Below are 144,179 nucleotides of genomic sequence, written 5' to 3' on the forward strand. Positions count from 1 at the left end.
GCACCCAACTTCACCTTAGCTAGGTATTACCTTCATCTTAGGAGTTGGGTGTTAATCTCATTCATAATGGCCTGTCTTTAGAATGTAAGTTCATTGAGGACAGTGACCATGCCTTGTCACCTCTATATCCCTAGTGATTGCTATAGTGATGAGCACATGGTAGACAGTCCAACCAATATCTGTTGAATAAATTATTGAATGTGCACTCTTTGCACATCCTTTTAATTACCTACACCTAGAATTTTTTTTTACACCTAGAATTTAAAATGCTATACCCAACTAATGATGTCACCAGTTTATATGGCCCTTTAATGTGGAAGGGATCTCGTTATATCCTATGAAAGGAATAATCTAAATACAGATACACATTTTGTAAAATACAAGTAAACTTAAGTAAGATTAACTCGACTGCCATGTTTTATAAAAAGTTTAAAAGATTACATTCAGGAAAATTCTAACACATAGTGAAAAGAGACAATAAAAGGAGGTATTTTTATTCAAAGGTGTAACTGGATAAGTAGATTTGTTTACATCCATTCTTGTGAAATACTTTTTAAAAAAATACAACCAACTTCTTTGCAGATAGCAGACACATACCTCAACTACGATGATCTAATTTTTGGTGAATAATGTACATGATTAGGCAGAAACAGGTAAGCTCACACTGGTAATTATCAAATTCTCAGTCAAAACTCCGTTTGTGGCCCCCACTTCTTGAGCGATTTCTATTCCCACTTCGTCTTCTACCATCTTGTCGACTTGCTGACCGACTCCCCTGTCGACTCTGTCTGCCTGACCGGCCACCAGATCGACCACCTGACCGACCTGACCGGCCCGACCGGCCACTTGACCAGCCACTCCTCTGTCTGGAATTAGTTGATGTGTTTCCATCATAATATTCTTCAATTTCAGGTAACTTGGATGGCACTGAGAGTATCCAGTCTGAATCATGCCACTCTGCCTGTTAAGAGGAATTTGCAGGATTAATATAAATACAGAACAGAAACTATAAGCAAGCACATGAATACCGGACACTTTTTTCATACCTATTCTCTATTATCTAAAGGCCATTAAATTCAAGGTATATGGAACAAAATTTAAAACCAAGGAAAAAACCCACTGAAAGCACATTCACTAAGGTTTCTAAGTTTCAATCTTGGGTGAAACTCTCAGGTCTATTTTGAGACTCTCAATTCATATTCAATTTATACATTCTAGGGTATAAGGGGGATAAATGGTAATGAAAGAAAAATACAATAAAAAATAAACTATTAAAAATTGTATACATTCTAAAAGAGAGCACTGATTTCTCTGTATAAAACAAATAAGCTATTAATAAGTAGTGCCTGGCTTTCAGCAGGTACATTGGCAGAAGCAAGGAGTGAGAGCTGATAATGGAGCTTAAAACCTGTAAACACCAGCTGGGGACTAAAAAAAATGTAGCTATTGGAAACAATTTGGTATTGGGATAAACAACTCAACATAGACAAATCAGCAGCTCATTAGAGCATCACTGTGGTATATCCTGCAACCCTAACTGTTCTTCATTGTGACCATGAGTTGCCAAGCTAAGTTAATATTAAAATACCTTTCTGGTAAGAGTGAGCAGAGGCAAACACCCACATACACTATTGGTGGCAGTATTTGACCAAAGCCTTAAAAATGTGCAAACCATGTGGCTATGCAGTCATCTTTAAAAATTCATCTTAAAAAGGCCTGACCAGTGTGGCTCAATTGGTTGGGTGTCATCCCACAAAGCAAAAGGTTGCAGGTTCAATTCCTAGTTGCGGGTTCTGTCCCCAGTCAGGGCGTATGTGAGAAGCAGCCAACCAATGTTTCTATCACATTGATGTTTCTCTCTCTACCTCTACCTCCTTCCCTTCCCCTCTCTAAAAATAAATAAATAAAATCTTAAAAACTTTCATCTTAAAGAGATTAAACATGGCAATGTATAAAGAGTTAGCAATAATAACTTCCAGTGCTGACCTGCTTATAACAGTGGATTAGTGAAAATAATCTAAATGTCAGAAAATAGGACATTAAGGAAAGATAGACACCCATAAGGCCAAATGTCAGGGAGCCATTAAAAATAAGTAACTATACAGTTGACACAGAAATATATTCACAGTATGTTCTGAATTTTTAAAAAGACTTAAAAAACAGAACAATCCCCCTTGTTTCAAATTATGTAGATAAATATGCACAGGAATACAACAGACAAATTCTACACTGTAGGAACCTGGTGGACAATCTTTCTTCAACAGATAAAAGATAAGGAAGTTTTTCAAAGAGAGAGAGAAAAGAGGGAGAACCTATAGATTAAAAGAGACTTAAGAAACATCAAATTATAATGTATGAACTTTACAGACCTCATATTAAAAACTACTTAAGAGACAATGGGAAATAAAGTGTCCTCAACATTTTAAGTATATGGAAATATTTGTGGTTGAAATGATAGAATACCTAGCAGTTGATTCAAAAGTATAATACAGGAGAGTGCGGAAGTGGGTGGAAGTGGACATGAAGAGCTGATAACTGCTGCGGCTGAAGGACGGGTACATAAGAATTTTTATGCAGTTCTATTTTTTCTATGTTTGAAATCAGTTGTTAAAATGTTTTACCTATGACACAGGGTGGGTTTTTTATACTAAGGAATTGTTAAATGACTTAGGCATGATAATGATGTTGTGACTATGTTCTTAATTCCTATCTTATAGAGAAACATGCTCAACTCTTTAACAGATAAAAAATTTTAAATACCTGTAACCTTTCAGATTCAGTTGTGGGAACATCAAAGCAAACACCCTAAAGGCAAAATGAAAACGTTTTTATTTAGATGCATGAGTTCATTTTTTTTTTTTTACTACTAATATGCTAACACTCGCTGGTAATCTTTTTATTCAATACAAAGGGAAAAAAAAAGATTAGGTGTGTTCCATGATTGCTTATAGGATTAAAATAGCTAATATACAATAATGCATGACAGAGAGTGGCTGCTTATTGTATTTACTAAACTTATAAAGTAACTAAATGCAATATCTAACAAGAATCTCCTACTACTAAGAATCCAGAGTTTTTGAAGATACCCTAATGTCATTCCATGTCCCTGATAAAATGATCTAATGAAGTTATTTAAAAATTAAGTGCCAGAAAGTTTTGCTCCTAAAGAGTTATAGTGCTTAGCAGATAAAGAGGGGATATAATACAAGATGTTTCCTCTTTGGTTTTGATTGCCAGTTAAGTTGAAGGTTAACTTAATACTCAAGTACAGCAACTAGCTTAGCCTTAAGGATCTTGTTATATTTCCCCTCCTCTCCACATTTTTCCTGACTATATAAAATATACATTTGTCTCATACTTGCCACAAATCTTTTTGAGTGTAAATAATATTAAATTCCGACATAATTATTTTCAATAACCAATCAAGTTATTAAATTCTAAGCTAAAATGAACCTCTGTAGTAAAATTAGGTGAATATATGTAATATCTTTTCTCAAAACCATTAGAAGACCTCTGTCACTAAGATTACAGATTATTTTAACTTTGCTATTTCATAAATGTATTAAAATACTTAGTTTACTTCATTACGCTCATTAACAACCAATAGCAGGCCACTCAAAAATCAATACTGTATATTCCCTAAATAACAGAAGTTAGTTGTTGCAATCATAAGTTATTGGGTTGGCCAAAAAGTCTATTATGTCTTTCCCATATGATGGCTCTAGTAGTGCTTAGTTGTCTTTAACTTTATTTGAAACAATGTTGTTAGATTACATTGTGAGAGCTGTTATATCAGCATGCATTTAAAAAAACATCAAAATTGGTGAATTTTTGTGCAGCCATTTTAATACTGAAGATGGAAGAAGATATGCAACATTTTTGGCATATTATGCTTTATTATTTCAAGAAAGGTAAAAACCCAACTAAGACTTCTGGTCAAGATGGAGGTGTAGGTAGACATGCTTCGCCTCCTCGTGCAACCATAGAAAGAACTACAACCAGATCTCAAAACTAGTAACACCCAGAACCATCAGAAAATCAAGCTATATGGAAATCTGATAACCAAGGATTTAAAGAAGATACATTCGTCCAGACAGGTAAGAGGGACAGAGTCGCAGAGATAGGCAGAGAGGTGGTATGGAGTAGAAAGGCTTTGGTAGCAGCAGCGGCAGAATGGATGGGAGGGTATCTTGAAGAGAGTGATCCCAGCCCCAGGCCAGACAGCACAGCTCAGGGTTCCAGCACAGGGAAGACAGATCCCCATTACCTCAGGCTATAAAAGCCAGTGGACGGTTAAGGCAGCAGAAGAAACTGCCCGATTTTCGCTGTTTAAAGGACCAGCATGGTCTTACAATGTATGCAAACCCACCCATTTTGGGATTCGTCGCTGGTGCAGCAGCTGGAAGGGTGCCAGTTGCACTCAGGAAAAGGGTGAAGTGACTGGAAATGGGGCAAGTGCTGGGTGAACTGCCAGAAGCCAAGCGGGGGCACTGTCCTCTCTTGGAACCCTCTTAACAGCCACAGAGAAGTGAGGAGGATTGCCCTGCCCTGGTGATTACCTAAGGCTCTGCCCCAAACAATTTACAGGTGCCTTTCTACACAGGCCATGCTACTAAGACAGGGAGTAAAATCAGCTCTACTGAATACACAGAAACAAACACAGGGAGGCTGCCAAGTTGAGGAGACAGGGAAGAATGGCCTAAATGGAAGAACAGAACAAAACCCCAGAAAAAGAACTAAGTGAAAAGGGGACAGACAGCCTATCAGATGCAGAGCACAAAACACTGGTTATCAGGATGCTCAGAGAACTCCGAGTACAGCAAAAAAATAAGGGAAGAAATTAAGTTCACATTAAGTGAAATAAAGAATAATCCACAGGAAACCAACAGAGAAGGGAAGTAAGCTGGGATTCAAACCAACGATTTGGAACAGAAGGAAGAGATAAACATTCAACCAGAACAAAAAGAAGAAACAAGAATCCAAAAAAATGAGGATAGGCTGAGGAACCTCAGGGACATCTCCAAAGGTGTCATCACCCAAATCATTGGGATGCCAGAAGGAGAAGAGGAAGAGGAAGAAATTGAAAACTCATTTGAAAAAGTAATGAAAAATTTTCCTAATTTGGCAAAGGAAATAGACATACAAGTCCAGGAAGTAGACAGAGTCCCAAACAAGTTGGACCCAAAGAGAACCACACCAAGACACATCATAATTAAAATGCCGAAGATAAAGAGAGAATCAAGCAGCAAGGGAAAAGCAGAGAGTTACCTACAAAGGAGATCCCATAAGACTATCAGCGGATTTCTCAAAAGAAACTTTGCAGGCAAGAAGGGACTGGCAAGAAGTATTCAAAGTGATGAAAAACAAGAACCTATAACCTAGATTACTCTATCCAGCAAAGCTATCATTTAGAATGGAAGGGCAGATAAAGTGCTCCCCAGAGAAGGTATAGCTAAAGGAGTTCATCATCACCAAGCCATTATTACATGAAATGTTAAAGGGGGGGTTACCAGGTGGAGGGGGGAAATGGAGAAATTGGAACAACTGTAATAGTATTATCAATAAAATGTACTTAAAAAAACACAACTGAAATGCAAAAAATGATTTGTGCAGTGTTGGAGAAGGTGCTGTGTCTGATTGAACATGTCTACAGTGGTTTGTGAAGTTTCTTGGTACTACTGACATTTTGGCCAAATAATTCTTTGCTGTGGGGCTATCTTATGCACTTAAAGATGTTTAGCAGCACCCTTGGCCTCTACTCACTAGAATCCAATAGCAGGAGGTAGCTGACATACTCAAAATATCCAAATCAATAAAGTTATTGATGAAAATGAAAAATGTGTCTTTATTTTACAGAAATAATCTAATGGGCTTTTTGGCCAACCTAACACTTAGTCTTACAGAATAAATACATACACTACATAATAAATATATAAGAGCAGAAACTTAAATAACTTGGATAATCGATAGTCAAACTAAGTAGAACAACTTAGTTTTATACAGTAATGGGTTACTTAAATAACTCCCCAAAAATTTACAACTGGAAACAAACTAACATATGGAGAAAACAATATTACTCATCCCATTTTAGACTTAAGAAAGAAAGAAAGAAGACCAAAATCTGCTCATCTTTGTAAACATTTACAGTAGTTTATTAAAAAGCTTTTACTTGTCTAGAAAAGCCTACCATATTTCCTTTTAGGAGGCACATTCTGGTAATTTGGGACACAGCATTACTACTCAGCTTTCTGTTAAGTTCTTTCCAAGCACAGCTAACATCCTGTATTTCTTCTGGGCTTTCCAGAGTTACGGTCACAAACCCCTTAAGGAATAAAAGTCACATTATGTTTGGGGAAAAAAGCAGCAGTAGCAGCAATGAAGTTCTAATTCTATTGCCCTTCATGAAAAACATGCCAACTTATGAGCCAACAATGTAACATGACTGCTAAAAAAATAACTTCTTTAAAACTATATCAATAGAAGGTGAATGTTTATAGATCACTGAAAGTACCATTTAAAAAAATTTTTATTCATTTTAGAGAGAGAAATATGGAATTTTATTGTTCCACTTCCTAATACATTCATCAGTTGATTCTTAAATGTGCCCTGACCAGGGACTGAACATGCAACCTTGGTGCTTCAGGACATTGCTCTAACCAATCGAGTTACCCAGCCAGGGCAAAAGTACCACTCTTTTATGCATTGTTGTAAAGACTATATTTATTTCTAACCACCATGCTTTAAGAGATTAGAGGATCAGAGGAAAAGAGAGGTAGTGAAGAATTAAGGAAGGCACTTCTGAAAGAGTCCAAGTTAGCTTAGAGTGGAAAAACAAGAGGACATAAACCTCTTCAAACTTTTTAGTGATTATTATATAAGCAAAAATTACTTGTTCTGTAAAACTTCACTGTACAGGAACAAGATCAGTGTGAAGAAGATATATGGAGGTATTCATTTAACAAATATTTTGGTGCCTTCTTATGTATGTTCCGGAGACTCTACTAGATGCTAGAGATTCAACAGCAAATAGTCCTTCCTTTCATGGAGGTTATATTCTAGTGTATGGGGGAGGGGGATGGAGGTGGTGGAGTGGGGTAGACGGTAAACAAATAAGAAAATATATAGAATGTCAGTTTAAGCATCGTGAAGAAAAGAAAAGCAGAGAAAGGGAACGGAGAGTAAACAAAGAGATAAACTATTTTAGGATGATCAGGAAAGACCTCTCTGATGTCGTCTGTGATGATATTTGAGGAGAGACCAGAATGAAGTGAAGGACAAGACATGTGGTTATTAAAAGGAAAGAACATTTGGAACAGTGCAAGTACGTACAATGGCCTTGTGTAGGAGCAGGTTTGTATTTGAGTAACAGCAAGCAGGTTAGGGTAGCTGAAACAAGCAAGGGGAGAGTGACAAGAGATGAGACCAAAGACGTAGCAAGGGGAAGACGTCCTGTAGGACATGCATAGTAAAGATTTTGGATTTTATTTAAACCATAAAGAAATTTCAAACCACTAACACTCTAAGATACTCTAGAGTCTTATCTAGACAACATAGACTCTTCACACACCCACAAAAAAAATCAATAAAAAAGATGGGCAAACAGTCCCAAATTAAAAGAAAGACATTAATAACCAAATATAACATAAACTTTAATTGGATCCTAATTTTTATAAAAGATGTATATGGGGAGAAGGAGAGGAAGAGAGAGGGGAAGGGAGGGATAGAGTTGGACATTAAGTCACTCTCAGCCCTGGCTGGGTAGCTCAATTGGTTAGAGTACCTCCAATACATCAAGGTTGTGGGTTTGATCGCCAGTCAGGGAACAGACAAGAATCGACCAATTAAAAAGAGAGAGAGAGAGAGAGAGAGAGAGAGAGAATGAATCAACCAATGAATACATAAATAAGTGGGACAACAAATAGATGTTTCTCTCTCTCTCTCTCTCCCCCTCCTCCTTCTTGCTCTAAAATCAGTTTTTAAAAAATATTTTTAATTAAAAAAATTAAAAACTAAGTTATCTCATTAAATAAAAATTCCTATTAAAAAAAAAGTCACTCTCAGCAAAATGACATTTGTCTAAACCATTAACACCTGCCAAGTGGAAACCATCAGATGACCCAGCTGTACTCATTTATGCTACACTACATAGGTCATACGCAGTTACCTCTCCTGTTCCTTTTGTTCCCCTCTCCCACCAACTCTCTCTCACAATCTCTCTCTGACTCTCTCTCCATCCAGACATCAGAGACCTCTTTTTCTGATGGGGCCCCTCACCCAGTGATTCCCCTCACTTATACCACAGTGAGTAATACATCTTTGAACTACTTGTAAGCAATGGCTGTGGTGTGGTTTGACATCTGACACTGACATGGCAGGGGACCAGGTCAGATGATGTTACACACACACACACACACCCCCTCCACATATACAGGCAATCCTTACTTTGCATGGTGCTGTTAACTTCACAGTTTATATCTTGATTGGTATGGTTCCAAGGCAACTTAAAAAATGAAGAATAGGTTTTGGTTTGTAAGTTCCAGTAAACACAGAGCTGTGCAAAGTGAAGGTTTCCTGTATTTCTCTCCAGATACACAGATAGCTATGATTCAATTTTAATCTTTATTTCAAGCACATGCAATTTTCTCACAGATTTCTACCTTATCAGAGGTGATCAAAGATCGTGGTTCAAAATTTGATGCACCAGAGATATGGGCTAATGCTGCAGCCAATGCATCCACTGCCCCTTTCTCTTCTATCAGTTTCTGAGCTGATGGTCGGAAAAAATCAACAGCAGCATAAGAAACAGAAGCCAGAGACCTATGGTTTAAAAATAGCAAATTTTCTTGGTCAAGGCAATGGAAAATATTTGAAGAGAATGAATGGGAAAAGAAAGAGCAACATTTTTATATTTCAATATAACTAAGTATCTGCTGGTAAAACTGGTGATTAAATTTTCTGATATTTGAACTAGAAGAGCTTAAAGATGAATAGCCTAATACAAAAGAAAAATTATTCAGGCAAGGTCAGAAAGCATACCTGATGGCATCCATGCTTTTAGATTTAACTAAATCCATTGTAGAAGGAACACCTACACGTTTAAAAGTAATTCCCTGAAAATGAAAGAATTACATTAAAGAAAAATGGAAGTCTTTACAATTAATTCCTAAATTAATATAGTTTGTTGAATTTCCAGTTCTTGGACTTAGAGATTTCCAAGCCCTAGCAGATCAAAACATCTGCTTTGTCTAATGAATCACCAATTACAAAATCTAGAAAGAAAAAAGATTTTTTTTTGAATTGCCCCTTAGTTAGAAACATGGAATTTCATTTGCAAAATAAAGCTGATTCAAAAAAGAGAAAATAATGCCGTTTAACACTATCAATTTTTTTCTTATTACCCTATCTCATTTTACAAAGTACATGAAAAAGTATATAAAAGCATACCATAAAAATAAAAAATGTGAAATACCACACAAAATCCATACCACAAAAAAAGTGTAATTTCTTACAGAAACTGGCTATTGTACCATTACTCTATATAATCTTCACTGCTACACCAAGACAATATGACAGTCACCATTACAATGCTGGACACTAAGAGTTACTGAAATCACAATGAACCTCTGATTTTAGTATCAAGGGAGAAATTCAGGGGAAAAGTGAGAAAGTCAGCTCTTCTCTCTTCACAATAAAAGCTATATTAAAACAAAGTCTTGCAGCTAATATAAATGTAGCTTTCCACATGCCTCACATCCAAATGCAGTTTAAACTGAGAATAAAGATCTATTTGTGAGAACAAATAATACAAAGAACTCTTTTTTAAGGCATCACTTAGATAATAAGCCTGAAATAATTTAACTCTACTTACTGCTTTTTGTTCCACGTATCTTAGTTGACCTCTTTCTCTTGGTTGATAAAAGCATATGCAAATCCCTGTCCGGCCAGCTCTACCTGTGCGTCCAGAGCGATGAATATAGGACTCAACATCCTAAAAATATAAGAGGAAATATTTTATAAAAAATCTATCAAGTTGCAGTCATTCCAGCATCCAAATAATTATGCTAATAACAAAACTAATGCTACCAGTAATAATATTATTTCAGTCCTATTGCTTTTTTCAACATTCCAAAGAATTCCTATGCAGAATTTGGGACAAAGGGGATATGATTTAAAACCTTGGTATATACCTCATCCCAGGACTCTGTATATGGCAACTTTTTATAATCCCCTTGCACGAATGTATGCTTCAAATCCAAGTAATGAAGTTAGTATTTGCAAAAGGCAACAGATTCTTATCAATTTAAATACCACAGTGACCAAAAAAAAAAGGCTACAAGCAAGAACATTTAACATTTTTCATATCCAGACCAGTATCTTGTAAATAAAATGGAAATTATACAGCTGTTCCTATTTCCCGCAAATCAAATCTCATCTCCTACCTGTGGAGGAGAACTCTGAATCACCAGGTCAACCTCAGGAATGTCCAAACCACGGGCAGCCACATTGGTTGCAACCAAAACTTTAAAACTACCTTCTCTGAAGCCTTTCAGTGTAATTTCTCTTTGTGACTGTGCAATGTCCCCATGTAAACACTGGGCATTCTATTGGAAAAAGGGGAGAAGTAGGTATACAGCTCAAATTAAAATTGATAGCACCCTAACACCACACATTGTGTTCTTTTTTAAATCTTATTTTCTGATAATTATAATACATACTTATTGTTCAAAAAAATCAAACATTACAAAAAAGCTTCCCTTAAAATCAGTCTCCTAGTAATTCACTGCTAGCAGTCTGGTGAATATTACTCCAGATATTTTTTTTCCCAGATTTTTTTTTAAAATACACGCACACACATACTTCTCATGTATACTGTAAGTTTATGTATTTACTTAAATCATCTTAGCCATTTCCCTACATCTATAACACTACTTAATTTTTAAACACCATATATATATATATATATATATATGATTTCTTTATATGGATGCAGTATCATTTCTTTTAGCAATATCCTAGTGATGAACATTTGGGTCATAGCCATATCTTCACCTTCAGAAACAATACTACAGTGAACAATACTGTACTTATATATCTGGACACCTCACTGTATTTCAATACAATACATAATCTAGATGATGAATTTCTGAGTTGAAAATTATAAACATTTAACAAACAAGGTTATACCCATTTACTCTTCAAAATTCTGAGGATTTATTTCCTCATACCCTACCTACCCTGTATATTATGAATCATACTTCTTGTGACTCTAATTAGGCAAAAATGATCTCTCAATGTTATTTCAATTTACATTTCTATAAGTTTTACTAAAGTTGAACCTATTTATACTATTTATATTAATTTATCTACCAGTTGGCTGCAAATAATTTTCCCAGTATTATAAACTAGTATTCTGAGCCACTATTAAAATTTAAAAGCTTTAACAATGATTTAACCCCAACAGTGTCTAAACCTTAGTATTTAAGCTTAATGCATTCATGAGTTAATTCACTGAGTACTTACTATGCACCAGACACTATGCCAAGTTCTGAGACAGACATAAAGGAACAGTCCAGGAACAGACAAGTTTGCAGGCATTTTCAATACAGTGTGACATGTGCTATATAACCAAGTGCAGGATGCTATAGAAATACCAAACAGGGAAACCTAATTCAATCTTACTGGAGAAGAAGGCAGCACTGAAGCTAAGATATGACACATATCAAGGAAATAGTAGTCAGGTAAAAGCGGGAGCAGGAGGCCAGAGAGCTCCAGGCAGAAAAAATATACATGGTGTGTCTGGGGAACTACAAATATTTGAGTATTGCTAAAGCACAGAGTGAAAAGGTGAGAGATGAGGCTGAAAGGAATACGAATTTTATCCTGAGGACAATATGGAACAATTGAATGTTTGTACAGATTATCATTAACATATTTGCATTGCAGAAGGAACACTTCAGCGACAGTGTATAGAATGTATTTGAAAAGGTCAAAGCAAAAGCTAGGGGAACCTAGGCAGCAGGCTCTTATGGAAAATCAAAAGAGAAACCGTTTTTGCTGTGCATAATGTGCTGATTTTTTGCCCAGATTTTTGAGGGAAAAATAAGAATGTGCATTATACATAGGTAGTACAAATTCCGTATCTACATAATGTTTTTAATTCTTTTATTTATGTGTATGCATTAAAAGGGTGATTCTAGGTGGCGCTTGACCCCACAGAGCAACATCTCAGACATGTTGAAAAAGATGTTCTTATCCCTAAAATAATGAGGGAAAAGGCACTAGAGAGATGTTCGGAACAAGTTCAAGGAGATACACGAGATTGGAAGTGGCAAAGCCTGGAACCAGAGCAGCCAGAAGGTCATAAGGAAGGACTGGAATAATTCAGGAGAGTTGGTGTACCTGATTTTAACAATTGTTGTAAGGAATCTGGAATCCTTATGGTAGTAAAATGCCAGAAAGAAAATTCTGCATTAAAAGAATGTCTAACCTCTCATTACAATGATCCTGCCTTTTATGAAGAATGCAAAATGGAATACCTGAAGGAGGGAAGAATTCAGAAAAACTGGGCTTCCTGCCAAGAAAAGGATACAGAAGCTTCCAACAAGCATGTGGGCAAACATTCAAATGATACTCAAACTCTATTCCTGGAAATCACAATTACCAAAAAATGATGGATTCAAGGAAATATTTGCTTTATTCTGAATTATGGAAATATTAATCTTATCTGAAATAAAGATTTTTTTTTAAACGTATAATTCTAGAAAACAATAATGATATCTGTATGCAAAGTAGTACCCTGGAATACAATAATTGGTTTTGTTTCTAAATATAAGTAACTAAAAAATTGAATTAAAAAATTTGGGCTGAAAGTTTGGGCCAAAAACGTGGGTGCACATTATACATGGCAAAATACAGTATCCCTGGCCTCCCCAAGGCAGTGACAATGACCATCTATTCACTCAACAAATATTTAGTAATATACAGCAGCTTGGGCACTATGAGTAAAATGGCTAACAAAAATGTAAGGCTGCCTTGGTCATCATGGTCTTTATTCTCTGGTGGGGAACATTAATCAAATGATTAGGCACACAAATAAATTTAGCTAATAAGTCTAACAGATGATTCACAGGTCTTAGAGCCAAAGACCACTTCATTGATAACAGGAAACCTGACCTAGTTTGGAGCAAGGAAAAGGTCCCTGAAAGGAGGTTCTCTGGACTGGTATCTGAAGGATGAGTAGGAGTTGCTAGCCAAGAGCCCTGTGGTGACAGAAAATATGGCATATATGGAGAGAGAGCAGAAATTAGGAAAAAATGTAATAATAAGATGAGGGCGGAAAGGTAAGTAGAAGATAGGGTATAAATGAATTCAAGAACTATTAGTAGATGAAACTGGGAGGACTTGGTTAAGGGAGTGAAAATGAGTACATGGGAAATAAACATTATACATGACTCCTAAATTTTGAGTTTCTACAGTAATAGTAAGAGAGAACCCCAAAATACACTTTGTAGTTCACTAGATGGCAAATAGTAAGAAAGAAAAGTCAAGGGTGAGCCCTGGCCGGTGCTCAGTGGACTGAGCACTGGACTGCGAAGCAAAGGGTCGCTGGTTCCATTCCTAGTCAGGGAACAATGCCTGGGTTCTAGGCCAGGTCCCCCACATGAGGTACATGAGAGGCAACCACACACTGATGTTTCTCTCCTTCTCTTTCTCCCTCTTTTCCCTTCTCTCTAAAAATAAATAAAATCTTTAAAAAAAAAAAAGTCAAGGGTGATACGTTTCTGGCTTATGGATAGATCTATCATTCAATAGTAAGGAATATTGGAAAGAGAGCAGTTATGAATATAGAAGAGAATGAATTCAATTTTAGGTACATAATAGACTGGGGTGTCTGTAGCCAGTATAATAAACACAGCTCTGGATACTAGAGACAGAACTAACCTGGAAAAAGATTTGGACATCATCAGCTTATAGACAATATTACAGGAGTAATCTGATACATGCATCTATACATATAGCTATACTTCTGTATTTCTATACTTACTGACTGCTTGCTATACATATTGTGCTAAACAATCCTTAAATGATTTTATTTAAATCTTAAAAGTGTAAAAAAATATTTTTAATACCACTTTTAAAAAAGGGAACATGCCCCTGGGAGGTGTGGCTCAGTGGACTGAGCGCCAGCCTGTAAACCAGGGGGTTGCCTGTTCAATTCCTAGCCAGGGCTAGTGCCTGGGTTGCGGGCCAGGTCCCCCAGTGGGGGGGGGGGGGGGGTGGGCCATGCCAAAGGCAGTCATGCATTGATGTTCTCCCTCCCTTCCCCTCTCTAAAAATAAATAAATAAAATCTTTAAAAAAAAAAGGAAACATGCGCACAAACATATAAAGTGACTTGCTCAAGGTTACACAGCTAGTAAGTTACACAACTGGGATTTAAACCCTGATCTGTTTGACTCTGAAGTCTGTGTTATTAATCACTATGCTCAGGAAGAATATTTTGACTGAGAAGAAACAAGTACAGAGGTTAGAAACGTGAGGAATGCCAGTATATAAATCACAGCAAGAATGCAGAAAGACCTTAACAAAACTGGGAAAGATTAGCCACAGGGACAAAACCCTGTATGACATCATGGAACCAAAGTTAAATGAGTTTTTTCCTTACTCATAATAAAAAAAAAAAAATCACTTAAAAAAAGATTTTATTTATTTTTAGAGAGGAGGATGGAGGGAGAAAGAGAGGGAGAAAAACATCAATGTGTGGTTGCCTCTCAAGTGCCCCCTACTGGGGACTTGGCCAGCAACATAGGCATGTGCCCTGCCTGGGAGTTGAACCAGTGACCCTTTGCTTTGCAGGCTGGCTGCTGAATCCACTGAGCCACACCAGCCAGGGAAAAATACCACTTAATTATTTAGTTCTAAAAATTACTTGTAAATGTTTTAAGGAAGGAAGCATTATTTTATTTTTTAAAAAGCCATAAGCAAACATCGTTTAAGTTGAACAGTTCTTCATAGTGGATTTTTTAAATTCACTTTTAAAAATCTGATACAACACTAATTTTTCACTTGATAACTAGTCCTAAGTGGGACATAATACAGTCATGGTATTAGTGATGGTTACCAGGTCTCCAATTTATGAATAAATTATTGACCAAAAGTTTGTCCTCATGTGTATATGCGCACACGTGTGCATGTGTGTGTAATTGTTTAGAATTCAGAAGACATTTTTCTGGTGAAAAGTGACTCAAAAATTAATTTAAATTTTTAAAATAAAAATATAAAAACTAATCCTTAAGCTCCTTCAGTAGTCCATAAAATTTTGAATCACCCATTATGATATGCTACTACTACTTTTTATCTACATAGCAAACCAATGGAGGAAAAACCTGCATTATTCTCAACCACAGAAAATGATTATCATCCAGTAAGAGGGGATCGCACCCAACCTTTGCAACAAGGTAATTCCTCCCTAAAAGATAAAGCAATAGTTTCTGCAAGACAGCTGCTGCTGAGTGTTCTTAAGCAATAACAGGGAAGGTAAGTCAACTATGCTCCAACACTATTCAGCATCTCTCTCTTTACACTGGATACAAACCTAAAACTATACGATTACTTTAATTAAATACACTGGGAAAGATGGTGAGAGTGTAGCCTTTGAATTGCCAGTTTCCACATAAAAACAAAGAGAGCTAAAAGGATAACAAAATTAAAAATCCACAGACAACATCTATGACAAAACTAAGTGACAAGGTATTTTAATGATTTCCAAAATATGAGCAGATAAGGATAACACCTAGAAATGTGCTAGTCCTAAGAACAGATACTCCTTTGAGCATAACAGGCCAATTTGAGACTAACAGCTGAGACTAGGAAAGAGTTTTTACCTATTCAAGGGTGACTGTGAGGAGCCAGAGGTAAGGTCTGAAAGAGGCTGGAGTAGCCTGGACCCCCCCATAAGGAAAAAGCCAATGCTTCCTTGCCAGGACAGGGCCCCACACTGAGGAGAAACTGTTGGAAACTGCTGCAGAATCCAAACTGAGGATGCCAGAGATTACAGAAGCAAACGAGAGAGAAAGAAAGAGGGAGAGAAAAGGAGGGAGTGTGAGGGGAAGAGAGAAGGAGGGAGGGAGGGCGGGCGGGAGGAGGGGGGGAGGGGTGGGAGAGAGAGAGAGAGAGAGAGAGAAAGAAAATCCAGATAAAAGCAAGGGAAAAGACAGCCAGAACTGAGAAAGTGGGAGACCTTTTCTTTTTAAACTCCTAATTACAATACAATTTATAGACCAAATTCTTAAACACTAACAAAAATAACAGAAACAGCAGCTCTAGAGCTGTGAAGTAGAAAACATACACCTGCCCATCTAAAATTCAGAAAGATTAATTTCATCTAAAAACGGATCAGAAAAGATAACGGTTAAATTCCAAGAAGTTAACTGGGAGTGGGGGTGGGGGAAGAGTAAGCAGACCAGTATCACCACAAATAATGAAAGCGCTCTAGAAAGGCATGTACACAACACAGATGAAAAGTATAGCCTATTTCTGAATGAGCTAACATTTTCAAAAAATGATATACGAAAGAACAAGAAATACCAAAACGAGAAGAACTGAGGTAAAATGACTCAAGTCACAGCAGAAAATAAAGATAAACACTTTACACAAATGAAGACTATACTGGAAGAAATACAAGATTGAGTAAGCATAATAAATAATACCTTAAAAATGGTAAGTTTTGAAAACTTAAGAAAAAAATGAAAAGGATTTGAGATAAAGTGAAGGATAGAGAAAAGAAGAGCCAACATACTTATAAGGAGAGTCTGTAAAGAAAAACCTCAAAGCAATCAAACTAAGTATCAAAAAATTATAATTCAAGAAAATTTTGCTGAAATAAAAAACATATATATTTAATACTAGAAATTGCACGTGTTCACTGTGTACCCAGAAAAAAATGACCAACACCATCGAAATATACTCTAGTATAAATATTTTTATTTTTTTTAAAGATTTTATTTATTCATTTCTAGAGAGAGGGAAAGGGAAGAAGACAAACAGGTAGAGAAACATTGATGTGAGAGAGAAAACATCTTGACCAGTTGCCTCACACATGCCCCCAACCAGGGACCTGGCCCACAATCCAGGCATGTGCCCTGACCAGGCTCGCAGGCTGGCACTCAATCCACTGAGCCACACCAGCCAGGGCAACTGTTGATTTTTTTAAAAAAGGACACGGTCTTTTGTGCTCAGGCAAAAGACTGAAATCACTTATAAGGAAAAAAAAAAAATCAGACTGGCATCAGACTTTTTATGGTATGATTTATTCCAAAAACAATTAAAAAAAAATAAGATAATGAAGGAAAGAGCGCTGGCTGGCTGGTGTGGCTCAATAGATTGAACGCTGGCCTGCGAACCAAAGGGTCACCAGTTTGTTTCCCAGCTAGGGCACATGCCTGGGTGTGGGCCAAGTTCCCCGTAGAGGGTGTGCGAGAGGCAACCACACACTGACATTTCTCTCCCTCTTTTTCTTCCTCCCTTCCCCTTCCTCTAAAAATAAATAAAAATCTTTAAAAAAAGAAATAACAAAGGAAAGAAAATGTGAACCCAGAATTTTATATCCAGTCAAATGATTTTCAGGTATAAAGCTACAATCGAACTATTGGTAACAGGCAAATGATTTTCAGGTATAAAGCTACAATCGAACTATTGGTAACAGTGTGCGAGAGGCAACCACACACTGACATTTCTCTCCCTCTTTTTCTTCCTCCCTTCCCCTCCCTCTAAAAATAAATAAAAATCTTTAAAAAAAGAAATAACAAAGGAAAGAAAATGTGAACCCAGAATTTTATATCCAGTCAAATGATTTTCAGGTATAAAGCTACAATCGAACTATTGGTAACAGGCAATGTTGTTTCCATGAGTCTTTCCTCAGGAATATACTAGATAACAAGTCACAGACAAAAAAATGAATAAAGAGAATCAAAGAGACATAAAGACCGATGGCATTATAATCAATGGATGTTAAATTAACATCACAAAAAGTGAAAGAACTAGACATTATACACTCCAAATGGAAGTATACCACCTATAAAATAGTTTTGCTCTAAATAAGGAAAAAAAGCCTGAATTTTCAGGAAATACAGAAGACAGAGGAACACCACATGGAAATATCACATGGAAGCAACAGTCTATCAGGCATGTCCAACCTTTTGGTGTCTCTGGGCCACACTGGAAGAAGAGTTCTCTTGGGTAACACATTAAATACACTGTGACAAGTGATCAAAAAAAAAAAAACAAAAAAAAAACCTCATAATGTTTTAAGTAAATTTACGATTTTGTGCTGGGCCGCACTCATAGCCATCCACAGCCAGATGCGGCCTACAGGCACAGGTTGGACACTCCTGCCTAGATGATAAAAACTTGGCTTCTTAAACAACAGTGAAAAACTACAAGAAAAAAAATAGGATGAATTAATATATTAAAGAGATTTAATGAAATCACACAATGTAAGAATCTTATTTGGATCCAGATTCAAGAAAAATACTGTAAGACAGGGCAAAGCATTTATGAGGCAACTGAGAATCTGAACACTCATTAGTATTTCAAGGTATTAATGACTGTTAATTGTTTAAATAACAGCATTGTGGGTTTAAAAAAATAATCCTTTTCCTTTAGAGACACATATCCAAATATTTACAGACATATGTTATCTGGGGTTTGCATCAAAATAATTTAGGAGCGGGAAGTGAGTAGAATTTGGATGAAATAAAGATAATTATTGCAGCTACAGGATGAATGTATAGGGGTTCATTACACTGCCTACTTTTGTATGTCTGAAATTTTCTCCAATAAAAATTTAAAAGAAAAAAAGACATGGACTTAATATTCTGATTCATTCACCCATTCAATAAGTATTTGTGATTTGTTTTGTAACATAACTCTAAAGTATTACCACTCTTACTCATAGAAATTCACTATGTTCCAATCTCTTTATTTTCAAGATCACATTTGCAAAATCTTAACAAACCTGATGAAAATGAGTAGAATTCTATCCTGACTTAACAGATCATAAGAGGCTGGCTACAACTTCTTTCTGAATTAGACTCAATTCTACAAATGACTATTGAACCTGGGCCACAAAGGACAATATAAGTTTTTATTGAGTGATCCATCCCTATAATCTCAATTAGAGAAACCATGAAAAAAGACTTACCTGTTTTATGTGTGGATTCATGGCCATTTCAGTTACATTCTTTTTGGTCTCACAGAAAATAATAGCCCTCCCTTCAGACCCACTGTAGACTTGAAGGACATCTCCAATAACTGCTGGCCTCTGAGACCAATGGCATTGGATGGCCAAATGCTTTGAGGAAACAAAATGCCAAATATTTATTTCATTAAAACTAGTAAAAATGATTTCTCTTCTACAGTTTTTTATATCTGTTAAAGAACTGGCCTTCCTGGGAGACAATTAAAACAATGATTCTGCCTAACTCCATTTAAAAACAATATACAAATGGCTATCAATAGGTAAAAGGATAAACAAATTTAGTATATTTATACAGTGGTACACTATTGCATAATTAAAAGGAACCAACTAAAAGAAAGGAGAGGGAGGGAGGGAGGGAAGAGAAAAAGAGGGAGAGAGAGAGAAAAAGAGAGACCAACTACTGACATATGCAACATTATGGATGAATCTCAAAACATATACTGGGTGAATGAAGCCCTGAAAAAAAGAGTACACATAATATTTCACTTATATGAAGTTCTAAAACAGGCAATACTAGTCTATGGTAGGAAAAAAATCAGAACAGTGGCTGCTTAAGTATGAAGGATTGAGAGGGCAGAAGCAGGAGGGAACTTTCTGCAATGATGATAATATTCTATACTTTGACAAGGGTTTGAGATACACACATGTATGAACTAGTCAAAACTAAGCAAGTGTACCTTTAGAATTTTGAATTTTTTGGCCCTGGCTAGTGTGGCTCAGTGGATTGAGTGCCAGCCTGTGAACCAAAAGGCTGCCAATTTGATTCCCAGTCCGGGCACATGACTGGATTGTAGGCCAGGTGTCCAGTAGGGGGTGTGCGAAAGGCACCCACACACTGATGCTTCTCTCGCTTTCTCCCTCCCTTCCCCTCACTCTAAAAATAAATAAAATCTTTAAAAAATAAAAAAATAAAATTTTGCATATTTTGTATGTAAATCGCTATCTTTAACCACTATAAATATTATATGAACAAACCTGAAATATATCACACTAAGTGACAGGAGTTAAACACAAAAAAGTCACATAATATATGATTATATTTCTATGAAATAATCCAAATGGGTAAATCCATAAAGACAAAAAGTAGATTGGTGCTAGTTGCTAGGGAAGGAGAAAGCAACTACTAAATGGTTACAGGTTTCCTTTTGGGATGATGAAATGTTTTGGGAATTAAAGAGATGGTTGTACAACATTGTTAATGTACTAAATGATATTGAACTGTACACTTTACAGGTTTAAATTCAGTTATTAGAATTTTACCTCAGTAAAAACTTTGTAAATATTGATATCTAGTTAAAGATATGCATGTTAAAATACTTACAGGGAAGTACACTGATTTCAGCAATTTGAAATGCATCAAGAAATAAAATGGACATAGGGATGGGTAGGTATGTGATAAAGCAAATATAGTAAAATGTTGACAGCCTCCATCCAGAGCATATATGGGTGTTCATTGTGAAATTCTATTTTTGTTGCGGAAATGTTCATGTTAAAACACTTACACTGTCTGTACATTTTAAATGTGCATTTTAACATATATCTCAAAATTGTCTTAAAAATGTACATAAATTATTAAACGCCTGGAAAACAGAGAAAAGCATATGGAAGAAAACTAAGAATCATGTTTACCATCTACAAGTCTTGCTTCCCTAGCTCTCAAAAAAACAAACAAAAAAACACGGTATCTGATCAAGCCTAACCATTAATAATCTAACCATTAACTCACAGGAAAACGAAGGCAGAGGAGCATGTTAAAGAACACCAAGAGTTGCAAATCAGTAAAATTGAGACTGTGGGAAACTTGTAAGACAACCGACTGATTCTTTTCAACAAAATATTATAAGGAAGAACATGTACAGAAAAATCTACAGGTTATAAATGCTTTAAGACAATAAACCAGTATAATATAAGGATCTTATCTGGATCCAGATTCAAACAAACTACTTAAAAAAAAAAAAGGACTTGTAGGGTAATGTGGACACTGGATATTTAATGATATTAAAGAATTATTGTCTTCTGTGGTAATAACTTTGTGGCTTTCTGGTTTTTTTAAGAATCCTTATCCTTTAAAAAAAATATTAAATTACATGAAGATAATATGGTAAGTAGGTTGCTTTATTTTTTTTTTTTTTTTTAAGATTTTTACTTATTTTTAGAGAGAGGGGAAGGGAGGGAGAAAGAGAGAGAGAGAGAGGCATTGATTGGTTGCCTCACACACATTCCCAAGTGGGGACCTGGCCTGCAACCCAGGAACGTGCCCTCACTGGGCAGCAGCCTTTCAGTTTGTAGGCTAGTGCTCAATCCACTGAGCCACACCAGCCAGGGCAGTAGGCTGCTTTAAATAGTGATGAAGAAAGGCTGTATGGAGGTATAAAAAAGATCATTCTTAAAGCCTGGTGATAGGTACATCAAATCCCTTATACTATTCAATGTTTGTGTATGTTTGAAAACATCTTTCCGGCTCAGTTAATTGAGTGCCGGCCTGTGAATCAAAGGGTCTCTGGTTCGATTCCCAGCCAGGGCACATGCCTGGGCTGTGGGCCAGGTTCCTAGTAGGGCACGCCTGAGAGGCAACCACGCATTGACGTTTCTCTCCCTCCCTCTCTTTCTCCTTCCCTTCCTCTCTAACAACAACAACAAAAAATCTTTAAAAAGAGAATCACTTAATATAAAAAATAAATGTTTTCACTGATACATTTTACTTTCTTATTGTAAAACTATCAGCCATTACAAAATATACAAAGCTTCCTCTGACCATCCTATATTTAAAAAGTTCTCCTTCATAGAATTATTAAGTTGATGTTTATCCTTCCAATCTATCTCTGTACATTTATATAAATACCTAAAAAATCTAGCATTTTTGTGTTTTTTTTAAAATAGTACAATTCTGTACATATCATTTTGTAATTTAGTTTGTATCACTCAAATCCATTCTTTCTAACCATTACATTGTATTTACAGATTATACTATTGTTCATTTAGCCTATATTTATCTGCATCCACATATATGTAGATCTAGTAAATGGAAAAGTTATATATATGATACATACCTATCATAAATATTGCAAATACTACCTTTAATATATTTTTAAAAACATTATTATTGGTTTAAATTTTCATGGAGTCAAAAGTATCAATTTTTTCTCTATAATATATTCTTTTGACTTTCTTTTTAAAAAAGCCTTCCCTTTCTGGAAATCAAGTAACTGTTCATCCACATGGGCTTTAAAGGATTTTATGCTTAATTTTCAAAAATCTTTTGAAAGTTTTTTCATACAGAATATGAGATGAGGACATAACTTTTTTCACCTAGGCTTTAACAAATTATCCCAGCACCATTCTTTCTGTATTGATACAGATCGCCTCCTGTGTCACATTCTACATTATAATCTGTCTCGGCTACTTGTTTATCTCCTGGAGTTTGCCTCTTCACACGTCTTCTCCCTACGTATTCTATTCTGCTCTTCAGCTTCAGACTACAGAATTACATAAGTATCTTATTGACTAAGGGCAAAAAAAACATGGATTGACGTGGTACCCAAAACTTAAGTTTAGCTTCAACAAATTTCAAAATACCAACTAAATATTAAAATCTATCATTCTGGAAAGCTACTTACTTCCACAGTAGTTGCAGCCTTTTGAGTCATTTTTCCAACAAGGTCAACCTGTTCATATCTGGATTTCATGTATTTTTTTGCAACTTTGTATACCCACTGTGGGCAAGTTGCAGAAAAAAGCAAAGTTTGAGGATTGTCTTCAGAATCTGAAACAAAAAGAATTCAAATGCTTTTTTAATATACCATGACGTACTCAGCTCTTAAAAATCCCTCCCAAACTTCAAAAAAATAGTGAAAATTTCAAAACATGAATTTTGAATATACAATCTTCATTGTAATTATTAAAACTTCCAACTTTCAACTTTCAAAACTGAGGAAAAATATAAAGAAAACTGACCCCAGAAGGAAGGTGAGAATTAAGAAGGAACAATGAGCAAAAACATCAATAAAATGAATTAGTAATCTAACTACTGACAATAAAAAATAATGGAAGAAAGCAAAAAAAGCTTGAGAAATAGTTATTTAAAATATTCTATTGTATTTTCTTGTTCATGAAAAGAAGAGATACCAAATAACTTCAGTTTTGTTAGAACACTGGGGACAACGTAGTAAAAATTACTAAATAAAAATTTCTTAAGTTTTCAGGTAAGAGAATAATTGTTAATATGCTTATTTTGAATTAGGATATACCAGTTTTGTAGGACTCATGGATGATATCTTCAACTTGTTCAGCAAAACCTAAATCTAACATTTGATCCACTTCATCAAGCACAACATGGCGCAGTTTAGAAAGATCTAATCGGCCACTCTGCAGATGGTCTTTGATACGACCCGGGGTCCCAACCAAGATGTCAATACCATTTCGAATGTGATTAACTGTGAGAAGAGAGAAATATCAGCAATATGTAAATCAACTATATATTTTCCTATTATTTCTTTAGATTTTTAAAGCAGCAAATAGATCTTTGTGCTATTATCATATAAATTTACTCACTTTGGCTTTGATATGATGTTCCACCATAAAAACATGCTACACTGAGTTTCCTAGTTATATCTTTGAAGTCTTTGGCTACTTGGTTTGCCAGTTCCCTTGTAGGAGCCAAAACAAGTACCTGAAAAAGAGGTTTAAAAAAACAAAAAGATAACTTTTCTAGAGATGTCTAAATTCAAATTGAGAAGACTTTTTATAAGGTACATTTAAAACTAGGAATCTCAACATTAATGTCCTGGTACTTAAAGACAACGCAAGTAACAAGAACAATACCTCATATTTATTATATCCTCCCTTACCTTCTTTCTTTTCAAAACTCACTTTCTCAATGAGCTGCCTAACCCTCTTTTCATATTCTCATGCCCCAGTTTCTCCTTAGCATTTATACCATATAAAATATTTACATTTTACGTATTTCCTTATTGTCTCTCACCCACTAAAATTTAAGGTCCTAGGAAGGCAAGGATTTATGTCCATTTAAATTATTGCATGCCATGTTCTTCAAACAGTACCTGGCACAGAACAGATACTCAAAAAATACTTGTTGAATGAATGAATGTTCACCATGTGCCAGGCTCTAGTGCTTTTCATGAATTACCTAATTTAACCCTCACAAAAACCCTGTGAGGTAGATTATCCCAATTTTACAAATGAGGAACCTGAGTCTTAAAGAAGAATCTTGCCCAAGATCAAACAGCTAGAAGTAGTAGAGCTGGAATTCCCAGTAATGTCCTTTCAGCATAAAAGCTTTTTAAGGCAGTGCTGAGACTATGTCCTATTTCTAGTACTTGCAATTTTTCACTTAATTCACCTGAGAAGCAGAATTCTCTGAAAAAGATTTGCCCTGTTGGCCAACCTGATCCAAGATAATTATGACTTAATTACATTCATATGTTTGCTATTTTCATACTACAATACCATTTAATAGTCTCAAAGAGCAAATTACTTTTAGTCACATATCTTTTCAAATTACGATGCTGATTTTTCTTCTTCACATTTTTAAAAAGATTTTATTTTTAGAGAGAGGGAAAAGAAAGGAGAAAGAGGAGAGAAACATGCTGTACAAGAAATATATCAGCTGGATGCCTCTCGCTCATCCCCAACCAGGAACCTGGCCCACAATCCACGCATGTGCCTGGACTGGGAATCTAACCAGTGGCCTTTTGGTTCTCTGGCCAGCGCTCAACCCACTGAGCCATACCAGCTAGGGCTCTTCTTAATTTTTATGAATCTTAAAATAAACACAGATTCTAAAAACGTCAAATTTTAAGCTAAAATCTCACTAGGTCTTCTCTGTTCTTGACTACTAATACATTAAGACAGATCTCCATTACCCCAATAACATAGGGACCAGCAATATCATTTCTATAATCTCTTCTTAAAGTCAACCAGTAAAAAAATATTGGTAATTTTCTGAGTGACCAAATAAATGAATACCTCTTTAGCAAATTCACTGCGTAAAAGCACAGGTCATAACTGAAAAAGGGAAGAGAATGCTCACTAGATATACTAACTGTAAATACTCCTAAAATTAGATATGCTGACTTCATAATAATTATATAGTTATCAAAGATATCTATGGGTCCATAAACATTACATTTATATGCAGTAACTACTTCACTTTAGCTTTACTTGAGATTTTATATTTAAAGATTTTATTTATTTATTTTTTAGAGAGAGGGGAAGAAAGGGAGAAAGAGGAAACATGGGTGTGAGAGAGAAACATCAAAAGGCTGGCTGCACCTCACTCATGCCCCAACCGATTGGGGCCAAACACCAACCCAGGCACGTGATCCAACAGGAATAAAACTGGCAACCTTTCGATTTGAGGGAATTTGCCCAACTTAATGAGCCACACCAGTCAGGGTAAGATATTTTTGTTTGTTTAAAAAAAAAAAAAATCAACAAATTTTTGCTTTAGGACTCAAATTTTTACTTTATGCCACGGGGCTAACTTTCTTTTCTGGGGGTACTTGAACTTAAAACCAGTACACTCTTTCTTTCCCTTTTCATTACAGTAATGTTTAAACCTTTTACTCCCTATAATGGTTACCTTTGGTGAGCGGCTTTTTTTAATTGTCTCTTGATTTCTTTGGAGTCTTTCAATCAAGGGAATGGCAAAAGAGAATGTCTTTCCTGTTCCTGTCCGTGCTTGAGCAATTAAATCTTTTCCTTCATATACAGGACCAAAGGTCTTAACTTGAATAGGAAAGAGATATGTTACCCCTCGACCTGTAAAATGAGATTTCATTGAAATATTTATTTAAGACTAAAATTAGGAAAAAATATATTTCTTTGAAAATGATAATCCTGCTTCCTCAACATCTGCCTAAAGATATACAATCTAGTGACATTTACAGTTATTCCTACCCCAAAGAGGAATTATTTTTTTTAAATGGTCTAAACTTTTGACAAATATGTATGATTCCTTAGATTTAAAAACTGACCTGAATACCAAAAAGGATGATGTAGAAATAACTGCAATTAAAGAAGAGCTATTTATGCTTTCTATATTCTCCTTTCAGTCAGAAAATCTAGTTTTTAGATTTAGATTTTCAATTGCATATCCATTAAAATTCATAGTACCTTTCAGAAGCTTTATAGTTTCTTCAGAAATAGGGAAATTAGAGAAGGCTCCTTCTTTCTGTTCACGTGTTAGAGTCTGTCAAAATGAAATCAAAGTTCTAATATAGTTCATATTTGACTAGGCATTTAGAATCTTTTATTCATTTACTGTTTTTAGTTTTACTAAATAAGCTAACATATCAACTTCAGCTAGTACTTGCAAAACTGTATAGATTAACTTACAAAATAAATTTGCAGGAAATTCTTTTAATTTCAAAAGTATCCCTTTAAATATTGTAGCAAGTCTACTTAATACATTTTCCCATAATACATTTAAAAATAATTAATTTACACATAAAACTCCCTTTAGAAATACATCTACTACATAAATCAAAATATAGTTCCATTTAATTAAGGTATTATAAAAGAGCTATTTAATAACCTAAATCACATTCACAAACAATATTATGAGGATTAATACCAGCAGTGAAACAGCCCTAAATGAAATTACACAAAAAGAACGTAAATTGTTTCCAAAAATAAAAGTTAAAAAGATATTCTATTAAAAAAAAGTCTATAGCTCTAAAAAGCATTTTTTAGGTCACAAATACAAAGAAAAGCTCCCATAAGCTTGAAAATTTTTTTAACACATATACAGGTTGGCATAACATTATCATTTAACAGTTATTAAAAATTCTGTGTACCAGCCAATGTGTATATAAAACAAAGGCAATATATCTACCCACAAACTTCATTATTGGTGTGTTTAAAGAAAGTAGTTCCAGAACCACACACAATAGCAATTTTCAAATAGGGACTCAGATAAAAGACATTAATAGCAAAATCAAATTGTAAGCCATTAAGCAAACCCCAGTGCTGTCATCTTTTTAAGACTAAAAGAATATTACAAAAGTAATACATTTTCACTGTAGAAATTTTAGAAACCATATATAAACAAAAGGAAAGAAAAAAAATTATCTACATCTGATCAGCTAAAGCCACATTTGAAACACTCTCCCAACCCTCACTTTATGCACATACACATTTTTAAAGTAAAAATAATACTGTATCTACTGTTTTGTAGTCTGCTTTTTTCATTTAGTAAGAGACACTGAATGCCTTTCTAACATTCTTCTATGACCTTTAGGATAGATGTATGCTACTGCATTGATACAACACATTTTATTAAGCCAAATGCCTACCACCAGACAGGATGTTTCCATTTTTGGCCATTATCAACAATGTCACTGTGATAAAAGAACTTATTCATACATTTCTGCACGCCTCATTTTTATCTCCTTAGAAAGAGAAATTTCTAGAAGTAGAATTCCTGAATCCTAACATGATCTAAATAAAATTATAAACAGGTAAGCCTATTATAATACAGAACATTGTATCAGGCAAAATCCCAAAAGAGCAAAGCAACTTTTAGAGTTCTCTACCAGCAATACAGATTTGTAGGGCCTTATTTAGATCAACTCTTCAACATAATTGCTTCCTGACCAATAGTAAATTCACAAATATAAAAACACCATACTGTAAGGCAAGGATTCAACATCTTTTCCCAAAGCTCCCCAAAGATTACACATTAAATTAAGCTTGAATGTATTTAAATTATCAACAACTAGCAGATATTAAAAATATAAATTATTAATTACCAAGAATTATTAAGAATATCAAAGTTGTTTCTTCCTGAGGACGTAAATTATTTACTAAGAATTTGTAATACCTAGAAAAATCTATGAACTCTGCAAAAACAAATTGAATAAATTCTGTGCAAGAAAATATCTACTCTAATAGGAACTGGGCAAAAGCAACAAAGATTCTATACTAAACAAGTTTTCTACAATTCCCCCAAAATACCCAGGAGAACAGATTTCTTCAGATCATTTTTGTTTCATTCTGGTTTTTAAAATGCAACCTTAAGATTATTACAGAGACAAAGATCATTTAAAGTTTCTATTGTTATAAAAGCAAAAAAAGCAGAAGGCAAAATACACAAAGTCATGACATATCACAAAGTCATATATACCTTGTTTAAGGAAGTCAGAAGTCAGTTCATGAGTACTGGAAGGGACCAAAAAAACCATAAGTGCAAGTAGGTGACCACCAATAAGCAATTTGGAAAAAATGTTTAAGAACTCAAATGTATAAGAAAGGTTTAAATCTGACCATCCCCTACCGCCACCCCCAAGAAAAGGCAATACCTTAAAAAAAACAAGGGACAAAGGAAAAAAGGCTCAGTTTTCAGCTGTAGAGACTCCAGGTTCCAAATAAGAATACAGGATACTAAGGAGGAAATATTATAAAATCAATTCTAAATAGTCTAAACAATCAAATTAACCTGTATTTCAAGGATAATGTCAAATGCAAAACAAAAAGTAGCCATACCTCCTCTAGTTTATTATCATTTGATTTATGAGAAGAACTATCTAAGGAAGACACTCGCTTTGACTTTTTTTCATATTCATCAATATCTCCATTTGACAGGTCTTTTCTTCTTGACTTATGAGATTTAGAAAATTCATTTGAAAGTCTATTATATCCTTCTTCAGCGTCTCCATTTAGCTTCTCTTTCATTTTAGCTTTTTTGGACTTGGGAGCATCCAGGTCATCTGCAACACCGTTTTCTCTCGTTTCTGATTTCTCATCTGAGTCATAATGGTGCCTTGACTTCCTTCTATCACTCTGTGGAAAAACCAAAGCAGCAATGACAAGAGAGTCACGGCTCTCCTCTAAGAGAATTTAGAGCATGACTCCCCAAACAGCAAAGCTCAATCTACGGTTCTCTTGAAAAATCAAATAGAAATCAAAACTGGTTTCTAATGTCAAGCCTTAGCCTCATTTATTGCTTTCTCTCTCATCTCTTACATTCTCAAGACTTTGCTTCTACCCCCTCTCTAATCCCATCATTAGATTTAAAGGAAATTAAAATAATGCTTTTCAGAAAAAGAATGAGAACCCAAGATTTATAAATTAAAAAACAAACAAAAACTTCAACTATCTCCAAGAGAAAAAAGTATTAATATTTATTGAGTACCTACCCAGCATTGTGTAATGTGTTTTCGGCTTATCTTGTTTAAATCTTCATAACAACCCTATAGGGGAAGTACAGGTCCATAATCCCTTATCCGAAATTCCGATATCCATAAAGCTCTGAAAACCGAAAGTTTTTTTGTAACTTATTTGGAGACAAAACCTTACCTGACCTGAACTCATTTGGTGGCAAAATTTGACTTGAACTAATATGAGATTATCTATAATCCTTACTTATTATACTTAGTATAAATATTTATATTTAATAGTAAGGCGTTTGATTATAGGTTGGGGGCCCCAAAACCCTACTGGCCTGTTAACCTTCTAAAAATCCCAAGAATTCTGAATTCCAAAACACATCTAGCCCCAGGGATTTTGGATAAGGGATAGCGAACCTGTATCACCTTTGCCATTTTAAAGAGGAGGAAACAGAAATTCTTAGAAGTAACCTGCCAAAGACTCACATGTTAAATTTCCTGCAAGTGGAAGTGCCAGAAATCAAGACCCATCTGACTTGAAAGCCATGATCTTTTTACATCATGCTTCCTCTCTGAACACTGATAAATAACAGGTTAATGAAAAAATAAACCAAATAAAATGATATAATTCATGTAAAACTCCAACTATTATACTCCCGTGGAAGAACAAGTATTTTAGAAATCCTGGAGGGTTTTTAAAAGTTTCACAAATTTTAGATAACTCTTCTTTTTCAAAGGACTATTCTGCAAATTTAGTTTTAAAACACCAGACTAGTGGCCAGTGTTTTACTATCTACAGACAACAAGAAAAGATTTGAAAAGTTAGCATTTCAGAATTGCTTGCTCAAATGTTCAAAATAAATTAGTACTAATTAGTGTTAGTAAAAGCTACTACCACCAAAAATTTCACCACGATTTACACAATTTTTACAGAATATTTTCACATACAATTTTCTCATCCATAAAACAGGAGTTTCAGTGAAAACTGAGTTAACGTGTGAAAATGCTTTGTAAACATAAAGCTTGAAATTAACTGAAGGTATACATTTATATGTTATAGCATTTGATCTTTAGTTAACTGAACTAGCCCATATCTTCCCAAATCAATAGCTTCTATAGAAATATAAGGTTATTTACAGAGCCAGCTTTGGAGTTTGAATTGCTCCTGGCCCAAGTACTTCAGGGAAATGAAGCAAGATAAAGTGAGACCTCTAGGTCCAAGTCCAGCAGTATCACAAAGTGATAAAATACATTTTTCCACATCTAATCCACAGTGGTTGACACTCTCCACTTCCTTGGCCTCCACAACACTCTATTCCCTCCTTATCCTCTTACCTCTACCTTCAGTGGTTCCTCTCCCTCCTCTTTCTGTGGATGTTCCTTAAGTCTGTTCTCTATGGGTACTTTCATACCATTTTCATGGCTTCAACATACACTGCCAGGCTACCTTCTTTACTTGTACTCAAATTCTGGGAAGCTAAGGCCCAGCTCCATAGCTCAACATACCCAAAACCAAAGTTATCTTCAATTTTTTCTGAGTACTCTATAATCTGTTACCAAATCGTATAGCCCCAGGGAGCAGAATCTTATCACCTTCCCACCTTATAACGAAGGTAAAACTGCCATTCCAGCCAAGCAGTTTAATTGTACTAAAATATACACAACAAAGAATTTACCATTTTAACCATTTTAAACTGTACAGTTTTGCAACAAGTACTTCTAGAGAATGTACAACCTGAAAGCCATCAGTTTACAAGAATATAGTGAATTGTAATAATGGAGAAATGTATGGTCATTTCCCTCAAGAATCTTTGGGAAATATCTGGGAAAGACAGACACAGGAAGAATGAGCTATCTATACAAGGAGGTGCTTAATAAATGTCAATTGAATGATAAAGATACCACTGGAACAAGACTTCAAAAGCGAAAGAGATTACATGTACACACTGAAGTGGTTAGAACATACACTAAACCTTAACAGATGGATAGGATTTGAAATGCAAAAAGAGAAACAACTATTTCAGGAGAAGAGAAAATTAAAACAACTGCTAGATGATTCCACTTACATGAGGTATCTAGAATAATCAAATTCATAGAGACAGAAAGTAGAATGGTGGTTGCCAGGGGCTGCGGAGGCAAAGGGAAGTTGGTGTCTAATGGGCACAGAGTTTCAGTTTGAGAGGATAAAAAAATCCTGAAGATAAACGGTGGTGATGACTGCTGAGCAATATGCATGTACTTAATGCTGCCAAACTATAGAGTTTGAATCCTTACCTGAGGACATGTGTATTCATTTGAGAAAGAGAGGAAGCGGGGGCGGGGGACGGGGAGGAGAGACAGAAACAAGGATCAGTTGCCTCAAGTACATGCTGCCACGGGGATCAAATGTCAGTCTAGGTCTGTGCCAACCTAGAATGAAACCGCAAACCTTTGGTGTACTAGACAATGCTCCAACCAAATGAACCACCCAGTCGGGGCAAAACTGTAGTTAAAAATAGTTAAAATAGTAAATGTTATGTTTTGTATATTTTAGTACCAAAAACAAAAACCAAAAACAACTGGCCTGACAGGAGAGCTTAATTGCTTAGAGTGTGGTCCTGATAAGACAAGGTTGCTGATTGGATCCCAGGTCAAGCCATATACACGTATCAACCAATGAATACACAACTAAGTGGAATAACAAACTGATGTTTCTCTTTCTCTTGCAAATCAATAAATAAAAATTTATTTAAAAAAAAATAGCCCTGGCTTGTTGTGGCTCAGTGGATTGAGCACCTGCCTGCAAACAAGTAAATCGTCAGTTCGATCCCCAGTCAGGGCACATGCCTGGGTTGGGGGCCAGGTCTCCAGTTGGGAGGCATGTGAGAGGCAACCTATTGATGTATCTATTGCACATCAACTTCTCTCTCCCTTCCTTTCTCAAAAAATACATAAATAAAACCTTAAAAAATAGATTTTAAGAAACTGCTTGGCTGGACTGGCAAGTTTACCTTGTGATAAGGTTTTGCTCTCTAGGGCTATACAGAATATTTCCATTCTTTTGTCAAATGTCAGCCCTCAAATAACGCCTCATTACCCTTCTCAGCTTTTTTTATCCAGGAGTCATTCTTTGGAGGGGCTGGATAAAGGGGGAAGACTCTACAACTCTACAGGTTCCTTAAGAGCAAGGATTTAAATTCCTTGATGCACGGAATCTGGCACGGAGTCTGGCACAAAGTAGACTCAATAAATACTTGTGAACTGAATCAAAATACTAACATAAAATCTATTAATACAACCCCCACGATCTCCATCACAGCCAAATCCTGGCAATATTGCCTGTGATACTCTTGCTTAAGCCTCTAGAGACTAGTTACAGAGGTTTGTAAACCTAAGTTCGCATTCCCCAAGATTCTCGCACACAGGTCAGGGTGATGAAGTAACACATTCAAAGCAATCAGTTTTCTTAAACATTTCCTAAGACGGCCAACAAGAATCAAATGACAGGCCTCACTACTTAAGGAAGAAAGAACAGATTACGTGTCGATGGAAGCTTGACTCTGCCCATCTCGTAGGCACCGACGGATAAAGAGCTGAAAACCAAAGCGCAGTGCCGCCCTTCTTCAGTCTGCGGGCGTGGAGGTAGGAACGGTCCTGGAACGAGGATTGCGCAAGGGAAGGCCCTCGGATGCTGTGGCCCGGTAGTGACAGGCTATCAGGGACAACTCCCCTCCCCACCCTAGCCGGCGCAGCCCAAAAGGAGGCGCGGCCCATCCTCAGCGCACCTTTTGCCTCTCCTTTTGGCTTTCGGTCTCCTCCAAGGGTGCCTCCAGCTCCATAATGTCCCCCCAGAGGAGTTTTCCAGGCATCATCGGTAGCCGCCGCCTCCCTCTGGGCACGGTGGCCACAACCACCTACAGCTAGCGACAGCGTGAAAGGAAGCGGGGGCAGGGCGGCCGCCCGGTCAAAGCCATGCGTCACTTCCGGGACACGCACCGCAAGGCGGGGGCAGGGAGGAAGTAATCCCGGATGCTGTCGATTTAAATTCTTTCTTTGAGTCACAATCTCCAACCAATGAGTGTCAGAGAGCTTGATTGGCCTACCCTTGTTCTAAAGTGATTGGCTTCTAGAAGTAAAAACCTGGCCAATCTCCATAAAGGACACGAGAAGTGATTAGCATAAAATGGTTGTGGGGAAGAGGGGTTCCTCTCTTCCCCAGTCGCCCACCCTCGAATATTTCTCCTCGGCACCGCGGAGACGCTTCGGGGCTTCCCAACATTAAGTGCGGGGACTAGAAAGCTCCTCAACGGCTGCGAAGAGGGATCCCCGCGCTGGTGGGCTGGCACGTGAAAAGCCCACTGCTGGGCCAATGGGTAGCGTCGCGTGCCGCCCGCCATTCGGCGCCGGAAGCTGCAAGCCTCCGCCCCGCCTTTTGAGGGTGAAGCGTAAGAGTCCAACGGCTTCGCGCGAGGCCTGGGGTCCTACGTTGGTTAAAAGGGGCTAGGTGGCCCTGAAGCGAAGGCCAGGGCTGGACAATGGTCCCTCAAGTGTTAGGTTTTTTTGTCATGAAATTGGTTCTTGGTTCATTACAGGTCCTTCCACATTCCCCACTTAAAACTGAGGAATTTAACCCCCCCAGAAAGGGATTTACTCATCTGAAGGGATACAGTTAGTGGCCGTCAAGACTAGAGAACTCGTCTGGACCCGAGATCAGTGAGTTGTCTGCCGCACCAACCTTTGGGTTTCTTAGCAAAGCATTTTGGGGAAGATTGCTCTCATACAATATAGAGGAAGTAATAAGTAGGAAAAATCTGGAGAAACTTGGAGAAAAAACAAGCCTAAATATCTTAAGCACATTATGTATTTGCAGTGAAAAAAAGGATTTTATTTTACTGGTGAGGATTAACTATCCCTGAATTACATACAATCTTATACAAAACTGGAAAACTTTTGACAATACAAAGGGTTCATTCCTTAGCATACACCTTTTCTTACATCACCTATGCTAGCTGGTTGGCTTTCTTTTCAGAGCCATTTCTTTTATCTTTTCAAGCCAGCTACACTTGAATGGAGAACAAGAAACCAAATGCAGATGCAGGTGCAGCACAAACCACTTGAGCATGTCCAGCCTTGTAACCTGAACATCAAGCTTCTGTCTTAACAAAATTACAAATTGCTACATGTCATGGAGTTTAGGGGTTGGTCCTGAGTAGCTGAAACCACAAATGTGTACACATTGTGTTGTACTGATTGTCATGGGCCTTCTGCATGATTATAAATGGCCAGAAATAAAGTCAAGGGCTCTTCCCTTATGGATTCAGTACTGTGAACCAAAGGAGTGTTCAACTGATTGTGGAATAACGCATCTCTCCGTCAGGGGTGTCCATCCTTTTGGCGTCTTTGCACTGCACTGGAAGAAGAGTTGTCCTGAGCCACACATTAAATACATTGTGACATGCAATCACAAAGAAAACCTCAATGTTTTAAGTAAATTTACGATTTTGTGTCAGGCCACACTCACAGCCATCCTGGGCTAAATGCGGCCTGCGGGCCACTGGCTGGACACCCCTGTGGGCCTAGATTATGAGAATAGCTATGCATTTCTAAATCTGCTTTTTTTCTAAGTCCTTTTGTCCCACTCCTTCACACCCACCCCCAATTCTACCATGGTGAAGTTCACAGCCCTACACATGGTAAAGTTCATAGCCCTACACAGAGGAACACAGAGTGGATATGGTTAAGAATGTCACACATACAAGATTGGATCAAAAGGAACAGGTGTTAATATGTTGTGGTTGAAGAGCAAATACAGAAAACTTTTTAGCTCTCCAAGACTATTTCTGGCATTCATTTTTATGTCAAAGGTCATGACCCAGACATGTTCCCTGACCGGGAATTGAACCAGTGACTCTTCAGTTCACAGGCCAGTGCTCAATCCACTGAGCCACAACAGCCAGGGTAGCATTAGAGCTTTTTGACTGTAACTGCCATCTTCCAGTGATTTATCAAAATCACAAACTCAAAGGGAAAGAGGAGAGGCACCCACTATATGTCCTCTAAGACTTTTAGAAATATGGAGGTACTCCTTTGGCCACATACACTGTGAATCTACATGAAAGGTGATATTGTAGCATCAAGGGGATGAGCACTGTTCAAAAAGGAATGCCCCACAATTGTTGCCATGGCAAAACTGGAAGAGTCTACAATGTCACCCAGCATGCAACAAGGCAAGAATCTTCCCAGAAGAATTAATGTACATATTGAGCATATTAAGTAGTCTAAAAGCCGAGATAATTCCTCAAACATGTGAAGAAAAATGACCGGAGAAGGAAGGAAGCCAAAGAGAAAGGTACCTAGGGTCAACTGAAGAGTCAGCCTGCTCCACCCAAAGCAGCACACTTTGTGAGAACGAATAGAAAGGAATCTGAACTGCTGGAACCCATTCCATATGAATTCATGCCCTGATAAGTGTGAAAAATAAATAACCAACCTCTGTACTGATAAGAAAGCTTTGGAGACTACTTTCAACATATTTAGCACATGTATACTTATGTATGTATCTAGCTACTAATTCAAGCTAGTTGAAAAGAGTTTTCTATTTGGAGGAAGTTCTGTTTCTTTAGACAGTTACCATATTTTGCTATGTATAATGTGCTTCCATGTATAATGTGCACCCACGTTTTTGGCCCAAACTTTCAGGAAAAAATCTCTCATTTTAATGTTTTAATTCAATTTTTATTTATTTATATTTATATATTTTTTGTATTATAAAGGAATTTTAGCATTTTTAACATTATGGTACAAGAAATTTTATGTAACAATTACAAAACTCAAAAACAGATACAAGGCATTTCAGGTACTACCCATGTATAACACACATCTTTATTTTTCCCTCAAAAATTTAGGCAAAAGTGTGCATCATACACAGCAAAATACGGTACTTTACACATATTTTGAATCAGGTGGTGGGCACAGTCACATCATTTACCCCAGAAGAGGGCACCATTACCCAAGAAATGGAAATTGGTACTGCTTAAAGAGGGAACAAGCTTCTAAGGTTTCAAATAGGAGGATTTGTAGAGACCAACAAAATGGTCATTAGTTTCTTTTTGATACCCCAATTGTGGTTTCATGAATCTCATGCCTCTCTTCTCCACTCCCTTTAGTCACTAGTCTATCTTCCCTACTTCCCAAAAACCTTCTGAGGATGACTCTTCAAAAAGTAGTGGTTCCCAACGTTTTCACTACCGCAGCTCTTTCCATTGTTCTTATCTCACGGACCTGAAATTTTGAAATTTTGTATGCTAAACTTCATTTAGTAATAACTGATTCATAATCATCCTTCTAATCTATAAATAAGATACAAATGCTGTATTTTACAATGTCAACCAGCATGTGATATTGTTGTGTTACTAAGCTGGTATCGAGCCACTGACAAACATTTTAATTAGCAAAGAGTTAGGCAAAGGAAATGTACCATTTCTACTAGGATTGTTGAAATATTGAAAATAACTTAACACTACAAATTGGTAGTTACAAAATAGTCATGGGGATGTGAAATAGACAGCATAGGGAATTATCAATAGTACTGTAATAACTATGTATGGTGCCAGGTGGCTGCTGGAAGTATCAAGGGGAACACTTTGTAAAGTAGATGACTGTCTAACCACTATGCTGTACACCTGAAACTAATACAAAATAATAGTGAATGTAAACTCTAATTGAAAAATAAATTTAAAAAATAGCTTACAGAGGCCAGCTACTCTCTGAAGATTCCTAGGAGTGAGAGTTCCAAGATTAAGAGGGCAAACAGGATCTCACATTGTGTGAACGTCTACAATAAGTCCCTGCTTTGTATATTTTATTTTATTGATAGCATAAAATAGTAAATGAAAACTTGTTAGCCAAAAGCATAACTTCCCCAGGCATATCTAGATTTTCTTTTTTATAGGTAAGTTCAATTATTATTCGTATCCCGTTACTCCGTAGCAGCCAAGAATACGGAGAGTGTGTGCACCCATATCTAATGCTTTTGATCTTCTTGATATCTTCCTGCCTGCAGCCATCTGGATCAGTGGCAGGGTGACAGTTGCTCCTAGTATGATGTCTGGGGCCTTGAAGCCTGAGTAGGTTAGATTGGATCTTCTTGCCGGATAATTTGCTACAGTTGCCAGGTTTGGGAACGTTCGCAGAGTTATTTCACTGTAACGGGGTGACACATTGCCCCATCTCAGTCGAAGTACTGGGCGAGGGTCTTCCTTCCAATGTTGGTTTTCTCCCCAAAGATCTCAATTTCGTTGAGCACTGGGGAGAGAGCTAGTGATCCATCCATGCATTGCTCCAAGAACATTTTGATTGTGTAGTAAATTGTCATTTGTGCTGCACTTGCAACAAATCTAATCTGGTCCACTAGGTAGCTCCTTGCCTGGAGATTCAAATTCACCATCTAATGCTACAAAAACAAATGACCCAACCCACTGCTGACCATTGAGTCAATCAATAGCTGGACCCCTATTACAGTTAAGCAGAAGGTTAGCTTCCCCCCATGGCCTGGGCCTTGCAACCTTACCATTAATGTCTTGAACCGCTTCTTAACCTGAAGACTATTAGCTTCAATCTTGTCACTGGATCTGATGTCAGCACCAATATGAGATCACAGCAATGCCTCATGATGGAAGATATTTTAAGGGATAAGAACTTTCCCTTTCAGTTTTTCCTTTGAGGTTGGATCCATAAAGAGCCTTTGTTTCAAGTCTACCTTTGAGTGGAGCCACAAAGTATGATTCTTTCGATACCCCTGCAGCTATAAAATTCTCACGTATTCCAACAAACAGGAAACAGAGGAATATGAGCCTGCCTGTTGCAGGGCAGAACAGTGATCTTTGAGATGCTTCGCATTGATTTGGTTGCTCTCTTGATGTCTTCAACCTCTCGTATACCAGGGTGTGGTTCGTCCAAGTCAGTGGGGTAGCCTTGCAAGCTGCTTGCCTTTGGGCAGTTCACAGAGAGGGTCCATTGACACAACCACAGCATCATCCACAGTGGCTAACTGATCTGAACATGTGTAATTGGTTATGTTTCCTATCTAGATTTTGACTGACAATACCTTCTGTTACCTTTAACTACATGGAATCTCTAAATGGAGGAACTCCAGACAACCTGGCAGAAACAGGGGACCTGTATAGTAGTCCACGTATTTACCTATCACACAAGTTTTGTGAATATATAGAATTATACACACATATATTTATAACAATATTAGGTGGCTGCTGCATTGAGCACTTTCAATAGATTATCTTCAAATCTTACAACAATCTGTAACATAAATATCATTACTCTCTTTTACAAACGAGAAGACTGAATCAGAGAAATCTGGTGACTTTTTCCATCACACAGTTACCAAGTATCAGAATTGAGATTCAAACTTGTCTTTCTCCTAAGCTCAGGTCATCATGCTGCTTCAAGAGACCAGTTTTCTCATTAGAGGATAGACAATAATGGGGAAGAGAAATCAAGAACTAAATTTCCACATATAAAAATTAATATTGGAGGAAAATGCAAGTCATCTATTTTAGAGAATAGTCTCCCAAAAAACAATTTAATAACACATACACCCATCTTTAATATCTGTGGTCATATGTTTTATTTAATGAAGGGAAGTTTATTGGTTTCATAACAGGTCCCATTTAATACATTTAGAATGTCATAATGCATCCAGTGGCAAAATTAGATGGCTTTCATTGATCCCTAGATGTGGCTAAAGCCACAAAAAAAACTGGATTTCTCATTCTACTAAGGAGCTTGTTCAGATCCAAAAATCAAAGATAGGACAGAGTTGTTGGTGCTCCTTTTTCCAAAGGTTGGCAGGGGTAGGTGCAGGAATGGAGAACTGAAAGCAACACTCAAGAATCTTAGGTGAGTTCAGTATTTCACTGAATCTTTTTCCTTTTTCTTTTTAATTGAGATATATTTGACATATACCCTCACTGAAGCACCAAAACTTACCATTGAAAAGAATCTTCAAAATCATCTAGTTCAGCCATCCTGCTAAACTAAGTACTGGAAATACCTCTGCAATGTCAGTCCATGGATCACCAAGACTCTACTTGAGTGCCCTAAATAATGGGACATTCATTCATTTACAAAACTGTTTAATTCATCTACAGGAAGTTTTGACTAATGGGACATTCTTCTGATTGAGCTAAATCTCCTAACTTCCATCCACTGATGCCAATTCTGAGCTACAAGACCCCCTAAACAATGCCTCTACCCCACAATGTTTTTCTACCCAGATTACCCTTCTTGGTACTTTGTCTAGGGTTTCCTTGTGGAGATTGCTAATCTTCTTGGATAGGATGGCCAGGGCCACTAAAACCAACAGTCAATACTGAGTGGTCAAGCTCTGCAAAACAAAGTTGTATATCTGATTCCCCCTGCTCTGCATTCCCACCAGGCTTGGCGACAGTGCTCCACAGTGCTGAGCTTCATCTGACCTTCATTGCTCCAAGGCTAGAGTTGGAAAGGCACTCTCCAATTACTCAATTATCTTTGAGGCCTAAGGCCTTGACAACCTTTAGAAACCTCTTAAAAGAAACATCCCTCAACCATAAGTCATCATTACATCACTACAAAACCTGTCTTAACTGTTTCACCTTCCCCAAACCCAAGAGAACTGATCATTCCACTGCTTGGTCTGAAAAGGTCTGCCGGAAAAAATTCTGGCAAAGCTATGTAAGTCTTACCATGAGTGGAAATGGATCAAATGGCTTCTCTTCTCTAAACCTCTAATTCAGAGCCTCCCTTTTACTCACAAGCCATTTGCAACCATTTTGCTTTCCTTCTATCTCCACACCATCTGAAAACATACTGGCTTCCCACTGCCATCCTACAGAGAGAGCCTCAAATGTGCAGAGGAACCAGAGAAATAGTAGAGCCAGATGTTTACTGCCACAGGTAGCCAGGACATTGCCAGACAGTCACAATGTGGAGCCATTTGTTCATGTTCAAGCTGGTCACAGAGAAGATCCTTGGCAGTAATGATAGAAGGAATTTTTATTGCAAAGTACCCAAACACATCTATGTAAATTCTTTCTGATAACAATAAAAGACTTCAGTTGTAAACAAGTATCTTTGCAACCCTAAAACACTATTTTCTGGATTTTTGTGTTGAAATCTGGTGAGATCCACTTACCCACTTAACATAAGAACCCAGTATTAGTGTGGGCAGAGCAATTACTGGGTAGTAAGTTGGCATCCTATGTATTTGAGAAACCAATGAAAATTCAAGGTAATTACATTTCATTGGAAGCGGACAAAGAAGTCCATGGGTTTTGTTTTGTTTTTTTATTGCAAACAAACAAATTCAGAGTAGAATAAGCTTCAAAAAGCTTTAAAAATGTCAAAAAAGGAAAAAAGCCAGTAACTATAATAAAATGTGCAATGAGATTAATAAAATACACACTTGGCTTTGGAGAATTCTTGTATACTCAGTTGATTAAAACATCCGATATGATGCTGTACATTTTCACAGAAAAAGAGTTTCCAAAAGAAATATAAAATTAAACATTTATAACTGGAGTTAGTTGTAGTAAGGAACTGGATGTGAGTTTTTGACTGTTCTTTGTGCCTTCCAAGTTCTGCAGGAAATTCTGTCTTCTTTTTAGTCCATCCAGAATGGCTGAATTATTAGATGCCAGACTCTGTGTCCTAAAAATATTAAAAATAGAATTAAAATTCAGCCCCTTCAAAAGGGGTTGAATTTCTTGGTAGCAGAACATTTACTAATGCTAAAGTGCATTTATCAAGTAAGTTAACTTTTAAAAATCTAATATAGTACTCTACATTTTATTTTTTTAATTTTAATATAGTCCAATTAAACTATTTTTTAAAAGATTTTATTTATTTCTTTTTTGAGAGAGTGGAAGGGAAAAAAAAAGAGAAAGAGAGAAACATCCATGTGCAAGAGATACCTGGATTGGTATCTCTGCACGCCCCCAACTCAGGACCTGGCTTGCAACCAGGCATGTGCCCTCATGGGAGTTTAAACAGCGACCTTTCAGTTCACAGGCCAGCACACAGTCCACTGAGCCATACCAGCCAGGGCACTCTACATTTTAAATGCTTCACAAGAGCACCTCAATTATTTGACAGCTGCTTTCTAAGAAGTTCGTATTTTCTCAACATCTGTTCTCAGAGCCAATATCAAGTATATTCTAGTCAGATATAAGTTCCTACCCTGGCTGGGTCACTCAGTTAATTAAAGCATCACCCCAATATGCCAAGGTCGTGGGTTCAATCCCCAGTCATGTCACATATAAGAATCAACCAATGGATGCATAAATAAGTGGAATAACAAATTGATGTTTCTACCTCTCTCCCTCTCTCGCTAAAAATCAATCAATAAAAGAAAAGGAAATAACTTCCTGAAAAACTCTTCTATACAACTGAGTAAGCAATATAATCCTGTATAATTTATTTTTTTTGAGAAGTCATATGGAAGAGAAGGGCTACTGACTACAATATTTTTCATACTGAAATTGTTCCTTTCCTTGGAGCTGTAAGCTATGTTAGTCCCTTATTTAACACATCTGCCTTGGGGCAGTTTGCTTTTGACATTTCCCTTTTTCCACTTTGCCTCCTCTTTAAGATATGTCCACTACATTAAGATGTGTCTCAAAAGTGTGTCCTCCAGACCTGACTGGTGTGGCTCAGTGGACTGGGCGTCATCCCGCAAACCAAAAAGTTGCCGGTTCAATTCCGGTTAGGGTGTGTGAGAGGCAAACGATCTATGTTTCTTTCCTCTCTTTCTCCCTCACTTCCTCTCTATCGAAAAATAAATAAAACCTTTGAAAAAAATGTGTCCTCCAATAAGTCTCCCATGCAGTCCATCACTCTTAATTTCACATCTGTTTGGCAATTATGAAGAGTTTTATGCTGTGTTCTTGAATTCAATTTGTCTGTTTATTGTTTGTTGGTCTCAACTAAATTAAGTTGTAAGCTTCCTACAGGTAGCCACAATATCTTGTTCATCTCTGTCCCTCCAATCCTTATAACAATATGGCACATACTTGATGTTCAAATGCTATCTCCCCTCCCTTTTTTTCTACATGTCTTTAAAGACTATAGTGGTAAGTTTTTTAAAAACCCATAAGTAACTTTTAAGAAATTAAATTTCTTAAGACTTCACAAATTTAAATTCTCAATTACATGTCAAGAAGTAATTTCCCTTATCTGTTTTGGGTTTGTTTTTTATTTTGTTTAGCTTTTGACAAAGAGAAAAACAGAGAACCCATGGCTTATTCATTAAAACCACCATTGGCTACTTCAGAGACAGTATGTTTTGTTAACTTAAAGACTCAATATAAATCAAGCAATGCAGTGTTTCAAGCAGAAAAGATCTATTCCCCAATAAACAAGTAAAAATGTTTTTAAAAATGCAGACTTCTATATATTTAGTCTGTTATAAATAATCAGAAATGTCTGCAAATATATGTAAAAACATTCACTGCAGATTTATTATAGAAAAAAACTGGAATAATCAAAACATCAAAGGAAGGGAAATAATGGTTATATATATCTAATGGAGTCTGCATAATGGAATATAAGCAGCCATTAAAAAGAATGAGTTGGGTCTATATGTATTGATTGAAGGATAGCCATGACAGGTGAAAAAACAAAGCCACAGCTCTATGATTTGTTGTTAAAAATAATTATATTTACAAATGCATAGAAAAAAGTCTAAAAGAGTATATACCAAACTATTAACATTTAGATCACCTTTATGGGATAGAAATAGAAAAGGTTGATACCAAACTATTGAATGGAGACTTCCAGTTTCACTTTACATTTTTGTATTAGTCTACTCTTTCAAAAAGAGACACACAATATTTTAAAGATTTTTATTTACTCTTAGAGAGAGGGAAAAGGAAGGGAAAAGAGAGGGAGAGAAACATTAATGTGAGAGAGAAACATCAATCTATTATTGCCTCTCATACACACCTCAACTGGGGACTGACCCCACAACCCTGGCACGTACCCTGACTGGGAATCAAACCAGCGACGCTTCGCTTTGCAGAAGGACATCAAACTAAGTGAGCCATACCAGTTAGGACAAGTGGTACACAGTATGTTTATATAATGAAAAAGCTATAAAGATATATGCCAAATTTTAATATGACATTTTAGAAAACTATTTGATAACATGGGAGGAATGTTCATGATATACTATTAATTGGGAAAAAGCAACATGCAAAATAGTAACTACACTATAAGTCCAAAAGAAAAAATATATAGATCAATACATACAGACTGAAGCATTATAAATATTCTAAATATAAAAGAACCTTTTAAAGTATCTAGATAATAGGGTGATTATAGGTATTTTTAAAAATACTTTTCAGTACTTCACAAATATTCTATTTTATAATCTGAACAGTGTTATTCAAACAAACTGGCCTGGAAAATATTAGTGAAAAGTAGCCATATCTCTTTTTCAACCTGTACAGAACCAGGAATATAAGTGAAAACTTCCAACCCTCAGTTCAGGCAGTGCTTGGTTTATAGCAGTTCGTTCCTATTTTTAGAAATAATTCAAGATTTAGTAGTAGTGGCACAGTCAAATTTTGGCTCACATTAAAAATGAATTATATCAGCCCTGGCTGGTGTGGCTCAGTTGGATGGAGTGCCTTCCTATAAACCAACAGTCCATGGGTTTGACTCCCAGTCAGGCCACATGCCTAGGTTGCAGGTTCAGTCCGCAATCCTCAAGTCCAGTCCCTGGACAAGAGGCAACCAGTCAATGTTTCTCTGTCACATCAATGTTTTTCTTCTTTTCTCCCTCACTCCCTTCTCCTCTCTCTGAAATTGGTATGCATGTCCTTGGGTGAAGATTTTTAAGAAATGAACTATATCTTACTATATAAGAGATTTCATTGTAATTTTATACAATTTTTTTGGTAACATAAAGGCTGGCTGAATTGTACCATTATAAAGAGTTTACTCAGGAGTATCCCACTAGGTGACTCAATACTCCCTTGATTTTAATAATTGCTGTGGGATAGTGGCTAATCACTTTTATGTGCACTTACCGTGGAGAATCTATTCCACTATCTCCTGCCATGCTATGATTTTCTGTTCCTTCCAAATGATTGTGTTCACGTTGGATATCCTGAGCCATGACTGGCATATGTGAAGTGCTGAAAAGTTCTAACTTTTGTGTGAACTGTTTTCGCATTTCCTGAGTACTCTGAGTCCAGCTAGCTGGTAGCTTTCCTGTGTCACCAACAGAGTCTTGTGGGGTTTCAGCCTCAGAGTTGGCTTTCCTTGCGCTGTAGTAATCAAATATACTTCCATCAGCAGACATGGAGGCCTGTGTACATTTAGCAACACTGGGTTGCTCTTCATAGTTAAAACTGGGCTGGGTCCCTGAATTGAGGCCACAGCTTTCAGCAGAGAGATTAGGCTTTTGGCTTTCGCTCGGGTTAGTGAGCAGCACAGAAGGTTTGTAACATTCGTTTCCTTTAAGCACCTGAGGCTCAAAACTCTGTATTTTGCTGTGGTTGTACTCAGTCAGAGATCTTTCAGTCACCTTTTGTTTTCCTAAATGATTCCATTTGCTTCCCCCAGTGACAGAATACTGAATGTGGCCAGGCAGCATCTGACACAAATCATCATTCTCAGAAAAGTCATCCTCATCTAAATACAATGAACTGCAGGCACCATCATCATCTTCCACTTTATTTTGATACAAGGCTTGGTCATCATCAGAAAGCACTTCATTTTCTAGACTCACAGTCTCTGCTTCTTGCACAAATCCCTTTCTCATTGGTGTTTCCTCTGAGTCTCTGTCTTTTCTCTCAGATTGTCTCAAATGGTTCACACCAAGTGGACAGTCCAAAAGACCAAGATTTTGGAACTGGTGTGTTGTTTTATCAACTAATCTGTAAGCAGAGGATGCTTGGTCTAAAGAGAAGGAAGCTGGTGATGGAAGGATATTCTGTGTTTCTTTTTCTTCCCCTAATGTGTCAAAATGAGAATAACTTTTCCTCAAGACTTCAAGGGTTACCTTGTTTTCTCTACCATATACATCATATGTCAACATGCTTTCCCTAAAGGAATAGCATTGACTATCATTTTGCAAATCACTACACTGAGAGTAATTTAGGAGGTGATCTCTAAAGTCATCATTGATAGCTTTCACAGTAGAGTTATTCATATAAATGGGTTCTGCCCTCAGTTTATCATTACATTGTTCAGCATATGGTTGTTTGGCCTCCCTCTCAAAGATTCGTGAGGAATCTAAAGATCTTGACCTTTGGAAAGACTTTCCCTTTGGTCTAATCTGACTGGGTTTCAGATCACTGGTCTTCTGGATGTTGTCCCTTTTGGTTATTGGGCTCCTTCGGTGAGACAAACCCTGGAAAGGATTACTGATACGTTTTTTGTAAATCAAATGGGAACCTAGCTCTGATGGGTTCTCACCAAGTGGTTTCTGAACTACTGCTTCATTTGGGCTTTTAACTCTGCGGGCGGGCTGTGTAGCAGGGAGCTTGGGGTGTTTCTCCTGTCTAATGCTTGCTGGCTGAGGCTCACTTCCCTGACTCCTGACTTTGTGTCTGTCCCTATGAGAATGGCCCCGCCTTCGAGGCTTTGCAGACCGGCCCTGCCTCTTCTTAACTCCCTCCCTTGAAGGATACTTATGCCTGACTGTCAGCATATCAGTGGAAGTGCCCTGGCTATTATATTTTTTCTGTTCTTCATATTTTTGCATTAGAACAGTATGTTTGATTAAGTTGTCAACAGTCAGAATGGGATTAATTCGTTTGATTATCTCATGTTCAACGTCTCGCGGGATATTGTCCAAGTTATCTTCATCTCGGACAGGCCATTCTTCTGGTGGGAATTGGGCAGAGAAACTCCTGTGTTCTGTTCTGGACTTCTCCTTTCTGGATATACTGCGCCTGAAGAGGCTAAAACCAAACTTCTTGCCTTTTTCTCTATCTTTTGTGCATGGTAAAGGTTTGGTGCTCTCAGAGACGTGATTCTCCTCAGACATGGAAATTGCTCGATTCTGTACCAGAGATTTGGATGCCCCAGGACCTTTCTGGCCTTTTCTAGTCACTTCTGGAGCAGCTGGTGGTTCTCGTAGATCCTGAGTACACACATCAGGGAAACACTGGCAAGACTGGCAATGGGAAATGGCATTTTCTTTGGCTAACTCCGCAAACTCTGCACAGCTCTCCATGCTCACCAGGTATGTGATGCAAGTTGGCATCACATGTCTTTCCTCTGATCGGATTCTCTTATTTTCTTGGGGGGTTGTATTTGTGATGAAGTAAGTCTGAGGAGTAACTATGAAATATCCTTCTCCAGTGTGATAAATCTTCCTTTCTTTAATCAGAGTTCCCAGAGTGGTATAGAGAATATCTTGTGATGGAACTGCAATGCCTAAAACAAAAGCATTTTACACTGTTAGATTTTGGATAAGAAACATTTTCATGAGTAAAATCAGTAACACAGAAATGACCACACATTTGCTTGATTAACCTATAACTAATTATAAAAACAATTAATATATGCAATTAAAATGCCAAAGAAGCATTAACAAGCATCATTTAATTGAGTAATAGAAATATAATTTGGTCCACACAAAGACATAAGGCTAGGGTAATAGTTAAAAAGAGAAAAACAATCTGAGTTCACTCAAATAGAACACTAAGTTATACAGTCCGTTATAAATTTAAATTTTGCCTAAGGGAAGCATTTGGAAGAGCAAACATGGGAGATTTTGAAAAGCAGTCTCAGCCCTAACTGGTGTGACTCAGTTCGTTGGGCATTGCCCCACAAACCAAAAGGTCACTGGTTTAATTCCTGGTTGAGGGCACATGCCTAGCTTGCAGGCCAGGTCCCCGGCTGGGGGCGAGTGAAAGGCAAGCAATGGACTTTTCTCTCTCACATTGGTGTTTCCCTCCCCCTTTCTCTCTTTCCCTCGTTCCCTCTCTCTGAAAATAAGCAAGTAAGTAAATAAATAAATTCTTCAAAAAAAGAAAAGTAAAGTAAAAACAGCCTCATAGCTTAAACCTTAGGAATCTGAAGAGAAAATGAAAACCAGTTCATGCTTGGGTGAGGGCAAACTATCTTAAGATCTGGATTATGGAGGTGTATCAAACTGGGAAGGCAACTAATAATTTTAAAAGACATTTCCTTTTCCAAATATCAGGGTTAAAAATTATATTTATATTGTGAAAAGAATGTTCAAAATGTTCGTGTAAGTGTAATACTGGAAGAAAATACATCAGTATGTTAACCTTGGTTTCTTTTGGGTGGTAATAATGTAAGTTGTTACTTTCCTATATTTTCTACATTTTTCTATAATAAGCATATTCATTTTAAAATGAGGAAAATAAAAAATGCTCTCCTACATTCACACACTGGGATATCATGCAGCTATGAAAAAAAAATAAGATCAGCCCTGGCTGGTGTGGCTCAGTGGACTGAGCGCCAGCCTGCAAACTGAAAGGATGCCAGTTCAATTCCCAGTCAGGGCACATGCCTGGGTTGCAGGCCAGATCCCCAGAAGGGGGTATGGGATAGTGTTAGAAGGGAGGCAACTGATAGCCATTTGGTGTTTCTCTCATTCTCTTCCTCCCTTCCCCTCTCTCTAAAAATAAACAAACTAAAATATTTTTTAAAATGAGGTCAATATATACTGATAGAGAAAGATCTCCAAAATTAGTTTGTAAGTTAAAAAAAGAAAGGTGCAAAGAGCATGTATGGAATGATCCAATTTATGTTACGCAAAAAAGAATACATATACTAGAATATAATTTATGAAAGTATACATAAGAAAGTGTAGACAAAAGAAATCACTGCCTCTGGGCCTGGCTGGCATGGCTCAGTGGATTGAGCACTGGCTTGCGAACTAAGAGGTTGCTGGTTCAAGTCCCAGTCAGAGCACATGTCTGGGTTGTGGGCCAGGCCCCCAGTTAGGGGTGAGCAAGAGGCAATAGATCCATGCATTTCTCACACATTGATGTTTCTCTCCCTTTCTCTTTCTCTTCTCACTAAAAGTAAGTAAATAAAACCTTTTAAAAAATGGGTATCACCCAATTTGTGTTTAAGATGATTTATAAATAGAAACCACCAAGCACATGCAATGAACTAATAGAGGAAAACTTGTTACTCTACCTGGGTAATGTTTCATCAAATGCTCCAACAGTGATTCCTGTGTTACTACAATCTGAGCAGCATTCATGTCAGATATAACACAGCAAAGAACTTCAGCCAAAGGTATAAACTGTGATTGAGCTATTGGATTCATTTGCACTGGAAAGACATCACCTAAATTGGAGATTAAAAAGAAACAAAAAAAGAAAGGTGATGAATTTGATAAAATGTAAAATATTTGGAATTAGTGAATCAAGAATATTTACAAAGACTGAATAGCAGGTGGAATTGCTATTCTTTCCTCAGTAGTCAGAATCTGTTAACATGACATGCATAAGAATAGAAACTGTAGAAGTAAAAGGTTTACATTATAGTCCCTACTTTTAAGAAGTTTGTAGTATTTATTAGTACAAAGAAAAGTTTCCGTACGAAAGGCACAAAGTGTTATCATAGTTCAGGTCAGACAAATACTTATATGACAATTCACATATTTCATATTTCAGCACTTTTTGCCCTGGCCGGGTAGCTCAGTTGGTTAGAGCATCATCCTGATACACCAAGGTTGTGGGTTCGATCCCCAGTCAGGACACATAGAGGAATCAACCAATGAATGCATAAATAAGTGGAACAACAAATCTATGTTTCTTTCTCTCTCCTTTCCTCTCTCTTTCTGTAAAAATCAGTTAATAATTTTTTAAAATCATTTTTCAGCCCTGGCTGGTGTGGCTCACTTGGTTGGAGCGTTGTCCTATAAACTGAAGGGCCGGGGGTTCCAGTCCCAGTCTGGGCACATGCCTAGGTTGTGGGTCCAGTCTCTGGTTGGAGCAAGTACCAGACACAGCTGATCAATATTTCTCTCTCACATTGATGTTTCTCTCTCTCTCTCACTCTCTCTCTCTCTCTTCCCCCCTCCCTTCCCCTCTCTCTAAAATCAATAAGCATGTCCCCGGGTGAGAAGAAAAAAGAAAAAAGCATTTTTCAGCCCTGATTGGTATAGCTCAGTTGGTTGCAGTGTTGTCTGGTAGACCAAAGGGTCACGGGTTTGATTAAGAGTTAGGGCACATACCTAGGCTGGGGGTCCAATCCCCACGTAGGGGTGAGTAGAAGAGGGCAACCAACCGATGTTTTTCCCTCCCTCCCTCTCTCTTCCCCCACTTCCCTTCTCTCTAAAAGCAATGAAAAAATTTCCTCAGGTGAGGACAAAAATTAATTTAAAAAGATTTTTTTTTTTCTATTAGTTATCTGAGACAGGCCACAATGGGATTCTTTCTTTAAAATATATAAAGGCAGAGGCGGGTGGCAGCAGCGCTGGTGCACTCCTCCGGGGACCTCCCTTTAGGGGGCAAGGACGTGGATCTCTGTACCTCTATTCCTCCCCTCTGAGCCTTCCCTTCCTGCCATGTCCCAGAGCCCCATCTCTCAGGGCAATAGCTAGGGCTGCGGGACTTTCAGTTGGGGAAAATGACTACAGCTAAAGCAGGGAAAACACCGATTCAGGTATTACACTAATACCAGCGAATACCACATAAAGACCAAGGAGATCCTGATTAATGAATGTGAAAGATCCCATGTGCAAGTACGCATGCCCACTTTCACATTCAGAGCAACCACTGGTGACATAACCTGCACAGGTGAAGGTACAAGTAAGAAGCTGGGGAAATACAGATCCGAAGAGGCTGCTATAAGCATTTTTAAAGCCAATTAAAGTATTTGCATTGCAGTTCCTGACCCCTTAATGCCTGACCCTTCCAAGCAACCTAAGAACCAGCTTAACCCTATTGGTTCATTACAGGAACTAGCTATTTATCATGCCTGGAGGCTTCCTGAATATACCCGTTTCCAGACGGGAGGACCTGTTCATAAGAGAGAATATACCACAAAGTGCAGGCTACAGTCATTTATGGAAACTGGAAAGGGGGCATCAGAAAAACAAGCCAAGAGAAATACTGCTGAGAAGTTTCTTGCCAAACTCAGTAATATGTCTCCAGAGAACCACATTACTTTTACAAATGTAGTAGGACATTCTTTTTTAAAAAAATAATTTATTTATTTTTATTTTTAGAGAGAGGGAAGGAAGGGAGGGAAATATTGATGTGAGAAACATTGATCAGTGACCCCTGTACGCACTGTGACTGGGGACAACCCTGCAGCTGAGACATGTGTCCCAATTGGGAATCAACTGTCAACCTTCACTTCTCAGAACAACACCCAACCAATGAAGCCACACCAATCAGGGCAGTACAGCATTCATTAGGATGTACTTGGCATTCATTGAGGAATTCTCCTGGTGAAAAGACCAATCTACTCAAAAGCAGCCTCTTCAGTATTCCGAACACAGATTACATCTAAATGCTTCAGGAAATTACCAAGGAACATGGTTTTAACATAACATATTTGGCTATAGAAGAACTAAGAGCCAACACAGTGTCAGTGTCTCGCTGAACTGCCCACCCGTCCCACCGCTGTGGCGGCTCTGGGATCTCCTGTGGCAGTGCACAAAATGCCATTCACAGTGCTTTGCAGTATTTAAAGATAATAGCAGAAAGAGAGGGAACTTGGAGCAACTTAGAAAGCCCTTCAGCAGCACATATACAGTTCCTCTTTCACCCCTTCCCAAGTAAAACATTTACTGTAATATTTGAGATTGTGTGTTGTTCATAAATCTCATAGATTCCATCAATACTACACATTTAATTATGTATTAGTTGTCATTAAACTCTTTTTAATGGCTTCAACTTTTTATTGGTATATTGTATTTATAAATTTTGTACCATAGACAGAGTGTAGCACCCATTTGACAATACCGCATACAAGGAAGAAACTTCATGACTATTGATGATGATGATGATGATGATGATGATGGTGGTGGTGGTGGTGGTGGTGGTGGTGGTGGTGGTGATGAAATAAAACTGCTAACAGCAGCCAAAAAATAAAATATATAAAGCCACAGAAAGCTCAAATAATTGTCCCAAGGCCTAAAAGCAAGTAATGTGACAGAAACCAGTCTTCTGACACCTAATCCAGTATTTTCATCATTCCATACTCTTCCTGTTTGGAATGATTAAGAAGACTTGATTGAACTCTCTTTGCCATATCTACTGCGAGGATGAAGACCATCCTCAGCAGTAAAACTGCCAACATTCGAGAAAATGTCGACATCACTCTGAAGGGACACACAGTAACTGTGAAGGGCCCCACAGGCATCCAGGGAAGGGACTCCAAACACATCAATGTGGAACTCAGACTCCTTGGAAAGAAAAAGAGGCTGTGGATTGACAAATGGTGAAACAGAAAGGAAATGCCCAACGTTTGCACTATCTGCAGTCATGTACAGAACACACTCAAAGGTGTAAGTTACCCTGGGCTTCCGTTACAAGATGAGGTCTGTGCACATTCACAACGTCACTGTTCAGGAGAACCGGTTCTCTTGGGGAAATCAGAAATTTCTTGGGCAGTAAATACATCTGTGGGATTTGGATAAGGTTAGGTATTGCTTGTTCAGTATCTGAAGCCCAGAAAGATGAGTTGGTTCTTGAAGGAAATGACATCAAACTTGTATCAAATTCAGCTGTTTTGATTCAGCAAGCCACAACAGTTAAAAACAAGCATATCAGAAAAATTTTGGATGGTATCTGCTTCTGAAAAAGGAACAGTTCAGCAGGCCAATGAATAAGATCTAAGTTGTCCAGCTATAGAAAGAGCAAGATGCCAGATGATTCCTCAGGCATATTTATGATATTTTTAAAATGCAATAAAAGCCATGAATTGGGGAAAAGAGAAAAAGAAGACTTTAAACAGGAAAGGCACCCTGGCTGGTGTGGCTCAGTGGATTGAGTGCTGGCCTGCAAACCAAAGGGTCAATGGTTTGATTCCTAGTCAGTGCACATGCCTGGGTTGCAGGCCAGATTCCCAGTTGCATGAGAGGCAACCACACATTAATGATTCTCTCCCTCTCTTTCCCCTTCCCTTTCCCTTTCTCTAAAGATAAATAAGATCTTTTTTAAAAGTCATTTTTCTCTAAGTTCCATGACAATAATTAATCACAAGTTATTTTTAAAAAATTAAAAGGAAAGAGCAAAAGTGTTTTTCAGTTAGCAAGAAGACATGGAGCAAAACCATGGAAGGAGGAAAACACAAAGTATTTAAGAGCATGGATAGAGTTATCCTTGGTTAGACACAGTTTAAGGGTTGTATTTGAACAAAATGGAAGATAAAGCTGGAAATGTAAGCTAGACTATATTGCCTTTCCTCCTTGCCAACTTACTGTATGTTCTCCTTAACTTACCATTGCTCACGTTGAGTTTTAGATTCTGCTGGACATCCAAGGGAACCCCTCAATTAATTGGAAAGAAAAGTCTGGACTCAGGAAAGAAAGTTGGGAACCAACTAATAGAGATGAGATTTGAAGCTAAGGAGTAGAATTAACTCCTTAATAGAAGAGTGAAGAAGAGAGCCAAGGAACACTTAATTAATCTACATTTAAGAGACAGTAGAAATAGTAACCCACAAAAGAGAGAAACCACAGTAATGACGGTAGGAGGGAGGGAACCAAAAATATGAGGGGAAAAAAACACTTCACAATGAGTAGCAAAACACTATTCTGTTTAAAAGAGATCTAAATGATTGAGGAGCGAAAAGGGCCATGAGATATTTTTGCTTGAAAGGTGACAATGGGGACTTTCAAGAGAACCACTTCCATAGAAAAAAAACACACATTAAATTCATGTTGAATTTAATAATTATAATATTATTATTATAATATTATTATTATAATAAGAATAAGAATAAGAATAATAGGAATAAGTGAAGTAAATGAATTTCTTTCTGGGGCAGGGTTTCTCAACATTTTGGGCCAGATATAGGGTGACCAACTATTCCACTATGCCCAAGATTGAGAGATTTCCTGGGACATAGGATTTTCAGTGCTATACCTGAGAAGGTCGAAAGCAAACAGTTCAACCTAGCCGGATAATTATTTTGTTGTGCAGGGTTGTCCTGTGCATTGTAGGCTGTTTAGTAGCACCCTTGGCCTCTACCCATTAGGTGTCAGTAGTATCTCCCACGTTTGCAGCAACCAAAAATGTCTGCATTGCCAAATGTCCGGGGGATTAAAGGCACAGGTAAAAGGAGGACTATCTCAGAAATGAGGAAGATATTACTTCATCTGAGACTTGAGGGAAGAACACAAGGGTGGCAGAAGACTGGAAATGAATTGAGGCACAGAAGGAAAAAAATTAGCACAGCAAGGTCATCTGATCTCTGTGAAGTTAGATGGGGAGAGAGTGGATAGAGACGGGATGAGGAAAGACGGGAATGACAACGTGGAGGGTGGAAAGGAAGTTTGTTGAGGTGTTCTTGGAGTGTATTAGGAAAATTTAAAAACCAATATGAAGACTATGAAGGAGCCCTGAGTCTCAAGGTAATTTAAGTGTGGTGAGAGCCAGAGAGGCCAGCAATGCCTCCTCCAAAAGTTGAACGTTCATATGTGAATCACCTTGTGCGGAAGTGCAGATTTTGATTGGGAAGGTCTGAAGCAGAACCTGTGATTCTGCATCTCTAACAGCCTCCCAGATGATGTCCATTCTTTGTAGTGGTCGGGATTACGGCGTTAAAGACAGCAATGTTAAAGCAGCTAACCATTCAACAAATACGTGCAGCCCTGGGACTACAGGGGGAGTGAAGTGTAGCCAGAAGGACGCTAAAGAGCTGAGGAAACTTGGCCATACATAGTCCGTAGGGACAGTTCAGAAGCCAGTACATTTCACTGGTCACTGACGGGGAGGGAAGGTGGTGAGGACTGGCGAGGTGGAAAGGGTTGCAGCCAAAACTGGTGAGCAGCCCATAATACCTAGTGTATCTACACTAAAATAAAGGACTTCCTTAAGGAAACTGATAAGTAGTTTGCTGTTATACCTCACACTGGTCTGCTTTCTTGTTTACTTAAGCTTGTCTCTCTGGCAGGCTGGGGCACCTTAGCCTTGAAAGGTCACAACACAAGACAGAATTACTGCTTTGACAGCCCAAGGAAGGCTCTCCTCTGGCTGTGCTCCTGGCTATCCCGATGGATTCTGGGACGCCAGGAAGAATGGCTAATCAATTAACTAGCACTTCAAAGGACAGGGATGGGAGATGCTGCTCTGAACCTGTCCAAGTGGGATGGTAATTGCCTTAAACTCGAAATCCTCCTAGAAACTCTACTTCTAAGTTAAGGGCAATGAGCCTCTTTCCTTAACTTTATTTCCTTTTTTCTCCTCCGTATCTGAGATTGACTTTCTTCTTTCACCTCCCTCCTCAACCAGACGAAACATAAAACTAAATTACAATTTCAAATATTTGTATACTTCTTTAACATAATTTTATGTGCTTATTTAAAATAAGTGACTCTAAACTTTTATATATCTCCCTTCCTCGTCTCCCAAAAAGCTGTGCCTTTTTTCTTGTATGTGATCTTAAATTGATTGCCTGCCCCCACTTCCTGTAGATGAGAAGTCCTTAATTCAAACAGGAGGGGGGAAAGGTCTCCTCTCTTAGAAAGATATGGCCTAAAAAGTACTGAAGTAGAGGCCAAAACCTATTCAGAAGGCCCTCTTGTTTAATCACACAATGCACTTTCAAGCCTCACCTCACCACTACCCTAACCCTAGTCACTTTGAACTTTGAGATGGTGGTAGGGGGAGGAAATACCAGTGGCAGCTCTTTTCTGTGCAAATGAAACAAGGAAGTTGTTACTGGGGTCCATTATTTGGGTCTCTACTATGCCGTTGGGCTAGACCTGAAACAGCCCATTTTCCAGTTCAATCCTTAAACTTGGTCCTCTTTTTGTAGGAAAACTTATAGTCAAAATAGATTTTCATGGGGCTAGGGGGAGGGGCGCATGGAATGTTCCTATAGATTTCTTTGCAACCTCCTGTATATCTATAATTATTTCAAAATTAAAGTTACAAAGTAGATTTTTTCAGAATACACTATATTTGGTTGACAAGCAGAAATGTATGAGATACAGAACTTTTTTCTTCCATTTTTAAAATTCCAAACAACTTCTTAAAAAGAACCCCAACATTGCTTGCCAAATCCAAAGGCACTCTCAGAAATTGTATTAATAATCCCTACCGGTGTGGGGAATGTGCATTTTTTTAACTTTTATGTATTTTTTATTTTTAAATTATTTTAATTAAAGTTGACATTCAATGTTAGTTTCAGGTGTCATCATAGGGATTCAACATTTATATACCTTATGAAGTGATCGCTGCAAGCGTAAACAAATCTACTACCAACTAGAAAAACAAATTACCTTTTTTCTCCTTAAAATTAATACAACTGTAAGTCAGCTGCATTTTAGAGAGCATGCTAAATCACATTTAACCTCTGCTTTGGAGCTCCCTTCTAGACAAGGCTTAGAAGTTTCTCAGTACATTTCCTTCACAGCCGTTGCTAAGATACGTCTTCAGGTGCATAAATCAAGAGTTTCTTGTGCAGAGAAGCAGAGTGAACCCTGACATGTGAACATCTGTGACGGATGCAGGAATCATTTTCAAGCTACAGCCAATGTGTTTCAGCTACTTCTGCATTTCTTGGGATTTTGGAATACAATAACTAAAATACAAAATTTAACTTTTTGTGTATGAGATTCCACTTTCAGAACTCACAATCGGAGAAGGCCAGCCCTGTGGCTTCACCCTCAACTACTTTTGATAATTGAAGAGCACCCTTAAGTTCAGGCCTGCTGTGGACCCCTGACCCCTGAGAAGGAACAGGGATCAGAAGGCTGGGAGAGGCTGTGGGGCAGAGTAAACAGTTTACCGCAATGCTCTCTGTTTACACAGTCTTGTACTCCTGGGTTTTACGGAAATGGGAAAAGTGTTTAGGCTGAAAGACTGGTTTCACAAAAAATATCAACAAAGCACAACCATACAGATATTTGCCTGCTACATTTAATGACACCTTTTCTGCAAAGAACACTTTTTTAACTTACTGATACCTTGCTGCACTTCCAAAGGATTTAGTTGGTATATAAAGTTTGTTTAAATTTCTAAGTTGTGATAAGGCAAGTTATGAGTTTTAAAACAATTACCCTTTATAAGTCTACTTTTGGGGAGAAAAAATGGTGCCAGGCAAATTGAATGTATGCAGCGTATAGATGCCCAGTCAACAAATGAATATATAGAACTCTTAACTATCAAAAGTTTTGACACCCAGTAAATTCCAGGGCAAGCCCTTTATAGCTTGGGATCCTAAAACTGTGAGTAGAGTCAGCCTCTTCCGTGATGAACATAAATTCATGTAACCCAAGGCAACCTGCTCCCTGGTGCCTAACGACAGTGGCCTAGAAAGCCCCTGGCCAACAGGAGCAGAAACCTGGAAAAATGTGGCTTGATCCTGAAGCTGGCAACAATAGTTCCTTAATAATCTGGTGCAGTCGGAAGATCTCATCAAAATTCTGAGGAAAGGGAGGTGTTTCTTTATGTCAGGACACAAAGGCCCCTCCATATGCCTCAAGTGGAAGCCTCTAAGCAGCCTCTACCCATCCTGGCTATTTTCTAGCTGCAAAGAAAAGGGGCTGAAAGAGCCATTTCCTGGCTAGTTCGTGAGGAGTGAAAACTCATGCCCCAAGGTAAAATAGCAAGAAGTACATTCGTGACAAATAAGGACACAGCAAGGCTGCCTTTCACCAGACCCAGGGAAAACAGCTGAAGCAGACCAAGCAGACCCTCCCCAAGCTGTGGTACTGGCGCAATCTTCAACCAGGCATTCTGGACTCCGAAATCAGCCAGTTACAGATCATCGGTTGGAAACTTTAGTAAAACAAAAGCAAGCCTAAACTCTTCACCCTCATAAATGGGAAGCACTGGTGTCAGCATAGTGGCTTGTCCCGCAAGGTCATTTTCCTCAGGGTTGGTTGGGGCGAGCAGCACAAGCCAACACAAGAGTAAAGCAATACCGGGGTACAAACATCTCTCCACATCTTAAAGGTGACTGATAATCAATTAGTTTAAGGCAAGGTTTTGTATCATGACCGTTTTAGAGGCAACAGTTGGATGCAAAGAAGACATGTGACCTCAGGTATCCAAGTGAGAGAGGCAGAGCCCAAATCAATTTACAGTCAGCCTGGCCCAGTCCTGTGTTTGCTTTGTCCACTGAGAAAACCCTTGAAGTAAAGAGTCTTTATCAAAATTGAGTGTTTCTTTTTTTTCCCAAATGATTTGTACAAGGCTATTTATTGCTGTATTTTTATTGTCATTAGAGCAAAAGACTAAAGGAAAAAATAAAACATCTGTTTACAGAGACGGGACTGGTGAAGTGAGCAATGGCAAAAACAGTGGTGCGCTGCAGAGGGATAAAACATAATGAGAACCCTGACTGGTGTGGCTCAGCCGGTTGGGCGTCGTGGCACAAAGTGAAAGGCTGCTGATTAAGTTCCCAGTCAGGGCACATGCCTGGGTTGCGGGTCTGGTCCCCAGTCGGGACATGTACAAGAAGCAACTCATCGGTTTCTCTCTCACATCGATGTTTCTCTCCCTCTCTTTCTCCTTCCCCGCTTCCCCTCTCTCTAAAAATAAATAAATAAAATCTTTTTAAAAATAATGAGAATGATTTCTGTATGATATCCAATATCTGCCTAGTTTGGGTCACCCTCTAGTTCTCCCAAGTACTGAAAATATTTTTTAAAAATATTTTATGTACAGGTTTTATAACTCTTATCTGCTGGAGTACTGGTTCAACTGTAAGATGCAAAGAAGGTTATTGTCAATATATCTTTGGGACACATTCCTGAGACTGCATGTCAAAGGAAAATGAATATGAGATTTCAATAGATTTATTTTAGTTATTATAATTACCTGTTTGATCTTTAATTAAAGTTTGTCTCTTCCCTAAACTGTAAATTCCATATAAACAAAAATACTTTTTTTTCCTCAACACATTCATTCCGGTATCGGGCACATAGTTGGCACTATTGCTATGAAATTGTTATTAAAAGAATGAGGTTTTGCCCTGGCCAGGTAGCTCAGCTGGTTAAAGCGTAGGCCCAATACACAAGGTTGTGGGTTCAATCCCTGGTCAGGATACAATGAATGCACAAAGTGGAATAACGAATCAATCTCTCTGCCCCCCACCTTCCTCCCTCCATTCCTTCCTCTCTCTCTCTCTCTAAAATCAATAAGTAAAAAAATGAAAAAAATAAGAATGAGGTTTTGTTAGTGTAGGTAGTTTGTTAGGTATTAACGAAGGAGGAGAAAACTGGCTAAGCCTGATTAAGTTGGGAAATGACAGCTTTGCAAACACTCCAGGGAACCAGAAGGCAGGAAAGACTGACTTTTCCATCACAACAACCTGCCTGTTCCCTTGGAAAAAGGAGGTAGGGGGAACAGGGTGGTAGTTCCTTTACTGAGTAGAGGGGTAGTAGGAGCCAAAATGATGACCATAAGGGGAGGAGACTACCCTAGGAAAACCTGGGAAAAGATTGGATAGGATAAGGGCACGAACCCCAGAAGATCCAGCAAAGGGACTGAATAAGGGGAGGGCACTAGCACAGACCCAAGGAAAGCCAGGAAAGAGACTGGATAGTTTGAAAGAAAGCCAGCCCCTTCTCAAACCCAAGGTAATATAATTAAAACTAAGCAAAGGCCCATCTGGGGGTGGCCGCCATGGGGGCCAGAGTGCAGCGTGGGTCGCTTGCCCAGGTGCCATCAAGCCTTGGCAGATGTGCATATGAGGAAATGAAGCACAGAGAAGTTAAGTAACTTGTGCAAGGTCACACAGCTAAGAATTTTGATGCCAGGGAAACAGAGACTGAGCAGGACTACTGGAGCCCCGGGTGCAGGAGCAGGGCAGTGAGGGCATTGAAACGCTGGGCCCTGACCCTGATGGGCCTGGTGGGCGCAAGTGTGGGCCTGCGGCTCTGGAAACTGGACTTCGTCCTCAGTGAGACGAAGCTAAACCACCTGGTCAGGGTGAGACATTGGGCATGGTATATCAATCAGGCTGTACTTTTGCACTCTAATAAATCTTGCCACTATCATTCAAATCCTGCTTTTCCTGTGACATTGCAAGAACCTATTTCCAGACTAGCATTCCTCTGGTAACAGTTTTGTTATAGTAGAAAGTATAAGAAGAATAGTTGTTATATTTTTGTATCCAGCTTATCACAAATAATTTTTTAAAGATTATATTTATCTTTAGAGAGAGAGGGAGAGAAACATTGATGTGTGGTTGCCTCTCACACGCCCTGCACTGGGCACCTGGCCTGCAACCCAGACATGTGCCTTGACTGGGTATTGAACCGGAGACCCTTTGGTTCTCAGGCTGGCACTCAATCCACAGAGCCACACCAGCCAGGGCACACATAATTTTTATATTACCAATAAAGGAGTCGGTTTTACATTTTACATTTCAGTCTATGATTAAATTGGTTTAAATTTTGTAAAAACTGAATGGTAAACGAGCTTTTTTTTTTTTTTTTTTTTTTGCGCAAATACTGTCCATTTGTTGCAGCATCATTTGTTGAAAGATTCTCCTTTTGTCATTTAAGTACTTTGGTACTTTAGAATTTCTTGCCCTCGTACACTACCTCAGAAGGGGAAGGCCTTCTTGGCTGCTATTCATCAAGGGAGCTGCACCAGATTCTGGCTACTGGGCTCCCGCAAAGGGAGGTGGGAGCAGATTAGAGTCATGTGAGGAGAGACTGGAGTTTGTGGCTCTGAGGAGAAAGCTGAAGGGACTGCTGCCAGGATCCCTGAGCTGAGTTCTTTTCCACACTGCAGCGGCCATCTTTCATTGAGTGTGTTTCTTTTGATATCTGATACTCCTGTTAAATATCAGGGACAAAATTAGTTTTATATAAAAACTTTACCTTGAAGGGAAAGTAATATTTACATTTTATCTTATATTTACATTTATCTTATATTTTAAAGCACCTAAACAAATTCCAAAAGGCCTCCTCATGAAAACTAAATTCTGACATTTTAATTTGGGGTTCTTGCATTTGATTTTAAGGTCCATAAGAGACTGTGTTACCAACTATGCAAAACAGGAGAGTTCTTTGCAAATTTGTAAAGCATTCACATCAGAACTTTTTTGTGTCATACTAAAACATGAATTTGCCATGAAATTAAATTCTAGGCAAAGCTAATCCTTTACTTGTTTCATATTCAAAACAAACTTTTCTCTAGTGTAAAAATATTTAGTCCCTATCCAAATGTGGTTGTGAACTCTGTGCTAGGCAGTCTGCCAAAAATTCATGCAATATTGACCTTCAAACAGTTAAAACTGAGCTACTCAAACTCTGCTAATTACCCGGACCCATGAAATCTGAGACCATCTTTTTTGGGCGCCTGTATTGAATCACACTGTGGGAAAGGTATCTTCTACGTGCATTAGAGATGACAATAGAGCATGAATAAAACAGCCTGCAGATACGCTCAAGTTTAATAAAAAAGGATGGCTTGTTCTAAGTAATCCAAGAAGCTTCCCTGATTTTAAACTGTACTTTTATCCAATACAGAATTTCCAAATTTCTTTAACATTAAAAGTAATCCTGACCTTTTAAAAAATGAAAGTATTTTGTAACAACGTGCATCTCATCAGAGATAAGATGCTGTGTGAAAATTTCTATTGCTTTAAATAATTAGATCTATTGTGTTATAACTTTAAATGGGTTCAGAAAATCAAACAAAATGGGAACAAAAGGAAAGGTTTCAGGCCAGCAAAACCAAGCCCCTCTCCCTGTGGCCCTTTTATTTTAGTAAAATAAAAGAATGCAAACACTTTCCTCCACATTTAGAAACAAAAGAGTACCAAGCCTCAGAAACTGGCTGTAGTCTAAGAGTAGTAGGTTTATCTACCACGGCAGCTGAAATTCTTTCTCAAACATGATGATGTTTATTTTGGACTCCTAGACAAATGGTTCCCTTTCTGGGAAATGCCCTCCATCGAAAAGCTAAAGGCTTCCCTCAGAAGGCTGGGTTGTCCAACAGCAGGAGTCCTTAGTGCTATCTTCTTTAATAACCATCAAGTGATATATCCATTAATCAGTTGAGTTGCAGAGGCCTTGGGCCACTTCTGAACTGGAGACACCGTGATTCGGTTGTCAGGAAAGCCATAGAGGAGGCCCCACCTCAGGGTGCCCTTTGAGCCTCTAGCAGCCTTCCCCCAGGACCACCACCCTCACTGTGGACAGAGATACAGGGACTACAGGCTGGGAGGGAAGGATATGGGTGACTCAACCCCTTTGGTTTTTTAAAAACACTAAAACTCATTCACATTCAGCCCCAAAGTCCTTCAGGCCCCAGGGTGCCCTTTCCCTTCACGGCTTCCACATTGGATATGTTAATGACTTACCAAAGTGTGTTATGTTTTCTAAGGCTATCAAAATAAATTAACATAAATGTAGCCAGCAGCTTTAAACAACACAAATTTATTATCTCACTGTCCATAGGTGAGAGATCTGGTGGGCTCCTCTGCTCTTAGTCTCACGGCCTATGCTGTAGCTGGAGGCTCCACGCTCTATTAGATCTATTGGTTTATAACTTTAAATGGGTTCAGAAAATCAAACAAAATGCTCATTCCATGCTCATTCAGGTTTCTGGCAGAATTCAGTTCCTTGTGGTCAGAGGTCAGAGGTCCTTGTCCCCTTGATGGTTGTCATAGGGGAGCCTCTTCTCAGCAAACTTAAAGCCACATACATTGTTTATCATGTTGCCCTCTTACTCTTCAAAGATAGCATCTTCTTCATGCTCAGATTAGCTCTTCCCATTCTTTAGTTGCTTCGCTTCTGCTTTCAGCCAGAGAAAGTTCTCTGCCTTTAAGGACTCATGTGATGAGACTGGGGCTACCCAATCTCCCTAGAGTGTATAATCTGATTACATCTGCCAAGTCCCCTTTGCCACCTAAGGTAATATATTCACCCACAGGTTCCAGGGATTCAGATGTGGACATCTTTGGGGGGCCATTCTGCCTACCACACCAGGAATAAGGGTTGGGGGCAAGGAGTAGCCGTGGAAACAAGCACAAATTATAAACTGCCGCAGTCCCTGTATCTCCCTAAAATTGGATGTGCAGGAAACCATCCTTTCTTTGCCCTCCAGGCAAACCTGGGGTTGATTTAAGATGAACCTTCTCCCCCAAGAACCTTCTTTGGAGGCCACAAAGGCAATGACAGTGACAGGCAGCCCTCACCTCTTCAGAGTCATGGTGGTGAATATAAAATACCACTGTACAACTCTTCCCATAAGCAGCCTGAGGTGACCTCTGAAAATGGTTCACTATTCACCTGACCCAGAAAACCCCACAAAACCGTGCAAATCAGGACATTCAAATCCCCGTGTTCACTTTAAGAACACTCATGAAACCGCCCAGACCATCAAGGGTCTGCATATCCAAAAAGCCACCAAGTAGCTGAAAGATGTCACTTTTGATGTGTACCATTCTGTAGTTACAATGGTGGAGTTGGTATGTGTGCCCAGGCCAAACAGTTGGGTGGGCCACCTGGTGGGTGGCCCAAAAACAGTGCTGAGTGTTTGCTGCACGTGCTTAAAAATGCAGAGCAATGCCGAACTTAAGGGTTTAGATGCAGATTCTCGGGTCACTGAGCACGCCCAGGTGAACAAAGCTCCCGAGATGCAGCCCAGAACTTACAGAGCCCAAGAGCCCGTGGGCGGATTAACCCATCCATGAGCTCTCCCTGCCACACGGGGGTGACCCTTCTGAAAAAGAGCAGGTTGTTCCTAACCCAGAGGAGGAGGCTGTACAGAAGAAAAAGATATCCCAGAAGAAACGAAAGAAACAAACAAACAAAAAACCCCTTATGGCCCAGAAGTAAATTCAGCATAAAATAAATGCTAATAAAGTAAAAATAACAACAACAAAAACAGTGTATAAAACTGGGGGAAATTTTTAGCCCAAGGTTGTTGTTTTAATAAAGATAAATAAAAGTTCCCTGCAAGGAAGAAGCTGTCCTTTATATACACATAGTCTTACATTACAAATGAGCATTACACTGGAGGTCAAGTAATCTGATAGGGGTTCTAATCCAGAGCTATGTGGCTCTGAGTAAGCCACCTCTCTGGGTCCCAGTTTCCTTGTCTAGAAATGTGGGATTGAGCTAGATCAGCATTTCCTAAAATGTGTTTGTGGAAAATTTATTCTCTGAAATGCTCTGCAAGAAAAAGCAAGGTCGAATGTTTGAGAAATACTGCTTGAAGTCAGAGTGGCTTTGTTAAAGGCTCTGAGAACTGTAATAGACAACCTAAGTTTAACCCAATGTTTCCCCGTCATATTTGGCAACAATCCCTTTTTTGCAATACCTATTATTGCTGTGACTTCTTCTTTTAAACTGGCCTCCCCCCGAATAATCTGTACTTTCTCATCTCAGCATCCTTGTCCTTATTTCCTCCAGCTAATGCACTCTTTCCCACACCGAAGTGTTTAAAAATTCTCTCGTGAAGACTGGCTCAAATGCTGACTGGTCTCCCATGAATTATTCTCTGATCCCATCAAATATGGATATATTCTCCTTCCTACATGGATCAATTAAGAAAAACTAAACAAATGGTTGCTATAGTGCAGCATTAAGCACTCAAAAAATACTGATAAATTGCTCAGAGCATCATCCCGATACATCAAGGTTGTGGGTTTGATTCCTTGTCAGGGCACATACAAGAGTCAAAATGAATGCATAAATAAATGGAGCAACAAATCTATGTTTCTCTCTCTCTCTCCCTCTCTCTCTCTCGTATCAATATATATATAAAATTTTTCTTAAACAGTGATATGAGGAGCACAATCCTTCATTCCTTATTCAGCAAATATTTACTGAGTAACTATCATATGCCAGTTCCTGGGAATACAACAGCGAACAGGACACCACTCTGGCCCTCAAGGGGCTCCAGTTCTGGTGGAAGAGCCGTGCTCTGAGGCAATCACGACTCAACATGCGGGTGAGAATTGGTAAGACTGGGACTCAGCATTCCTCAGTCCCCTCCCGAATGCCATTTTCAGAAGAGTGTGGATGTTTGGGGAGGACGATCAAAAGGAAGAAGAGTCCGATTTGTCCCTGTGAGGCCCTGGGGTACCTAAGCATCGGATAATAGAGGGAGCCCTGGAATTCGTCAGGCAGACCTGGACCCAAATCCTCCACTTCTGCTTCCAGACTGTGTGCCTCCTGAGTAGTCATTAATGACCATAACTGTCCAATAGGACTAACAATATCTGGCTCAAAGGTAATGGTGGGAAGACATCCAAAAGTACCTGGAATAACATTTGACACACAGTTTTTCTTTCAATACTGGCAATCTTTAACTTTTCTTCTCAAAACAGGGATATTAAATTTGACATCCTTTGTTCCATGTCATTATTAGTACTTCAAGTGTCTCTTGTAAGGCAGTGGTTCTGCGCATGGACGGATTTCTTAGCCAATTCTGACTTTTCCCAACTCCCATAGCCTAACTGACCAGTCACCAGTCCTGACCATGACAGGGAGAAAACCTGGAAAAAGACAATTTATGTTGGTAAAGCCTACTGCTAGTCCTGTTTTGTTCTATTTGGTAATATTTTACTGTGACCCTTGTGGCAGATATTGTAGGACTGGCACATCCAATACACATTCCCAATCACCGTTTTCCTTGCCTCCCTCTAGTGTGGAGGTAGGAGAGCATGTTACCCGACTTCCCAGCTTCACTTTAGAAAAGAAAAGAACACACACACAACTTTTTTCTAAAGATTTTTTAAAAATATTTTATTTATTTTTAGAGAGAGTGGAAGGGAGGGAGAAAGAGAGGGAGAGAAACATCACTTGGTTACCTCCTGCAAGCCCCGCATTGGGGACACTGAATTGGCAACCTTTTGGTTGGCAGGCCAGTGCTCAATCCACTGAGCCACCAGCCAGGGCCCAGCCTCACTTTAAACTAGTGGAATCACTGTGGTCAATGAGATAAAGGCAGCTGGCTGCACTATCAGGAGAGGCCTCTCAAGGAAAAGGCCTTTCCTTCATCTTTTACCCTTAACATTCTTGATTCTTTCTTCGCAACCATCTTGCGACTGTAGGTTGACAAGCATGATTTCAAAAGAACACCTACTAAGGAAGGCAAAGCAGAACGACAGAAAGAGCCCAAGTGTCTGAAAGCCTTGCTGAGCCGCTGTGCTGGCCCCAGGCTAACTACCTCCAAACTTCTTGTCAGGAGACAAATATATCCCTTATCTGTTCATGCCACAATAAAACAAAACTCTAACCAAAATACTTCGGCAAAGATATCTGACATTTACTTCCTCTTCATATTTTCTGCTGTGGGCAAAAATCTTTGTCTTAATAAGACAAAGCTTCTGGATTTTATACCAGCCAGTGCTTTTGGTTTTGCACCTTAATGGATGTGAAGCTACAATGACATACTGATGAGTATTTACAGAAAAGATGTCAGACTTGACATGATAAAGCTCCTGCTGTTTTATCATGTCAAGTCTGAGACATGCCTTGAAAAAAATGAGATGCAGAAGCATTAGCCAGTATTGCTGATTTGTAACTGCTCAGGGAAATTTGTACTAAAAAGGCTCAGTAGGCACTCTTGATGAGGAAAGCTTTCCTTTCTGCATGTAGAAATCAGAGGGGAAGATAAGAAGTGTCACAGCTGTACAGCCCGCTCTCCAAATGGGTATCTACAGTTACAGCCCTGAGAACAGGATGCCTTTCAATCTCTCCCGAAAGGAAGTCTTGTGAAATGGAGCCAAAAGTCAGTATCACCATTGACATCAATGTAAGATTAACTCAGGATTTAAAGGGACAAATAATGAATAACCCCACTTATATTTCAGGGGCAGGGAATCCCTCCTGCCATTTGTTGAAGAAAGGGGCATTTGGTCCTGAAAGAGCCTGGATCTGTCCAGGTCCCAGGTCTCCATGGGTGGGTCCTGCGTGGCGGCAGACTGAGCCCAGCAATGGCCTCCTGCACCAACAACGGGAGGACTCCATGAAGAGACAAGCTGGGAGAGAGCTCTACGTTATTACATCATGAGATCAACAGGCTTAATGCTGCCTTTTACCCCAGACTATACACACACATATGTACATATTTTACCAAAAGCATCACCAAAACTGCAACCTTGCCTGCTCCTCTCTTACTGACAAAGGTGGGGGTTGGTGACCTAGAATGTTGAACAGGGTCTTCCCCAGAATCCATGCCCAGGGATGCCCCCTCAGCAACGCTGTGTGGCCCACTCAGCCACCCTGCCTCCCACGCCTGAACCGCTCTTGCACCAATCTGGAAAGCATCACTGGGTTTTTGCATCAATGGTCCCTTTCACGTCTCCCAGACGGTCTGCTATGCTCCAGCTGCTTTCGAGTTGATTACAGACTCTTTTGGCCTCCTGAAATATTAACTTTTAAAAGATAAAAGCCACTCTGGGGATACAATTCACATAAGTATAGTTTTACTGAGAAGCCCTTCTAGGCTGTTAGAAAATTTAAAGACAAACTTTTCAGTGCTAAGATGGTGAATTCCCTTTTCCTCAGCAAAGAAGGCTTCATGTTGAATCTGGGCAGATGTGACTGTGCCTCAGCAGGACTTCAGTGTATTTCCACAAGGTCATTGCCTTAGAAATGAAATGTAAAGTTCTCCACCCTGAGAAATCTTAAAAGAAGTTGTAGGTCTTGCTTAATATCAATGGCTCTGGTTTCTACATGTGAGGGTTGTCTGATCACTGCTTTTAGAAGCCGACCACCTACTTACTTCACACTAAGCCATCCATGACTGTAACTCTGACCCAAGGCAGCCAGATGGTTTCTCAGATTACACTGTAGTAGAAAGGAGGTGGGGTTGTGCGTATCATGTTGTGTGTCCAGGCAGAAACCACAAGGGTCCACCTGCAGGGGTCATCTCACCTCTCCCTTTGGCTTCCACACACACATGGCTCCCCAACCCCTCCAAAAACAAATGCACATACTCTGTTCCTCACTCTCTTGGGTTTCAACCCAGGGAAGGGGCTCCAACATATCTTCTAAGTACACTTGCTTCCTGGTTTTTTGCTTCTCTGACACCCTCTTTTCTGTCAAAGACTGACACTTTCCATTTCTCATGAAATATCCCCCCTCCCAAGTGTTGTACGGCCAGTAAGTACTCCTGCTTACTTCACCAATCCTCCCACCCAAGCCACCCCCGCTTCCCACTGCCACCTTAGGCTTTACGCCTGGCAGCCCAATCATGATGCCTCAACTCAGATGTAGGAGTGTAAAACCAAAAAGCCAAATTGCCTGGAGCAACCCAGACTCTGCTGGGTCATGGAAGTCATGCATCCATTCTGCTTCCAATGTGGCCCAATGGAGCAAACGGTTAGCAAGAAAAACAGAATGTTTGACTTTGAAGAGTTGGGGCTTTCTGATAAATGTTGCTGAAATCTTACCCTGGCCAGTGTGACTCAGTTGACTGGAGTGTCCACACACCGAAAGGGCATGGGTTTGATTGTCAGTCAGGGCACATACCTAGGTTGTGGGTTTGAGCCCAGTCAGGGTGCATCCAAGAGGCAACCGATCAATGCTTCTCTCTCTCTCTTAAAATCAATGAACATGTCCTTGCGTGAGGCTGAAATCTTGGGATCCTCAGCTAAGTTAATTTACAACTACACCATGTAAAAAAACAATATAAATGGAGCCCAATAGTTACAGCAGTGAGGATGGTGAGATCCTGTTTGCCACATCCTCTGCTGGGAGAGACAGACGACCCTGAGGCTGGTTAGCAGGATTTGAAGCATATCCATGGGAACCAGCAGCAGATCTGTTGGAAGGGTTGGGAAGTTTGTTAGCCAGGTATCAGGAGAGAAGCTTAGAAAATGCAGCCCAAATGGCACTTTTGTATTCTTTTCTCTCCTTCAGATGGCCTAGCAATTCTTACAGATGGTATGTAGGTGGGACAAGAGAAGCTTACGTTTTTCTCTCCTATAGGTAAGAGGAGAGAACGTTAATAAGTTCCCACAGCCAGAGCAAGTCGAGGAGAATTGCAGAGGTAAGCTGCTCAATGCCACAGGGCAGTGTCCAGATTGCTACACTGGGGACACTTCTCTGCTCCCCTCTGATCTTTAGTTTCCTTTCTACCCAAGCTGGTCTTCCTGTTTCAGGACACACTTCGCTAGTCCCTTTACACAGGTGGAAACAAGGGACTAGGTGGGAGATTTTGAATGTCAATCACTCTTTTGGACACTAGAGAAGGGACATGGCATAGATGGAGATGCTGAGGAGGGTAGAGAGAAACCTTTGTGAGCAAGCAGAAAGAGTTCTGGAGCCTTCTCACAGAAGCCAAGGATGGAGAGGGAAAGGAGAGGGCTTTTCAAAAACACCACCCTGCAGTCTGCATTTTGCCTCACTTATGGGGAGGAAACAGCTTCTCCTTGCAGCTGTGATTTTTATCCCTGTAAATGCTAACTTGAACTGCTAGGAGTTTGTGTAAAACTTCGCAGTGGAGAAAAAAGGGCTTTTAAATGGCTTTGCATTGTTTTTTGTCCTACTACATCAGAATGTATGGCAGAAACTGATTTGAATGTCATATGCTTATCGCAAGTGCTGTGATGGTTGTCTTGACCAGGAAAAGCTACAAAGATAAGTGTTAATGGGGCTCCCTTGCTTTTTGCCACCTGTGGGCAAAATGAATGCCTCTTAACCCTGAGGTTCTAGCAAAGAGGAGAAAACGGTTGGCTTCCTGCCATCAAATTGGAAGCCTGAAATCATCTTGGCCTCAGAGTGTGGGAGACAGGACAAGTGCAGAATTCTTGCTATGAGGTTTGCCTTTGGAAAGCAGGGTGCCACGGGGGCACGAGAAGGGAGGCAGTTTCCAGGCATGGTTACTAAACGTGTGCCTTTTGGAAAAGCAACCTTTTACACTTACCAATGAGCTCTTGTGGAAATCATATGTGCCCATTTGTGGAATGGGTCCACTCAACTCTACGACTGAGCGGTAGAAAGTGATTTGGAAAGGAGCTTTAAAAAATCCTTGCAAGAAAGGGGCTGTCAGCTAGGCAGCAGTTTAGGTTTGCATGAGAAAGGGGCAGCTATCCCCTTCCACTGCCCCAAGCAGGGAAAAGCCGCTGGGCTGGAGATTTGGGGGAAATCAGAGGGAGTCCTAGATTCACAAAGTTTCCTTCACTCACGCCTCTTGGCTTAACAAAACAGAAAACAGTTGTGGATGCCCTGCTCTGCCAGCGGAACTTCAGAATTCTGCCCTGACCGTGCTCCTAACCACGATGATGCATCTTTCTCTCTCTCCCCTAACAATAGTCCCAGATTGGCTTGCCTGGAAAGGGTTTCAGGAGGTTTAGATTTAAGTCTGTTTGAATTGTGTGAAAAATGTTGTAAGAGGTTTTTTGTCTCCCTTGCACCCAACCCTTCTGGAAGAAAGATCTGGGTGAGAGGAGAGGATGATGGAAAAACAGTGAGAAGTCATAGCAATGAGACACACTGATCGTGTAACAATGGAAGGAAAGCAAAAGGCGAAGCCCCAGGGATAGGAAAGCTTTAGACTGAAAAGGTGTAGGGGAAGGTGGGGGAGGAGTTAATGACCTCTGTTTATCAGAATCTGGTCCTGGAGCCCCCCTCGGAATGCTCCTGCGGGGCTCTGTGCCCGGTTCCGAATTGCCTTCCTTGCTGCTGTGAGCACTCCAAATTCAAGCTGACCTCAGAGCATGCTCTCGCTGCCTGACAGCTGACCACAGACAGGAGAGGACGGTCCCACTTCGTGCATTTTCCACACAGACCACATCCAAGTGTCATCCACACCTCGTCCACACCTCGGAAACAGATGAACTGGTATCCTAAGTAAGGAGGATTGCTTGAAACTACCTGCAGGTAGGCCCTCTGAAAACAAGAATTGAACTGACCTGAATTACTTAGGATGAAGTAGGAAGCCCCAAATCTTATCAACGGGTGGGGGGCAGGAGGCCACATCAGGGATTCTGTCCACTTGTGCTGCCTAAATGATGCATAGTCCCACTTGGGGGCCACAACAATTGTAAACTTTGTTCCCTGGGGTTCATGTGTGGCTTTTGGAGCCATGTTCATGAAAGGCAGGCATTAACTATGGTGAAAACACTGACTTACAACTAGAGGTGTTATCAGAAACTTTCTGCCCTGACTGGTGTGGCTCAGTGGATTGAGCGCTGGCCTGCAAACCAAAGAGTCACTGGTTGGATTCCCAGTCAGGGCACATGCCTTGGGTTGTGGGCCAGGTCCTCAGTAGGGAGCGCTCAAGAGGCAACCACACTAATGTTTCCCTCTCCCTCTCTTTCTCCCTTCCTTCCCCTCTCTAAAAATAAAATTTTTAAAAATTTTTGAAAAGAAGAGAACTTTCAAGTGTTTTAGGAAACACCCCGCATAGGCCAAGTAGCCCTCAGCAATGAATTGTGTGAACATCTACAATGCGAGTTATTCCATTAGAAAGGGGGGATAAATTTATTCCTTACATTAGCTGATGTGATGCATGACCCTATTTCAGGCTTAAAGGCATTCAGGTTAGCTTCAACTTAGTAGGATAAGGTATATGACAGAATTTGCTATACACTTCTTTCTTGCAGGCCGTGGCAAAGTCTGTGCAAAGTATTAATATATCCAGCTGGGCCTGGATATATACTTTGGGCAAGGTAGACAAGGGTAATACAGAAACCTGAGTGAGCCACCAGGCATTCGAAGGTAGCCCTTTATGGTAAATGAAATTTGTTCAACTGACTAAAACCAGCAGGAGCCTTGGAGTCTAAGACTAAGACCGATACAGCGGGACTGACCTCATCCTGCCCTGGGAGCGCTGCCGGCAATAGCTGGGCAAGTGCTACTTAAAACAAATCCAGTGGATTTAGTTCTAGTTCCTGCTCATCAGATTTAAAAAACAAACAAACAAACAAACAAAAACAGTGGAGTGGCGCATTATGGAAAATTTTTCCAGAGAAAACTAAGGAGAAAAAGAGGTGGAACTGTGGGGTAGAGAGAAAATTGTTTTGTGTTTCTGCACAGTTGGAGTTTTCTAAATAAATCTGAAAACTTGGGATCCTGGGCTAAGAGCAAGTCTTGGAAAATTAATTTGCAACTGTATACATAGGGCACTCCAGATAGATTTACCCAACTCTGGAGGAATATGTTTATATTTCAGGGGAAAATGAGGCCCAGGACCTTGGGTACATCTCTCCGTCAAAAGGCTGAAGCTTATCTGACCCCTGGAGAGATGTGTTTACATTGCAAAGGCTAGAGAAGCCAGAATGCTTTCCATCCCGACTCCAAGTAGCAGAGGTTTTTCTCCTTTCTGGAAAAGGAGAGGCAGCTGCTGTGTATAAGCAGAGAAAAATCAATTTTTCTCAATCGCATGCCTATGGAATGTTCCGCCATTTTGTGTGGGAGGTTTTTCCAACTGCTTCTCATGGTGCCACCCCGGGACTAATGTAGTTATGTGAGTAATAACTAAGCTGGTTAGTGTGAGAACTACGTGGACCACCTCCTAGCAGAACGAAGCTGGTGGATACTATAAAAAAACAACCACTCAAAGTCTGGAAACTGTTCTAAGGGCATACACCAAATGAGGAAATACTTATTCAAGAAAATCCAGTGAAATAAGCCAGCCAGAGAAGGACAAATACCATATGATTTCACTCATATGTTGAATCTAATGAACAAATTGAACCAACAAGCAAAACAGAGACAAACCCAAAGACAGAGCAGGATGACAGCTAAGGGGTGGGGTCGGGGGTGAAGGGATCAAGCAAAAAGGAAAGACACATGGACGTGGACAACAGTGTGGTGATGGTGGGCGGAAGGAGGGTTTAAGGGGGATAAGTGATAATGGGAAAAATACAATAAAAATAAATTAAAAATATGCAAAAAAACCCCAAACAAAACAAAAACAACAACAACAAAAAATACCCTGACCCCCAAAAAGAAAAGAAAATCTAGTAAAACTTGGTGAGGACAATGAGTCTATGGCAATCAAGCCACCACACACTTCATCTTACCCTTCCCCCCAACTCCAACTCAGTTTGATGAAAGCTCCACTCCAGGTGAACATGGCCAAGAATCCAGGGCTCCCTCTCCCCAGTTCCCGGTCAAGGTTTACCATGTCTCCCTCGGAGAGGCAGACTGCTGCATTTTCCATCCCCTCCAACTCCAAACTGAAGAGGCTACATTTAAATTCAGGCAGTGCATGGCCAGTAACCTGGGAGTTCTCTTCCTCTACCCAGTCCCTACCCACCTAGTCCCAGCTCCGCCCCAGGAGCATCAGGCCAAGAATACTGGATCTCAACCACCTTCACCCCGGCCCATTCATAGCACATAGGTTCCATTCTGGCAGAGCAGCTGCAAAACTATAGGCTACCATTGTGCACAGCACCAGCGCAGTGGCTCAGTTTGCCCTGGGGGAGAGGTAGTCCATAAGAAAGAGTTCTAAAACACTCCCCAGCCCTGACAGGTGTGGCTCAGTGGATTGAGTGCTGCCCTGCAAACCAAAAGGTTGCTGGTTCAATTCTTGGTCAGTGCACAAACCTGGGTTGTGGGTGAGGTCCCCATTTGGAGGTGTGTGAAGGCAACCAATCAACCAACTGATCTTTCTCTCACTCACTGATGTCTCTCTCCCTCTTTTTCTCCCTCCCTTCCCCTCCCTGTGAAAATAAATAAAATATTTAAAAATACACACAACACTTCCCAAAGGAACTGACTTTATTTGAAAAAGCGTGCAGGAAAGTTCAAGCCTAAGGGTACTCCAGAAAAAATAGCTCCTTTTAAGAACAATTAGCTAAACTATAGACCAGTTCATGCACCAGAGAGAACCAGAAAAAGGTACTGCTAAGGAGAACACACCTGGGGTCAGATAAAACCTCAAAGACTGACCTCAAAAATGATCCCTGCCATTGAATCAGACTGCTGAACAAGTCTGACCGAAACAGAGTACCACTGAAAACAACAGCACAATCAGCTAGAAATTATTAGAGCCTCATAGGCGTGGTACAATACCAAATGAAGCAGACATTTTAACAAAAAGTCAAAGAGAGCCCTGCTAAAAACCACTGTCCTCCCAGGGTGACTGTGTGCAAGACCTAGGCTGCATTCTCTGAAGAAAAACACCAAAGGCTTCATGCTGCTGGGAAAACAGACTTCACTAAAGTAGCCTAGTCAAGTTACAAAAGCAAACAAATACAAGTCCCAGAGAGGGGAAAGAGAAATCTGTCCCCAGAGTTGCTAAAATATATATTACCTAAAAGGTCCAGTTTTCAACATCACAACACAGGCAAAGAACAAGAAACCTGTGACACATACGCAGGGGGAAAGTAGGACACAGAAATTGCCTGTGAGAGGCACCATATCAGATTTAAAGTAGCCATTATTATATGTTCTAAGAACTAAAGAAAACCATGCTTTAAAAAGCACAGAAAAGTGTGAAGACAGTGTCTCACCAAACAGAGAATATCAATAAAGAGAAATTATAAAAACAAAATGAGCCCTGGCTGGTGAGGCTTAGTGGATTGAGCACTGGCCTGCAAATCAAAGGGTCACCGGTTTGATTCCCAGTCAGGGCACAGGCCTGGGTTGCGGATCAGGTCTCCAGGAGGGGGCATGATAGAGGCAACCACACATGGATGTTTCTCTCTTTCTCCCTCCCTTCCCTTCTCTAAAAATAAATAAATAAAATCTTTTAAAAAATGAAAATTCTGGACTTGAAAAGTACAATAACCGAAATTAAAAATCCATTAGAGGGGTTCAACATTAGATTTGCACTGTCAGAAGCATCAGTGAACCTGAAGATAGATCAAGAGAGAATACAAAAGCAATCCAAAGAACAAAGAACTTTTCACTGACACAATTGGAGGATGACTGTATTAGAAATTGACTCCCATGGTTCTTTAAAATTAAATTTTTAGGTATATTTCACTGATTATGCTATTACAGTTGTCCCATTTTTTTCTCCCCTGTATTCTCCTCCACCCTGCACCCCCTCCTACCAGCATTCCCCCGCCTCAGTTCATGTCCATGGATTGTACATATAATTCTTTGGTTTCTCCATTTCCTATACTATTATTAACCTCCACCTGCCTATTTTGTACATACCATTTATGCTTCTTATTCCTTGTCCCATGGTTCTCTAATCAGGGAACATCCAAACTTCCTACAATGTTGAGGCTCCTCTTTCTCCCACTCTTTTTGCAAAATGGAGTTGAATGTGACTGTGTGGAGACCTGTTTCCCCTTATCAAATCTGGAAAGATATTTGGGCTTTGTCCCAGCTCCTGGCACAGAGCTCTTAAAACCCTTGGAATTTCCTGAGTGATAAAGGTGACTGGTGGGCCGCCAGGGAGCCTCACGATGGGCACAGATTGCCAGAAAGACCAAGACTTAATTAGAAGCTTGGAACTTTCAGCCCCACTTCCTAACTTCTGGGGACGGGTGAGGAGCTGGACATTGCACTGATCACCAATGGCCAATAATTTAATAAATCATGTCTTTGTCATGAAACATCCATAAAAACTAAACAATGAAGTTGGGAGAGTTTCTGGGTTGATGAATATATCAAGGTGCTGGAAAGGGCACGGAAGCGCTGAACCCTTCTCCCCTTTCTTGCTCTATGCATCCCTCCCATTTGTCTGTTTCCGAGTCGTATCCTTTATAATAAACTGGTAACAGTAAGTAAAGCGCTTTTCTGAGTTCTGTGAGTTGTTCTAGCAAATTATTGAACCTGAGGGGAGTGGCCGTGGGAATTCACGACTTTGTAGACAAGTTGGAAAGAAGTGTCAGCAACCGGAGGACCCAATACTTTCTTTTTTCTCGAGTGTCATTTATTAGAAAATACAATTCCAGAGAAAATAGTGGGTACAATACACAGTCCTCTTTAAATCAGGGGCACAGAGGGTCAAAATAAAAAGAACTACAGGCAAAAGCTGGTAGTGCATCCATGGTCCATTCATCAGGAGAAGTCCACTCCTGTCTTCCACTTCCCTAGGCCCTCCCCACAGCAGCCAGTTTCATCCTTGGCATTTTTAATTTAAAAGAAAAGTTTCAACTTCCTTGCTGCCTATGGCTTCAATGAATGGAACTTCTTTGTCCAGTTATGGAATGAATCAGCAAAAGGCGGAATTTCTGATCCTTGGAGCTGGGAAGGAGGCTGAGGAAGGACAGACAGTAACTCCATTCCCCAGACAAGGCACATCCAGAGAATTTTAAGTTTAAAACATTAATATCAAACTCAAAGTCTCCCTCTTTTTTTCCAAGGAAGATATGCTTTAAAGAAAGTGCAAGAGTGAATTTCAAATCCAAGTGGCAGGAAATGAGGAGTATTAAGAGATAAGAGACCTAGTCTTTCCCTCTCAGCTCCAAGGGATCAATCACAGCTCCAGGCCAGCCTCCTTGCAAGAAAGGAAAACCGCTGGGGGGGATGGGAGGGGGAGAAAAAACAAGTTTTAGCGGGACTCCAAGTCCCTTTCCTTCAGGTAAGGCATCCCTTTGGCTCCAAACTAAATAGGTTTATGGCCCCATAGAATGAGGGGAATTCTTATTAAAAAATATGTGACAGAAGTGCAGTTCATGAGAGAAGCAACACAATAGGAGTGACGGGTTATGGGAAAGCTTTCCCAGGGCTACCCAGCAGGCAGCCACATTGGCATCTGCGGCCTAGAGCCCCTTCCCAGGGCCCTGATGCCTGTGCGTGAAACAAAACCAAGAGCCAGGGCAGCATTTTGTCCCACAGAGAAAAATGAGGAAAGAGATCTATGGGGGAGCAGCCCAGCGTATTCACTGGGACCAGATGTCCCCAGAAGGGCGAGAGAATGGAAGTATAGGAGCCATATTCAGGGCGAGTCCTACCAAAGCAGGAGAAGATAAAAGGAAGAACCCCTGAAAAAGCACAGGTCCCTGAATACAAGGAGGACCCAATACTTTCAACTGGCCTCTGAAGTAGGGAGTCTTGTGGGACTGAACCTTAAACCTGTGAGTTTGATGCTAACTCCAGGTAGCTCGTGTTAGAATTGAATTGTAGGGCACCTAGCTGGCATCTGCAGAGAATGAGAGAATTAGTGGGCAAATTAGAGCATTCACCCTTCCTGTTTTCCCCTCATTCTCTATGCCTCCGCCCTGTGTAATTAAGGCTGGCGCCCCCATCAGTGACGTTCCTGTTGCCACAACCCCCATACTCCAAGAGGCCTGGCGAGCCCACACAGAAGTCTAAGTGTAAACAAACAAGATGTCACAGAATCTCAGCTACTGACAGAGTGTCAACTTGAAAATTAGTGTGTAACAGTGTTCACTTCCAAGGAAACTTGCAAACAACCCCCACACCCTCCCCAGGGGTTACCTTCTAGTTGAGGGGAGTTTTAAAGTTAGTGTCTTAGAAACCCTAGTCCACTGTTTCCTAAAATCAACCATTTGGGTCACCTTTGGGATTTAGGGCATATCTACATATACCTTTGTCTTCAAATCGATTGTTTTAAAATCATTACCGAGAAAACTTTATGTCCCTACTTCAAGTGGAAAATCAGTACCATGTGCTATAATAGAAGGTATACCTTAGTTCATTTTAAAATATTAACATTTAAATGTATACCTGAATCAACTTGTGTACCACACCAATGTTTATACACAGAACACATTGGGAAACAATGGCCCACTCTATTGTGTGGGATGAAAGAGTAAGAAAAGAAATAGAAGGCACTGTCTTGTGAAATGCCCTGGGTTTGACAATCAGGCTTCCTTCTGAGAACACTGTCTTCAACTTTCTTTCTTTGTAAAGGCGCATCAAGTAACCACTAACGTCCACAGTGCTTTGATTCAGTCAGAACACTAAAAAGAAGTTATTTTTACTACCAAGGGTTTCAACAAGTAAATGTAACTATGGGCAACTGCAGGGCTAGACAACTAAGCCCAGTTTAAAAAACACATATCGCCCTGGGCTTTCTGAAAAGCATCATCACCCAATGTTATTGCTCTCCAGAGGTGGCCCATTTTATGTGACCCACAATTACCATGTAAAGGGCACACCATTCCTTTATTCCCTTTCTTAGGGTTGTGGAGAGAAACAGATTCTGGCAAAGGTGGGGTTGAAAACAAAACACAAAGGAAACACCAAAACTGTTCCTTGCATATCATTTTTTTTTTACCTCTATCCAGTTAGAATCCAAATTTGGAACAGGGATGAAAGAACGCTCATGAAAAGAATTCGAGGGTCAAACACACATGCCTTGTCCTGCTGACACCATTTTCAATTTTTCAAAAGATAATTTTTATTTACTCTAAATTACAAATAATATGCACTGGACCATTCCATATTTTTAGAAAAATACTGATTTATAAGTTAAACAATAGGAAGAGGCAGGAATTATTGGCTTATGAAAATCATCCAGCAATTCAGTACATTACTGTATGTAACACATCTGCAGACTGAGGGTAAAGTCCACACAATCAGGGGCTGGCCATTTAGAGGAGGAGCTAGGACTGGAATTCAGGTCTCACAGCCTCACAGGCCAATAATGCCTGGTTGAATATGAAAAAGCAAAGCAAGGGCCACATTAATCTAGTCTTAATAAAGATTAAAGTTGTTTCTATGTCACCTGGCATCGAGATGGCCAAAGTACACACTCTGAGTGATAGAAGGAGGCCTCCAGGACAGTCTGAGGTGTCAGACGGGGTACTCTGCCTGGCTGGCACCCCATGAGGTCCACAATAATAAAGAACTGCTAACATTGATGAAGAGTTTACTGTTGCTGGGCACTCTTTTTAGAACTTTACCTATATATTTCATGTGATCCTCCAACAACCCAATGCAGTTTTATTGTCTAAGTTTTACAGAGGGGAAGCAGGGACATGAAGAGTTAAGTCAATTGCCTACCGTCTCAGTAGCCAACAGGACTTGAAGCCAGGTGGTCTAAATCCAGAGCTGGTGCTCTTCACTACTGATATTTACTGAGCACTATGCTCTAAAATCCCTCTTCCCCCTTCTTAAATATCAGCCCTGACCACCACAGTCCCCTCAATAGCCCATCAGCGGGGGGAAAGGCCTTGTGGACCACTGGAGCTGAGATGGAAGGCAGCCAGTGAGGCTGGGCTCGGCCTGACCTGCCTGAGGTCTGGCCGGAATTATCACCCTCAGTCACGGTCAGCCAGCATGGGAGAGGGGCAGGCTCCTTGCCTCTGACCTGATGGAGGTGAAACGAAATAGGACGGATATGCTTTCCAGTGTGGTGGGAATGCCCCTCGGCCATGCCCACGGGGCAAGGAGACCCAGCATCCCTCACTGTGCCCTGCCTGGAAGCCAGGTCAGAGCTGGCCTAGCCTGGTTCTTGATCAACAACTAAAAAAAGGCCGTAATCAATTCCAGGCAGGGTGCAGGCAGGGGGAGATAAACCTTGAAAATCCATCTACTTCCAATCTACAAGCCCACGCCCTACCTGGCAAAACATACTCCCTGACACCCCAAGCCACCACCATGAACATGTACCTGCAGATGCTCTTAAAACTTAAGCCTGGGATCATATTTTGTTGCCTTTCAAAATATCTTCCCCCTCAGTGGATATGGATTTTCTAATTCTTCCCATGGGATTTGCTCCTCTTTGATCCTCTGAGTCTCTCTGCCTCCTAAGAACTTAAGCTGACCTTCTGAGGGTTCCCTTTTGTCTGCTTCCTCATGCATCTGCATTGCTTACTCCTTGGTATCTGGAAGGCATTTGGTTTCACAGAAGGCTTTCGAGGACTGCAGAAGTCAAAGACCAAAATTTACATTTGTAATGCACAGTCAAAAACAAAAAAGATTAAATAGATCTACTGTGTACCTACATCAGAAGACTCAATATTTAGATGTGAAGTCTCCTGAAATTGATCTATAGCTTTACACAATCCTAATAAAAATCCTAAAGATTAGCTTCCTTTGTAAATTAACAAATTGATTCTAAAGTTTATAAAGAAAAGCAAAGGATCTATGATTGCCAAAACAAAAAGAAACAAAGTTAGAGGTCTTACAATACCTGATTTAAAAATTTCCTATAGCTACCGTAACCAAGACAGCGCAGTAATGGTGAAAAGATAGGTATATGGATCAAAGAAAGAGAATAGAGTCCAGAAATAGACCAACATTTACAGTCAATTGATATTCGACAAACAGCCAAGGTTGCCCAATAAAGAAAAGGACAGTCTCTTTAACAAATGGTTCCTACAAAATTTGACACATACCTTCAAAAAAATGAACGTAGGCCCACAACTTGCACCATATACAAAAATTTACATGAAATGCATCATATCTCTAAATATAAACCTAAGAGTATAAATTATTTTTAAGATAACATAGGAAAAGAATATTTGCGATCTTGATGAGATGAAGAATTCTTGGTACACAACAAACACAAATGATAAAGAAGAAACTGATAAATTAGACTTCATTAAAAATTAAAACTCGACTCCGCCCTTCGGCGCGGCCAGGGCGGGCACGCTAAAGAAGACTGCTGGCCTTGTGGGGATGGCGGTATGTGAGAGTCCGCACAAGAGGCTAAGAATATCGTACACAAAAATTTTTGATGTTCTTGAGCAAATCCCTAAAAATGCAGCATTTAGAAAGCAGACAGAACAGATTACAAATGAGAAGCTGGATATGGTTAAAGTGGAACCAGATGTTAAAAAATTAGAAGACCAGCTTCAGGGTGGCTAAATAGAAGAGGTGATTCTTCAGGCTGAAAAAGAACTAAGTCAGGGGAGGAAAATGATTCAATGGAAACCATGGGAGCCCTTAGTGGAAGAGCCTCCTGCCAACCAACGGAAATGGCCAGTGTGATCATCATCAAATGACCTGTGTGTTGAAGGGAAACTGATGTAATTAAATATTTGTTAGATCAAAAATATTTCCATATTATTGACATCTAATAAGAAAAGTGACAAAGAACATACTTAGGAGACTTGTTAAAACTGATAATTATGGTAATACGGACTTATGAATCAGTTCTTGTTAAAGCATTCACTAAAATTATTTCAAAGATGGTATTTTATAAAATAGAGACTCTGTAAGATTTGAAAATTAACTGGAAAAATTTCTATATGTTTCAATGCACAGGCCCTATATTTGATAGATGAAATATTTTTAGTAGCATCTCTAACACATTTGATTTTTTTCTATTCTGAAGAAACCAGAAAGAAATTTATGATTGCTTAAACAAAATGTATAGGTAGGTCACTGTTTGAAGTGAGTAAGAGAAAAACCATTAAATTACAATTCATTGTAAAAAAAAAAAAAAAAAAGTAAAACTATTGTTTGCAAGCCACTGGTAAAAATAATAATAATTATGAAAAGACAAACCACTGGGAGAAAACATTGGTAAAACACATATCTGCTAATGGACTTGTATCTAAAATATACGAAGTCCTGTAATTCAATAAGAAGGAAAGACAACTTTTAAAAATGGAGAAAAAAGCCCTCACCAGTGTGGCTCAGTTGGTTGGGCAGCATCCTGTAAACTGTAAGGTCACAGGTTTGATTCCTGATCAGAGCACATGCTCAGGTTGCAGGTTAAGCACCAGTCAGGGTGCTTATGGGAAGCAACCAATCGATGCTTTTCTCTCTCTCCCCATCCTTCCCCTTCTCCTCTCTCTAAAATCAATAAGTATGTCCTCCAGTGAGGGTTAAAAATAAATAGAGAAAAGACTGTAACACACACTTCAAAGAAGATACAAATGGTAAATAAGCACATGAAAAGAGGTTCTACTCAGTAGGCATTAGGGAAATACAAATTAAAACCACAGTGATACCCCGCTGGGCGTGGCTCAGTTGATTGGGTATCACCCTTGCAAAGGGAGAGGTCACAGGTACGATTCCTGATCAGGGCACATGCTTGGGGTGTGAGTTTGTTCCCCAGTTAGGTTGTGTGCAGGAGGCAACTGATTGATGTATCTCTCACACTGATGTTTCTCTCCCTCTTTCTCCCTTCTTTCCCCTCTCTCTAAAAATAAAGAAGTAAAATATTTTTTAAAAACATAATATAATACCACTATCCACCTATTAGAACAGCTAAAAGAATAAAATAAAATAACAAATGCTTAACTGGAATACTCATACACTGCTGGTGGGAATACAAAATGGATCAGTCCTTTGGAAAACAGTCCTTTCATCCCATACTTAGGTATTTACCCAAGAGAAATAAAAAACTTATGTCCACACCAAGACCTGTTAGTGTTTCCTGCAGCTTTATTGATAATCACCAAAATCAGTAAGCAACCTAAATGTCCATCAACTAGGTGAATGGATGAACATGTTGTGGACTGTCTCCATAATTGGATACCACTCAGCAACAAAAGGAATGAATTACTGACACACACAGTGATGAATCTCAGAAGCATTATCCAAAGTGAAAGACACCAGACATAAAAGATGACATATTATGTGACTCATTTATGACATTCCAGAAAAGGCAAAACTATAGGTAGGGAAATCAGTAGTAGCCAAGGGTCAGGAATGGAAGGCTAGGATTGATTACAAAGAGTCACTAGGAAATTTTTAGGGTGGTGAAAATATTCTATATCTTAATTGTGGTGGTAGTGAAACTACTGTTCACAATTGTCAAAATTCAGACCTGTGTATCTAAAAAATATAAAATTTTCTGTATGAAAATTCTATCTCACTAATCCCTCCAAAGAGAAGCCAAATATTTCATTTCAAAAATATAATTTATAGCCCTGTGTGGCGTGTCTCAGCTGGTTGGTTATCATCCTGCAAAGTGAAGAGTCATCCATTCAATCCAGTCAGATCCCCAGTCAGGACACCTGCTTGGGTTGCACGTTTGGTGTGGTCTGTCGGGCACGTACCAGGAGCAACCAATTGATGTTTCTCTCCCTCTCTTTCTCCCTCGCTTCTCCTCTCTCTAAAAACAAATAAACAAAATCTTTAAATATATATAGATGTAATTTATAAGTAATTGCACTTATGTAAGACTAATCAGCCATGGAAAAATGGAAAAATCTGTGTTGGGAGACCCTTACATCAAATGAACACAGTTATGACTGATGATTTCAGACTTGGGGGGCACAAAAAATATTTTGACTTAAAAAGAATTTTACAAGGGACTTCCTGATTCTTAATTAACTCTTAAAGAAATGGTGCAGAGTTTTGCATCAACAAGAGGGGAATCTTTTGCACACATTTCCCCCCAAAGGATAAATTTTTTAAGTCAATTATCAATTATTACAAATGATCTTGGGCAAGCAGTTTCTGTTGTTTCGCCTGTAAAAAGTTACCTGATCTAAAGAGTTATCTGCATTGTAAAAGCTTAAAGTCTAATTTCCTTACTGGCACAATTTAGCTGAACCTCCAGGAGGCCTTTGAAAACCCTCTGATCTATGAAACTTGTGAATTCAAAGAAAGTCAAACTCAACCCCTTCCTGTCACCTCCATAGTTTGTGTGTGCGTGTGCGTGTGCGTGTGTGTGTGTCTGTGTGTTGGAGCAGGGCAAGCATGGCAATTGTCATTTAGATGTCGAGGGCTGCAGGATCAGAGTGCTGGGAAAACTCTGCCCCAGGTCACATGATTAACACTCTTCAAACAACGCAGACGCTGCCCACTGCTCCCCAGAGCCCAGCCCCACCCCGCATCCTCCCACACACTTGTCTGCCTGGAGGAGAGGCACTTTGACAGTTTTTACTTTGTCTCTCTCCATCCCATCATCTCAGATGCTCTGAGATTGTGGCCCTCTGTTGGGCAGGCCTCTGGGTCCAATCTATGTGCTGGCCAACTCCTTCCAAAGGAAGATGCTCCATAGGAACCCACAGTTTCCCAAGAATGCCTCAAACATCTGCCTCAGGAGTTAGGCAAGTGGGGTTTCCATGGTAGAGTAAGTGTAAGGCACTAGATTTTTCTCCTGCCTCCTGGATATAGACGATCAGCACACCAAGGTCTCCCAGGAGTCTTTACAGTAATGAAACCTGTTTAAAAGTGATTTCCAAACTCAATTAGCTAGGAAACTTTCTTTCATGTAATACCTATTTACATGCCATGGAGCTAGTGTTTCTACACACACTTAGATCAGTGCTATTAACTTGCTTGCATTTATATTTTTCCTTTTTTAAAATAACATTTTTTGAAACTTTTTGTTTCTAAGGAAAAAGATTCATGCAATATGCTAGCATTTATGTAAAAATGGGGAAGGTATTTCTATACATATTGATTGTAGATGTATAAACTACCTCTGGAATGATTTGGGGGACTAACTGATCACTGTAGCTGTTTCTAGAAGTGGGAAATGCATGGCTGGGGGCAGAGGAAAGTGAGACTTTTTACTGTGTACCCTTTTGTATCATATGAATATGTTACCTAGCAATCCATTAAATTAAAATCAGATTAAAATAATAGGTACTGCCCTGGCCGGGTAGCTCAGTTGGTTAGAGCACCGTTCTGATGTACCACACAGTTGTGGGTTCAATCCCAGGTCAGGGCACATACAAGAAGCAATCAATGAATGCATAAATCTGTGAAACAACAAATTGATGTGTCTGTCTCTCTTCCTTCCACTCTCTCAAATCAATGAAAAAAGCAAAATGAAATAAAACAGGTACTAAAAAAAGTGATATTTTAAAAAATATAAAAGCATTCACAAGTGCATGTGCATACACACACATGCACACATACCAGCCATAAGCAACACCAGAGATTACATAACCACTCTTAGTATTTGGTGTTGTACTTCAGTTTCACTTGTCTATTTTTGCTTTTGTTGCCTCTGATTTTGGTGTCACATTCAAGAAATCATTGCCAAGACCTATGCCATTAGTGTTTCTGCTATTTTTTTTTTTTAGAAGTTTTACAGTTTCAGGTCTTACATTAAGCCTTTAATCCATTTTGAGTTGATTTCTTTGTATGGTGTAAGGCAAGGGCCCAATTTCATTCTTTTGTATGTGGATATATCCAGGTTTCCCAGTACCATTTGTTGAAATTATCCTTTCGCCACAGTGTATTCTTGACACTCTTATCAAAAATCAGTTGACTGAATATGTGTGGGTTTATTTCTGGACTTTCTATTCTGCTGCATTGGTGTGTATATGTCTGCCTCCATGCCAGTATCATACTGTTTTAATTATTGTAGCATTGTAACATATTAAAATTAGAAAGTGCAATGCCTTCAGCTTTATTTTTCTTGCTCAAGACTGTTTTGGGTATTCAGGTTCTTTTGTGATCCCGTATGAATGTTGTTTTATTTTTCTGCTTCTGTAAAAAAAATGCCATTGAGATTTTGATATGGATTGCATTAAATCTGTAGATCATTTTGGGCAGCATAAACATTTAAAAAATATCAAGTATTTTAATCTATAAACATAAGATAAAATCACTTTAATTAAATTAACACAATAAAGGCCATATATGAAAAGCCCACAGCTAACATAGTAATCAAGGGGGAAATGCTGAAAGCTTTTCATCTAAGATCAATAATAAAACAAGGATACCCATTCTCACCACTTCTATTCAATATAGTCTTGAAAGTCCTGGCCAGAACAATTAGGCAAGAAAAAGAAATAAAAGGCATACAAATTTAAAAAGAAGAAGTAAATTTATCTATTTGCAGATGACATGATCATATATATAGAAAACACTAAAAACTCCACAAAAAAAGCTATTATAACCAATCAACAAATAAAGTTGCAGGACACAAAATCAACATTCCAAAACCAGTGGCATTTCTATACACTAACAGAAACTATCCAAAAAGGAAACTAAGAAAAAAAATCCCATTTACAATAGCATCAAAAAGAATAAAATCCTTTGGAATACAGTTAAGGAAATGAAAGACTTGTACACTGAAAGCTATAAAGCATTGATGAGAGATAAAGCAGACACAATAAGTAAATGGACAGATATCTTGGTGCCTGTACTTTGTACTTTTCAAAGTGTTTTCACAGATAGTATCTCATCAAGCCTGATGCCAACTCTATGTAGAAAGGGCAGATAAATGCTCACCAAAAGACAAGGAAACCAAGGCCCCAAGAGGTGTGGATGAGAAGCTGATCACTCAGCTGATCAGTGACAGAGGATTCAATCTGCCCAGCCCATGGTGTCTTTCTAAGGTCTTACTCAGATGACAGACCACCACTTAGTGAGAACCGATGGCAGAAAATACAATAGATCCACAGGGGTTATATAACCCCTCAAAGGCACCTCCACTGCAGGCAACAACCTCGATGGAAGATAATGCAACATAAGGCTGGGAATACAGGGTGGGGCAAAAGTAGGTTTGCAGTTGTTCGCATGGAAAGTAATACCATAATTAATAAATAACAATACAATAATAAACTGTTTCACGTACTTCACTGTATACCTACTTTTGCCCTACCCTGTTTTTACCATGTATCATGTTACACATTATTATAAATGTAATCACATACACAGATGTGCACTCTACTACATAATACCCTTCGGTGGCCTCAGGCTCAAACCCATACCCCTTAGTATAGCAGCCAAGGCCTGTCACAGGCCAGTCCCTCTCCAGGCCCTCATGTCACTGCCTACCTCCCCCTCCACGCATTGGCTGTGCTCAACTGCTCTGGTTCCCTGTGTGGGCAATGACCGGGGACACATATCTTCCCTCTCTGTTCAGTATGTACGTCTTGCCCTGGCTGGGTAGCTTAGTTGGTTACAGCACTGTCCTGATACACCGAAGTTGCAGGTTTGATCCCCCATCTGATCCCCAGTCAGGGCCCAAGAATCAACCAATGAAAGTATAGACAAGGGAACAACAAATTAGTGTTTTCCTTTCTCTCTCTCCCTTCCTCTCTCTCTAAAAATCAAGTTCAAATGTTAATTAATTAACAAAAAATTTTAAATGTACTTCTCATCAAATTAACATCTATTCATTCTTTGTTTAGGCATCACTTCCACCAGGGAGTCTTTCCTGAAAACAGGTGTGTGTGTACACATGCAAACACACAATCTTGGTCAGCTGTGCTTCTACTGCTCCCTATAACTCTGTTATTTATTCGTCCATCTGACCCCTAGACTATGAGCTCCTTGAGGTCAGGACATGAGCCCTTTCCCTCTTTGTATCGACCAGGGCAGGACCAGGCACACAGTAAATGCTCAATGCTTACCTAACAAATGTGAGAGCAAGGGAGGCACAGGATGATGTTGTTGCTCCGACAGATGCTTTGAAAAGGGGAACAGTATTAGAGAATCAAAGTGTCCGGGTAGGAGTAAGGGGAAAGTACAACTTCCCTGCTTGTGGAAAATATCTTAAGCGACTTTAGTGTGAGCTTTCATCTCTTCTTCTCTTGACCTCCTGACACAGGCAACCAGAAGGCTGATCTAGCCACAGGCTGCCGCTAAGCCAGGAGTAGGGACGCCTTTGCCAGTCAACAGAGCCAAAGTGAGCAGTTAAGGTGTTCACAGCTTAAGACTCAGAGGTTCAGAGAAGTGAGCTAACTGACCTGAATGCTCCAAGCAACTTAGCAACAGGGCTAGTTCTACACTTGAGCACTGGAATTCCAGTTCAGGGCTCTTTCCGCAGCACAAGGCACCCTTTGGGATCTGAGCTAAGGCACAGGACAAAAGAGGGCTGTGTTCTTGACCAACACCAAGGAGTCTAGGATATAACAGGAAGGACAGGACAAAAGGATAGAGGTCTTGAACGTAAGCATGTGCCAGACTAGCAATAATTAGCACAGACCCCAGAGGAGATGGCCTATCTAGAGAACAAGAACTCAGAGACATATTTTCTATCTCCTCCATGCTGGAGATACCATGTGTTTATTTTCCTGACTTTGACTCTGGACAGGGCACAGGCTGAGGATTCTTGGGTACCTTATTTTCAAAACAACCTGCAAAGTAGCTATTACATTCTCATTTGTACCATGAAGACAATAGAGCTGAGAAGTTTTAAGTAACTAGCTCAAGGTCACATAGTGAGTAAGTGGTGGGGTAGACATTAGAACCCAAGTTTTCTCCATTAACCAGAGTGGTTCTGGGTGATGTGAAAACTTTAAACTCTAGCTGTTAGAGTCTTAAAGTCTCAGTTTGCCATCTGCAATTGAAAATAATTTTGCATTGGTGTTCTTCAGTAGTAACAATGCACATGAGATTCACAAGGGTATTTCGAAGGTTCAATGCATGGTACAATGAGAGAAGGAAGATGAACATGTTTAAAAACAAACAAAAGCATGGAGGTGACCAACAAACTTTCTAGGACATTAACCTCTCAGTCAACAGCAGAGGAAAGAATGAAAATGTCTAAAGCGCAAGAATGAACCATGGTGGAGTAGCTAAGTTGGTTGGAATGTTGTCTCAATGTGTCATGGTTGCGGGTTCAATCCTCAGTCAGGGCACATGCAGGAATCAACCAATGAATGCATAAATAAGTGAAACAAGTTGATGTTTGTTTCTCTCTCTCTCTTTCTCTCTCTCTCTCTCTCAAAAAATATTTTGCTAAAACTCAAGAATGACTCAATAATTTGCTTTTCCTTGAAGAGCAACAGACACGTAAGTACACCAGTGACAAGAACCTCTATTAATGGCAGGCACAGGGGAAACCAAGGAGCACCCAACTCAGGCACCCAGCAGAGGGAATGGCATGCCAAAACAACCTATGTGAGAGCCCAGATTGCTAAGAGGACAGCACCCACATTTGATGGAAGGGAAAATGTGATGGTCAGTCTTACATGTCAGCCTGAATAAGCTACAGCCTTGTTTTTCAAACACTAACCCAGGCATTGCTGTGAATTTACTTTATAGATGTGATTATTAAGGGAGTTTATTCTACATAATCTCTATGTTTCAATCAATTGAAAGACCTTAGGAGCAGAACTGAAGAGCACTTATGAGTAGCAGCTTTGGCTTGTGCCTGAGATTTCCAGTTACACCTTCATGATGGCCAGACCTACAGATTTCAGACTTGCCTTGCTAGCCCCCATGGTCACACAGAGTCAATTCCTGGTAATCTATCTCTCACTGCTTCTGTTTCTCTGATTGAACCTTGACTGATACAGGAAGGCAGGCACCTTTTAGAAGGTGGAGAGAAAGGGGAGGCTTAGGGTGGAAATGGATTGGAGAACTTTGCAGTACATGTTAAAGGCTCTGGGCTTTTCCTGAAAGACAAAGGGGAGCAGCAGATGGGATCTGAGTAAATGAAGAGCAGAATTAAACCTGTCTTCTAGAGTGTCATGTCTGTCTACCTATAGGATGGAGAGTGAACCAGAGTGTATAGGGTCACACAGGAGATGGCACCACAAAAAGGGAGGAAGCTGGAGCCATAAGTCACATAGGAAATGGTGAGATCTTGGGTGGACAAAAACCCAGCAGTGGAAATGGAGAAAAGGGATGGATCTGAGAGACACTGATGACTGAGTCTCAAGGAACCTGGTGACCTACAGGCCTGGGGCAGGAGAAATAGGGTGGAGTAATCCAAGTTGATTTTCAGGTTAATGGTTCTCTTTATCCCACTGAACCTCAGTATTACATGGCAGCAGCTAGAGATTCTCATCAACTCCCCAGGTGCTACCCACAGATCATCCAGCTTGGTAACAACAATATGCCTACCAGAGACCCTGTTGTGAGCCCTTTGGCTCTTTCAAACTGAACCATTCAACTGCCCCTGCACAGAATAAGGTAAAATGCAACATCTGGCAGAACAAAGCCAGAAAAATATGGCTCGAAAGATTGTGTGTGGGAAGGAGGGAGGTCAGAGCAGGGGCATGGTCAGAGCAGCTGTTTCTGCCATTTTCTGGGCCTTGGGGTAGACGAGAGGCCTGGTGGGAATCTGATAGCCTCTCAGGGAGTGTGAGCGCTGGTGGAAACCACCAGAGCCTTTACAGGAACCCTGGGAGGACTGGCAGTGAATAGAGCGGAAGGCAAGAAACCCAAGCAACACCAGTCAAATCAAAGCCTTCATTCTGTCTCCTGTCTGCAAAATGGGCAGAATTTTTCAGGCTCACCACCTAACAGAAGAAAAGGAATAATCAAGCGAGAAAAGATGGGGGAAAAACCAAGATCTGTCTGAGAGAAGGAAGAGGTGGAACACAAGCATCTGTTCTTGATGACTGTCCAAATGATCTTGTCATGACCAGGAGTTTCTCTATGACCTAGACAGTGCTCATCAACAGAATGACATTTTAGAAGAGGAGAAAAGACAGGAATTAAAAACATTCATTACTGGGGTTTTACTTCCAGTAATGGTGAACAAGATCCTACTAAACCAACTCTTTTGCCAGTAACAACTATAACTCTAGACAAAATATAAAAACCTTTACCTGAAGGTACTACAAAGCAACCAAAACCAAGTAGAAACTGTACGGGAGGTCCTTCTGGGAAGAAATGGCACTGGATAACTTCCCCATTTTTTACAGCTCTTCACCTAAAGGCAGGCTCCATTAGAAGCCAGGCCAGGAGGCTAAAATTTTGGTAGAAACCCACAGTCTTAATAACTTAAAGAATCTAAGGACACAGTTTGGAGTGGCTACAACAGTAGGAAAGGGATGTTGGAAAAGACTGAGTCACAGATATGAAACCCCAAATTTTGCATAAAAACTCAGCCTGACTTTACGGCTGAAATATGAACTACACAAGCAAGGTCACAAGGAGCCTACCATAAGGGAGTTTAGCTGCCATTTACTGCAAAGGAAATAGTGTTTGGAGTCTAGCCAAATGAAGTACTTTATAAAATAAACAACAACAAAAAAAGCACTATATAAAGAACCATAAAACCCGGAGTCCCTATAACACATCACTCATAATGACAGAGATATAATCCACAGTACTAGACAATATAGAAACAGAAAAATACGACCTATTCAAAGAAAAGGCAATCAGTGAGAGTGACTGACTAACCCTGAGATGACCGAGATGTTAGAATTGTATTTTAAAGAAAATGATATAGCTATGCTGAAAGATAAAATAAAAAATATGCTAGTAATAAACAAATTGGAAATATCATCAGAAATTTTAAGATATTTATTTAAAGATAACCAAATGGAATCTACCCAAAAATAAAAATATATGTCCACATAAAGACTTGCACAGAGATATTCACAGCAGCATTATTCATAGAGGCCAGAAAGTGGAAATAACCCACATAAGCAACCACTGATAAATGGATAAACAAAATGTTCTATATCCACACAACAGATTATGACTCAGCCATAAAAACAAATGAAGTTCTAATACATGATACAACACAGATAAACCTTGAAAACATTATGCCAAATGAAAGAAACCAAGCACAAAAGAAACACATATTGTGATTCCATTTAAATGAAATACCTAGAACAGGCAAATTCATAGAGACAGAATAGAAGACAGCTTAGTGGTTGACAGGAGTTGTGGAGGGGAGCAGAGAGAGATTGCTAGTTCTGGAATTAGATAAGGGTGATGGTTGCACAACATTGTGAATATCCCAAAACCCACTGAATTATGTACTTTAAAATGGTAAATGTTATGCAATGTGAATTATATTTCAATTTTTTAAAAGATAAAGTAAAAAAATTATGGGAAACTGGGTGATGAATATAGAACTCTGTAGTATCTTTGTGATTTTTCTGTAAATCTAAAATTATTCCAAAATACAGTTTATTTGAAAATAATACCATTTATAATAGCATCTAAAACATAAAGTTCTTAGGCATAAAAACTTAACAAAAGATATTCAAGGCCGGTACACTAAAAAGTACATTAAGGACACTCAAACAGAGAGATATACCATGTTCATGAAATGTTAAGATGTCAATTCTCACCAAATTAGGGTGACCAATTCTCCCAGTTTGCCTGGGACTAAGAGGCTCCCAAGATGGCAAGACTATCATTTCTAAAACGAGGGCAGTCTCAGGCAAACCAGGATGAGTTTCTCATCTAATTTGATATTGATCTACTGTTTTAATACAATCCCAAGCAAAATTCCAGCTGGATTATTTTTAAAGAAACTGACAAGCTGATTCTAAAATGTATATGGAAAAACAAAGAACTTAGAGTAATCAAAACAATTTTTAGGAAGAACAAGGTTAGAAGACTCACAGTATCTGATTTTAAGTCTTACTATAAAGTGCAATAGGACAGTATGGTATTGGTGAAAAGATAGGCTCAAGGTCAATGGAAATAGACCTGACATAGTCAACTGACTTTCAATAAAATTGCAAAGGCAATTTAGTAATAAAGGCTAGTTTTTTCAACAAACTGTCCTCGAATGATTAGACACTTATATGCCAAAAAAAACCAAAACCAAAAACAAAATGACATTGCCCCAAGAGACAAAAATAAATGGGAATTGAAAAAAAACAAAAACGAAAACAAAAACCTAACTCAACCTATACCTCATATCATTCACAAACATTAACTCAAAATGGATCACAGACCAAATGTAAAACCATAAAACTTCTAGAAGAAAACACAGAAGACAGTTATTGGGTTAGGCAAAATTTTTTTACAGAAGCAGCAAAAAGTACAACCCATAAAGGAGAAAAAAGATAAATTAGATAATGAAAATTTAAAACTCCTCTCCAACAGATACCATTGTAAAACTAAATAAACAAGCCATAGGCTAGAATGTAGTCACAAAGCCTATTTCTAACAAAGGACTGGTATTTAGGATACATAAAGAACTCCTACAATTTGGAATAATTAAATAACAAACAATAAATATTAGTAATAAGACAAACAATCCAACAAAAAAGCAAAAGATTTGAACAAACATTTCACAATGGAAATTGATAAGCACATGAAAAAAATGTTCAATCCTGGCCAGGCAGCTTAGTTGCTTAGAGCGTCATCCTGATAGGCTGAGGTTGTGAGTTCAAAACTCTGTCAGAGCGCACATAAGAATGAACCAATGCATGCATAAATACACTGAACAATAAATCAATATTTCCCTCTCTCCAAAATCAATTTAAAAAACAAAAACAAAATTAAACATAACCTACTCAGTGAGTTCTGCTAGGTAAGAACTCAATAAAAATAGAAGCATAAAAAAACTTGTACATTAATATTCACAGAAGCTATATTCATAATAGCCATAAACTGGAAATTTCCCAGGTGTTCATCTAAGGGAAAATGGATAAACTGTGGTATATTCATAAAATGGAATTCTACTCAGCAATAAAAAGGAACAAACAGTAAAATAAGAAAGATGAATTTCAGGAATATGAAGCTGAGTAAAAGAATCCTCACACAAAAGAGTACATACTAATGATTCCATTTACATGAAGTTATTGAATGGGCAAATTTTATGGTTTAAAAAAATCAGAAGAGCGGTTACTTACGAGGGTGGGAGCAGAGGTGACTGGGAAGGGGCAAAAGGGAACTTTCTGGGGTAATGATAGTGTTCTAAATCCTGTTAGAAGTTTGGGTTATACTCATTTATTTTATATATATATATATATATATATATATATATATATATATTTAATTTTATTTATTTATTTTTTGAGAGAGGGGGAGGGAGGGAGAAAGAGAGGAGAGATATATCAATGTGAGAGAGCTATATTGATCGGTTGCTTCTCATGTGTCCCCCACTGGGGACTTGGCACGCAACCCAGGCATGTGCCCTGACAAGGAATTGAACCAGTGACCTTTCGGTTCTCAGGCCAGCACTCAATCCGCTGAGCCACACCAGCCAGGGCTATTTATACATTTGAAAAATGCACCAAATGCTACAGCTATGATTTGTACATTTCACTAAATTTCACCTTAAAAATTCCACTGACTACTAAAATCTACAAGATGTCCTACTCATTCAAGGCAGGACCTCAGAAACAAGACAGAATAGGAGCTGGACCACTCCCTCTCCTCACCATCTCTACATACTCCCCTAAATCACAGAATAAGTCAGACAACATTTCAGATGTTTGATACCATCAGGCACCCATACCCTTGAGCTGATCCTCTCCCACACCAGATCCCAGAATAGATTCTGAAATCAGCCATTTTTAACTAGCATAAATTAGTGACTGGTCTCTACTCTTCAAGGGTACTTGCAATTTTGCCTTGATATATCTCTCTGTGCTCAGAGATGTTTCAGGAAACAGGTAGGAGGGACTTGAAGAGAGGTGGGAAGATTCTCACATTAGTTCTCCTTCACCAGCTTGACCTGCCTGATCTGTAGTCTCCACCCCTCTTCCCCAAAAGCACACAGCAGGAAACTCTGGCCTAACTAAATCAGAGGCAGAACCTGCAGTGCCCACACATGTCAATGTGGGCTGGAGAAACTATGAACCAGTCAGCTTCCAGAACATAGGTTCCTACTTAGTTATCCTCTCTTTTTATTTTTGTGATCCTTACCCAAGGACATTTGTTTCATTGCCTATAGAGAAAGAGGAAGAGAGGAAGGGGGAATGAGGAGAGAGGGAGGAGAGAGGGAGAAAGAGAGAGAGAGAGAATGTGAGAGAGAAATATCAATTGGCTGCGTCTTGCATGCGCCCCGACCAGGGACTGGACCCACAACCCAGGTGTGTGTCTTGACTGGGAATCAAACCAACTGAGTCACACAGGCCCGGGCCAGCTATCCCATCTTGAAATGAATGTGAAAGAAACAAACTGATTCCATGTTCTCTTTGAGAACATGCAACCCTGAATGAAAGATATTTAAAAACACAGAAATAATGAATTAATGAAACACAGGAAGACACAATCAATAAAGCAAATAATTTTAAAAGTGCCATAGGCATTCTTATTCAATGAGAAAAGATGGAAGGTCACGTTGGGCATGAAAGGGTAGATACCTCAGCTATAAATTTCAGAAGAAGGGAACAAACTTATTTGGCCAAGTGGCCTTCCCTCCCCTACCCCAGGAAGCCATCATCAATCTTTCACTTACTTAGTAGGTATGGACCCAGAATAACAACTGATTCACCCAAACAAATACAGGTGTCCTCCACCCCTACCACCTGCAGTGGCTCAGCTAGGTCAACAGACGTGTCTCCCTCCCGCTTCTAGAGCTCACCCCTTTCATCTGCTAATGTCATTTGCTAATTTAAAAGAAAGGAAAAGGAAAGAAAGAAAAAACACTTGACTAGAGCACAAAAGAACAGTTAGCTTCATGTTATCATGCTAAAAACCCTATGTTGTACCTGAAACTAACAAAAAATAATATTGAATGTCAACTGTAATTGAAAAATAAAATAATAAAAAGAAAAGCTCTTATGTCCTTCTGTTTAGGAAAATGCTCTCGGCCTGGGAAATATTTTCTCACCAGAGGGAAGGTGAAGTACAGAAAGTGAAGCGGGAAAGAAAAGGCACAAAACCTGGAGAAAACAAACTCCTACAGACCTCAGAATCAGGTCTACATCTGGGGCTTAGGTCACTTCTGTCTGTTTGGCCAAGGCACTCAGTCATCATATTTTATGAGGTCCCACGAGCCTCAGGTCCAGAAGGACCCATGGGAGCACAGTGGGTCTATAAAGCTCATGGCCATACCTCGTTCCCTGCCAGCATTTTGTCTCAGCTGACTGGCAATATCCCTATGCCCAGATACTTTTATGTAGGAGTAAGTAAGCCTTAAAAAAAAAAAAAAAATACAGCAAAGAGACCAAATTGATCTAACCAAACTGATCTTTTGTGTCTTTTTCTAGTATTCTGCTGGTTCCCACGAAATAACAAGAATGGTGCGAAACCTGCAATAAAGCACAGCTGCCCTTCCCTTGCCTCCCTGGAAGCCCATTTTAGCTTCTGGAAACCAATGTTGCCAGATTCAGGAAAGCAAGCAGACTGAAACTCCCACGTTATTCCTCGCAAGGCAGTTCCTCCGGCCTTCGCCACCTTCTGGGGCTCTAAGATGGCCCAAGAGCTGCCCTGATGCCTTCTCACCTCGGATCTGACACAAGGACCCCACGTTAGATTAGTAATTAGCCATTCTGTCCAAAAAACCTCCTCCCATGTGAATCCATTGACCTGCATCAAGTAAGATCTTTCCCCATTTTGCTCCTCAAAATGTCCCAACAGGTCGTTTTGCACAATTCCAGCTAATTGTCTGAATTCTTATCTGGACTCTGTTAAAAACCTCAAAATCATTTCTGCCAAGACACCCAAGTCAGGGATGATGAACCAGCAGAAAGTCCACTGTACTGCATACTCCATAGAATGCAGCGTCCACTGCATCCCTGGTTATGCAACGAAGTAGTATTACCTACTAGTTTGGTCAATCAGAGCATCTGGTGATGTGTTCACTTTGTCCACTGCATCTTTCAGATGGCAGCAAACAGGGCAAACCCAGGAACCAGCATTCACCACTGCTCACTGGACTCCAGATAGTGACATCATGGCTGCCTCTGGCTTAGCACAAGCCCTCTCTATTTCACCCTCCAATCAAGACCCCAACTCCACCTATCCCCTTTCTTCAATACAGTCTATGCTTATCCTTCAAAAGGGGGTGGGGGAACCAGAGAATGCAACTGCTAATTCAAACCAGAAAAACCGAGGACACAGAACTGAAAAGAGTTTTTCATCCAGCCTGTCTGAAACACCCCTTTCCCTGTGAGAATGTTGGCTTTCAGAGCCAAAAACCTATTTTCTTCACTCACTCCAGCAAGTAAAAGGAGATGAAATGTTATGTGGCTTTGCAAATGAGCGCTTTTTTTGCTCTTAAGGGAAGAAAAAGGGTGTGTGTTGGGGTGAGGTAGTGGGGAGATACCAGACAGAATGGTAATACGTGGAGGAGGTGACAAGCCAAGGTTTAACCTCACTGACCTGGGATGTGGAGACATCATCTCTGAGCAGATGATGTACAACATCAAGTGCCTCTTACCCCTGGGGGCTAAAACAAATGTTTTTTATTCGCTGCTCCTCCTCTGAGGAGGAGGATTTATGGACTGAGAGCGGGTTCCTTGGTAGGAGTCAAAATTCAGGGCTGGAACAACTGGTGACTTGTCAACAGCACACCATCAAATCGTTGTCACAAGCCCACATAAATGCAGACAGACAGAACCAGGCTGTTACGGGGAGCTGACAGCCCGCCCGAGTTTAGTGGCCGGTGCCAGAGAACATTCATTCAGAGGTGCAGTGGTTTAGTTTCTCAAATGAGAAGCTATTCTACACAGGCAAAAATCTGCTGTCTGTCTTCAAACAAATGGGCTCTCTGAAAAGACTGGAAAGGAGGAATTCTATTTAGCCGATGGGATGTGTCCAGAGAGCCATTTGTCAATTTTTTTACCGAAGCAGTTAACAACCCCAAACCTTCTGCTAGGCCCTGGTCCAAGACCAGCACACCACCCAGTACAGCAGTGTATGAAAATCAAAGACTTTGCTCCAAGTCTGTAATAAATAAAGTAAGTAAACAAATAAATAAATAAAACCTGGCATCCAGTTCAGAATCGGTAGATTCTGGTCAACCCCTAATGCTCCCCCATGGGACAAAGACTGAGGCCCCTATCTCCTGACCGAACCTCTGGCACAGTCTTTCTCCCCAAAGCATCACTCTCCTAAGTAGAAGTTCCTTCGGCCAGGAGCCTGTGAGCTCCACTGGCTGAAAGGTTTAAGGAATGGAGGCCTCCTGGAGCTGGCCCAGGGCAGCAGCCAGACGTATCTTGGGGGCCAGAGCGTCAGTGTCCCAGCTGAAGGGAATGCCTTGGAAGGACAGCCCTCCACCAGCCACCGTCCTGTTTCCTCAATCCCTCATACCCCGCCCCCCACCCCGCTCCCTCAGAGTTAAGCCGGGAGTTACCCGCGCCCCGGTAACCAGGGCTCGGTCTCCACATCGCCTCTCCTAGCCCCGCACTTACCCACTGCCCTGATGCGGAAGCCGCGGGGCGGGCGCAGCGCCCGGCGGCACCAGGCGTCGCGCAGCACCTGCAGGCTGGCGGGAGGCGCGTGCACCAGCAGCACCCCCCGGCGCAGCCAGCCCTGGAAGGTCAGCCGCGAGGCGGCGCGCGCCAGCCGCGAGTTCCAGAAGCAGCGCACGTTGGCGCGGCGAAAGGCGCAAAACACCGCGCGCCCGCCCGGGTCTTCCGCGACCCCCGCCGTCTTCGGCGCCTCCAACCTGCACAGCATCAACGCCAGCGAACCCGGAGCCAACTGCACGGGCCGGGCCATGCTGTGAGGGCGGTCGTAGCCTGCAGCCTAGCGCATCGGCTAGCGGGCGGGCGCGGCGGGCGCGACGGCCGCGGCTGGCGCGCAGCACTGGTGGCAGAGGCGTCGCACGCCTGGCGGGCGGGATCGGCTTACTGCGCGCGGCGCCGGCTGTCCAGAAACCGGACTCGAGGGGGCGGGGTCAGCGGTGCTCCGCGAGGCCGGTGGTGGGGCGGGACGTGCGTCCCTGTGGCTGGCCGCTGCCCTCACCCGCGAGGCGCCCGATAAAGGTTTCCAAGTGCCCAGTTACCAGGTCACTCTCCACACCCCAGCCAAGGTTCTGCCCGTCCCGCCCCGGGCGACTGCCTTTACTTCCCAGCTCCCCGGCAGCCCAGAACTCCCCTTGTTCCCATGGGCCCGCACTGGGGACTGTTCCAAGTACTAGGGGAGCCCCTCAGCCCCTGGAGAGCCGCCTCCCACCGCGGCGCTGCGGCACGGCCAGGCGTCCCCAAAACCGCGAAGATCAGGGTGGCCGCTGTCTCCCTGGCTTTGTAGTCGGTCCCAAGTGAGAGAGGTCTCGAGGGACGGACAGCCTGGCAATGTCATGAACCTCGCTTGGACCGGGAGTCAGAAACCCAGGTTGAGCCTCCCTCAGCTCCTAACCTGTTTAGGCATTTTACTTCCCCTCTGCCTGAGCTTCAGCTGACTGTCCTATACAATCTGGAGTTGAGGCTCTAGTCTAAGGACCTTTTCATCCAACTTTCTAAGACTCTAGGATCTGAACCCGCCCCTGGGACATTGGTGATAAGGGAAGTAAAGTGTTCCAGAGGTGCCGTGGGCTGAATCTGGAGATACTTACGATCTGTCAGAGCACTGTAGCCTCGGAGCAATGAGGGACAATTCAGACCCACTGAGTGAAGGCTCCTCGAGGAGGAACAGGAAAAGGAGAGGAAAGGCATTACTGCTATAGAAAGAGGCCGTATAAGAGAGAACAGAGGTGCTTGGCAAGATGGGAGCCTCATTCCAGACCCCCTACTCCCTCCCTAATCATCAATAATAACTATAGTAATCTGAGATAACTGTACCTGGTCCCTAGTAAGTCATTATCACAAATAAATGATAAATGATGTTGAATAACACTCATTAGCATTTATTGAATACTGTATACTGGGGCATTAATGTCACAACTCTGTATTAACTTCTATTAGCATCTGTGATTTACAGGTGAGAAAACTGCAGCTAGGTTAGATTAAGATGTGTTTCCCAGTCACAGAGACAGTAAGAAATGGAGTCAGACAACTGCCAAGTCCAGGTTCCCCCTGACAAATAAAGATGACAAATTTTCCAATTCAAAGAAGTGTGCAAGCCTGAGAGAACATTCTCACATCTAAATTCTGACTCATGGATGGATGGATGGATACAGCACAGAGCCCAAATGAACTAAACTATGTCTGTATAATCCATAGGGAGAATAAAAAGATCCTTCTCAGAATTTGTCTCATGAGTAACTCTGACTTTGAACTCCATAGGGTCCATAGAGTAGCATCCAGTGTAGTATCTTTTCCATAATAATTATGACAATGATGATTCCCATTTACTCTCAGCTTACTCTCTGCTTAGGGTTTTACATGTATGATCTAATATTATTCTCAAAATTAACCCTCTGAAAGGGAAAATATTATTAAGCTCCATCTTTCACAAGAAAAACAAAAGTTTAGAAAGTTGAGGCACAAAGCTAATAGATGGTGAAGCAGAGATCCCAATATCTCCTTGGCCACCCACCTGGCTGGAGAGGGAGGCCGGAAGACCATCATCCTGACTCATTGGACCTGTCTGGTGTGAAGAGTCATCCTGGACTTGATTCTGTCACCCAGGAATTTTAACTGGAAATACACAGAGACAGGCCTTTGATAGCAGAGCCTGTTGCTGCAAGGAGGCCCCAAATATGAAGTTTCCCAACTATGAAGTTTCATGGCCTGAAATTATGAGATAGAGAACTGTCTTAAACTGTGGCAACTTCTGTTCAGATGTGTGAAATTTCTTGTTTTATTTAAGCTGGTCCAATTAACAAAGAAGAGGAGGAGAAAAAAATTTAAACTGTACAGCCAAATATATATCCACTCATTTTCCCCAAGGAGCAGCTACCCATCCACCCCTAAATACTCCCTGGCCAGGTAGCTCAGTTGGTTAGAGCATCATCCTGATACACCAAGGTTGTGGGTTTGATCCTCGTCAGTGCACATGAAAGAATCAACCAGTGAATGCATAAATAAATGGAGCAACAAATCAATGTTTCTCTATCTCTCCTTTTGTTCCTCTCTCTAAAAATCAATAAGTAAAAAAAAAAGGTATTTTTTTAAAAAAAAGGTATGCACATATATTCATGTACTGTAGCTGGAAAATCTATAGAAGGGAAAGGGTACATTAGAAGCTAATGACAACAGTGGTTACCTCTAGAGAAAGGAACAGGGAACAGGGTAAAGAGAAGCTTTCTTTCACTGTGTATTAATTACCATGTGTAAATATTTGTTCAACAAATAGTTACAGAAATACATATCAGGACATTAAGATATCATCTCTGGTCATTTTGACAAATGGGAATTTTAACAACTGTCAGCCTTATTCCCTCAGGAGTAAATAATTGCTAACAATTTACTTCACTCTTCTCCTCCCCTACTTCCAGATGATCCTTCTCTTGTCCACCTTATCATGCCTGAAATTCCTGCCCAGATAATCCCACTGTAGGAAGAGCATGTCTCCAAAGTCACTGTTAAGGCGCATACAATGCCTCTCCTGTTACCACATTTTTGTGCAGATTCTTTTAGCTCATCCAATTTGCTGTTGATTTCAAAAGTGCAGTGGCCCTTCATGGGACAGGACACAGGATCTGTAAAGAGCTTTTGGGCTTCAGCACCACTGAAGAAGATTAACGTGGCTTGTGCTAGAGGAAGGAACGGGAAGATGGTGTCATAACTGAATTGCAGAAGTGACACCAGTGGGAAGTATCTCTCCCAAGAGTCGCTCACATGGAGGATACTTGCTGATACCTTTGGAGACTAGACCAAGGGATCGGCCTTGAGAACAACAGTGAAAGGATCTCTGAGGCAACACCAAAAAGACCATTGTGAGGGCCTCTCTGAGCCAACACAGAGTTTGGAGCTTGGTAATCAGAGGAGGTAAAGGAGCAGCCCTTGACATCAGTGCTGTGTGGCAGTATGTACCAGGGTAACTATAATGAGCATCCTGGGAAAAGACCAGGCCCCTTGCCCCATTTTCTGCATACCAATGTTGTGTGTGTGTGTGTGTGTGTGTGTGTGTGTGTTTAGTTTTTGTTTTTGTTTTTTGACAACTGCAAGGAGTAGAATCCCCAAAACATGGTTAAGAGTCAAACTTTAACCAACTCTGACAAATGGAACTTGGCATTTGCTTTTATTTGGTTTAGAAAACTGGGCCTTGAAAAAGAAGAAATTCACACTTGCTGTATTATAATTGCTATAGAAGGTAAACTGGATTGTTTGATGCTTACATATGCCTGGTGTCTGTCCTAAGCAGAGTGTTCAATGCTCTTCACACCCTGACTCCAGCCTGTCTTTCTAGCTTCATCTTCATTTCCATTCCTGACCTCCTTCTCTAACCCACACCAAGGATCTTGTGATCCAGCAACTCAAAATTACACACCTTCCCAAGCAGATGCTCCCACATCTTTGTTCACACTATTCCATCTGCCTAGGAGGCCTTTTCTCTTTCTACCAGGTGGTATCCTACAAAGCCCAGCTTATAAAGCCTGTGACACATCCAGAAAGATTCCATCTGTTCTTGGAGCACATTGTTAACACATGTGTTAGGAGCTATAATATTTATTTACCAGTTCCATCAGGCAACCGGAGAGAACATAAGGGCCAGGCCCCTGCCTGATTCATCTCTGTGACCCAACACATAGCCCAGTGTCTGGGCTATAGATTCATTCCACCTAAATCAAATCTAATTTAACTAGTGATTCTTCCAGGATAACCATGCTCTTGCTGCTTTCTCAGTGGTCTGCTGTCACTATGCACAAACACACTTCTGGTTTCAGGGTAAATCACAGGAAGACATGGTTGTCCAACAGTCAATGCTCAGGGCAAAGTCTCAAGGACAGGTACACCCAGGACTCACACACCCAGGCACCTGGATTTCGGTGACTTGTCTGGAGTCTGTTTACAACACACATGTTATACTGAGGATGATGTTTGGATTAATCCCCTTAAAATTTTTTCCACATCAGATTCATCAGGCTAAAGCTCCTACATCTTAATTTAGAAAAATCAAGTCTTGACACTTAAGGCTGACTTGGAAAGCATTTCCTATTTGGATTCTCTTTATTATGATCGTTTCCACTTCTACAGCACCTTTCTCCCCTTTACCAGGAAAACAAAAGGGTAGAGGGCTCTGGAGACTGGAGACTCTTGTTTCTATTTCTCAAATGAAAATGTGAGATTTTGCTAAGCAACTGTGCGGACTCAAAGGGCAGAGAAAAGGAAGTGGGGACAGGAGGACATTTAATGCCATTTCTTTAAAAAAAATTACTTTATTTATTCTGCTTACCTTAAGTAAGACTCCAGACCACACTAGCTTTATCTGTAAAATAGGAGTGAAAATACTTGGCCCACCTGAAGGATTCCTTAGGGTCCCTTCCAGGGTCAGGATTCTACAGCTCTGCATTCATACCCAAAGACAGAAACCTAACTTATTTGAAAAAGTCATTGAGTCCAATGTGGTATTAAGAGATGCAAAATCAGAGCCTGAGAGCTAGGTATCCCCAGAGCTGATTCTGATTTGCCTTTAAACAGTTCATTTCTTTATCTTTCCACTAGTGGCAAGAGGCCAACAAAGAAAATAGTATTGGAGAAAAACAGGTTCTTAGCTTGGAACACTAAAAGGCTAACAGTATCAGGAACCCCATGGTTTTGATGCGCCAAGTGTTAAAGAAAAAAATTATTCTTCCCTAACCAGCAAGACTCAGTTGGTTGAGCATCATCCTGCAAAGCGAAAGTTTGCCAATTTGATTCCCAGTCAGGGCACGTGCCCAGGTTGCAGGCCAGTCCCCATTTGGGAAGTGTACCAGAGGTAACCAATAGATGGGTTTTTTCCCCACATCGATGTTTCTCTCCTTCTCTCTCTCTCCCTCCCCTTCTCACTAAAAAAAATAAATAAGTAAAATCATTTTTAAAAAAGAAAAGAAAAAACTATTCTGACATTTGTTAAAACCATAAAGACGACTTTATTAAAAATTATTGCAAAGTTTAGATAGCAGACAGCTATGAAGCAAAGACAGCAAAAAAGCCGGGGATTTTTGCCAAAGAGCAGGATGAGGGATTTGGTGGATAGAAAATTCCTAATGGAAGACCTTAAGGGTAGTATTCTTGCTAACTTGTCCTAACAGAAATCTTGCTAATGGCAGGTCAAGGATTTATACATCAAAAGTGCATGTTGAACTGATTAGATATCAAGGGTGAGGGATTTCAACTAAACTGACTTAGTAGAATTTTTGCTAAGACTGGCTGGGCAGGCAGAGGACAGGATGGGGCCCGAAGTCAAAGCCTCATAGGAACCTGACCAAAGTATGGTCAAGACGAGTCTTTGTCAGGAGCCAGTAAGAACTTCTTGTCACTCTGCCCCTCCCCACTCCATTAAAGAACTAAGACCTAAAAAAAAAAAACACATTTAAATCTTCCATGGGTCGGAGGAAGGTAAGAGGGGATAGAGGGGATAAACAGTAATGGAGGAAGACTTGGCTTTGGGTGGCGCACACACAATATAGGGTACAGATGATGTGTTGTGGAATTGTGCACCTGAAACCTATATAATTTTGCTAACCAGGGTCACTCCAATAAATTCAATAAAAAGGAAAAATAAATATATGACACATCCCATAACCCTATTTTTGTTTGGGAAGTAGGGAACTGGAATAATTATCATTATATTAACAGAAATTATATCTAGATGGTAGAATTACAAGCAATTTTATTTGAGTTTTTTCTATACTTTCCAAAAATTGTATAATAAAAAAAGCCCCAATACCTTTTGGTTTAAAAGAAGTTAAGGCAGCTGACTCTGCTACACTGGACTCTTCAAAGCCTATAGGCTTTCTAACGAAAATGAGGAGATTCAATCACTCTACCTCCCCATTAAACTGAGGGTCAGAGGGCAGATCTCAGAGCTGGAAAAAATTACTTCCGGAAAGAAAACTGGAGCACCAGCCTGTTACAAAGGCTTGCAACTAAGTGCCCTGGAGCCAGAGCAAGTCAGCAAAATTCTTACTATTTGAAACATGGAAAATCAGATTAACTCTTTCCTGACAGCCTCCCCTCCCTGCCCCCACCCCTATTCCCCCCAAAAGAATAAAGTATGAAGGTCTGAGGCAAGGTGCCAAAACCAGTTCCAGGATTTTAAAGGAGAAACCACTTCTCTTCAGTTTTATAACAGCCAAGGGTGTAAAGCTAGGCCTCATATCCCACTATTTACATGCAAATCAGATCTAAAAAAATGAAGCTGGCCCAGGTCCAGGTACTCAGATCTCAAAGGAGCTCTGTTTCCAGAAGGCCCTGCCTTCTAGCTACAAGTCTCTCCTCTGCTTTCTTATGGAGGGAGAGAAGAAGAGATGCTAAGGCATCTCATTCACACACTGAAGTTCTCAGAGATTGGGAAACAAACTGTTGCTTCCCCTCTTCTCACAATCTACCTGTTACCACCTGTTCAAGCTTCTTAACAGCAGGAATCCAGGATTACCTTTTATTCAACCACATATGCGCTCTAGAAGATCCCACAGAGCACTGCTCAAGAGCAAAAAAATGGCTCTCTGAACAAGATGGTAAAGAACAAAAGTGTAATAGGGGCGCACTAGCCCTTCAAGTTAGTGCCCATCAACACTGGTTTAGTACTAAACAGATGTAGTTCATTCAGCATTTTACAGAGGATCCAAATAAAATAGGAGACTTTGTTTAAGTAATTATCACACAACAATAATAAATACTTACTGAGCCTGCTAAATTTCAGGTACCACTTTGGGTAGTAAAGAGGAAGACTGAACCTATAACCAGGACAAAACTCTTAAGCAACTGAGCCACCTGGCCAGGGCCAAGCTAGTGTTTTTAAAAATATCATAGTCTTCATAACAAATTCATGACAAGAAAACAAAGCAGGGGAGGAGATAAAACCTAAAAGAAACTGAGAGACATGTCAACCAATGGATTGGAAAGTGTGGACCTTATCTGGATCCCAATTTGAAGAAACCAAATGCAAAACAATTTATTAGAAATTGAATGCTCACTGGACATTTGATATAAACAACAAAAGGAAAAACAAAGGAATGCATGAAATATGATTTATGAAAAAATAAATATGCTCTTTCTTATTTATTTATTAAAGTATATTTTATTGATTGTTCTTATTGTTGTCCCAATTTTTCCCCCTTTGCATCCCTCCCCCTGGTACCCCACTTCCCTATAGAAATCCCCTCACTTAGTTCACATCCATGGGTTGTACATATAAGTTCTTTGGCTTCTCTATCTCCTATACTGTTCTTAACATGCCCCTGTCTATTTTGCACCTGCCAATTATGTTTTTTAATTCCTGCATCTTTTCCCCCATTCCCTTCCTTCCCTTACCTGGCTGATAACACTCCAAATGATCTCCATATCTATGATTCTGTCCCCATTCTGGTTGTTTGCTTAGTTTACTTTTTATTTTTATTTTTTAGATTCAGTTATTGATAGTTGTGAATTTGTTGACTTTTGAACATTCACAGTTTTGATCTCTTTTTCTTATATAAGTCTCTTTCACATTTCATAATAATGGCTCAGTGATGATGAACTCCTTTCATTCATCACCTTGTCTGAGAAGTACTTTATCTGCCCTTCCATTCTAAATGATAGGTTTGCTAAGTAGAGCAATCTTGGCTGTAGGTCCTTGTTTTTCATCATTTTGAATACTTCTTGCCAGTCCCTTGTTGCCTGCAAAGTTTCTTTTGAGAAATCAGCTGATAGTCTTATGGGTACTCCTTTGGAGGTAACTCTCTGCTTTTCTCGTGTTGCTTTTAAGATTCTCTCTGTATCTTTAACCTTTGGCATTTTAATTATGATGTGTCTTGGGGTGGGCGTCTTTACATGCCTCTTGTTTGGGACTCTCTGTGCTTCCTGAACTTGTATTTCCTTCACCAAATTAGGGAAGTTTTCTTTCATTATTTTTCAAATAAGTTTTCAATTTCTTGCTCTTCCCCTTCTCCTTCTGGCATCTCTATGATTCAGACATTGGCACATTTGGAGGTGTCCCAGAGTCTTCTTATACTATCCTACTTTTTGAAAAATTCTTGTTTCTTCTCTCTGTTCCAGTTGAATGTTTATTTCTTCCTTACATTCCAGATTGTTGATTTGAATCCCAGTTTCCTTCCCTTTACTGTTGGTTCTCTGTAGATTTTTCTTCATTTCACTTAATATAACCTTCATTTCTTCTGGGTCTTTTTTATGCTGTTGAAGTACCCAGTGAGTTCCTGGAGCATCCTGATAACCAGTGTTTTGAACGCTCCATCTGATAGGTTGCTTATCTCCATTTGGTTTAGTTTTGTTCTTTTTCTGGAGTTCTGTTCTGATCTTTCATTTGTGCCATATTTCTTTGTCTCCTCAACTTGGCAGCCTCCCTGTGTTTGTTTCTGTGTAAGAGGTAGAGCTGCTTTGACTCCCTGTCTTAGTGGTGTGGCCTATTGTTGAAAAGGCACCTGTAAATTGTGTGGGACAGAGCCTTAGGTAATTGCCAGGGTAGGGCAACTGTTTCACCACTTTGTGGCTCTGTGTAGAGGGAGGGCTCAGAGAGGGGACTCCACTGCTTGGCTTCTGAAGGTTTGCCCAGTGCCCACTCCATTTCCAGCCACTTCACCCATTCCTCATATACAACTGGCGCCATTCTGGCTGCTGTCCTGGCGTTGAATCCCAAAGTGGGTGGGTTTGCATACATTTTAAGACCTTGTTGGCCCTTTAAGCAGAATTTCCTGAAAATCCAGCAGTTTCTTCTGCCACCCCAACCCCCACTCATTTTTACAACCCAAAGTTTTGGGAATTTATCATCCTTGTGCTAGAACCCTGGTCTATGTGGGCTGGCCTGGGGCTAGGGTTGCTTACTCCCAAGGTATCCCTGATTTTTATCCACCAAATGTGATTGTGGGACCACTTCTGCCCATTCCACTGATGCTTCTGCCTCTCTGCACCACACTGTGCCTTTCCATCCATCTTTGTGTTTCTGCCCCTCCTACCCATCTGGATGAATGTAGCTTCTTAAATCCTTGGTTGTTCGACTTCCATACAGTTCAATTTTCTGGCAATTCTGGGTGTTGTTTTGAAATTTAGTTGTAATTCTTTTTGTGGTGGCATGAGGAGGCAAAGACACCTCTATCTTGACCGGAAGTTCACATATGCTCTTAAAATACTTCCACTTTGCTCCCTCATCATCTGCCCTCTTCCCAACTCTCCCACAGAATGCCTCCACCTTTTAAAAAAATATATCAGTATGTTAGATAAGTTGGTAATTTTCTTTTCTGCTCTTCAGTAAAAATAATTACTAACCCTCAGTCATCTCCTCTTATAATAAGGTACATCTAGTTAGCAGAATCTTTATAAAATATACTTGCCAAAAACACAAAAACATTAATATTTTAAAATAATATCTTTGAAGGAGAGAAATGTCTGGTTTTCAATAAACTCTGGCTTCATACTCTCCCTACAAACAAAAACAAAAATGAACAAACAAATAAAAACAACCAGGAGAGAAAAATAACAGCCCTGGAAAACAGAAGTGTTATGAGCCTTCAAATAGAGTTAGGAAACTAAAATTTTGGTTTCTATCAGAGTTGTGACATTGTTCCTCATATTGGGCCAAAATCCACACTGAGAATATTAAAATGTGTTTCCTTTTTTAAAATTTATTTTCATTTTAAAAAGTATGTATTTTATTGATTATGCTCTTACAGTTGTCCCATTTTTTCCTCCCCTTTATTTCCCTCCACCCTGCACCAGCATTCCCCTCCCTGCTTTAGTTCATGTGCATGGGTCATGCATATAAGTTCTTTGGCTTCTCCACTTCCTATACTATTCTTAACCTCCCCCTGTCTATTTTGTATCTACCATTTATGCTTCTTATTCCCTGTACCTTTTTCCTCCTTTTCTTCTCTCCCCCTCCCTGCTGATAACTTTCCATGTGATCTCCATTTCCGTGATTCTGTTCCTGTTCAGCTTCTTTGCTTAGTTTGTTTTTGGTTTTGGTTTTGTTTTTAGGTTTTGTGTTGATAGTTGTGAGTTTGTTGTCATTTTACTGTGCATAATTCCTTATCTTCTTCTTTTTCTTAGGTAAGTCCCTTTAACATTTCATATAATAAGAGCTTGGTGATGATGAGCTTCTTTAACTTGACCTTACCTGGGAAGCACTTTATCTGCCCTTCCATGCTCAATGATAGATAGCTTCGCTGGGTACAGTAATCTTGGATGTAGGTCCTTCCTTGCCTTTCATGACTTTGACTACTTCTTTCCAGCCCCTTCTTGCCTGCAAGGGTTCTTTTGAGAAATCAGCTGATAGTCTTATGGGAACTCCTTTGTAGGTAACTATCTCCTTTCGTCTTGCTGTTTTTAACATTCTCTCCTTATCTTTCATCTTGGGTAATGTAATTATGATGTGCCTTGGTGTGTGCTTCCTTGGGTCCAACTTCTTGGGACTCTCTGAGCTTCCTGGATCTCCTGGAAGTCTACTTTCTTGGCCAGATTGGGGAAGTTCTCCTTCATTATTTTTTCAAATAAGTTTTCAATTTCTGGCTCTTCCTCTTCTCCCTTCTGGAACCCCTATGATTCAGGTGTTGGAACATTTAAAGTTGTCCTGGATGTGCCTAAGCCTCTCATTTGTTTGAATTCTTGTTTTTTCATTCTGTTCTGGTTGAATGTTTATTTCTTCCTTCTGCTCCAAATCATTGAGTCCCAGTTTCCTTCCCTTCACTGATGGTTCCCTGTATATATTTATTTATTTCATTTTGCAAAGCCTTCAATTCTTTTCCCTCCATTTTGTGACATAGTCAACCATTTCTGCGAGCATCCTGATTACCAGTTTTTTAAACTGTGCATCTGTTTGCCTCTTTTCATAGCTTAGTTATATTTTTTTCTGGAGTTTTGACCTTTTTTTTCATTTGGACCATATTTCTTTGTCTCAGTTCACCTGTTATGTTGTAAGGGGTGGAGCCGTAGGTGTACACCAGAGAGGGACAACCCACTTTGCTGGGGTACGGGTACAAGGGGAAGCATTTTAAGCTGTAAAAGATGACACTTAAGTAGTTACTGCTAGTAGTACAAAACAGGAGTGGCTCTGACCCTGCAGCTTAGACTTTCAACTGTTATTTTAAGAAGTTTAATAGTTTTACAGTCAAGATAAGCATGATTAGCCCTGGCTGGGTAGCTCAGTTGGTTGGAGTGTCATCCTGAGTGCATTCCATCCCCAGTCAGAGCACATAAAAAATCAACCAATGGCCCTGGTTAGTGCGTCTCAGTGGACTGTTGGCCTGCAAACCGAGATGTCGCAGGTTTGATTCTTGGTTAAGGCACATGTTTGGGTTGAGGGCCAGGTCCACAGCTGGGGGCGTGCAAGAAGCCATGGATAGATGTTTCTCTGCCTTTCTTTCTCCCTGCCTTCCCCTCTTTCTAAAACTAAATAAGTAAAGTCTTTTAAAAAAATCAACCAATGAATGCATAAATAAGTGTAACAACAAATTAATGCTTCTCTTCCTAAAATTAAAAAAAAATTTTTTTAAATATAAGCGCCATTAAATCATAGCTGGCATGAATCAGCATTAAGTGTAGAATAAAGCTGGAATTTGGATTCTCTTTAATTTTTTATTGTAATAATATCTGTTGTCATGTGTAGGTCAATCCATCCTTTCCTGTTTGGCCTGACTAAACCCTTTATACCATCTATTAGTTTCCTATCTCATACCTACACCATGACATTTCAATCTTCCAATGTAAGTTGTCCAGAATAACCACCGGAAAATCTACCCAGTTGTCACTCTGGATATAGGTACATTAACAGCATAACTGCTCATTCTCTCAATAATTGTAACAGAAATATATTTGTGACTTCATAATCCTGTGCAATGGACTCAATGACTTTTTTCAAAACCTTTTGTCCTATTCAGACAAAAAAGGGTCAGCTCCCAGAAAACAGGAACTCATCTGCTATTTATTAAAAAATATCTATTACAAATCCTTAATAATTTAAAACAAGAGTCCTGCTGAACCAATGTTGAATGCCGAAGAAAGGAAGAAGCTTGTGCACCACAGCTCTGACCTTGGCGTGATTTTTTATGGTGATCTGAAGACTAATGGAGACCCAGGCAACCAAGTCAAACATGACCAAGACTTAAAACAGAAACAACTGTTAAAGAATTAGCTTTACAATGGTAGAATCTTCATTTTATTCCAAATTCCAGTTCAAATGGTGATGGTTGGTTGGCTGGTTCTCTTCTGGAAACAGTAGCTCAAAGGTTAAACATTCAATTCCTGAGAATGCCTCCTGAGTGTCAAAAGCCTGGGATAAATAACAGCTGGGTTTGGAAAATGGCCTAAGGGTAGCCAAGGCTACAAGAGTACTCTCTGCTGTAAGGAAGAATGGGTTAATATAGGCTTTAATTATTTATGTTATAGTCAGAAATGGCAAGTGGTCTTTGTGTGGCCAGGAACTGGCTTTCAACAGGTCTAGTTAGCTGAAAAACAAAGTAAATGGACATTAAATATTTATTCTTCATACTGTATTAGAGGTAGATTCTGCTCTTTACCTGCCTGAAGACATAAAGGCTTGAGGTAACCAGTGAGCTGCATTTAGAAGTGCAAACTTTTTTTTAAATGGAAAATAGTGTGTATTTTCTGAAATAACTGTCTCATTACAAATATTTTAAGGGAGTGAAATATGCATATAGGCACGAGTATGTGAACCTGAGTGGTGAACTGATAAAACACTAGTCATATGAGTTAAAATAATTCCAAGATAACAAGGTTAGAAAACAATGTCATTTGACTTTTAGTTATACAAGAAAACATAAGATGGCAACTGGGATTCAAATTCCTTTGTTTTACCACTGGTGCTTATATCGAGGATTTACTTGGTGTCCCTTAGGATGAATTAAGTTCAGTCCATATCCTTCATAAGGATTCACGTCTCTCAGATATGTATTTTCCAAATGCATCATCACTGCCACTGTGAAACTCTTGGGGCATCAGCTTCTAGCTGAATCTTCTGATTTTGATGGTTTCTTGTCTCAACCCACAGTAAGAGTCCCTGGTCTCTGGCATAGGTGGGGGCACAGTGTGCCCGAGACACCCGGGGAGAGACTGGGGAAGGAGGCCCTGGGGAGAGAACTGAGCAGCCAGCGGGATCTCGGTGCTGACTCGTCCACCATGCACCAGAAGCCATCCTGCTCAGACAGAGACCCAGAAGTGCAAACTTTTAAAATGACTGGGAAGCCATGTTCAACCAGCAAGTGAATCTAAGGTCTTACCAAGCCCAGATGGTGTGCAATGTTGAACCCCTCTCCATTTATCTGGGGACCACGACAGAGTAACTTGATTTTTTGGATTGTGTTTTCTCACTTTTAGAATGGGGAAAATAAGATAACCAATGTTTTTTTCTTCCTGAAACACAGACTAACTGCCCTATCAATTTTCCAAACTCTAACATGACCCTCGCAAAGGAGAATTTGTCATAGTAAACTAACCCCAAGACTAACTTATCTTTTTGGTTTACCTGTAATTGGAAAACTTAGTGATCATGAACTGGAGCATAAAAATTCCTCATATTTTGTTTCTTTAGATATGTTTTCAAAAAGTTAACAGCTTCTTGAAGATCACATTTAAAATTGTTGCCTGTGCTTTACAAAATTTCATTTACCTGAACTGCTAGAGCAACAGTACAGTATCATCTATTGTTGCATGCATATGTAACGAAAGGTGAAATCTGCACCTGACTTAGCTCAGAGAATTTTTAGGGCAAAGGCCATGAAAACACAAATAAGTGCTAATTTTCAAGTCTTTGGCCCTGGCTGGTGTGGCTTAGTGCACTGAGCACTGGCCTGTGAACCAAAGGGTCGCCAGTTCCACTCCCAGTCAGGATACACGCCTGGGCTGAGGGCCAGGTCCCCAGTGTAGGGTGTACGAGAGGCAACCACACATTGATGTTTCCCTCTCTCTCTCTCCCCCCCTTCTCTTCTATAAATAAATAAATAAATAAATAAATTTCTTTTTAAAAAACAAAGTCTTTGGAGAAAGTTAAAATTTTGAAGTTAAATTAACCTAGGACAAACCTTATTCAGAGAGGTGCTCTCTTAACCACGTGTTACAATATTGACGCTGTAGTAGTGCAATAGGGAGAAAAATTAAAGTGATTACATAGCATTCTTTGATGTCAGATCCAGGGCACATGGATTCCAAAAACTGGTAAATTGGAAAACTATCTGCTCTCAAGACACTGTAAAACAATATCAAGTGCCAACTACTTAAAAGATAATTGAGACAACTAAACCTAGACTTCATAATGTTTTTATTTTTTTAAAGTTTTTTTTAAAAGATTATATATTTTTAGAGAGGCAAAGGGATGGAGAGAGTAAAACATCAATGTGAAAGAGAACATCCATCAGTTGCTTCTCAAAGGTACCCCAACTGGGGAACCAAACCTGTAACCCAGGCATGTGCCCTGACTGGGGATTGAACCTGTGACCTTTCGCTTTGTGGGACTATACCCACCTGAGCCACACCTGTCAGGGTGACTCCGTAATATTTTTAAAATTTAAATACCTTAGTAAAGCATAAATGTTTTCAATGTGAGAAACTGAAAATGTGAGGGGGAAAATTTCAATGAGGGTTAAGCCAAAAACTATAGTTACTCAAGGGATGCCCACGGTGATTTTTGTCACCATTAGGAGGACATTCTCCTGACAGGTTCACACACTTTACATGGACAAAATGTCAACACATTCAGGTATGTGCACCAATCGGAATCGAACCAGAGATCTTTCAGTTTGTGGGACACTGCCTAACCCACTGAGTCACCAGTCACGGCTGCTTGCTGGTCTTGAGTTTACTTGAAGTTTGTGGACAATTACAGTTTTCTACCTCTGGGTTTGTTTCTTAAAGTGATCTTTATCTGCAAGCTGCTGGGGGCTCTCAAGCAGCCAAGAGCTAAAACATAACCAAGTTCTAAAACTGAAGGAGCAGAAGGCTTAGCTTTTGAATGGCAAGGTCCTTATTTTATTCCAAATCCGAATTCACTCTGAATTTGATTTCATACAACTTGAAATTACACTGGCTCTAACAAAACATTAAATATATTAGAATGCCTTTTTTTTTTTTTTTTTTTTAAGATTTTCCTTTTATTTTCAGAGAGAGGGGAGGGCGAAAAACATCAATCAGTTGCCTCTTACACACTCCCAACTGGGGACCTGGCCTGCAACCCAGGCATGTGCCCTGACTAGAAATCATACAGGCGATCTTTTGGTTCACATGCTGAAACTCAATCCACTGAGCCACACCAGCCAGGGCAGAACGCTTAGATGTTTTTGACTAGTAAGTATCTGTAAAACCACCTGAGGTTAAGCCTGCATTTCAGCACTGCCTAGCTATATGTATCAGGTTATCTCTAAACTGCAAATTTACGCTCAGTTTTGAGCTGATCCAAGCTGTATGCCATTTTAGAAGTGTTCATCACACCAATGTCTAAGGTGCATTACTTTCATTGTCCTAAATATGGTATAAACTCAAATGCTACTACCCTCACAGGGCTCTGGTCTTCAATCAAAATTGGTATAGATCAGCCTCTCTTTTTGCTCCTGGCCCTCCGCCTAAGTTGTTTGCTTAACTTGGGGCCTACCTCTGAATCCTGCCTCTGTGGTTGGGGTCCTGACAGTCTGCAAAATCCTCTCTTTAGGGGCTGGCCTGTCTTCACGGCCCTACCACTGACTGAGGTCTAATTCAAACTAATCAACTCCCTGGAACTCAGATTATAATCTGCCTGAGTTTTAGTAACACTGACACAGCCTAGAGGACTACTGTCTCCTCACCTTTTACTCTCTCCACCCACCAGATTAGACCTTTGGGACACTGAAGTCAGCTTGTACACAGTATTTGGGACTATTGGCCACCCCTGGGTATGGCCTAGGGGAGAAACATAGTTAGGATGACCCCCCACACATCACTAGTCCCATATTCTACATACTCTAGTTCCCTAACTCAATGGAGCAACAGTTTAGAAACATATCTAACTTACCCCTATTAAGTTTCCCTCACCATTACCTTGCCCAATCAGAGCGATTTCTCTATGAGGGCCTAACTAGTCATGGAAGCTCCCCTTTTGCCTCAAGGAGAGAACACAAACTTCTTCAGTTAAGGCTTCCAAGGATGAAGTCACTGCCTTGAAGATTAGTCCCTTTAAGATTCAGGAAGATGACTAACCCTTGGCTGGAGACACACAGACAACCTGGAGTTAAAATGAAAGCCTTTGCTCACAACTCACATATTTTCAAGAGATCCTCCCTTACTGCATGTTATCTGCCTAATCCTTGCCCTCTAATTTTCTTGACCTCCCCACTGTCAAAAGGCTTTGTTGTCTATTGTTTACTTCATCTCCTGCTGATCATCTCAATCGGTTTTCTTCCTTCTCAGCCCAGCAATCTACTCTGGTGTTCTTGCCCAAGCCTGCTGATAGGACCCCTCACCATTTACCCGCTCTCCCAAGGAAGCACTTGCCAACCTTCACCAACGATTATGTCTGAGCACACTACTCGTCACTTACCTGACAGTGGAAACCATGTTAACTACACACAGGCACTCGACATTAGATAGTGCTCAGAATTTGATACCTCATAAAGGAAGTGCACAGCGATGTCAGGTTGAGGGTGAGAAGTAAAAACAAACAAAAAACCCTAAAACTGCTTTTTCTCAGCCTAATTTAGTTGCCCGAGCAGTTACGACCCTCCCCATGAAGAAACTATTTTAAAGTAGCTTTTCAAAGTGACTATCCTACAGGTTCCTAGACTTGCTTTCATTAAACAAGTAATAGCTTATACTTAAATATTACTTAATGTAGTAATTTATCCCTAAAGAAAAAGCCCAAGTTGCTCAGAATATTCCCAAGGAAACGGCTGCTTTTCTTGGAGGTTTTTTGGTGTGTTTTTGTTTTTTTTTTAAATCACTTATCAAGGAGGGAATTACCTGCTGTTAGTTCAAAGGTTCTCTAAGTTAGTTAACCTAGAACAGCAGCAGCAGTCAGGACCTGGAACTTGTTAGAAATGTAAATTCTTGGGCTCTACCCAACTTCCAATCAGAGATTCTGGTGCCCAGTCAGTAGTTTAACAAGCCTTCCAGGTGATTCTGATTCTGATGCATGCTAATTTAAGAACCACTGCCTCAGCTTAGGCATAATGATCACATTCAGACTCCATCATTAATGGGGATGAAGTAAGAAGCTGACTCAGTGACTTAACTACTTTATCTATGACATAATATGTCCTCTATACACATAAGAAAAACTAAGTATATAATTTATAGTCAAAAGTACTTTGTGACTTAATCTTCACTTGTGTACAAACCTGAGGTTTGTTTTTAAAGTAGTGAACACCAAAAGCAGGTCAACAATGCCCATAAAGTGACTAAAAGTAGACAATAATCAGTTTGCCTTAGGCACTCCTGGTTTACATTTGGTGTCCTTATATAATTATTCTTGGCACCATCCTCTTCTCTCAAAAGGTTCCCAGTTTAGACAAACTATGGCTGAAAGAGCACTCACTTTATTAATAAAAAATAAAGCAGTGAAATGTGTTAATGATTCCTGAAAAATTCTTATCATTCCACTAAGCTTCATTTAACAAAAACAATTTGTAAGAATATTCTTAAATATTTACTTTAATTAACTTCAAAACAGTCTGAATACAAAATTGTGGTGGAACAAATTTCTTTCCTGGAACCCACAGACATGGCAACTACGCTGCAGTTAAACCAGGACATTTGTTGAACACTGTTATGTCCTACAGAGGAGCCTTCTATGGTCCCTCTAATTACTGTGTTCACTTCAGTCCTTTGTCTAAAATCAATACATGCTTTTGTACCTACTTCACATCACTAGGAGCACATTTTTGGGGAGGTTGGCCAAAGAGTCTGTATGGTTTTTTCCGTAAAACAAAAGACATTTTTCATTTTCACCAATAACTTCATTGATTTGGGTATTTTGAGTATGTCAGCCACCTCCCAGGTGGCAGTGTAAGGCTGACTGTTCTCAACTAATGTATCAATTTGACTGCTATCTATTTCAACTGGTCTACCACACCGTGAATGTTGTCCAGTGAGAAATCTCAAGCTCAAAACTTTGCAAACCACTTCTGATACGATCGATCAGTCACAGCACCTTTTCCATACACTACACAAATCTTTGTTTCAGCTGCAATTTTACCTTCTTGAAATAATAAAGCATAATATGTCAAAAATGTTGCATATTTTTTCCACCTTCAATATTAAAATGGCCACACAAAAATTCACCAATTTTGATGTTCTTTTTAAAAAAATCCATGCTGATATGACGGCTGCCACATTACAATCTAACAAAATTGCTTCAAATGAAATTAAGAAACCTAAGCACTACTAGAACCATCTTATGGAAAAACCCAAATGAACTTCTTAGCCAACCTCATACACGGCTTCTGACAATGCAAACCCGTCCCAGGTTCTCTCCGATCCACAATGCTCCCTCAGAGTTAACCTGTGGACATGCAAGGGTCTGATTCGGGTAAGAGCATTCTGGGCTTTGAAAAGGCCCTATCGAAGGAAGTAGGGAAGGAAGTGTTCCTTCTACACTATGTATATGACCATCAAGGTTCATGAGGGCCCTTTAGTATCATGTCAAATCTTAGAAATGACTCTTGAGCCCCAACCATAGTATTTTTTATGAATCCTAGTCAGTAAAGATCTAAGTAGCTAAGGGAATTCAGGCTCTGAGTAGCCTCTCAAGGGTCAGTTATCACATGGATCAGAGAGAACTCACAAAGACTGGCCTGGACCCCAGCAAGCCACTGAAGATACTATTCCTTTCCTGATGAAATTGTCAACAATTTTATTTAGATACCTAAAGAGGGTATCTTTACTGTTTGCTATATACAAGTAGCATTACCTGTTTTCACCAAATTCTTTTGTGCCTTGTGGGCATGGATACCCATGGACAGACTCCATAATACATCTACAAGTTTTGTCCATGTTCTAATAAGCAAACTCATCCATATTTAACACATTCCAAATTCCTTTCTTTAGCAGAAAATTATATTTCTAAATGTTTTTTCTTTTGCTTTTTTCATAAATATACCTTCTTAAGAGAAAGAGTCACCACCTCTGTATTAAGGCACGACACAATTATACTGTCATTGTGGCAGAAATCTCTGCTGTTCCTTCCCTTGATCTTGGCTAAAACTGTGCTCCACAGGAGTAAGGCACTTGATACTTGTTCTTCAACTGAAGATAAAGAAGGTGCCTGACACCTGAGACTCCTAGGATTGTCATGGTCTTTGGTCCTTGTCCAAGTTCGTAAGTCTCTACTGCTGCTGAAAATGGACACTAAAATTTGTCAAAAATACAAAAGGACAACTTCAAGTGTCATTCCTCCTGAGTCTACCTTTGGCAAAATATCTCCAAGGCTTTCACCCTTAGCAAACACACATTTACATATCCTGGCCACTCTACAAAACTAAAGAAAAAATACCCAGGGGTACACAACTGATGGAATGTTCTCTGCAAGTCTTGCACCTGTGCAGGGGCCAAGGCGCAATTATACGATAACACCTTCAGTGTTACTCTAAGCTCTCAGGGTACAAGGAGAAGGCGGATGAAAAGGGCATCAGCTAATCTCTCCCACCTACTCTAGTCCACCCAGTTCAGAGTTTTTACATGTTTCTTCTGTTTTACAATTATATTGAGACAATGTTTTCCAAAGAACTGAAGACTAAATTTAGATTTCACCCTACTAAAACACATGAGAGGGAAAATGGTAAAAACTCCTGTGACTGCAGAATTCCCTGAAACATAATTTGTTCAATTTCTTAATATACATTCAATTATATAAAAATATTCTATAAACCTATGAAATTTGTCATCCAAATCAGATGTTACTAGAATAATACCAAAATCACCTCTGAGATTTTCCAAGTTTATTAAGTGTCAGTGAGTAGTTAATTCTGACTCTCTGATCAGCTTCCCCCTTTACCATTTCTAGAATTTTGTTTATGGAATGTATTTCAAATATTCTGAAATAGTATCTTGTAACAATTCTTTGGATTGCATTCAAAATTTTTATTTGTTTTTGCCTTGATGACTATTTTCAGAGGGTTAGGCCTAATCTTTTGCTTCTCCAAAATATGTTGGGATTATTTCTAGTAATCCACGCAGTCCCACTGTCTCTTGTGATGGTTCATTATCAATTTCCCAACAGAAATAGAAGTTCTCTCATCTATTAGGACAGCTAATACCCAAGAACCAGCACTCTTCTGCCACCTGAATTTTATAATGGGATTAAGACCCATACTTTCTTCATCAGTAAAACTATCCATTCATTCAAGGTTTTAGGATTGTTAGGATAGATAAAAGGCAAGGGCACCTCAAATCATCTTAAAGGGGCACACAAACTTAAGCCAGTTGGAGAAGAATCCTATAGTCTCTGAATAAACTCTGATTCATAAGCCAATTATTAGTCACCTGTAATTCCAAGAAGTAACGGGTTGTGGTTAGGAGATCAGACCAGGTAAAATATTTAAAAGTATGTGTTGGATTATTACTGAACATTTTGAGAGGAGTGAAGAGTATACATAAGCAAAGTCTTAGTGTCACTGTAATTCTCTTTAAAAAGTATTTTTTGTGTTGTTACAATTCTGAAGAGTAATTTTCTAGGACTTAAGCAAAATTCAGAAATACTAAATAACTAAAATTTCAATTGTCTTACAATGACTGAACCAAGTACTAGAAATTCAAAAACAGGCACTGACAACATAAAAATGATGGGAAAATAAAATTAAATCTTATAAACTACTTTGTTATATGATTAATTTTTTGACTTGGTTAATGGTAAATGAGAGAATAAACTGCAGCTGGAGAACAACTGCATTTTACTTCTGAATATTCAAAACAATTTAAAAAGGCAAAAAACAGGTTCTCTTTACCTCATTTTCTCTAAGACCAAATTTTCTATATGTAACTTGCTTTTTTTCCTAGCTTAGAAATTTATCTCCAAGAAATAATATAATGGAAAGATTTATGGTTTTTCTCCATTCTCCCAGTATTATTCTGATTTAACTAACTCTGGGAAAAATAAGTCTGACAGGTGGGCTTTACAATTATTTTTCTCATTTACTGCAATAAAAACATACTCAAAGTTAACTATATTCTTTGCTGTATTTTAGTTAAAAGTTTACCTCCAAGATTTTAGTTAAAAGTTTATCTCCAGATAAACTTAACGTTTCATCTTACTTTAAAGATTGTTTCATCTTAAAGGAGAAAATAATTGCAAATTATGGATCAATCTGTAATCTGACTTTAGAGAAGTTCAACAAACCATAAGACCAGAAAACAGCAACTTAAAAACATACCACTTAACCCAATACTACTTTAAGTCAGTTTCTCAACCTGAGTACTACTGACATTTTGGACTAGATATAATTCTTTGTTGTAGGGGTCTGTCCTACAACAGGCAACGCGGGGTGTTTAGCAACATCCTTCACCTCTACCAACTACATGCCAATAGCACTCACTCAGTAGTGACAAGCAGAACTGTCTCAAGACATTGCTAAATGTCCTCTGGGGACAAGTTCACCACCTGTTGAGAATCACTATTTAACAGTATATCACACCTTCTACCCCTTTGGCTCAACAGCTAATCAACTCTTATGTGTCCCGTGAAATTCTGAAGGAAGTACACAGACTAATAAAAATATTATTTTTAATTAAACAAGGCTTAACTTAAGGCATCATACTGACATCTACTGGTTTGGTACTAAACTGTACACTTGATATATACTGCAAAACCCCCCTCAAAATTAGAATATAGATATTATTCTTAGAAAATAGAACAATTCATTGAAAGCAGTAACATTAACATCAGAATTATTAGTTCTACTTAAAGCCTCAAATATATAGTATCAATGGTAATTGTCAATGCTTTCTTAGTTTTTGATGACTGTCCTTTGGGTGAACTGAATTTTTAATGAATGTTTTCATGACATTCATAACATTTGCAAAACTTAAGCAGCATGCTATTTTATGATTTATACTGAAATTTTAAAATAGAAAAAAAATTTAAACCCTAATAATAAATAAATAAAATTGCAACAATTTTCTAGGTGTTTTAATAAAAGACATTTGGTAATTAAATACTGTCAATTAAATAGATGAACTTTATTGGGGTTAAAACTATAACAAAGTTCATCCTAAAACATTTTGCAATGCAAAATTATTTCACTCAAGGAGTGTTTAATAATTTGAATGCCAGGAATTACAAGCAATTTTCAAAAGCAGAGACTCTCACATTCATAAAACTTTATACATCATTTGAACTAACAGACATTTATACTACTAAAATCAAACATGCATCACTTTCAAACATCTTGTATCATGATTTTTTTTATATTACATTATTTAACAGCATTCCTCATCACTACATGTATCATCATACACTTGCACCATTCTCCTTGGATTTCTGATCTTTATCGTCACTCTTCACATTATCCTATAAAATACAGACAAGGAAAAGTGTATTTTATTAAACTCTCTTAAATGTAACTTTAAAAATAAACATCAGTAAACAGAGATACCCCATTTTACTATAGATGGAAAATTGACCCTGGGAGCAACTATGAAAGAAATATTTCAATTCAAAGCAGTATGACTTCTAGTATTTGAGAAAGCCATCTGAACCCTGAGAAATTAAGAGGTGCTCAGGAACAAGAGTAATGAAATCCTTGTATTGTAAATTTTTCTTCCACTTATTCTGAAAGAGAAAAGACTGTGGAAGATCTCTCAATTATTGGGATTAGTTTACAATGGCATTGAGTTACTAGATTCTTTTCTAGTAACAAAGAATACTAATAAATTGATATGAGAGTGCCAAAGAGTTTCTCAACTCTGTCCAATAGTAAATGGGTTTCAAAAAGAAGTGAATGGTGCCCTAGCCAGGTGGACTCAGTTGGTTGGAGCATCATTCCATAAACCAAAAGGCTGCAGGTTTGATCCCGTCGGGGTGCATATGGGATTGCGTGTGGGACAGGAGGCAACCAGTTGACGTTTACATCTCACACTGATGTTTCTCTCTTGCCCTCTCCCTCCCTCTCTCAAATCAATATACAAAATATCCTTGGATAAGGATTAAAAAAAAAAAAAAAAAGACTGCTCTTTAAAAAAAAAAAAAAGCCTTTACATATAAACCATGTTGATATCCCAATTAAATTCCAGGAAAATATAGTATTTTTCAAATTGCTTTGGAACAACCTGATGAAGGGAGAATAAAACAATTATTTGCCCCTGGAAAAACCACTATGAGGTTAATAACATTAAAATTGCCAGAAGTAGATTTAAAAATTAAAATAAATTATGAAAATGTTGAAAGAAATTATGAAATGTACAAAACTGCTAACCTTTTTGAGAACAGTGTGGATTTCATCCATTACTGTGGATAAGTTTCTGATTGTCTTATTCAGTTGGTTTTCAAATTGCAAATTCATGTTTTCTGAAATCTTTAGGTTTTCTTGTAACTGACTAAGGTCCTTTTTAACTTCTCTGAGTTCACCAGAGAGACTTTTGTTGGAATTCTCCAAATTTAATATGGTTTTTTCATCTTCATCTGTTTTAAAAAAGCATATATATATAATTCCTTAGAATGGCCATGAATGTCAATTTCAGCAGTTACAAAGCACATTGCAATACTCACTTAAGTTTTACCTACGTATTACTTCTAAATCCAGGTTCCATTTTTAGATGATTATATAGACTAGGTAGAGTAGCAGAAACTGGTCAAAACTAAGATGATTAAAAGGATGAGACAGAACATTAAAAACCTGGGAATACACATGAAGATCTAAGATTAATTCTTATGGAGCTAAGCAATTTCTAACCTTTCACAGAAATGGTCAAAAGTAAAGTTACATAACTATGCCTATATGTACAGATATGTATAAATGCACACACATATGTATCCCAACAGGGTGTAAAAAATTACTGATATATCCAATTCTGTTCCTTACCAGTTTTTTCTTCTAGTAACTGCAGCTTCTGCTCTACTTCAGCTCTTACTTTTTCACTCTTTTCCAATTTTTGCAACAGGCTTCCTACATCTACCATTGCACCATTGTACACAATAAGGCCAACATTTTCTTCCATGTCCTTGGATTCCTGTTTTACTGTTGGTGTTGGAAGTAACAATCTGTTTCCTAGGACATAAAATAAAATATACCACACTTTATTTTTCTTTAACTGAAAACACAATTATATAACGGCACAATCTTAAAATACTATACTCAAACCTAGCATATCTTCTTGCAATGCTTCAGACTCCTCATGGTTTTCTTCATCTTTTGAGGTATCTGTTAATTTCCGGTAAAAGCAAGATTCACGGAGTACTACTTTATTAAGAAGCTTCTTCACCTGTTATACAAGTTAAACAATGAAAATAAGTTTTTGACTCCCTTAGAAAAAATACTATGTTCTAATTTTCACATATAATGAACATCGATGGCATCTGTTTTCTCAGGTATCCACTCCCACCTCAATTAGAGCACTTAATCTTTGAACCACCTTCCCTATAAACCTAAAATCTCAATTATGATTTGAAACAATTTTTGTTAAAAAAAGTCTAACACCAATATAAACACTAACACAAAGGAGATTTACAAAGATGTTTACTATAGCATAGTTTGTACAAGGATGTTTATTATGGCCTAGGTTACAATTCTAAAAAATGGAAAACCAGCCAGCAACTGGGACTAGTTAAGGCAATCATGATACATCTGTACCACGTAATACTAAGTCATAAAAAAATAATGAAGTGGGTCTCTATTTTCAGGGCAGAATACCCATGATACACTGTTAAATGAAAAAAGTTGTCTATCAATATGTATCAAATGATTTCAGTCATACTGGATGGGCACTAGAGAGGGGGGGAACTTTCAACTTTTTTACTTTATACATTTCAGAAATGTTTAACTGTAGTCCTATAATATTTAGTACATATATACTGTATTGCTTTATTTCAAAAAGTCAAAGAGATTAAAAAGATAGTACTTAGAAATGCTTTTCATTTTATATATTCACAAGGTTACCTGAGCCCGAGAAAGATGTAGTCCAAGAGTATAAAGTATTTCTTCCAAATCCTTTTCAAGAAGGTAACCACAATGGCTTTGATCAAAATAAACAAATGCCATTAACAGATCCCTGTTAATTGTGATCATCTGAGTCTTTTCTTTTTCCTAAAGAAAATGTAGAAGTATAGCATATATTTCTTACCTCTGAAAAGTGAGAAATTGAGATTGTGTATGTATAATAGCAAAAACTGGAAAAAACCTTTACCTCATCTTAGCTTAAATAAGTTGATCTGGTTTACTTGTATAGGAGAAAGGAACAGGACATTCTGGTTATCTGACATAACCACAAATACCAAAGAATTTTGCTCTACGTGGTAATAGATACATTAAGGACCAATAAACTTGCTGACTATGTTATGTTTAATAAGAAGTCTGTATTATGTAAGAAATGGAATTATCACATTATAAAGAATACAGTAAACAATACCTTATCTTTAGAGGGCCTCTCCTTGCAGTACCTGTTGATATCTCTTTTGTCATCTCGTTTGTTTATTTCTTCTTCATCCCGATCTATAAAATAACAGCAGCAGCAAAAAACTCATTAATACAGATTTTCAACTACAACAGAGACCAAAAATACTTTTCCATTACTGATCAGTTTCAAAACACATTAGCAAATGGGATGGTGATCACACAATATATAGATGACGTATTATAGAACTGTATCCCTGAAATCTGTAATTTTATTAACCAATGTCATCCCAATAAATTAAATTAAAAAAGTCATTAGCAAATAAATATATGAATAAAAATAGTTTGGATTTTGTAAGAAACAATTATAAAAAATAGGAAGAGGAAGAAATTTATAGAGAATAGTGGGAAGAAAAAAACTTGACTTTATTGAACCAGACAGAAAAACTTATTAATTCTATAAACATCTAGATGACACAGTTCAAAATGTGAATTTTATACATAAAATTGAAAACTATTTTTACAAATTTAAATAAAACTATATTTTCTAAAAGCCAAAAACAGCCAACATCGTAAAACTGATTTCAGCTAAATCATTGCAAAATAACATTACATGTGAGGTATTGAGATGTTCTTACGATAATTAAGGCTTAATAGCGTTAACATCCAGATGTTCCAGGTGTGCTAACATATGATTCCCATGACAGAAAGTGAAAACTTAGATAAGTTCTTCATTAAAAAAAAAAAATTACTAAGGCAAATCTGTAACTGTGGAAGATATGACTTGCAATCTGTACTCTATTAGTCTTAATAAAATTCAAATACCAAAAAGTGTACCTGAACAGTTTACACAAGTCATGACCATAATTTGTTTTATTAAAGATTTTATTTATTTATTTTTAGAGAGAGGGGAAGGGAAGGAGAGAGGGAGAGAAACATCAGTTTGTGGCTGCCTCTCGCACACCCCCTACTAGGGACGTGGCTGGCAACCCAGACGTATTCCAACTGGGAATTGAACCGGTGACCCTTTAGCTCACAGGCCAGCACTCAATCCACTGAGCCACACCAGCCAGTACTGAAACAAATTCTTTCTTCATAGTCCTCAGAAGGAACCAACCCCAGTAACTCCTTGATCTCAGACTTCTAGCCAACAGAACAGAGACAATGAATTCCTATTGTTTAAGCAACCCAGTCTGTGTGGAATGTAGGATAATAAAAATTACACATCTTGCCCTGGCTGGTGTGGCTCAGTGGACTGAGAGTGCCAGCCTGAGAACCAAAGGGTCACCAATTCAATTCCCAGTCTAAGGCATGTGCCTGGGCTGTGAACCAGGTCTCCGGTAGAGGGTGTGCGAGTGGCAACCACACATTGATGTTTCTCTCCCTCTCTTCCTCCATTCCCCTCTAAATAAAATCTTAAAAAAAAGAAAATACACGTCTTGATTCTCTTATCTAAAAATAAAACCACTAAATATAAACAGGTTTTTCTCAATAAAGAATAGTGTTTCTATTCTAAAAAATTAAAATTACAGATTTCAATGATAGTCACTAAATTAAAAAAAGTAAAATAATAAGTAAAATTTGAATCATACCATCTTCTTCATCCTCAGCTTCTTCTGCTTCCATTGGATCATATTCATCTTGATTATTATCTTCTTCAGTTTCATCATCATCTTTAGAATCATCTTTTCTTTTATCTTCTTTCTGTAATTTAAAATACCTTAAAATTAATAAACAAGACCTTTTACCAAATACTGACTTAACTTTTCCCCCAAAATTTTAAATCCACTAAATTTACTTGAAATGGAATCACATTATAAATTTCTTATAACAATAATACACTTTAAGAATAAACTGCCATTCGGCCCTGGCTGGTGTGGCTCAGTGGACTGAGTGCCAGCCTACAAACCAAGGGGTTGCTCATTTCGATTCCCAGTCAGGGCACATACCTGGGCTGTGGGCCAGGTCCCCAGTAGGGGGCACACGAGAGGCAACCACACACTGATGTTTCTCTTTCTCCCTTCAACTTCGCCTAAATATAAGTAAAATCTTTTTTTTTAAAAGAATAAACTACTATAAAATTAGTTATAGATGTTTATATAGGCTTAATTCAAACATTTAAATTTCTAATACACTAAAACCTTTTAGTTTTGCCTTTGTATTTCCCGATTCTGATGGAATTCATTATCATTCGTGCACTCTAAAAGACTAATTGAAAGCTTCTGATTACAGACCTTTCTTTCATCTCTATCTTCTTTTTTATCTTTATCATCGCCTGATTTTCTCAGCTTGGGCTTTGGCTCATCAATTTCATCATCTCTCTCTTCTTTTTTATCTTTTCTCTCATCTTTTTTGCTTTTCTTTTCCTTTTCTTTTTTGTCCTCTTTCTCAGGGAGAGATAGTAATGATTTGTATATTCGGACACCAAAGTCTCTTTGAAGCATTTCATTGAAAAGTTCTGCAAACAATGAAACCTACAAAAGGACAGACAACTTTAACAAAAATATTGACAAAGACACAGCAGCAATTTATCAAATAACTTTCAATGAAAGAATTTCTACTACCATATGCAATTAATCTTCATGATAAATGTATTTTATTCATTAACTCAACAAGTTTTAAAGAAATGCCTACTGTGTACCAGTGACTGTGACAGGTATTGGGGATATAGTGTGAAGGAGGGAGATAAAAATCCCAACTCACATGAACTAACGATAAGTGGGGTAAAGTATGAATGATCAAATCAACATCAAATTTTAAGAAAAACAAGCAGGATTAATCCATAGGGAGTAAGAAGACTGCAATCAGAGAAGGAATCTCTGGTCAGGTGACATTTTGAAAACGGACTTGCAGATGGTAGAGGAATGCCATATATAGGTACTATTAAGAGCACACCAGGCAGGGAAAATCAATTCAAAATTCTGAGTAGGTGATGGGATTAATAAGTAAAAAAGGCAGTTACAGAATAACCATAGGGATGTAAAGTACAATATAGGAAGTGGAGTAGACAAAGAATTTATACCATGACCCATGAACATGAACAATGATGAGGGGACTGCCTGAGGGAGTGGGGGGTGTTGGGTGGCAAAAGGGAAAAACTGGGACTGTAACAGCATCAATAAAATATAATTTAAAAGAAACCAATCAGGAAACAAGATGACCAACCTCTCCTAAAATAAATCCTGAGTAGGAACCATGTATTACTACTATTTGAGGATCTATGTGTAATGACCTTTAACATACTCGCAAACTTTCTAAGGTTAATTATTTTCAACAGATTAATTTGAAATTTTAAATATGTAATCTTTGGCAATCTGTTCAGTATATTTGGAAAAACACTTTATCAGACTATTTTCTTGATCACAAAGAGTAAATACAATGTATTCAAGTTACAACTGATCTAATAATTGATTTTTCTTTAAATTCATGCTGTCTTTACATAATTAAAAACCTCTATTATCAGTAAAATGACCATTAGAGATGTTGAAAATTCTACTTTCTCTTAACCATTAATGTAAACTCAACAAAATCTCCCTCTGGGTAAGTAAATAGCAAGAAGCACCCTGGCTGGTGTGGATCAGTGGACTGAGAGCCAGCCTACAGACTGAAAGATTGCCTGTTCAATTCTCGGTCAGGGCACATGCCTGGGTTGCGGGCCAGGTCCCCAGATGGGGGTATGTGAAAGGCAACCGATCAATGTATCTCTCATGCACTGATGTATCAATCTTTCCCTCTCTTTCTCCTCCCCCTGCCCTCTATAAACAAATAAACAGCAAGAAGCATATATTTTCCTTAATTTTCTACAACCCAGAAATAAAAAGCAATAATTAAAATGTGTGAGATTAGAAGCCTGGAAAAGTAAAATTAGAAGAGCAGAATCCTTCATAGCTTTTCAACTACAAGCATTGAAAGACATACATACATCTAGCATTACTATTAAATCAGCCAAAGATTTATAATTTTAGTGATATATGGTTACAGAAAAATTTCCTTTAAATTCACCTAAGAACTTGACTTCTGCACTCAACAGGTTAAAAGGAAACTAACAGGCGGTAGGTTGGGGCGTGGGGCGTATGTTAGATAGGGAGGAAAAAAAAAAAATTAAGGATCACTTTGTTAGCACAGAACTGTTTCAGAAATTGCTGTTTCTACCAGAGTAGCATTAATTTGAGATCCCCTTACAGCACTTGTAAGATATACAATATATACTTTATAAGCAGTAGGTAATGTCAAAGACTTTTTTTCTTATTTTTCGAGTGACTACAACATGGTAGGCACTACTATGAATTAAATTTATGGCAACTAGTGATAAAAATAAAATCATATAGTAAATAATGTTTAAGGATACTGGCTTATTTAATGCATTACCATTAATACATTAAAAATAATAAATATTTTAGCCCTGGCTGGTGTCTCAGTGGACTGAGTGCTGGCCTGCAAACCAAAGGGTCGCCAGTTAAAATTCCCAGTCTAGGGCACATGGCTGGGTTGCAGACCAGGTGTCCAGGAGGGGGTGTGCGAAAAGCAACCACACATGGATGTTTCTCTCCCTCTCTTCCCCTCTCTAAAAAATAATAAAATTTTAAAGAAAAATAATAACTATTTTAATATCTGTAACATTTTATAGCAATGCCAACATGCATGCACTTCATATATTCTAACTGCCTCAGTAATCTTCTACAAAGGGAGGCCAAAAAAAAAAAAAAATTAGAATTATCTTCTAGTTGTTGGGCCCCTTGTAGCACAGGCTTCCTGGGCTAGGTGAGTGTTCTAGGAACCCATCTGTATCAGTGTTCCGGCAGGTGGTGGTGTGAGAGGCTGCATTCAGCTTCAGTGAATTGTTTTTGAAAACTCTTTCAGCATGTTTGCCCATCTCAAGATGGGTGATTTACGAGCGCACCTGCCCACACTGTGCTGAGTGTTCAGCAGTTTTTGACCAAAAAAGGCATGACCTCAGTGCCCCACCCTCCCTAGTCACTGTATCTCACCCCAAACAACTTTTTTTTTTTGTTTTCCTGGATGAAAAAAAAGTCCTTAAAGGGATACATTTTGCCAATGTGGAAGAGGTGAAACAAAAAAACAGACGAAGCACTACAAGACCTCAAAATCGAGGAGTTCAAAAACCATTTTGAGCAGTGGGAAAAACATCCTGATAGATGTATTGCATCAAATGCAGAGTACTTTGAAGGTGACTGAAGTTTAAACATGTAAGAATAAATACACAATGTTTTATAAACAAATTCCGGATTTTTTGCCCCCTCCCCCCACCCCATATATGTTTGCAAATATTTCTAGCCTAAGCACTTTATTTCATTTTTGTCTTACCACTTGGTGGATAATGACCTCTTTGGTCAAATAAGAATGACTGATTTTTCTAATATAATTTATACACTAAAACAGTGTGAGATGTTGGTAAGGTACAATAATTGAACACAATTATAATTTTGTCGAAGCTATTACAAAGATTAGTATTTTGGGATACTTTACATTGTTTTATTTAAAAAAAAATGAAGCAATTGCCCTGGCTGGTGTGGCTCAGTGGACTGAGTGCCAACATACCAAGGGGTCTGCGAACCAAGGGGTCGCTGGTTCCATTCCCAGTCTAGGGCACATGCCTGGGTTGCCGGCCAGGTCCCCAGTAGGGCGTGTGCGAGTGGCAACCACACATTGATGTTTCTCTCCCTCTTTCTCCCTGCCTTCCCCTCTTTCTAAAAATAAGTAAATAAAATCTTAAAAAAAAAAAGAAGCAAACATTTATTTAGGGATAAACATCTTTAACTGTTTTTAAAAACTACATTAAGCTCTATGTTGTAAAGCAAGTCTGATATAATGGTACAAAGAAATAGATTCATGTTGAAACGATGCATAATTATTTTCTTACACCTCAATCAATCACAAGTTAAATTTTCAATCCCATTAATTGGTATTTTAATTCTAGAATAAGTTATAAAGTACTACCTCATTTCCGAGACAGGCAATTAGACATATCACACATATTTCCTGATATCCTGATGAGAGAATATACAACTACCTATGAAATAGTCTTAGGAAAAAAACCATTAAACCAGAACATAAGACTTATAACCAACTATCAATTAACAGGAAATACAGAGTCCAGCAGAACATTTAAACCATATCATAGGAATGCAATCAGCAAAAGTTAAGTTTGTAGAAAAATCATGTTTCCCCCCCAAAATAATAAACTGCAAGGAAAAAACCAAAAACCAGAAGCAATAAAAAAGGCCCCTGAATTACCCAAATTGCATGGCCCTTATGTGGATCCTAAGTCAAACTTAAAACAGTACCTCAAATGAATGTTCTTTATTATCTTCTAATCTGTAGTCCAAAAGTACGCTCAAAGACATGATGCTACAATCAAACTTGCCACTTTTTGCAGCCCAATTTGGATGTACAATAATGGCCGGTTCATCAGGCAAAATATATCTTCTTTCCCTACGCTGGCGTTCCATTTCCTCTTGACGTTTTCTTTCTTCTTCCTACATGTTAGAAATTTTAAGTAAAGTTAAACTTCCATGCACAATATAGAAGTTGACCCTTGAACAACATGGTTTAAACTACTCAGCTTCACCCTATATGTGAATTTTTTCAGTAAATACCTCTAATGTTTTTGATCTGTGGCTGTGAGTCTGCGGATGTGGAGGGCCGACTGGATGCACTGGTTTAAACCATTTTATTTAAGAAACTAGAGCACTTATGGATTTTGGTATCCACAGTGGTTCCTAGAACCAAGTGACTCCCACAGATATTGAGGGTAGCAATTTTTTGGAAAGTCAAAAGTTGTGTGCAGATTTTTGACTGAGCAGGGGTTGGCGCCCTTAGCCCCATCATTGTTCAAGGGTCAACTGTAATCTAATCTATACTGTGTAAAGAAAAAATTCCCTGATTCCTTTACCAACAATAAGGGCTGGGAAGGAAAGTTCAAATTTACCGAAGAGGATAGCTTTATTCTAATTTTCTTTCTTTGGATTTCTCAGCGTAAGAAATTCCTTTTAAAGAGAAGGGAGTAATACCTGTATCAGAGTTATATAAATTAGGGGATTTGGGAAAAATACTCGTGTTAGCACAGTTCCTGGATCTTCCTCCATCTCCACATGAAAAAGGAATAGAATAATCTAGACACCCAAACCAAAATCCGTTCACATTCACTGCAAACCAAGGTAACAAGGTATCTCTATATACCCCAATGTACAAGTGCATGGGAAAAAGCCACAGAACTAAAGATCTATGACTGGTGTCTGCATGTGGGGAAAGCAGAAGGACATAATGGAGTTGTCTGATGGATCTCAGAACAGGAAAACCACAAAATAGTCAATGGGAAAGAAAAAGAGTCAGTGGGCATTCACTGGAAAGTGCAGCAGGTCAATAAAGGACAGCAACTGAAACGAGGCAATATTCTAGTTCCAACAATAGTGAGGACAAGGAGTCCATATTAAGATCTGATATGGTTTAGAAACTTCTAGCCCTATGAACTTGCAAGGCTGATTTACCAGGACATCCTTCCAGCACAGGGTCTTACACTGAGGGAAACATCTGGGATTTGAACCAACAGTGAGCAGGACAGGAACACAGAGACATGGAAAGAGGACAAAAGTGATAGAGAACAGAGAAATCTCAGAAAGCCACCATATTATTTGACAGAACAAGAAAACAATAGAACATACAGTTCTGTGAAGTTGTAAAAGCTATCTGAAGCAACTCCCTTATGATAAAATTTTAAGCAAAGTAAATTCACATAGATATGAGCAATAGGAAAAGTATTGAGGTCAAATTTGATACAAAGTTAGTATTTTTAAAAAAGAGAAAAAGGAGAACAATTATATCCGTAGAGGCAATGAAAGTGGGTTAGAAAGACATGGCCACAAGATGGATAGAAACATTAACTTACTACATTAAAGTGTGCTAAGACATAAAGAAACTGTTACGAGACATGAAAAGAACATAAGAATTCAAAAATAAAAAAAACAAGGTGACAGCATTCAAGAAATAGTTTCAGAAATTTAAGAATAAAACTAGGAGGAATACAAAAGCAAATAAACTCAAGAGATAAACTTAAAGAGAAAAGGGAACTTGCTTTTTCATAGCAGCATTATTCACAATAGCCAAGAGATGAAAACAACCCCATGTCCATCAACAGATGAATGAACAAACAAAATGAGGAATATATACATACAATGGAACATTTTTCATTCTTAAAAAGAAGTTCTGATATATGCTACAGCATGGCTGAACCCTGAACACATTACACTACGTGAGAGATGCCAGACACAAAAAGATATCTACTGTACAATTTCACTTATATCAAGTATCTAATACAGGCAAATTCAGAGACAGAAAGTATCAGAATAGAGGTTACCAGAGATGGGGCAAGGGGTTGGAGAGTTATTACTGTATGATATAACAGTAATTTTTATTTATGTATACTTTACCACAAATGTTAAAGAGAAACTTCCTGGAAAAAATCAGAAATTATGTACTGAAAGAGCACACAATGCATCTGAAGTTGTTAATCCAGAATGACCAATAATGAAACACATTTCTAATAAAATGACCAATTTGTATATCTAGGCAAAATGGCAAGTGACTGTATCAGAAAGCAAATTGTATTATCATAACTTTTTGACAGCAAAACTTTCTCAGGAGTAACATATGTAATATAGTTAAGAAAAATAAACGTGAGCCAAAGATTTTATATTCAGCAAAACCGACTTTCAAGCACAAAGGGTATAGTCAAACTGTTGTCAACATACAGTAACTTAAACATTGCTACCATGAGCTCTGAGTAATTTACTACAGGTGAGCTTCAGAGACAATGACAAAAGGACTAGTGGTGAGCATCAAATATTTAGCCTGTAGAACCAAGGTCAAAGGGGAATTAAAAGACAAGATAGTATGCAATGCTACATACTTGGACAATGTAGTACAACATAAAAACAAAAAGGAGAAAATAGGAATAGAAAATGCAAAAATATTTTTAAACTAACCTCAGCAATAATATTTATGGCGGTATCATTAGTATTGTGTCTGAATATATCCCCACCCACTGGCAAAAAAAAGGGATAATTTGAGCTTCAGTAGGAGTAAGAAACACAAAGACCTGAAATCCTTTCAAAAACAGGTATTTAAAAAACAAACATATATACATTTGAAGATGACAGGGAACCTAATTCATTCATTATCTTGAAAACCAGACAAATATTGCTTGTTTCATTCAGCGGCACATATATTAAAATTAGAATGATAGAAATGACTACCATGGTCCCTGTACAAGGATGAAAAAATAAGGAAACACTGATTCTGCCTTCTACCACAGACCCTTTGTAACTGTTCATTTCTCATCCTCGGATTCAACTGACTCTGAATCAAAAATATTCGAGAAGCCCTGGCCAAGTAGCTCAGTTGGTTAGAGCATTGTCCTGATACTCCAATGTTGCAGGTTTGCTCTCTGGTCAGGGCACATACAGGAAAGCAACCAGTGAATGCATAAACAAGTGGAATAACAAATCAACGTATCTCTCTACCCCCTTCCCCAAATCAATAAATTAAAAAAAAAAACATAAGAGAAAAGCAAAGTAGGTTAAAAAGCAAAGCTGAAATTTTCCATACTCCAAGCATTACAACAAACCCGCTCAAATGAAGTGATGTATAGGCATACCTTCCTGTAGACTATTTGCAAATATAGGTTATATGTAAGTATTAAGCCATTTTATATAAAGGACTTGAGCATCCATGGATTTTGGTATCCATGGGATCTTGGAACCAATCCTCCAGGGATACTGAGAGGATGTGTATTAATTTTAAAACTGTATCAGGGGGTAATCAAACAGATAAGGGGAATATGTGAAAATAAAATGCTAGGAATTACAGTATCACCATTTTCAACTCAATTTTTCCTATCCTGACAGTTCAGTTCTAAAAGCAATTCATTTAAACAAAGCAGGTGTCTATACAAGGGATGTATGCTGGCAAGAAGGGACAGCTATCATGACCCAGGGCAGATGAGTTCCCCAGTTTCCAGGCAATAAAACCCAAATGGAGCCAGGAGGGCGTCCACACAGAGAAACACCACAGGGTAGGGAGTCAGACCAAAGTAGAGTAAGGTAAGGATTATATTTAAATAACTTAATATATACCTCTTTATCATCTTCAGATTTTCTATCATCCTCCTCTTCATCTTCTTTTTCAGATTTCTCTAATTCCTTTTGTTCTTCTTTTTGCTCTTCTACTTTAAGCTGTTTCGTCAATCGGGCTATTAACTGGGATTTTAACCCTTTGGAACTAAGGGCTCGACTTTCTAATTCTTTTCGCAGATCATTTACCTAAATTATACAGATCATAAAAACACAGGAAAAGAAAATGGGATATTGAAATAGAGAATAAATTATGCATTTCTCTCCTGTGCTTTTTAAAATAAAATTTTGGTGAAAGGGATACTTAAACGGCTCATAAAATGTTTATAAAAATGCAAACTTATTACAACATTTTTGAAAAATAATTCACAACATGTATTAAGCTCCTTAAAAAGAGTTAATGTTCTCTAACCCAGTAGTTCTAATTCCTAGGATTTTACCCTCAGGAAATAACCTAAACATTGGAAAACAAACACACAAAACCCTTATACATTCCTTCCAATAGTCTCCTCTCTTAAAAAGTAAAGAATCTAAATATTCAAGAAAAGAGTAATAGCTAAAAAACAACAATGTATCAACTAGGTGGAACAGTATACAACATTTAAAAATAATTACATGGAAAACAATATTAATTGAAAAGAATAAGACAACAATTTTGTATACATGATTAGACTTAACCAACCCATCAATCACAAAGCTTATACTCAGAAAAAAAAGAATGGAAGAAAATGCATAAGCTCAAGTGAGTGTGTTTGAGTGACAGGCTCAAATAACTTTTTCTATTTTTTACATATGTACCAATTTTTAAAATAGGTGTGCATTACACTTATAATAAAAATAAATGTAAGTTTTAAAGTAAGAAACATAATAGCATGCCATTAATTTGACAAAAATGTCCTGGGAGTAGGGTTTAATCTATTTGCCTGTATTTTGTGAATCTACAGAACTATATGTGGGTTAAAAAGCAAATTTCACAATAAAGAAGGAAACTGTTTTGGGAAGTGTCTTTTTTATGTATGTTTCGACAAATAAATCAACTTTTATGTGTCAATTAACAAGCTGCAAAAGTTAAGTAATGATCAGCCTCTAATCTTCTGATCTATGCAGAATGTATGTATGCAGAATCCATGGATCTACATTCACATCGTAAGCCCAAAGATGCAAAACTGCAGGACAATAATAGGCCCAGAGACACTGGGGAGCAAAAAAAAACAAAACCAAAGCAAACAGAACTGGTATAGGCAGTACAGGTTAACCAGATTTTTTCAAAAGAGGCTCCTATATTATATCTTTCCCAGTTCAGCATTCAGGGTGGGGCAAAAGTAGGTTTACCATTGTGAACATCTGAATCACGAAGTTTTTTCTTATATTAATTATTGTATCTTTTTTACAAATTTTAAAACTGTTTTTGAAAGTATATTTTATTGATTATGCTATTACCAGTAGTCTCAATTTTCCCTCCTTTTCCCCTCCACCTGGTACCCCCTTTCCCTATGGCGATCCCCCCTTAGTTCATGTCCATGAGTCATGCATATAAATGCTTTGGCTTCTACATTGCCTATACTGTTCTTAACATGCCTCTATTTTATACCTACCCAGTTATGCTTCTAAATTTCTATACCTTTACCCCCATTCTCCCCCTTCCCTGTCCCCACTGATAACCCTCGTGTGATCTCCATTTCTGTGATTCTATCTGTTCTAGTTGTTTGCTTTGTTTTTTTTAGAATCAGTTATTGATAGTTACGAGTTTGTTGTCATTTTAACGTTCATAGTTTTGATCTTCTTCCTCTTCTTAAGACCCTTTAACATTTCATATAAGGGCTTGGTGATGATGAACTCCTTTAGTTTAACCTTGTCTGGGAAGCACTTTATCTGTTCATCAATTCTAAATGATAGCACTGCTAGACAGTAATCTAGGTTGTAGGTTCTAGCTTTTCATCATTTTGAATACTTCTTGCCAGTCCCTTCTTGCCTGCAAAGTTTCATTTGAAAAATCAGCTGAAAGCCTCATGGGAACTCCCCTGTAGGTTAACTTTCTGCCTTGCTCTTGCTGCTTTGGAGGTTCTCTTTCACCTTTGGCATTTTAATTATGATGTGTCTTGGTGTGGTCCTCTTTGGGTCCATCTTGTTTGGGACTATGTGCTTCCTGGACTTGTATGTCTATTTCCTTCACCAAATTAGGGAAGTTCTCTTTCATTATTTTTTCAGGTCAGTCTTCAATTTCTTGCTCTTCCTCTTCTGGTATCCCTGTGATTCAGACGTTGGCCCTTTTGGAGATGTCCCAGTCTTAAACTCTCCTTGTTTCTTTGAATTCTTGTTTCTCTTGTTCCGGTTGATTGTTTATTTCTTCCTTATGGTCCAAATCATTGATTTGAATCCCAGCTTCCTTCCCTTCACTGCTGGCTTCCTGTGGATTTTTATTTCCCTTAGTATAGCCTTCATTTCTTTCCTTAAGCTTTTGCCATATTCAATGAAATCTTTCAGCATTCTAACCACCAGTGTTTTTAACTCTGCATCTGATAGGTTGGCTATCTCCATTTTGTTTAGGTTTTTTTCTGAGCTTCTGTTCTTTTCCTTCATTTGGGCCATTATGTCTTTTGTCTCATTTGGCAGCCTCCCTATGTCTGTGTACTAGGTAGGGCCTCTTTGATTTCCTGTCTTAGCACACCTGTTATATTGTATAGGGTGGAGCCTTGGGTGGTGGGGGGAGCAACCTGCTTCTTGGCTCTGTGGCTCCGTGTTGTGGGTAGGGGTCTTAGTGGGGCCAATGCCACTGCTAGCTGACTTCTGGGGGCTTGTCTGATACTCGCCCCTTTTACAGTCACTTAACCCACTTCCTGTACATGACTGGCACCCCTCCATCTGTTGCCTTTGTTGTGGTTCTCAGGGTAGGTGTTTGCGTATGTTCCGGGCTCTCCTGAGACACCGGCAGCTTCTGCTGTTCCAACCCCCACTGGGTTTACAGACAGAAGTTATGTGGCTTTATTTTTCCTGGCACTGGAACCCTGGGCTGAGTGGTCTGGCTTGGGGCTGGGATTGCTCACTCACAAGGTGTCTACAATTTTTATCCACCACATGTGAATGTGGAACTGCCCATTCCTCTTGCCGCTGCCACACAGCATCCTCTCCACCCCTCCTACCCGTCTGGGTGAATATAGCTTCTTTAAATCCTTGGTTGTAGGATTTCCATGCAGTTCTGGGTGATTTCCTGACAGTTTGGGTGTGTTTTGTTTTTTTTTTAAGTTAGCTGTGTTCCTTCTTATGGTTGTGCAATGAGGTGAAGCATGTCTACCTATGCCTCCATCTTGACCAGAAGTTCCCTTTTTAAATTTTGTTAAAAAATGTATAGATTTTAGAGAGGGGGGGGGAAGGGAGAGAAACACCGACTTGTTGCTCCACCCATCTACACATTCATTAGGTTCACTCCTGCAAGTGCCCTGACCGGGAATCAAACCCTCAACCTTCGCATATAGGAACAATGCTCTAACCAACTGACCTACCTGGTCAGGGTTAATTATTTTATTATCATATTTTCCATACGACCAACTGTAAACCTACTTTTACCTCACCCTGTACATCAATCAACTTTTTACTTTTAAATTTTATTTTAAAAACTGGATCTTTTTCCTATTTTTCCTCTTCCCTTCTCCTTGTTGAGTACAGACATTCTGCTTTCTACATCAGAAATTCTGTTTTCTACATTGGCTGAACTGATTTACGAAGTCTCCTTTTACTTAATTTTGATATCCATATAAATACAATATAGAATATATAAAATCCGACTTGATATTTAACAGCTTTTGTCTGAAAGCAAACAAACAGCTGCACACCATCCCATTTTCTATTCCTGCTTGGAGATTTCAAACTAAATACTACCTCTTTCAAAGTTACCTTCATTGTCTTTGGATCAAGTTTAGACCAATGGGTAGGAGTAGAAATTTCTTTAGCTTCGCCATCATCTTTCTCTTCTTCATCCTGATATACAAAGTTAAGAACCTAATTACTATTCTGAAACCTTAAAATAAAGGTAATTTATTTTTAAAAGTCTGTTGCTGATCTGTGCAAGGTCACAAATGTTTCAGATTATCTTCTCCTAAAGTTATTTAGGCAAGTCCACGTACATACATTCTACCACTTTTAATTGACCACAAAGACACTCATCAGCCAATCAAAGCCAGATCTGTGAAACACAAAAGGGTGATAAATTACAACACAAAGGATATCAGGGATGCACAAACACTGCCGGTCTCCACTAACCACACAGTGTGTGATCTTGCCCCAATTTTCAAGCCACCCAAAGTTAAGACTGATTTAGTCAGACCTTTCAAATGTACCAAAGACGATGCCACATAGCCTCAGACAAATCTCTCAGACTTGTGGTTGTCCAATTTCAAATATCCATGACTAGAACTGATGACCGTGAAAGAGAAAATTTTTTAAATTTTAGAAAATGGCAAAATGTTTAAAATGGCTTAATACTGAATCCTGCTCAACAACTGGTCCCAGATTCCAGCAACTACACCTATGATAAAAACAAAATTCTGTGCAATTTAAGCACAACTTATTTTCCTTTGTCTCAGCATTCTTAAAGTTAGCATAATAAACAGATTTTTTTTTTTAAGAGAAAAGAACATACAACTATACTGCTGAAAGCTGGATTACCAGTCGCTGTTACCAGTTATGTTCCTCCGTGTGTGTTTGTTATGTAGTGTGTGGTGTGCATTTGTGCCTGTGTTCCTGTGCCTGTGAGAAGCGAAAATAGAAAAAGGGATTAGCGTTCAGTGCCTGTTCTCCATCAGCCTCCTTGCGTTCACCCTGAAGCTTCTCGACCAGCTGCTGCTTGTATCCTCGGGAGAGGGTTTCCCACTCTGAGCGGGTGGGAAGGCAATGCCAAACATCCGGGAAAAATAAAACCACTGTCTCCACATGAGCTGGAACTGTACGCCCCTTGTGGGTCTCCTCAGGGCGATGGTAGCGAATCTCTGCAAAACGGTACCTGTTGCAAGGGAAGAAGCATGTTGGAAAAAAAATTCTAAAATACATTTTAAAGACCCTAGTTCACTTGTAGCACATCAAGTAAAGAAATTTTGCTGCAAGAACTTGAGGTTGGTCTAAAGAAAAAAAAATTATAGAAGCCATAGTTCCTCTTTTGGTAAATTTGTACAATATTTATAGTTAAAAGAAGAATATGTTCCCCAAGGCATTTTCAAGTTTGATCATAGAGCTACCCATAGTTTAGAGAATACCTGAAGAAGCTGGATAGCTGTTCAGATTTCGTGTGCTAAAAAAAAAATTCTCAATTAAGTCACAAGAAATATACTGAAATATACAGGACAAATAAGCCTCAAGAGAAAATATGGCTGAGCAAAAATAATCAGCAACTATATCATTTTATAACAAAAGAATTATAATGAAATGAAGTTCTCTCTTGACGATCTTCTCCAGCTATGCATGAAATGAAAAATATTTTCAACATACATCCAACTTCCGAAGTACAGCATAACAAACATTTAAATTTTCAGTTTATTTTTATTAGTTCTTAATCCTTTTCCCTCCAAACATTTTTGGCACCAAATAAACTTGCTACAAATGTGGGTTTTTTTCCTTTGAGATTACCTGCATAATCAAGGTTGCTTAAATATGGGGTGGGGGGGTGAAGGCTGATAGACAAGGTCATCTACATAAACTATTAGAAAAACACTTCTAATCAAGAAATGAATTGGTACTTACCATTGTGTGCATACACTTAGATCAATGCCTGTCAGAGCCTTACAACAACGAATAGCAGTCTTAATCAACACAGAGGGGTCTTTTTCTGGGTCTGGTCCATCCAACGAAGGAGACCAGTGGCCTCCAATGGCCATGGCTTCATCCTTGCCTTTCATGCCCACTAAAAACTAATTCAAAACAAAGAATCATTTACATATATTATGCAACTTGTCAAATTACACATAAAATACTTGGAAAGGAAAGGTACAAACCTTTCCAATACCATTTTTACTACCTCTGGTAACTGTCAGTCAAGGAAGAGTTCAGTTCATCGTGTTCCACACTGCATTTCAGCAATGGAATAGGATTTACACATCATAACTCATCCTTCTAAAATATTTCTTCAGATAAAGGGTTCTTTTAAAGAAACAAGCTATGTAATTCACACTTTAAAAAGCATCCAAAGATACACTAAATCCATTATCACTGGAATTTTTTTTTAATTGTTGTGCAAGCACGGTTGTCTCCATTTTCCCATCACCACTTCCCCCCACCCCACCCCACCCACCCTCACTGGAATTTTTCTATACTACAAATAAAATAACATCGAAAGGACAGTTAAAGTAGTGACATACGAATAAGTTATAGCCATAATCTGCAGTGAGAAAAACATCTACATCATTCTGAGAGTGTCGATACTAAATATTATTAAACTAACAAGATTAAAAAGACAGTGCTTTTAATTTTATACATATACAGTTAGAACCAAGCAAAGTAAATATACACCTAAAGTTAATGTTTCATTTTACCTTAACAAGTCTAGCAGGATGTTGAAATCCATCTCGAAGTTCTTGTGGGTCTTCAGCTAGAGCACATGACTTATGATACAAATCTTCCATACTAGGGCTAGCCATCAGCATTACCTATTATAGTCAAATAATTCAATCCTGTCAAAAGTCTAATGTAAAAACATGAGAAGCACTACTAATTATCCTTACATATTACATACCAGAACTTTTTTTATAAAAATGGAAAATAAAATGCTACAGCAGAAATGGTATCAGATACCTTATAAATGATATGGTTTTAACTTTTCAAGAGATGTCTTTTGATGTTTTAAAATAGCAGAAAACTATTGACTATAGCAGCATACTAAATGTTACCCTGCAGACTAACATACAGTACATTCACCCACCATTATACTTTATCTGGGCCTAGCCAAAGTGCTAGAATATTCCAAAAAGCTCATTACGTCAACTTCATCTTCACATTTTTATGAGGTTCCAAGTGTTAAAAACAAGCAAACATAATTTTACGGTTTAAGAGGAAAGGCAAAGAGAAGTTACATTAAATTACTTATATAACCAAAAGAGATTCAGGCTGACAAGAAAACATAGGTATTCAGATCTTAAACTACTCTCTGAAGATTAGCCCCACATACAGTCTTAATATGACCAACTGCTCAGAAATTCTAGCTGTGTATCACAGAATACAAACCTTTGCACTGTATAAGTGGTCAGCATCTGGAGGATCAAGAATGGCCATATTTTTTTCTAAGGACTCTACTTCTCTGTGCATTACATAGAAATTGCAGTAATTTCCCAGCTGAAATGGTCTTGACAAAGGGAAAGCATCCACCCATGTAAACTGAGCATCAAAAAAGTCACTAGGTATATATAAATTCTGATAACGGCGCCTTAGTTCCATCATGTCACAACTAGGACTGAAAAACAGACATAAGTAGTGAATATATAGCCTTAATACCAAAGATTATGCAAACACTAACTCAATTCTGAAGCTAAACAAACCTTTACGGCTAAAAGCCAACGCCAAATGGTCAATAATTAATGAGCTATGGACGTGCAGAAAGGCATGTGAAAATCTTTTTAAAACTGCTTACTTACAGCTTTGAATAAATAACATAACCAAATGTTACCTTTATTTCTTTACTTTTTGTGTGTAGCTAAAATTCATTAGAGAAGACCCTCTGAAATAACTTCAACCCCAGCTCCAGAGAAGATCTGAACAAAAGCAGTTCTGCCTCAGTTGAAACTGCACACTTTTAAGAAAATTATATTCACGTAGAATGAATATAAAGAAGGGATAAGAGTGGTACCAAATTAGTATTAGTGTTCCTCAACCAGTTTTATACAGAGTAGAAAAAAATACAGCTTTTATTCTATGGTAAGATCCTAGGTAAAGAATATGTGCATTCAAAATTAAAATTCACATGAAAGCAAAATCCAGATGTTTTCTGGATTATCCACACTACAATACCTCTCTGTGTTAATGATTAAGATCCATACCTGATTGTTTTATTATGGAAAGAAAGGATAAGTTTCTTGCCTTTTAAATCTGGCACAATGATTTTTTTTTTAAAAGGATCATTTCCTTTTTCCTAAGAAGCAGAGCTTTTAAAGGAAAGAAACTCAAAAGTAAATCAATCTGGTAAAAAGCAAAGAGATTTCTGTTAAAAGCATAATGAAAAGTGGAAAATGCAATTTGTAAAATGAAAAGATAACTACATTATCTTTTTAAAGGACAACTAAAACCAAGGGGATAAAATGTGAACATATTTATAGAGATTTTTTCCTTTGAAGCCTAAAAATAAGAAATATAGAATGACAATCTTGCTTGTCAGTTATGATTACTAATATAATTATATTTATTTGATAAAATTCTGCTGTCAAAATAATGAAAATGTGAAAAACAAGTACTTGAGTTTTCTTTTTGTTTTAAGTGCTGCAAACAGAAAGTACGTGTAATAGCTTCCTAGCTTCCCATCACTAGAATTTTTGAAGTTGTAGCTTACCCCATAGGAGTAAAATCTATATAAAACAAGAGATAAGAAATACAAATAAATCATTTCTTGGCATACAGTCTCTTATAAATCATATCACTATATGAAAATCTTGATTTCCATTACCTATAAGAGGTATGAAAACTTTAAAACCATTTTTATTTGTAATGGGTTCATTTGATGTTCTTGGGAATTCACTTAAAAGTGATGAAGTAAAACTGTAAAGGTCTAAATTAAAAGGAAATAGACAGCTGTCCATAATCAACTCTTCCCAGATGAATTTAAAGCAGAGCTGCATTATTTAATATCTTTAAGACTGGAGAAGTGGTTTTGATTCCAAGAAATTTTTCTTAAATATACAGACTAGATATTCTTAAGTATACAAGTAAACGGGGATAACAAGAAAATTAGTATAAATTAAAAGTAGTTGCTGACTTGACCACAAGCAAGAGTAAATGAACACCAACTACACAGGAATTAAGCAGTTATCGAGCAATTTTTTTTTTGCCATTGAGTAGCATAAATAAAATACACTGGTTTACTCAATCTATAACTGAAAATGTAAAAATTTTAACTTTTGATAGTCCTATATTATGAATATTATTTATCACACTTTGTTGAACTACAGCAATACCCTCTCAGGACACCAAAGTGCATAGTTATTTGTTCCTATGTGAAACAGCTTTAAATGTTGCTTTTAGTAATTCATTTTTATTTTACTGTCAATTTGTTTTTTCTGTTAATTTTTCTTATACAGAATTGCCAGTCCCAGGGCCTTTACTAATGCTTCCTTTCCCTAAGAGTAAATCAGTCAATTACCCATTTGCCTTTCTGTGACTTACAATTTTGCAGCTATTACTGAGTACCTACAATTGCCACACATTGTTGCTTTAGATACATGAACTCAATCTCACAGTAATTCTGCTAGTTTAAATTTTTTGTTTCCATTTTGCAGGTGAAGCACAAAAATTACCTGCCCATTACTTGATTCCAAAGTCTGAAAAATGTATTTATGTTTACATATACATGTGTGTATGTTTCTATTATACTACACTGAAACATTTAATTTACTGCTGTATTATTATATGATACACAATGAACTCTGCACAAACTTAATAAAGTTATCAATAAATTTGGATCTTAAATGATCCTAACTTTAAGGAATAATTTCATCACAGAGGGGCTGCCTTTTTCAATAGCTGATATCTTTGATGAGTACATGAAACTAATGCAATCCTTGCTAAGAACTGCTACTCAAGTTGTATTTTTGCTCTTACATAAATTAAGAGCACTAAATGTCAGGAAATAAAACTTGCAAGAAAAATATCTCTCTATATAACACATTCTACCAAGTTATACAAAATTACAAACCTAATAATTTAATAAGACAATGGGGGGAAAATAACTTACCAATCTAAAGAAAACTTGGAAAACTGAACTGTGTAACGTGGAACAACACGACGAACTCTCCGAGGTGATCGTTCTCTCTCTCTCCGAGGAGATCTCTCCCGGGAACGTTTTCTCTGAGGAGATCTTTCTCTGGATCTACGTCTTTCTCTCTCCCTTTCACGACTTTAAAACAGTTTTCTAAAATTACTAATTTTTCTGGCATTATCCAAAAGTTCTTTCATGAAATAATAATAGGTAATATAAGCAAGATTTGACAGTATACTTTTTAAAATATTTTTTAAAACCTGTGATAAAATGGGCCCTGGCTGGGTTGCTCAGGTGGAGAGCATTGTCCCCATACACCAAGGTTGTAGGTTTGATCCTCAGTGAGGGTACATACAAGAGTCAACCAATGAATGCGTAAATAAATGGAACCAATTGTTGTCTCTCCCATCTCTCTCTCTCTTTCCTCCTTGCCCTCTCTCTAATATCAGTAAATAAATTTTAAAAATTTAAATTGTGGTAAAATATATATAACAAACTTACCATTTTAATAATTTTTAAGTGGCATTAAGTGCATCACACTGTGTAATCATTACCACCATCGAAAGCATACTCTGAAAAACATACCTTCGATCATCTTTTCTGTTAGGCACTTGATCCCCTCTGTCATTCCTTCCTGAAAATCTGGATGGTGGATCTAATCTTCGTGCTGGTTGTGGCTGTGAAACTATACGAACAGGAGGCTGCAATAAACCAGCTTTAAAAGATACAGAAAAAAAATTTTATTTATGTAAGCAAAGTGCAAAAGCATTACCTGGTTATATTTTATAAATAGAGCCTAATATTT

The 144,179-nt window shown here is 38.9% G+C and overlaps 3 protein-coding genes, 2 non-coding genes and 5 pseudogenes across 12 annotated transcripts in view; 5 read left to right on the top strand and 5 right to left on the bottom strand.

Annotated features, from left to right (window-relative positions):
* Positions 1-416: 416 nt before the first annotated feature.
* DDX50 (DExD-box helicase 50) lies at positions 417-33,323 on the bottom strand. Of its 3 annotated transcripts, none has more exons than XM_054572689.1 (16): positions 33,149-33,323; positions 29,415-29,468; positions 28,762-29,058; positions 26,392-26,467; positions 25,859-26,037; positions 23,809-23,926; positions 23,505-23,690; positions 22,875-23,020; positions 19,201-19,350; positions 10,440-10,601; positions 9,869-9,988; positions 9,037-9,110; positions 8,658-8,817; positions 6,188-6,322; positions 2,761-2,805; positions 417-961 (listed from the first exon to the last, which is right to left on the bottom strand). In XM_054572689.1, the coding sequence occupies exons 1-16, from the start codon at positions 33,233-33,235 to the stop codon at positions 683-685; spliced, it is 2,268 nt and encodes a 755-aa protein (XP_054428664.1). In that variant the 5' UTR covers positions 33,236-33,323; the 3' UTR covers positions 417-682. The 3 variants fall into 3 exon arrangements, with proteins under 3 accessions (XP_054428664.1, XP_054428666.1, XP_054428665.1); XM_054572691.1 differs by having other exon boundaries at positions 29,415-29,526; positions 33,149-33,236; XM_054572690.1 differs by lacking the exon at positions 29,415-29,468.
* On the top strand, positions 12,204-12,702 carry LOC129069710 (COX assembly mitochondrial protein homolog; annotated as a pseudogene).
* A 4,004-nt stretch (positions 33,324-37,327) lies between the features above and the next one.
* Positions 37,328-38,396, bottom strand: LOC129069727 (endogenous Bornavirus-like nucleoprotein 1; annotated as a pseudogene).
* Positions 38,397-40,921: 2,525 nt separating this feature from the next.
* STOX1 (storkhead box 1) lies at positions 40,922-97,467 on the bottom strand. Of its 3 annotated transcripts, none has more exons than XM_054572430.1 (4): positions 97,158-97,467; positions 48,549-48,701; positions 44,450-46,808; positions 40,922-41,069 (listed from the first exon to the last, which is right to left on the bottom strand). In XM_054572430.1, the coding sequence occupies exons 1-4, from the start codon at positions 97,465-97,467 to the stop codon at positions 40,922-40,924; spliced, it is 2,970 nt and encodes a 989-aa protein (XP_054428405.1). The 3 variants fall into 3 exon arrangements, with proteins under 3 accessions (XP_054428405.1, XP_054428406.1, XP_054428407.1); XM_054572431.1 differs by having other exon boundaries at positions 41,006-41,069; positions 46,612-46,808; XM_054572432.1 differs by lacking the exon at positions 44,450-46,808 and having other exon boundaries at positions 41,006-41,069.
* LOC129069712 (interferon-inducible double-stranded RNA-dependent protein kinase activator A-like) lies at positions 49,980-51,188 on the top strand (annotated as a pseudogene).
* LOC129069785 (60S ribosomal protein L9-like) lies at positions 51,634-52,200 on the top strand (annotated as a pseudogene).
* LOC129069787 (NADH dehydrogenase [ubiquinone] 1 alpha subcomplex subunit 5-like) lies at positions 77,178-80,271 on the top strand (annotated as a pseudogene).
* A 22,383-nt stretch (positions 97,468-119,850) lies between the features above and the next one.
* CCAR1 (cell division cycle and apoptosis regulator 1) overlaps positions 119,851-144,179 on the bottom strand; it is a 46,249-nt gene continuing 21,920 nt past the window's right edge. For 3 of the 4 annotated variants that reach the window (XM_054572694.1, XM_054572693.1, XM_054572692.1), the window contains exons 9-25: positions 143,960-144,089; positions 143,351-143,512; positions 140,638-140,863; positions 139,950-140,063; positions 139,162-139,328; positions 138,217-138,427; positions 137,323-137,406; positions 133,435-133,620; positions 129,589-129,780; positions 125,518-125,757; positions 124,876-124,987; positions 123,300-123,382; positions 122,831-122,977; positions 122,036-122,156; positions 121,757-121,942; positions 121,151-121,356; positions 119,851-120,246 (exon numbers count right to left, since the gene is read on the bottom strand). In XM_054572694.1, coding sequence (XP_054428669.1) covers positions 120,187-120,246; positions 121,151-121,356; positions 121,757-121,942; positions 122,036-122,156; positions 122,831-122,977; positions 123,300-123,382; positions 124,876-124,987; positions 125,518-125,757; positions 129,589-129,780; positions 133,435-133,620; positions 137,323-137,406; positions 138,217-138,427; positions 139,162-139,328; positions 139,950-140,063; positions 140,638-140,863; positions 143,351-143,512; positions 143,960-144,089 — 2,627 coding nt within the window. In that variant the 3' untranslated portion in view covers positions 119,851-120,186. Of the gene's footprint in view, positions 120,247-121,150; positions 121,533-121,756; positions 121,943-122,035; positions 122,157-122,830; positions 122,978-123,299; positions 123,383-124,875; positions 124,988-125,517; positions 125,758-129,588; positions 129,781-133,434; positions 133,621-137,322; positions 137,407-138,216; positions 138,428-139,161; positions 139,329-139,949; positions 140,064-140,637; positions 140,864-143,350; positions 143,513-143,959; positions 144,090-144,179 lie in introns of those variants that run through there. The other variant, XM_054572695.1, reaches the window with a different exon arrangement.
* LOC129070060 (U6 spliceosomal RNA) lies at positions 132,506-132,608 on the top strand. Its single transcript, XR_008529078.1, has one exon. It is a non-coding gene; the product is annotated as a U6 spliceosomal RNA (small nuclear RNA).
* LOC129070073 (small nucleolar RNA SNORD98) lies at positions 139,460-139,524 on the bottom strand. The gene has a single exon (XR_008529085.1). It is a non-coding gene; the product is annotated as a small nucleolar RNA SNORD98 (small nucleolar RNA).

Source organism: Pteronotus mesoamericanus, unplaced genomic scaffold (genome assembly GCF_021234165.1).
Source record: "Pteronotus mesoamericanus isolate MK-2021 breed Mesoamerican mustached bat unplaced genomic scaffold, CSHL_Meso_final contig_24, whole genome shotgun sequence".
NCBI lineage: Eukaryota > Metazoa > Chordata > Mammalia > Chiroptera > Mormoopidae > Pteronotus > Pteronotus mesoamericanus.

Bases quoted from the DNA above. Each gene is read 5' to 3' on its own strand.
- STOX1 (XM_054572430.1), bottom strand. From the start codon at position 97,467: ATGGCCCGGCCCGTGCAGTTGGCTCCGGGTTCGCTGGCGTTGATGCTG. The intron at 48,702-97,157 runs GTAAGTGCGGGG...TCTCCAATTTAG, and splicing joins CTTCCGCATCAGGGCAGTGG to GTGATGTCTTTCCAGTGCAA. The intron at 41,070-44,449 runs GTAAGTGCACAT...TAATATTTTTAG, and splicing joins AGTGGAATAGATTCTCCACG to GACACAGAGTCTGGCATCTA.
- DDX50 (XM_054572689.1), bottom strand. From the start codon at position 33,235: ATGATGCCTGGAAAACTCCTCTGGGGGGACATTATGGAGCTGGAGGCA. The intron at 26,038-26,391 runs GTACTATGAATT...CTCATTTTACAG, and splicing joins AACTATAAAGCTTCTGAAAG to GTCGAGGGGTAACATATCTC. The intron at 962-2,760 runs GTATTTAAAATT...TCCTCTTAACAG, and splicing joins CTGAATCTGAAAGGTTACAG to GCAGAGTGGCATGATTCAGA.